Raw genomic sequence first — 135,437 nt, 5'->3', positions numbered from 1 at the left:
TCCAGTTATTTCCTCATTCTTTTACAGTTGTCTCACTCTTAGCTGATTCTATGCAATATTTTATGCAATTTAACTTTATTGCAACTTTCCAAAGAATTCAATATTGGTTTTCTAAGGACAGCTCTTTTTTTGTTTGTTTGTTTTGCACTTATGTTGGATCTGTTTATATATAGTTAGTCAAAAGTATTTAACAACTACAATTGTCATGAAGACATTTGGGAACCACCAGAAACTTTAATAAACATGCACTTCAACTGGTGAATGAAATAATTATTGCAAAGGCAGTGCCCCATCCCCTTTGTGGTTACCTTTTCCCTTAGGCATAAGTCAACGAGTTGTACAGCAGGAGTGGGGAGTGTTGATTGATATTAATTAATCTGGTTAAGAAAAGCAGTTGTAGGCTGAGTGCAGTGGCTCTCGCCTACAATCCTAGCGCTTTGGGAGGCAGAGGCAGGAGGATCGCTTGAGCTCAGGAGTTAGAGACCAGCCTGAGCGAGAGTGAGATCCCGTCTCTACTAAAAACAGAAAAATTTAGCTGGGCGTGCTGGCACATGCCTGTAGTTCCAGCTAATTGGGAAGCTGAGGCAAGAGGATCATTTGGGCCCAGGAGTTTGAGGTTGGTGTGAGCTAGGCTGACACCACGGCACTCCAGCCCAGGCGACAGAGTGAGACTCTGTCTAAAAATAAATAAAAATAATAGAGGAACTTATGGTGGAAGGAAAAGGCTTATGGGGACTCTTTGTGCTTTCTGTTCAATTTTCCTGTAAGCCTACCTAAGACTGCTGTAAAAAATAAGTTTATTAATTAAAAGAGGAAAAAGTATAGTATAATGCCATTGTTTAAAAAAGAAAAAAAAGAACTGTATTTCTGTGCATGTGAACACAGAAAAACATCCAAGAAGATCTATACCCAAATGTTTCCAGTGATAATTTTTGAGTTTTAGGATATGGATGATCTTTTACACTTCCTGATTTTTCTCTTTTTCTTTTTACAACATGCATGTATTGCTGGGAAAAAAAAGTCGTAGGAGACTATGAAACAATATTGTCAACAACAACAAAAACAACAACAAAAAAAGACAAAGAAGAAATCCCCAAATCTGTCTTTAACTGTGATTGCTCTTGGCTGGGGGGTGGGGGGAGTGCTAAAAAGCAACTGGAGACCATTATCCTAAGTGAAGTATCTGAAGAATGGAAAAACAAGCACCACGTGTACTCACTATTAAACTGGAACTAACTGATGAGCACACATGCGCAGAGAGGGAAGTCAAACTTAAGGAAATCAAGCGGTGGGGGGCAGTGGGAAGGAGTGGATGGGCAAAAACCTACCTAACGGGTACAATGAACACGATCTGGGCGACAGGCACACTTATAACCGTGCCTCAAGGCATCATAAAAGTGATCCACGTAACCAAAAAATGTTTGTACCCTCGTAATATTTTGTAATTTTAAAAAAAAAGCAACATTTTCAGGGTGGAGTCCAAAGAAAGGCAAGGCTGGCAGACTCGGTTCTCTACTGGGAGCAGGGGAGTGTTTGATTTCATAAAGGAAACTGCAAAGCCGGCTCCACCCTTTCCAAATAAACGAAACTGAAACCAGAAACCAATACGGCCCTGGCTCGGTCAGCAGGTCCAGGGAGACAGTTCTGTCCCCACTGGCTCTCCTGTCCCTGCCCGAGTATCACGATGGAGCTCAGACATACCCCAGCCAAGGATCTGGACAAGTTCATCAAAGAATATCTCCAACCGGACACCAGTTTCCGAGAGCAAGTCAAAAGGGCCATTCACATCATCTGCAGCTTCTTAAAGGAAAGGTGTTTCCGAGGTGGCAGCCACCCCGTGCGGGTGTCAAAGGTGGTGAAGGTGAGCCCGGACTGCTTGGCTGGGGGAGGGGTGGCTGGATGGGCGAGAGTTGGGGGTGGGGGGAAGAGAGAAAGAGAAAGTGCAAAAACATAGAACCCAAGGTGCAAACACGAGCTGGGGATTGGGGCTTGAGATCTTCCGGGCTGGTGTATCTGATTTAGCCATACAGCTTGTTAAAACAGATTCCGAGATCCTGCGGTGAGGTCCTACAAGTCCCCAGCCCCGGCCCCACACCGCCACAAAGTTTGTGAACCACCGTCCTAGGCCACAGCCATTTCAGAGATAGGGAAACTGAGGCCCAGTTCTGGTAAATGATTTGGTTATTAGTGGACTTCCCATTTCTGCAGTCTCATGAGTTGGTTAAGCACATACATTTTGAAAGCACATGGCACCTACTGGCTGCGAGACCCTGAGCAAGTCACTTAACTTCTCTGTGTCCCAATTTCCTCATCCATAATTCCTGATACTTCATAGGGTTGTGCAGATTAAGTAAAGTGATGTGTGAAAACTACCCAGCACAAGCCAGTCTGGGGTGTCTAATAATATAAAATAGTAGAGGACAAGGGGAAGAAAACACAGACCCTGGAATAAGGCACATCAGGAATAAGGTGCATCTCTGCCACCTGCTAGCTGGGTGATTGCGCTGACACGGAATCTCACTGAGCATCTGTTTTCCCATCTGTAAAATGGGAACTGTTATGGTCTGAGATTCGAGAAGTGACCACCTAAAGACCGAATTGAGCCAAATTAGGAGTCTGTATTAGCTGGCCAGCGTCTACTTCTGTGCTGCAGAGAGTACGGGCACAGAGAGCAGCCCTGAGGCTTTGAAGCAGGAAGCTTTTACCGTGGATGAAAAATCACTGGGGCAGAGCAAGCGTGATTACAGGGGCAAAAGGTAGCATTACGTCACTCTCATGCCCTGGGGCAGCAGGATCTGGGCAGTTTAGGGCTTGGTCTTGCGAAACATGGGTGTTGCATTCCCACACCTGGGGCACTGTCTTTAGCAAACAGTTTTACAGAAGCAAGATAGCAGGTTAATGATTTTTCCGCCATGAAACTCATACTGTGACGTTGTAGAAATAGCTTTGACAATGTTAAAATTTCAGCCTTTAACATTATATGGCCAAAAGTTATAACAGTCAGTAAGTCTTGAAGCTTTTGGCCCTTAACAGGAACTAGTAATACTAGTACCTAAATCATAGAGTCATTGTGAGCATTATAGGAGTTTAAGACATGTAATGCCCTCGGAACGGTGGCCAGTGCTCAATAATGTTAGTGATTGTTCTCATCATTTTATATAGGGAGGCTCATCTCACTACGTGTCAGTTATAATTGTTGTCATCTTTTTTAGGGTGGCTCCTCAGGCAAAGGCACCGCTCTCAGAGGCCGATCTGATGCTGACCTGGTTGTCTTCCTCAGTCCTCTTAGAAGTTTTCAGGACCAGTTAACTAACCGGGGAGAGTTCATTAAGGAAATTAGGAAGCAGCTGGAAGCCTGTCAAAGAGAGAAAACGTTTGATGTGCAGTTTGAGGTCCAGAATCCAAGATGGAGCAACCCCCGCGTGCTCAGCTTCGCGCTGTATTCACCGCAGCTCCAGGAGGGGGTGGAGTTTGACGTGCTGCCTGCCTTTGACGCCCTGGGTGAGCATTTTTAGCCACCAGGGTCTCAGCCTTTGGCCTATAACACGGCTTCTTTTTCTCCCTTTTCTTATTTCTGAGCAGAAATCTCCCACGGTCTGAGAGTTTTTCCCCAACAGGGCATCCTTCTAAAGCAGGGGTGGGGGAGATTGTAGACTCTTTCCTGGGGCAAGAATGAATAAAGTCATAATATGTCACAGGTGGGACATTAAACAGCAAATTGGCACAATCTAGGGACAAAGACATTTCTTATAGAACATTGTCAAGGCTTACTAGTTCTGTTGATGGCAAAGTGTGTGGATTTTATAGTTCTAAAGTCGGGCTGCGTAGATCTGGCTTAACATTAATAGTAACTTCATCTTTGTTCCAACACACGAGGAAACCTCGTCAAACTCATGCTGCAGGTTGGGAGATGCAGGTTGGGGGATAGATATGTATAATCTGAAGGAACGTTTGGACGGGAAGTGTAACCTCTGGGAGATGCAATTTCCACATCGGGAGAACTGGTAGAAACCACACTACCTATATCATACCATTAGTTTAAGTATTAAATGATCATCTGCTGTAACTGTCACCCGGTAGGTGTTCAAAAATATGAATTTCCCAACTGTACACGAAGGCATCTCAGAACACCATGGTGAACTCACAGCAGGGCACGGAATATTTTAGACTTTTAGTTTTTGAGGGAAATACAGTGACATCTGTCAGGCACCACTCCAATGGCTACTAGTATTTGGACTTAATTGGTAACTAGTAATTTATTGGTAATTAGTAGTACTTAATTAAGGGAACTGCCAGGGTTTTCTTTGTGCCTACAAAAGCCAGGAAAAAAAACACTGACACTCTGAAGACACCAGGATATGAGAAAGCTTGGGATGTTCTCATTTTTGCCATGTCCTGTGTTAGGGGCTGGGGGACAATGGTCACAAAATACAAGAGGGAGAGAGGGAAGGGGAGGAAGCATGCTCCAGGCAGACGGAACCGCGCAGGCCCAGGGGTTCTGGGGAAACTGCAAGAGCCCAGCGGGTGTGGAACGGAGAGCGCTGAGGTAACTCAGCAATGAGCCAGCCACGAGGGCTGATCCTGGGGCAGCCTGTAATCTTGGTGATTAATTTCCGAGCACAGTGGGCAGCAGAGGAAGGTTTCCCAGCAGAGTGACAAGATCTGATTTGTGTTTTAGAAGGAAGGCATTGGCTGTGGTGTGGGAAGTAGATCAGGAGAGAGGCAAGACTGGAGGAGGGAGACATCCAAACGACTGTAAGTACAGACTATCCATTGAGCACCGACTGTATGCCAGGCACTGTCCTATGGCTGTGATTAAGCCAGACAAGGAGTCTCCTGGAGCCTGACAATGAACTTGTAAACAAGATATATGGAATGATACTTGCTGTGTTGAAAAACTAAACAGGGTGATGCAATAGACAGATCGTATGGGGGTTGGAGAGCTTTGTTCAGCAGGGTGATGAGGGAGGGTCCCCTGAGGAGGTGACATCTGAGTTGACGTGAGGCCTGAGTGATAAGAAGGAGTATTCAGCTTTGGGAAGATCTGGGGGTTCTGGGAAAAGGGAACAGCAAGTGCAAAGGCCCTGAGGCAGGCATGAGCCTGGCACATTTTCAGAAGAGAGACAAGGTCAGTGTAGGAAGCGGGCAAAGGAAGCCGGGCAGGTAGTGAGGTGGGAGAGGTAGCAGGGGCAGATCACACCAGGCTTCACTGGCCACCAAGGGGACTTTAGATTTTTTTTATTCCAGATGTCGTGGGAAGCAAGAAGTGGCATGGCCAGACTTGTAAAGATCTCTCTAGGTGCTGGGCTGAGAACACGCTTTGGGGCAACCAGTGAGGAGGTGACTGCCGGAGTCCAGGCGAGGGATGACGGCAGCCTGGGTGGGCTGATGGCCGTGGAGAGGGAAGAAGGGAGCATTGGGAAGGGACCTCAGGCTTCCTGGCACTGGGTCTGCTGTCCTGTTCGCTGAACCCCATCGCTAGTGAGCTCGGCCCCTGGAGTGACTAAAGGAAACACAGAGAAGAGCCGACACCTTAAAGGTATGAATTTCTCCCTAACAGGCCAGTGGACCGAAGGCTCTAGACCTGACCCCGAAATCTACATCAAGCTCATCCAGGAGTGCACCGCCCCGCCGAGAGAGGGCGAGTTCTCCACCTGCTTCACAGAGCTGCAGCGGGACTTCCTGAGGCGCCGTCCAGCCAAGCTGAAGAGCCTCATCCGCCTAGTGAAGCACTGGTATCAAATGGTACGGCCCTCCCTCCAGGCCCGCGGCCCTGTCTGGACAGGGAGCAGGAGGAGGAGGGCGGAGCAGAGGGGGAAAGGAGTGAGGGAAAGCGGAGGAGTGGGGAGAAGAGGAGAGACAGAAAGACGAGGTGGAGAGCGGGGAGGAGGGGGAAAGAGTGGGAAGGGGGGCTGGCTCACACCTGTAATCCCAGCACTTTGGGAGGCCAAGGCAGGAGGATCACTTGAGGCCAGGAGATCAAGACCAGCCTGGGCAACACAGTCAGACCCCATCTCTGGAGAAAAAAAAGAAAATAGAAAAATTAGCCGGGCATGGTGGTGCACATAGAGGCCCAGCTACTCAGGAGACTGAGGCAGGAGGATCGCCTGAGCCCAGGAGTTCAAGGCTACAGTGAGCTATGATCATACCACTGCACTCCAGCCTGGGTGACACAGTGAGACCCTGTCCCTGTCCCCGCTCCCCCCCCCAAAAAAAAGGAGAGAAGGGAAGTATGTGAAGGAAGGGGCTTTTGTATTTTGTTCACTGCTGTATCCCCAGAACTTAGCATAGTACCTGGCACATAATAAATAGGTGCTCAACAAATAATGGTTGAATAAATAAATGAATGAATGCTATAACTACACACACACATGGAGTCAACCACACTCTTCAGAAGTTGGATAGGGCAAAACAAGGGCTTCAAGCAAATGTGTTCAAATACCCCTTCTTCCCACTTCCTGGCCGGCTGACCTTGTGCAAGCAACTTAACCTCTCTGTTTTCTGTTTTCTTGTTTGCAAAGCGTAACATGCCACAGCGAGAGTAACATGGTACCTGGCATATAGTTGGTCCTAATAAATGTGGCTTCTTTTAGCCACCACAAGAAAACACATAATAAAAGCTAACATGTATTGTGTGCTGTGCTTAGCTTAGCTAATCCATCTTTTGTGGATGTGATACGCTTTTCTGTTCACTTTTAAATGCCCTGTATCTTATTCAATCTTCACAATAACTCTGTGAGCTAGATAAGGGTAGGTCTAATTACTAAGCCCATTTTACAGAAAGAGAAACTAAGAGTCAGATGGCTCATTCTGCTAATAAGTAGCAGAACTAAAACTTGAATTTGCATCCACTGACTAAAAAGTTTGCCTGATCAAAATGAGCATTCAATATATATTTCTTGAATGAATGAACAAATGAAAATAATTAGGGATAACCTTCCTAATTTAAAAGTGACATCTCTAGGCAAAAAAGGACAATCATTTAGTTGCTAGACTTCTCAGTGGTTGCTGTTCCAGGAATTTTCATCGTGGAGCCTGAGCATTGCAGAACTTATAAATGTAGTTATTGGCAAAACCATCATGGCCCCCAGGGACATATTGAAAATTATTGAGGGCATTTTCTGGTAACCATGGTGATGAGGGGACAAGGGTGCTACTTATATTCGGCAAAAAGAAGGCAGGAACACTAGTTGTTTTACAGTGACGAAGATGTCCTGCATGGCCATGAATTGTCTTTTTCGTTCTTTCTTGATGCAATACAAGACCCTTACAATACTCTACTAACCACCGTCACAACTACCTCCCATGAATATGCTATTTTTGTTGCGTATTTCAAGTCTCTCTCTATTTTCAGGTGCCTCTTGTTTTACACAGCCAATGTTTATTTAATCTACCCACATATTTACCACTTTCTTCACTATTAATTCTTTCCTATACCTCTGACCTGCCATCTGGGGTCATTTTTCTAAAGTCCATTTTTGGGATTTCTTTTGGTGACTGTTGGTAGTAAAATCTCTCAGTTTTTGTTTGTTTGAGAATGTCTTGCTTTTTTTTACCTTTATTGTTGAAGGGTGCTTTTGCTGGGTTAGTGGTCATTTCAGTACATTGCATATATCATTCTACCATCTAGTGTCATTATTAAAAAGTCAGTTGTCAGTATAACAATGCCTCCTTTATAAGTAAACCATCTTATTCTTCTGGCTGCATTTAAGGTTTTTCTCTTTGATTTGTTTAGCTTTGATCTGAAATGTCTTAATGATAATTTCTTATTATTTGTCCTGCTTGGGATTCCTTTGGTGTTCCTGATCTATACATAGATATCATTCATCAAGTTTGGAACTTCTCAGCCATCCTTCTAAAATGTTTTCTCTACCTCTTTCTCTCTACACCTCCTGGAACTCCAGTTAAGTGTATGTTAGACCTTGTTACTCTGTCTCTCATATCTCTACACTGTCTTCTGTATTTTCCATCTCTTTGTCTGTCATTCCATATTTTACTCTGAATAGTTTCTTCTAATCTACCTTCCAATTAACTGATTTTCTCTTTAGCTATGTCTAGTTTGCTGTTGAGTTATTAATTACAGTTATTGTCATTTTAACCTAGGATTTCTCTTTCATTCTTTTTCATATCTGCCATGTTACTTTTTATGGTTTCTAATCCCCTGCTAACTATTAAAAGCTCTTATTTTATTTCTTTGAACATAATATTCTTAGTTATTTTAAAGTCTGTGTTCAATCCTTCAATATTTAAAGTTTTGTGGATTTATTACTATGTCTCCTTTTTCTGTTGGTCATTACTCTTGGTATCTTATTTCCTTATGTACTTTGTTATCTATGTGCTGGTCATTGTATGTGAAAAGTATTCATGAAATAGCCTGAGGCTCTGGATTATGTATGTTCCTCCAGTGGGAATTTTGTTTGCTTCTGTGTGGCTCTTAGGAATACTCCAAATCCTTCCTCTCACTTAGCTTTCATAATATCCCTATAAGGAAGGTGCTATTATCACCACTCATTTAGCAGATGAAAAAAAATGAGGCTCTAAGAGTCTAAGTCATCTACCCAGAATCAGAAAATGATTGAGTCAGTATTCAAACCCACATCAGTCAGAATCCAGAGTTGAAGCTCTTAACCAAGGGCCAGCAAACTTTTTCTGTAAAAGATGAGATAGTAAATATTTTAGACTTTGTGGGCCACATGGTCTCTATCACAACTACTCAACTCTTCCCTTATAGCATGAACGCAGCCGATACATACATTTTGGCTTTGTTCCAAGAAAATTTTATTTATAAAAACAGATGGCAGGCTGGATTTGGCCCATGAGAAATGCACTTTACCCAAAAGCTGGACAACCCTGTTCTTCTGATTGTTTTCCCTCTCGGCAGTGCAAGGAAAAGCTTGGGAAGCCCCTGCCACAGAAGTATGCCCTGGAGCTCCTGACAGTCTACGCTTGGGAGCAAGGGAGCAGAGAGCCAGGGTTCGTGACAGCCCAGGGCTTTCAGACCGTCTTGATATTAGTGATGAACTACCAGCAACTTTGCATCTACTGGACGTCATATTATGACTTTAAAACCCCTGAAATTGGAGAGTATCTGAAAAGGCAGCTTGAGAAACCCAGGTACTCTATCCCCATACAGCTTATCTCCTCTACATAAATGAACCCCTGGATACAGCTGCAGTGCCTCGGAAATGGAGGAGGTGGGAGGACTCCCCATTCAGTGAGAATCTCCTGTTGCCTGTCATTGTGCAGGGCCCCTTACATCTGACCTAAGCAACAACCTCCAACCCTGCGAGGCAGGCACGACGCTAATCATTTTAACAGGTGCATACACCGAGGTTCTGAGAGGTAAGGAGCTTGTCCAAACCTTAACAGAACATGAGTGAAATAGCTAGAATTTGAACTGAAATAACAATAGCAACAGCAATAATAATAATCATTGCTCCCAGGCATTATAAGCTTGCCGTAAGACTAACACATCCTAATATAACACCAAAAATTATTGTCAGGATAACTGACATGTATTGACCCCTCGTTATGTTCTGGTCACTGGCCTGAGCATTTCACATGCCTAGGCTTTCTCTATCCACACACCGCATCCTTTGAGACAGACATGTTGGTCTCTCCTCCTTTTACAGAAGAAGAAACTGAGGCTTAGAGAGGTCAAGTGATCTACCAAGGGTATATCACCAATAAAGGGCAGAGGTGGGATTTGAACTCGTATCTGTCAGGCCCAAGTGCAAGACTCCTTGTCCTCATGTTCACTGCCCCCTGGGGGGCCAGGCACTGAGGACACACCCCAGGGAGCGGCGCCCTGCTGGGCCACTCCTCATGCCCTGAGTCCCAGCCTGCCCCAGGCTGGCGTTGGCTCTACCAGGACCATCTGGGCTCCCTGGACAGAGCCTCGGCTCCTCACGGCTCCCTCTGTAAATGTTGCTCTGCAGGCCTGTGATTTTGGACCCGGCTGACCCTACAGGAAACGTGGGTGGCGGAGACCCAGAGGGTTGGCGACGGCTGGCACGAGAGGCTGAAACCTGGCTGAGTTTCCCGTGCTTTAAGAGTTGGGATGGGTCTTCAGTGGGGTCCTGGAGTGTGCCGGTGAGATCTTCCTCCCTGCCTTCCCCCCCTGCACCCTGCCACAGCCTGAGACATGTAGCTGGAGACCATTCTTCCCAAAGGACTTACCCCTTGCCAAAGGTCACTCAAAATTCCTCTAGTGACAGGCTGTGCTCCGTATTTTATAGTCATTTTGGCCCCATTTGGAAGGTTCCTGGAATTTTCACATCCCTTGTCCAAAGTTCATTCCACTAAGACTGATAACAAATAATAACAACCACCATTTCTTGAGTATCTGCTTTGGGCTCAGGTTCTGTCCTAAGCCCTTTAATATACATTATCTCATTAAATCCTCACGACAACCCTATGAGATACATCTTCCTTCATCCCCATCTTACAGGTGAGCAAAAGAGGCTCAGAGAGGTGAAGTCACTCACTTAAGGACACTCAGCTAAGGAGCGGTGGAGCTGGGATCCAAACTCAGTGGACCCCAAAGCTAGTGCTCAGGTCACTGTGCTAAACAGCCTGGCTTGTGTCATCCCCGCTTATCGTCTGACAGATGGGAGACTCAGAGCAGCTGAGTGACTTGGGCTGTCACACTTGGACGTTTCCACCCCCGGGCTAGGAGTCTTTCTGATGCCAGGGCACTGATGATGCCGTGGGCGGGTTCCCTAGGAAGCAGACTCAGAGGTGGAGTTTAATGTGCGGGATGTTTTAGGGGAGTCCATTGGCACCAACCCTCATGGAAAGGAGGGGGGGAGCAGGAGAAGGTGCAGGGAGAGATGAACAGGAATGCAGCGAATGCCAGCTTTGGAGCTGGAATGGCCTTTACAGCTGTCCTGCAGCAGCAGACAGAGGTGGCCAAGCCTTTAAACCCCCGTGTGGATCAGTCACTGAAGGTGGGCACCTTAGGAAGGGGTGTGGTTTTGAGCAAAAGGCTCTCTGCAGCTGGGGCAACCCCTAAATGGGCTGACAGCTGATGTCTGCCTACTGACCACCGTCCCCACGGCTGGGACGTGTAAGTCCTTCCTCAAAGGGCGGTCCAGGTGGCATGTCACAGTGTCCACCATAAGTGCTCACTGAGGTCTAGTTCCACAGCAGGAAGACCAGCTTCCTGATGCGATCATGTGTTTTACTCTTTCAGGTTTAAAAAGACAATGAGGACTCTGAGACCTATGCTCCGAGGTGTATCAAGAACATGCTTATGTCAGGACATATCATCACTCTTTTTTCTTGCAGAGCCTCATCACACACCCGGAATCCAGTCCACAGGAGGACGAGAACTGGACGTGCACCGTCTTCTAACCCCAGCACAATCCACGGGCAAGGGCTCTAGAGTCACCCAGATAAACCTTCTCATTTCCGGTTGAGACCCTTGATCCAGAGAAGGCAGGGGACTGCCCCAAGGTCCTCAGTGAGTCAGTGTATGATCTAGGACCAGAGCCTTTCTATGCCCTCTTCCATCATAGATAGCATCCCCACAGCCCCGCCTCTGTCCGCAAAGTCCCTGAGAGACTTAGACATGAGAGTGGAATTCCAGCCTCGACTTTCTTCCATGTATCTGGCGAGAGGGTTATGTACAATGTGTTACCTAGAACAATAAAAATAACAGCAAATACCATTTATTGGGTGTTTATTAACTTTGAGGCACAGAGCCAAGAAGTATGGATGCATATGTATATGAGTGTATGGATTTGTGTGTGTTCATTGATCCAACTAGTAATATTTACTGAGCATCTACTATGTGCCAAGCATAGTTCTGGGCACTGGAACACCACAATGGACAAGAGCAGATAGAAATCCCTGTCCGCGTGGAGTTGACATTTGTGCAAAACGTTTTAATTTTAGATGGTTTGGGATCCTTCTGATTGTCCTGTTACAAATAATCCTGCAATAAGCATCCTTGGTTCATCTTTCACCCACATCTCTAAAACAAATTCTACCACTTTCCTGTCTAACACAGTAGCCACTCGCCACGTGTGGCTACTGAGTGCTTGAAACATAGCTAGTCCAAATCTAGATGTTCTGTGAGTGTCAAATATACACTGGGTTTCAAAGACTTAGTAAAAAAAAAAAATGTCAAATTCTTGACAACTGATAATTTTTAAAATTGTGTATTGAAATGATAATTTTTTGCTACATGGAGTTAAAATGAACAGGTCGGTCTCTGGACGCGGGCCAGCCTGGGTCGCGGCGGCCCAGCAGCCGGGCTGTCCCTGAAGGGCTGTCAGCGGCAGGGAGGCTCAGTGGACAGCACCCCGGCGGCCGGGCCCGCAAGGCCTTCCCCGAAGCGGGACGGGGCGAAGCGTCCTCACGTCTGCTGCGGTGCAAACGCTCCCTGCGGGCCACTCAGTGGAGTTCTGAGCACTTTTTCACGGAAAACCTGCACGTTTCTGAACTGCTCGGAGGACCGCGCTCAGCGCGAACACCCAGAGCTGCGGGAAAGAAATGAAACCGAAAGCGGGGAAGGGGGGTGTGGTGGAAGGGAGGCCGGGTCAGCAGCGCCCGTCCCCTTCCCTAGGCCAGGGCGCAGCCCTCGCCCCCCCGGGGACCAGCGATCGGGGCGCGTCGCTGACAGCCCGGCAGGAAAACGAAACCCCGGGCGCGCGTCGGACAGAGCGAGCCCGGCCTCCTGTCGCGCCGCGCGGGCCGGGCATGGACGTGTACCGCACCCCCGCCGCCGCGCTGGACAGGCTGGTGGCCCGCAGCCTGCAGCTGCCCGGGGACTTCGTGGAGGCCGCGCGGCGCGCCCTGGGCACCCTGGGCACCGTCCTGCGGGAGCGCGGGGGCCGCCCGGGCGCCACCGCCCCGCCGCGGGTGCTGAAAACCGCCAAGGTGAGGCGCCCTGGGGAGGGACAGGGACGGGGGGTGGGGGGGGGGGAGCGACAATCCTCCCAGGGCGATGAGGGTGGCTTTGTCAGCTTGTGCCCTGCTCATTCATTTCTTTAACCAACGCTCCGTGCCAGCTGCCAGCGCTGCGCTAAGGCCCCTGGAAACACGCTGCTCACAGCAGTCCTGCCAGGTAGGTGCTCTTAACCCCCACTCGACATATGAGGAAACTGAGGCACGGAGAAGTAGAAGTAAGTGTCCGAGTCTGTAAGAGGCCCAGCCAGGATTCAAATCCAGGTAGGCTGATTCCTGCATCTGTGCTCTTAAAGGCCGCCTCTCAGTCATTCATTCACTCACTCATTCGTTCACCCATTCAGACAGACTGTGGGCCTCACAGTAGGCCAGACCCTAAGGATACAGAAATAATGCTACTCTGTGATAGCCAGAATAGCACAATATACTGAGAATTTACCAAGGAACAATGAACATTGGCTCATTAAATAAGTACGAGCTCATTTAATCCTCAGTGAGGTAGGGATTATTGTCCCTGTTTTGTAGATGGGGAAACTGAGGCCAGCATGGTTAAGCCACTGCACACCTAAGCACTGTGTCACACTGTCACTGTGACCTCAGGACGCTCACGGACTCAGGGAGGAGACAGGCGGGAGCTACCATACCCTCAGTGTAAACTCAGGGCTGCCAGGGTCATGGACAGAATCCGGGTGCGGTAGAGCAGATTTGGAAGGGGTGAAAACGCAGAGGGAGAGATGGCCTCAGAGAACCTAGTGGCCTCTAGTGGCTCTAGGGCTGAGTCTTACCCTGGGAGGTGGGGAAGAGGAGGAGAGACCTGTAGCCTAGGAGATATGATAGCCTGTCTCTGCCTCTGACATGGACAGGAGGGATTTCTGCGGAGCAAGAGTTTAAGGATCTCTAAAGCCCTGGCATCCTTCACTTCCCTAGAAAACTTGGAACACGCCTCGTGGTTGAATTTGGCTTATGGCCTCCTGATTGCTTGAGACGCTGACAGAGAAAGTGGCAAGTGGGGAGAACTGTGGGCTTTATTTCCTGAGCCCACGCTATAGTCTAGAGATGCCATTCCCCACTGAACAGGCTCCTCGGAGGAAGGGCAGGTTCCAGGGCTACAGTGGGATGTACGAGATGAGCCTGGGCCTTCTGGTCGGACAAACCAGAAAGCAAAGAAGGGGACCACAGACCTCTGGCACCTGTCACAATCCCCCCCCAGAGCCAATAAGGACTCCCCTTCCCCGTCATCACCACCAAAAATGTCCCCAGACATTGCCAAGTGTCCCATGGGGACACAGTTGCCTACAGTTGAGAATCTCTATTTTAGACATGCCCGTGGAAGTGTATGTGGGTGAAATGACACATTGACTGGGATTTCCTTTAAAAATCACACAAAAAAGAAAAAGGAGGTAGAACAGATGGACAAATGCGGCAAAAGGCTTCTTTAAAATCTTCTCTTCTTTTGCATAGGTTTGAAAACCTTTATAATATAGATAATTTGTAAGTAAATTAATGAATGGTTGGGAGGAAAAAAGGGTGTTTGGAGCCTGACTCTGGGGCTGAAGCCATGGCCCAGCCTCGCCTGGTGAGGGCGGGGCTCATGAGCGAGTGACAACCTCCCTGAGTTTTCGTTTCCTCTGCAAAGTGAGTGCAATAATAGTACCTTCCTTCCGGGGTGTTAGGAAGGTTAAATGAGATAGATGATTGTGCACAAACCATGTAGGAGAGGCCTAGTTTGTCATGTTCCTCTGCCCGTTCCTGCTTTGCTGGGGACTGGAAGTACAGGGACTGGCATAATCATTAGGATAATTAGGGGTCCCAGTTTCAGGCAAGACTTGCTCCCAGAAGGCTCGATCCTGGTTCTTGCGGTTTCCAGGCTGTGTAACTCACTTCACCGCTCTGAGCCCCACTCCCCCAGATCCGTAACCACCATATGTAACCACATCAGGGTGGTTGTGCGTTGGATGTGAGATCACAGATACCAAGCACAGAGCAGAGGCTCCAACGTTTGGGTGTTTCCTTCCCAAATCCTCAGGCTGGAAGCTTTGCAAAAAGAAACGCTGATGAGAAAGGTCTCAGAAATTCTGTGACTCTTACCAGCAGTTTTATGCTCATCCTGAGCAAAGATCACAAACGTGCGTTCTGCAAACCAGGATTCGTTTTTACCTTCAGTTTTGATTTTTTTTTTTTTAATGTTAGTTGCCAATATTTAAAAGTCATAGATTTACATGTTAAAATTGCTTCTCTTGAAAACTCTGATGTGGCTGCCCGGGGCCCACATTCCTGCCTGGCTTGAGCGCCTAGAGCTGTGTGACCACTGTCTGTCCCCAGCCCACCTGCCTCACTCGATTGCCTGCCAGCCCCTGTGGGCACTAAATCGGAGAGTATGGAATCTGAGTTTTTGGGGGTTTTTTTGTTTTTTTCTTCCTAGGGAGGCTCCTCTGGCCGGGGCACAGCTCTCAGGGGTGGCTGTGATTTTGAACTTGTCGTCTTCCTCGACTGCTTCAAGAGCTATGAGGACCTGGGGACCCACCGTGCAGAGATCCTCAAGGACATGCGGGTGCTGCTAGAATCCTGGTGGCGGGACCCAGTCCCCAGCCTGAGCCTTGAGTTTCCTGAGCAGGGCGTGTCCGGGGCCCTGCAGTTCCGACTGACATCTGCAGATCTGGAAAACTGGATGGATGTTAGCCTCGTGCCTGCTTTCGATGTCCTGGGTGAGCCGGTCCTATCCCATTCCAGGATTGTGGGCAGGGTCACTGGGAACAAGATGGGGCTTCCAGTTCTAGCGCTGCCACCAACTTGCTGTGTGACTTCTGTCCCTCTCTGGGCCTCAGTTTCTTGGCTAAACATTGGATTTGGCCCAGACAGAGACCAAGAAGGCCTAGTTCCTCCCGGATCTGTGATCCTGGTGTTGAAATACTTGGCCCTCACCCAAGCATCTCGGGGTTTCCTTCAGCCACTACCTAGAGTGGTACTTACTCAAATACCCCAAAGGCAAAAGCAAGTGGACACGTGGCCTGCAGCAGGGGTCTGGGGACTGACTAGAATGCTGCAAAATCTTGTATTTTATTTTGAAAACATTAATGTGATTTTTGCATTTTCCTTCCTAATTTACCTATGCTTCATTTAATGTAAAAAATATACCTCTGCGTGTTCATCTAGAAAACGGCAATAATAATAATATTGGGGATAATAGTAATCTATCTTCTAGCATTGTTGGAAGAATTAAATGTGTAATATGTAATTGAATTTAAATGAGTGCCTAGCACATGATAAGGATTGCATGAGTGTTTGCTATTAATATTTCTATTATTGTTTTTCTGTTATTATTATCATTATTTACCTTGATACTCTGGGGGATAGCTTTATCCTTTGGGCAAAGAGCCACGTTCCCCCATGCCTAGTATGCTCACTGGGTACACATTTATTAATCATAATAGTTACTACTTACTAAATGCTTAAATATTCCAAGAACTTGACATGTTTTATCTCATTGGTTCTTTATAACAAACCTATGAGGTCTGTACTGTTTGGTTTAAAATTGGTTTAGTTTTACCAGTGGGGAAACTGAGGCACAGAGACATACAGTAACTCACCCAAAGCCACACAGCAAGTAGGGGATGGAAACAACTTCTGGAATCATGGAGAGTGTTTGCTTTTCCCAAGCCATGCCCATGGGAGTGGTGGAGGAAAAGGCACACACTGTGAAGTCAGCAGGCTCTGAGTTCGAATCCTGACTGCCTCACTTGCCAGCTCTGTAACCTTGGGCAAAACGTGGAATTTCTCTGTGCCTCGGCTTCCTCAGCTGTAAAATGGGATGAAGAATTGTACCTGCCTTACAGGGTTTTTGTGGGGACACAATGAAGGGATTGTCCCAGTCCCCCAAATCACACGTTGCCAGTTGTCTTCCCTGCTCCAAATTCTTCCCACCCTCTCCCAGGGCCCCAAGCTAAGCTCGGCACCAGCACTGCCCTCCATCCTGTGTCCCCAGCATCCTTCCTAACTCACACTTCTTCACACCAACAGGGCAGCTCACCTCCAGCGTCAAACCCAAGCCCCAGGTCTACTCTACTCTCCTCAACAGCGGCTGCCAGGGGGGTGAGCATGCAGCCTGCTTTGCTGAGCTGCGGAGGAACTTCGTGAACACCCGCCCAGCCAAGCTGAAGAACCTGATCCTGCTCGTTAAGCACTGGTACCGCCAGGTGAAGCCTCTTGGGAGGGTCCTTACTCCAGGCAAGACATTGATTTGTGATTTTCATAATAATAATGAAAGCATTTTCTTATGTTTAGTGGCCATGCATGTTCTCTTTCTGGGTATTACCTGTTCATATCCTCAGTCCATTATTTTCTTTGAGGTTAGCTGTCTTCTTGTTGTTGATTTGTTGAAGTTCTTTATATATTGTGGATGCTAGTTCTTAATTAGTTAGTACAATGCAAATGTATTCTTCCACTTTGTGGCTTGTGCTTTTGCTTTCTTTAAAGGTCATTTGCCACTGAAAATATTTGAATTTTAATGTAATTATAGACATTAATCCTTTTTTGGATGATTTGTCCTTTGTGTGTCTTAAGAAGTCTTTCCCTATTTTTCTAAAACTATCCTCCCATATTTTTTCCCATCATATTGACTTTCATATTTGGGGCTTTGACCTATCTGAAATGTCTTACATATGGTGTGAGGTAATGTGCAGTTTGCATACCTCCTGCCCCAGCCTCAGGAATGCCCCCCTGCACTGTTCATGCTTGTTGACAGGCTCCTATACTGGGGGAGGTGTGTCCAGCCTGTGCCCAGAGATGATAAAACAGGCCTCCCCAAGATCTTGGGGCACATGGTTTGGTCCTTCTATTGGACCACTCACCATAAGCAGGTCTGGGTATGAGGAGGTTCTGGATTCCAATTCTGGTGCAGCCACCTTCTTGCTGTGTGACTCTGGGCAAGTTCCTAGCCTTCTCTGGGCCTTTGTTTCCTCCACTTGCCCATAAAGGAGTATGAGTCTGTAAGTCTTTCTCAGGTTCTTCCCACATAAACAGGATCTCCAGGGGCAGAAAATACTAATAGCCTGGTACTTATTAAAAGGGCAGACTATGGAGCTAGCCCGCCTGGGTGTCAGAAATATTCTATCTAGATCTGGGTGGGGAGGTGCACATGTGCAGTTTCAGAGGGAGTGTGGGGCTGCTGGGTGCCTTTGGCCAGGGGGTCACCTTCTGGAAATCTGAAACGTCCCCTCCTGAGTTGCCCAGGAGCCTGGGATTATTGCCGTGGCATGGAGTAAACCCTGCCTGGTGTGTGGAGACCTCAGGTATATGGTGCAGAGACAGAGACCACGTGTGTGGAGATAGGGGGACAGGAGGCGGGAGGGACAAAGCCCTGGTCTGCTGCCCCACCGCACTCCAGCGGTGGCAGGACGATGACCTGGTGCCTTCCCCTTGGGTACCAAACTACCCATCTTCTCCAATCAGCCACCCGGCTGGGACCCCAGATCTGCCCCAGCTTTTTCTGGGGGGATAGGTAGCGGTTGGGACTACCTGCCGGCTTCTCTCCGACTGCTCCCTGCTTCCCGGGCACTTGGAACTCTTCCCTCTCCCTCCCGCCACCATAGGAGCCAACCACTTTGCTGAGGTCACCAGCAGGGAGGGCAGATGGGCTTGGAACCCGGCGTCTTGTCCAGGCTCAGCCCGCAGGGTCCCCAGCCTGGTTCCGCAGGGAGCCAGCGCTCCTCCCTCCCCTTTGTCCTGAGCGCTCGGCCCGCCCTCTCGCAGGTGTGCCCAGCAGCGGGGAAGGAGACTCTGCCCCCCGCCTACGCCCTGGAGCTGCTGACCATCTTCGCCTGGGAGCAGGGCTGCGGGAGGGACGCCTTCAGCCTGGCCCGAGGCCTCCGGACTGTCCTGGGCCTGATCCAACAGTACCAGCACGTGTGTGTCTTCTGGACCACCCACTACGGCTTCGAGGACCCTGCTGTTGGGCGGTTCTTGCGGAGGCAGCTTGAGAGACCCAGGTACCTCCTAACACCCCACTACCGGCTCTCCTGCCCCAGCCATGGGGAGATAGTTAACACTGATAAAACAGGTCACATCTACCCAGGGCTTGGGTGTGGACCAAAGCAAAATGCCACAAGTGCGCTTTCCAGTCCGGTGGCTCCAGCCCCAGATACACATTAGAATCACCTGTGAGAGTTTTTAAGCGCGTACTGGTGCCAGGTGGGGCGCGGTGGCTCACGCCTGTAATCCTAGCACTCTGGGAGGCCAAGGTGGGAGGATCGATTGAAGTCAGGAGTTCGAGATGAGCCTGAGCAAGAGCGAGACTTCCCCCACCCCCACCCATCTCTATTAAAAAAAAAATAGAAAAATTAGCTGGGCATGGTGGTACGTGCTGTAGTCCCAGCTACTCTGGAGGCTGAGGCAGGAGGATCGCTTGAGCCCAGGAGTTTGAGGTTGCTGTGAGCTATGATGATGCCACTGCACTCTAGCTGGGGCAACAGAGTGAGACCCTATGTCACAAAAACAAAAACCAAAAAATATACTGGTGCCTGGCCCCATATATTTTGTGCACGAACATTTTACTGACGTATAACATGCACTTCTACAGTGCATATTTTGATAAGTGTCTACAAAGGGCACATACCTGTGAAACCACCACCCAGATCAAGATAGAATATTTCCAGCACCCAGTGGGCCCTTCCCAGTGACACCCCCCAAATAACCCCATGTTTACTTTTTATCATTACAGTTTTTCCTGTTCTTAAATCTTATTTAAGTGGAATTGGACAGCATATACTTCTGTGTCTAGCGTCACCTTCTCAACATTAAATCTTTCTGTTTCTTTGCTGTGTAGTATTCCATTGTGTAAATTTATCACAATATGTTTTCCATTCAACTGATGATGGACATTTGAGTTATTTTCAGTTTAGAGCTACTGCCAATCGGGCTGTTATAAACATTCTTGCTCATGTTTTCCAGTGCATTTGCATATCTGTTTGGTATATACCTAGGAGTGAAATTGCTAAGTCGCAGGGTATAGCTCAGAGTCCCCGGGGGTGGATCCTGGTATCTTGTGATTACAATGTGCAGACAGGGTTGAGGACCGTTGTGCCAAGTTAATCTCTGCAACAGCCCATCAAAGCAGGCATTCCTGTTATCCTCATTTTGCAAATGAGGAAACCGAGGCTCAGAGAAAGTAAAGCATCTGCCCAGGTCAGACAGCTGGAAAGTAGCAGAGTTGGGATTGGAGCTCTTGACTCCAAACCACCAGATCTTGACCTTCTTGCTAACCAGCAGCTTCTTGTCTCTCTGGAATTGCAGGCCTGTGATCCTGGACCCGTCTGACCCCACGTGGGACGTGGGCAATGGGGCAGCCTGGCATTGGGATAGGCTAGCCCGGGAGGCAGAGTCCTGCTACAACCAGCCGTGCTTTTTGCAGGCGTCTGGGGTCCCTGTGCAGCCCTGGGAAGGGCCGGTGAGTGAGGGGTTCCCCAGAACCCCTGGGTTTTGCACTTAATTTATGTGTTCAGTGTTTCCTGAGCATCTACTATGTGCCCAGGGCCATGCGGTATGGAGCAGAGTTGAAAAAGCGGGGACAGCCAGCATGGAGAACAGTCTAATGACCAGGCTGCCACTGCCTGGGTGAATGAGCACCTTTGTCTCTCTGCAGCTCTAGCCTGCTTGCCAAGCTTTCCCCCACTGCAAGGGGCCCCTTTCTGCAGTTTATCCCCCAGAAAGGTACCTTTTCGAATCTGCACAAAGATGTCATGAGGGCTAGCCACGGCCCTCCCATCCTCCTGTCTGCGCCTCAGTCGCTCTGTTTGTGCAAACGGCAGGGGGAGGTAGGGAGAGGAGGAGTTGGGAGGATGTAGAAACCTGTGCGCTGAGGTGAAGCAGCTCCTTCAATGACCTTCCAGGGCCTTCCACGTGCCGGGTGCTCAGGTTTGGGCCACCCCATCCAGCGAGGCCCTAACCAGGGGACCCCTGAAGACAGCGAGAGCCTCAATGCTATGCACCTAAGGGCAGGGAGCAAACCACCCTCATGCCCAGCTCCTGGCCCCTCGCAGACAGCCAGCATCACCCCGTCTATGTTGGGGACAACCTCAGATCTGTCTCAGATCCCCACCAAAGAGCTGGACCGCTTCATCCAGGACCACCTGAAGCCAAGCCCCCAGTTCCAGGAGCAGGTGAAAAGGGCCATCAATGTCATCTTGCGCTGCCTCCATGAGAACAGTGTCAGCAAGGTCTCAAGAGTCAGCAAGGTGAGTCGGGCCCGTGGAGACACGGATGGGACCCTGTAAGGGACCACAGTGGGGAGGGGGAAGGAGTCACAGCAACGTGGCTGAATCTGGGCAGGGGACCTGGACAGCCATGGAAAGGTGATTTGCCATCTTAAATAAAATATATTTAAGTGCCATTAAATTTTTTTAATGATGTGGTTTTTAAACCACTATTACAATAATCAGATCGCTTCCCTCCTCTGCTCAAAATCCTCCACGGTTTCACTGAGTGCAGAGGCCTCAGTACCTGTAGGATCCGAGCACCCTGGCCCCCCGCTGCTCTGAGCTCACCAGCCACGTGCACTGGCGAGCTCTTCCTGGACTGCTGTTCTCCATCCCCTCGGCTCTCTCTCTACCCTCCTTTGGGCCCTCAATCCAGTGTTCCCTTCCACTGGTGCCTGACCACACAGTTTAAAAAATGTGCGATCTCACACTCCCAGTCCCCTCCTGCTCTGTTGGCCTACACACAGCACTTAGTACTTTCTCCGGCGCTATCGTTTACCAACCGCCCTCCCTCCCCCTCCCCTAGCTAGAATGTGAGTTCCAGGGAAGCAGAAATCCTTTCTCCACTCACACATATTCTGGACATGTAAGCGCTCAATAAATATTTGTTGCAGGCCAGCAGGAAAGAAGGAAGGAAGGAAAGGAGGGAGGCAAGAAGGGGGTAGTGGGGAGAGGAATTGATTGAAATAGGCCTACAGAGCACATCTGCAGGCCCCATTTGGACCTGGGATCCCAATTTGCAACCGCTGGTCCAGATGTGCAGTCCGGCAGTGCTGCAGATGTTTGGCTAAAATGTCTGGTCACTGCCCCTGCTCCGCCTGACCCTGCTTACCTGTTGCTGCGTACTGGTCTGACCTTTGCTCAGGCTCCATGGGGCAGAAGGCAGGTGCAGGTGGACAGGGCTTGGCCCCTTGCCAGGCTTCTGAGATTCAGAGGTCACAGGGCTCATGCAGTCTGCCTCTTTTGTCCTGGTGCCCCAGATCCGGCATCAGCGAGAGAGCAGTTTCCAGGCTGCAGATGGGGTGCTGTTGATGAGACCATAGTCTGACTCCTGCGCTCCTACAGGGTCACTGTCTGAGCTGCTCTTCCCTCCACAGGGGGGCTCATTCGGCCGGGGCACGGACCTAAAGGGCAGCTGTGATGTCGAACTCATCATCTTCCTCACCTGCTTCACCGACTACAAGGGCCAGGGGACCCGCAGTGCAGAGATCCTTGGTGAGATTCGGGCACAGCTGGAATCCTGTTGGCAGCTCCAGGTCCCAGACCTGAGCCTGAGATTTCCTGAGCAGAGTGCACCTGAGGCCTTGCGGTTCCAGCTAGTGTCCACAGCCCTGGAAAGCCAGATGGAAGTTAGCTTGCTGCCCGCCTTTGATGCCGTGGGTAAGGGGTGCCCGGCCTGTGCCTTGGGGAGTGATAAAGACTCCAGGGGATCAGGAAGCATCTAGAGGGGTGGGAGGGCACCTTCCATCCTCTGCCATCCTCTTTGTGATCCTAAGTCCCTATTTGACCAAGCACTGAAAACTTTGAAATATCTAAAGCAATCATCACTATCAAATCTTATAACTATTTAGTACTTTTAACTTTACAAAGATTTTAATTATGAAATGTTTCAAACATACAGAAAACTACAGATGTTACACACCCATGTACCCTAATTAAGATTTAACAAATGTTAACAGTTTAACATATCTGCTTAGTTTGGGGTTTTGTTGTTTTTGTTCTTTTTTAGAAATTTCATGTTATAATTTTGTTCCTTATTTTAAGGAGTTTACTCTGCGATTCATTTTTTAATTTTTGGAGGTGATACTTAGCTTAGTAATTGCCAATTAGTAAATGCAATTAAGACTATAAATTTCCCTTTAACTACCACATCATATGTGGCAAATGTTTAGATATACATAATTTTTACTATCATTCAGGTCTAAATATTTTACACTTTTAACTATGACATTATAATTTGTTCTTTTATCCACGGATATTTGGAAGTGGGTTTCCAAATGAATGTTTTGAGGTTTTATTCACTTGTTTTCTTTCAGCATTTACTTTTTTTATTATTATTGTCAGAAAATATACTTTATGTGATATGAATTCTTTGGAATTTGTTGGCACTTCCTAGGTTGCCCATAGTTAAAAAGAACATATGCTTTCTGTTGTTGAATGCAGGCTTCTATATAGTTCCTTTAGATCTAGCTTCTGATTTTTGCTCAGATCTAAATTATTAATTTTTCATTTGGCCCAACAATTTTTGAATGGGATATCTTAAAATTTCCTGCTCTGAATGGAGATTTGTTCATTTCTCCTTGTTATTCTGGAAAGTTTTGCTGTTAATATTTTAAGGCTATATTATTGGGAACATATAAGTGCATAATTATTATATTTTATTGGATTGTTCCTTTTATCATTAAGTAGTAATCCTCATTATTTTTAAAAAATTCTATTTGTTTTACAGTCCTTTGTCTGATTTAATAAAGCTGTAATGGTCTTTTGTTAGTATTTTCCTGGTATACCTTTTCCATCCTCTATTTTCAAGGATAGGTTATTAAATGTAATTGTACATTTTATAAGTAGCATAAAGCTAAAAGACAAAAAGGAAACAAACAACAATATAATGATTTTCAAGGGTTTAATAATATATTGGACCCCAAATGCCAGACACTAATAATAGAGAAGATTATTTCTTTTGGTTTGGTTTTTTTTAGCCTATGCAAATTAAAATTATGACCATAGTTTATAATGTTTTTCACCAGTACTTCTTGATTTCCACTTTTTCCTTCTGGATTTATCTTCTTTCCTACAGAAATATATCTTTTAGCACTTTTTCAGAAAGGGTTTATGAATGATAAATTTTCTCAGACTTTGTCTAAAATCCTTTCTGTTTCACCTTCATGTTTGAATGAGTGTTTGACACTTGTTTTCCCTCTTCTGTCTTCTGGCCTCTGTTGTTGCTGAGGAGAAGTCTGCTCTCTGTTATTTTTTTGTACATGATCTGTTTTTTTTTTGTATATGTGGTTTTTTTGAATGTTCATTTGTTTTAATTTCCTTTTTGGTAGCTTTTAAGACTTCCTCTTGGTTCATAGTATTCTTCAGTTTCTCTTTGATATATTATCTGCGTATGGACTTCTTTTTCTTTATCCTATTTGGAATGTGTTGTGTTTCCTGAATCTGAGAACTCAATTCTTCCTTTAGTTTTGGGAAAATGTGTTCCAATATCTTTTTGAATATTGTCTCTCCCCTATTTTCTTTGTTCTCCATTTCTGGAACTCCTATTAGATGGCTTCTCACTCCATCCTCCATATTTTCCTCTCTTTCATTGTTCCCATCTCTTTATGTCTCAGGGCTTCCTGTTTCTCAGTTGCTCAGATCTATCTTCCAGTTTACTCTCTTCAAATGTATTTAATCTGCTGCCAATCCTTAATTTTTTTTTAATTTTGATGACTTTATTTTTTGCTTCTAGAAGTTGTATTTGGCTCTGTCTCAAATCAACCTGTTATTTGCTTATTGGCTTCAATTCTTTGTGGTCTCCATTTCTTTTATGTCTTTATTAATTTTAAACATGCTTATTTTAATCTCTCAGATTGCCCTATAATCTCAAATTCTTGAAATGTTAATTTTCCTATTTGTTGTGTCACCTGACTCTCCCTCATGGTGGATCATTTCCTCATGTGGTTTGTAATTTTTTTAGCATGAGCTCATCTTTGGGGTATATGGAGCTTTATTGTCTTTCCTTTTCCTGTAGAAGTTCCTTGTGCTCTGGGTTGGAGAAATATCCCTCAGGGGACCAAGCTTTCATTTTGCTTCTAGCTGAGCTCCAGGAGTTTCACTAATTCCCAGGCCAGCTTATACATTAATTTAACAGCCTGGGATTTCTTCACCCTGTAGATTCTGCAAGGTTGAGCTTCACACCCACTTCTAGCATAGGATTGGGGTCTCAGTTTCTCATGGGGGATATTCTTTTTTTCCCCACCCATACGTCTAGCAGCACGCTTCCTTGAAGCCTCTCTCTGCTGGTGACCGTTTTTAGCCACATTTCTAGGAGAAGGCATTTATTCCATAGGCCAGCTTTATGAAACTGGGGGGTGGGAATCAATTCCAGCTTTCTCTCTATGCCTTGGTTTTTTCTTCTGCGAGATGACAACATTAATAATAGCCATAGTTAATGCTTATTGACCACGTGATGTATTCACGTGCTGTGAATAAGCACTGTTCTAAGCACTTTACGTGTAGATTTCATTCAATTCTTACAATAGCCCTATCAGGGTGGGTGCTATTTATGATGCCCTTCTTTACAGATGAAGAAACTAGATCCCAAGAGGCAAAATCACACTACTGGCTATGAACCCACTTCTCTCTGTCTCCCAAATCTCATTCCCTTAACCACTGTGCTACGTAGCTTTTCTGCGATCAAGATTATCTGTCTTGCAAAGTTATTGGGTGGATCAACAAAAATGATTGAAAAGCACCCAGTACGTAATTGATGCTTAAAAATGATAGTTCTGATTGTTATTAAATGTCATAGTGTGTCACTGATTGCAATGATATGTGATTCACGTTAAAAGGCTGGTGAATGGATGGGTTGGTAAATGCTGCTGCCTTCAAGTAGAGTCACACACTCAAGAGTGTTTCAAACTTCCACAGGGCAGCTCAGCTCTGGCGCCAAACCTAACCCCCAGGTCTACTCGACCCTCCTCAACAGTGGCTGCCAGGAAGGTGAGTGTGCGGCCTGCTTCACGGAGTTGCGGAGGAACTTCGTGAACACCCGCCCAGTCAAGCTGAAGAACCTGATTCTGCTCGTGAAGCACTGGTACCACCAGGTGAGTACTCCATGGCTTCTCCCGGGAAGCAGGTGCTACCATGGCAACTGCCTCAGCCAATCAGCTTCTCCTCTACACCGACATCTCCCCTGTCTTGCTTCTTATTGGCTATCCAAAGCGGAAGTACCTCGTCCTCCATAATCCATTTCCTGTCCGCAGATCTGGAAGCCGATGGAAGACAGAATCTCTTCTCCACCAAGTCCAAAGTCCTCATTTCTTGTGGCTGGAGTTCACTGTCCCTCTCTAGCCTCACTGTTTCTCCTCTCTTTCCACACGGCTCTTGTGTTCTCTATTTTTTCCCACCTCCAAGCATTTGCTTATGCTGTTCCCACCACCACATCTTTGCAAGTCGTGCTAAACCCTGAGTGTCCTTCGGAGCTCCCTTACTAAGCACTTCTCTGAATGCCAACTTGCATCCATGCACTCACTTATTCAGCAAACATCTATTGAGCACCCACTGTTGCTAACTGTTGTGATGGGTGTTGGGATGCCAAGGTGGTTACATTCCAGCCCCCATTCCTGTGCATACACTCCTGGAGAGGAGACAGCAGGCAAAGGCCACATCTGAGCTCTCAGTCTCACTGTATGACCTTAAACAAGTCACTATCTTCCTCTAGACCTCCGTTTACTCACCTGTGTATAAAATAAGAAGCATGAGCTAGGCCGTCTCTAAGTTTCTGTTCCTTCTGTTTTATATATTTCCCTCCTTCCCCAAGCGCTCCGGGCCATGCCTTGTGCACAGCAGGTGCTCACATCTCCTGATCTTTTGTTCATCTTGGGTGACATAGGTTGCAGCTCAGAACAAAGGAGAAGGGCCAGCCCGTGCCTCTCTGCCCCCAGTCTACGCCCTGGAGCTCCTGACCATCTTTGCCTGGGAGCAGGGCTGTGGGAAGGACCGTTTCGACACGGCCGAAGGCCTCCGGACTGTCCTGGGGCTTGTCCAACAGTATCAGCAACTCTGTGTCTACTGGACAGTCAACTATAGCACTGAGGACCCAGCTCTGAGAACCCACCTTCTTGGCCAGCTTCGGAAACCCAGGTACAGACCCACTTCCCCTCACCAGTCCTCATTACCACCCCTCCCCATCCTGGAGTCAGTAACCCAGGAGGGATCCCAGGTGGGGTTTGGGTCAGCAACCCCGCCCTTCACTCTGCTTCCCCTGGACTCCTTGTTGAGGAAGTGTGAACACAAGGAGCCCCAAAGGAAACCAGGGCCGGTTTTATTAGCATGATAAAATGCTACTTCTCAACGTAAGAGCCACCCAATAGCTTTTTTACTGATGCAGCCAGTTAGGACCCTTTCTGTAGTTGGGCAAGACTGGGGCAATCCTGAGGTCCTGACACTCTTCCCAGCCCTCCCACCACCTGCTCCTTCACTGACCCCCACCTTCCCCACCTACGTGCCCACCTGCTCTGCCTCCAGGCCCCTGGTCCTAGACCCTGCCGACCCCACCTGGAATGTGGGCCAGGGGAGCTGGGAGCTGCTGGCCCAGGAAGCAGCAGCGCTGAGGACACAGGCCTGCTGTACGAGTAGAGATGGGACACCTGTGCAAGCCTGGGATGTGATGGTAAGAGGCAGAGCGCTGGGGTGGTGGGCACTACCAGTGCCCCCCTTCTAGGTCCCCTTAACCTGCCGATGCATGTACGCCCGGCTGCCAGGAGCCTTGGCTGCTGCTGGCTTACAGCTGTCCCCTTCGCTGGAGACCTGCCCTCCATGAGAGGCACAGATTACTCCATCCCAGCCAGTCTGAGTGACACAGGGATACCGGAGGCCCACCTTGTCTCAAGGCAGGACCAACTCTGTGGCGCAATTCATGCATCAGGGCTTTCTGTGGGATCAGGCAAAGGCTTGCCTCCAGCTGAGCCCCCAGCCTTGCTGAGCTCCTGCCCCACTGTCTCCTGCTGTCCTCGTTCCTCTCCTCCTGTGAGAGTGCCCCGATTAATCACGTGCACAAGAATCCCACCGCAGGCTCTGTTTCTAGGCAAACTGATCTAAGACACAAGCCACTTGCAGATCCTGAAGGGAAATGATTTTATCACATTTGCTATTTTGCAGCAGGGTCTCATAGCCAGTGCTTAACACTCAAGACAGTTTAGTGAGACATGGGCCTCATGATTGCACCTATTTAAAGATGGGGAAACTGAGGCTATGCGGGGGTTGGAACCAAAACTCGAACTCGGGTCCTTCTGATGCTACCTCAGGACTTGCCAACCAGCTGAGAAGGAAAAGGAAACATGGGAGATAGTGGGAGCCTTGTCCTCAGAGATATCGAGGGACAGGGCTTGGGTGTTCCTTGGGAGTCCTGTCTCAAGCTGGCCCCACCCTGGATTCTCTCTGCAGCCAGCACTCCTTTACCAAACCCCAGCCGGGGACCTTGACAAGTTCATCAGTGAATTTCTCCAGCCCAACCGCCAGTTCCTGGCGCAGGTGAACAAGGCCATCGATACCATCTGCTCATTCCTGAGGGAAAACTGCTTCCGGAATTCTCCCATCAAAGTGATTAAGGTGGTCAAGGTGAGTCCCTGGAGAGCTTTAGGCAAGCAGTGTCCTGCAGGCTGGTGATCTCTCCCAGGCCAGGGCCAGGCCTGACCCAATCCTTGTGGCCCTTGCAGCAACCAGCACAAAGCCAGGCACAGAGAAAAAGCCAGAAAGTGGTCCTGGGGGGATGGCAGAGGGAGGGCACAGGTATGTCCAACAAGTCTCTTTTGGTTGTTAGTGACACCCAACTCCAAAGAGGCAACAAAGGAATATATTAACTGCTGTAACTGGGAAGCCCTGGATTAGATCTGCTTTCAGGCATAGCCAGATCCAGGAGCCCATACAGTGACATCAAGACTCAACTTTTCTTTCCTTTCCTTGGCCCTGCTTTTTATGTCTTGGACAGTCCCTTACCATAAGGTGGTCCTTGGCAGCTCTAAGCTTCCAGAAAGGGGAATTTTCTTTTCTCAAAATTCAAATAAAAGTCTTAGAATTGAGTCTCATTGGCCTGGCTTGGGCAACATACCTCCCCGCAAACAAGTCACTGGGGCTAGGGAGACATGATGTTCTGAGTGGCCAAGCCTGGGTGACATAGCAAAGTGAGCCCCACCTAGACCTCACGGGTGGAGTGTGGGGGAGGGATGGTCCCTCCAAAGAAAAGCAGGATGCTGATCCCAGGTGGGAAGGATGCCGGGGGTATACAAGAAGTCACATCATCCACTGCACTAGGTACAGCCTCAGTCCACAGCTGGAGAGACACAGGTGACACCCCGGTCAGCTCCAGAAAGAGTGTTGGTATGGAGTCAGCAAGTGAACAGGCCCAGGGCTGCTGATTGCTGTGTGACCCCAGGGAAATACTTTCCCCTCTCTGATCCTCGCCTTCCTCATCCATAACACTTGTGGAGGGTGGCTTGGCTCATTGGTTCTCAAACCTACCTTCACATGCTTCACCCTGGAATCACAGAGGTCTTTAAAAGATATACTGATGCCCAAGCCCCATCCTAACCAAAATTAAATCACAGTCTCAGGGGACAGGAGCCAGCCATCAGTCATTTGTACAAACTCTCCAAATGAAGACAGGCTTGAGAGCCACAGGCCTCAAAACAAAACAAAACAGATAATCAAAACTCTTAAATCCACACCCCCCCCCGACCCAAAGCATGATGGAATGAAAACTTTTGCATTTGTTGAAGGGTTTAAATTTACCTCTTGCACATTTCTTTTTCTTACAACCATTCCATATTGAAGACGTAAGACAGAGAGGTTGGGTGACTTGCCCAAGGTCACACAGCATGTTTCCTAACCCAGAATCCAGAGTCCACAGGCAGGAAGATGCCAAGCCACACTTCAAAGGTCAAGCCACCTGCCGTGTCCTCCCCAGGGTGGCTCTTTAGCCAAAGGCACAGCTCTGCAAGGCCGCTCAGACGCTGACCTAGTGGTGTTCCTCAGCTGCTTCAGCCAGTTCACTGAGCAGGGGAACATGCGGGCCGAGATCATCTCAGAGATCCGAGCCCAGCTGGAGGCATGCCAGCGGGAGCAACCGTTTGAGGTCAAGTTCGAGGTCTCCAAATGGGAGAATCCCCGAGTGCTGAGCTTCTCACTGACATCCCAGACGATGCTGGACCAGAGTGTGGACTTCGACGTGCTGCCAGCCTTTGACGCCCTAGGTAAGAGCCCAGCCGTAGGCTTGAGAAGGGGGAGAGCAGAAGCAGGGTCACCACGGACAGTTGTAGAGGTTGTGCAGTGCACAAGCAGGCCACACGTGTGCATATCACAGGCATTGCAGATGTGTATGTTTATCACAGCTTTTCTGCAAAGTGCCTTTTTCTAATTCACACAAAGATGTTATATAGGCTAACAGTGAGGACTCCAAGCTGCGTCCTAGTCCCAGTAAAGCCACCAACATCTAGAGGGCCTTGAGCAAGGGTTTTCCCCACCCTGAGCCCCAATGCCTTTATCTGACAGTGAGGACATTGAAGTATCTCGGCACTTCCTCAGCTTTGAGTGCCTTTGTGCTACTCCTGCTACTCCTCCACCTGCCGCAGATCCATTCATTCAGTCCATTCAGTAAATGAGTCCACTCTGTGGACTCTGTGTCCAGTGCTCCTCCAGGCACTAAGGAGGAAGCCCGGAACAAAACAGACACAATTCTCTTCCTATTTCCTCAGTTCTGGGATTGGCTAGGAGAGTTCGCAGAGTGAGAAAATTCCCCGTGTCTGGTTGTGTTTGGTTCCTGAGTTTTGGAGGGCAAGTGGCAAGGGAGGGGTTCATGCGGGAATTTCTCTGAATCTATCCCGTCCCTCGGTTTGGGGAGCAGGCGTTTGGATATTAAGGAATGAAACCAGAACAGTGACATCGACTCCTTGCCACGCACGATTCTGTTACTGCCGGAGGCTTGACGACAGAGGCCTGCTCTGTCTCTGATAGGGAGAGAGCTGAGCAAGTATTGCAGCTTAAAGATGTGTTAGCTCCCAGCTGAGACTTCCTGCATGGTGGGTTGAAAGGGAGCCGAAAAGAGAATACGATTCTCACTGGGGATTTCATGTGGGTCATGCCACAACTGTGTTCCATCTAAAAACACCCTGTGGCCTCCCAGTTGGGTCCTAGACCACCCTTAGGGAAATGTCCAAGTAGGTGATCTCAGAAGTTCTTCCCAAGTGGGCCCACCAGGACTCTGTGGGACATGGAGTGACGGTAACCATCTCCCTGCTCCAGGTCAGCTGGTCTCCGGCTCTCAGCCCAGCCCTCAGGTCTACGTCAACCTCATCCACAGCTACAGCAACGCGGGCGAGTACTCCACCTGCTTCACCGAGCTGCAGCGGGACTTCATCATCTCTCGCCCCACCAAGCTGAAGAGTCTGATCCGGCTGGTGAAGCACTGGTACCAGCAGGTTCGGCACAGGGATGGCCACCTGCCCCCGCAGCAGCCGTGGGCTCTGCCTCTGGAGCACTTTCCTGGGAGGAGGCAGTGCCCAGCCCCAGCCAGGACCCTGGGTTGGTGGAGCAGAGGGAGAGTTATATCCTAGCTGCGGGACCTTATTTATCTTGTCTGTAAAATGGGGGTGATGTAACTATGTCCCAGGATTTGATGGGACAAATGCATGCATGGCAAGGCATCTGGCACATGCAGGTGCTCAATAGAAGTCTGGGGGTCAGTTTACCAACTCCAGAGGGGTTTCTCCTGCACCTCATCATGGCCGGTAGGGACCAACACATCTTCTTTCTCCTTGTTCCGCAGTGCAACAAGATGCCCAAGGGGAGAGGCTCCCTGCCCCCCCAGCATGGGCTGGAACTCCTGACAGTGTATGCCTGGGAGCAGGGTGGACGGGACTCCCAGTTCAACATGGCTGAGGGCTTCCGCACAGTCCTGGAGCTGATCACCCAGTACCGCCAGCTCTGTGTCTACTGGAGCATCAACTACAAGGCGCAGGATGAGATTGTCGGAGATTTCCTGAAACTGCAGCTTCAAAAACCCAGGTTCCGGTCCACCCCCAATGTCCCCAAGTCTCAGATCTGTGGTCACCCACTCCCTCCCCTCCTCCTACATCACAGAGCAGAGACAGGAAGACCCTCTTTCTAGGACTGAGTCCCTTTCTAGAAGTGATATTCTTTGCACCTGAGGGACAGGCAGTCAGTTTCCTGGTCACATGTGAATAGGGGTTGTCAGAAAAAAATGCAAGACTCCAAGTTAAATTTGAGTTGCTGATAAACAATAAATAACTTTTTAGTATAAGCATGCTTCATGCAACATTAAGGGCATAATTATGCTTAAAAAGTTATTCATTGTTTATCTGAAACTCAAATTTAACTGGGCATCCTGTATTTGACTTTGTTGATTCTGGCAATCCTACCTGTGAACCCATCAAGTGACATAAGTGTGTCTCCTTCTTTGAGATTTTGCCTACCTCTGAAATGGGTACAGAAGATGGCAGAGATGCTTTTGCAAACTCATGATGCATCTCCAGTCAGTGCGTGGTGGCTACTTAGAATGATGTGTTGAAAAGATTCTGAGGCTGTGATTTGGCTCAGCAGAAAAAAGTAGCCTAAGAAGTTAGTGGTGTGTACAGGTTGGGTGTCCCTAATCCGAAAGTCCAAAATTCAGAATGGTGCAAAATCCAAAATGTCTTGAGTTCTAACAAGGTGCTCAAAGGTCATGCTTAAAGGAAACGCTCATTGGGGCATTTCAGATTTCAGATTTTGGGATTAGGGATGCTCAACTGGTAAGTAATACAAACATGCCAAAATCCAAAAAAAATCTGTAATCTGAAACACTTCTGGTCCCAAGCATTCTGGATAAAAGATACTTGACCTGTACCATGGATGCAGGGAGAGTGGTGGAACCAGTGCTGTGATTGATTAACAATGCCTGCTTCATGTGCAGAAGGGGTAAGCGATAGCACTGAGATGGATTGGTAATGTCTGCCTGGGTGCATCATGGAGAAGTGGTCCACGTGTAGCTCATTTTCTATCCCTGCCCTAGAGTGTTCCTGGAGCTCTGAGGAGTCTCTGAGCCTTGTCCCTGGCCCCTGCATAGTGTAAGGTGTCAGAAGAGAATAGTCCAACCTACACCCACAAATGGACATCTAGATGTTGCCAGGAATAAGACTGACCCTGGGTGGGAATTGCAGGCCCATCATCCTGGATCCGGCTGACCCGACAGGCAACCTGGGCCACAATGCCCGCTGGGACCTGCTGGCCAAGGAAGCTGCAGCCTGCACATCTGCCCTGTGCTGCACAGGCAGGGATGGCACCCCCATCCAGCCATGGCCAGTGAAGGTGAGAGATCTGTGACTCGGAAGGGAGCGTCCTTTGCCGGGGGTAGTGTGGTCGGTGGGGGGTGGGGGTGTGGCATGGCTCCTCCTAAAGTCATAGCCCCAGGTGTGCCCCTGTGCCTGCATTTCCCATCAGGCCATGTGGTGTCAGCTTCTGCAGGAAGGATGGGGGTAACAACAGCTTCTGTAATACCCTCACCAGGCTGCTGTGTGAAGTCCAGGAAATCAGTGGTCATACTGGATGGACAGAAGATAGACACCAGCCCTCAGCATGAGGAGACTCAGGGTCCCCTGCCAGATGAGTGTGTGTGTGTGTGTCTCAGTGAATCCACTTTCCCTGCTCACACACTCTGCTGTCCCCTGTGGCCTGTGCACAGGGGTTAGACTCCATGGTTTGGGACCAGCCTGCATTTGCAGCTTCTCCATCACCCCATGACTCTGTCCTCATACCCACCAGGGCTGCATCCCACCCCTGCTGAGAAAGCCCCCCTCCTCCCTGACTTCCATCTGCCCATCCAAACAAGCTCACATTCTTCCTCCTGCTGCAACCCATCCCTACCTCCCAATGGCCTCACCTTCTTCCCAAACCCAAACGCCTTTTACAGGGATGACATGGAGTTTCCATCTCATTTATCAGCCATAATCATTTGGTGCTGGCTGCCTGGAGCCCTATGTTCTGAAGAATTTTAAAGAATAGACACTTAGCTAAGAAGAGTGGCTTAATCAATTAGTGATGTCTGCCATGGATGCAGTATAAGAACATGGTGGTACAAGTGCCATAATTGATTAGCAATGTCTGGCCTGGATGCCAAAAGGAGAAGGTGCTCACAGGCCTACAGTGTGTGTCTGGGCTATTCAGAAGCTCTCTGAGCTCAGTTGCTAGCAGGAGAGCATGCCCAGATCTGCTTGTTTTGTCTGCCACAGACACAGAGAGAGGGAGTGGGGGGAATGGATGCTATGGGGACCCTCTCAGGGGACACATAACTGGCTGCCTTTGCATCAGAGGCCTCCTTTTCTTTGCCTTGCCTGCTGCACTCCTTCCCCAGTTTACGCATCTGGATGCCACGGCTCAATTTGCCTTCCTGAATTTTTACTGGTTCCTGTTTTCTCTCCTAACCTGCTGGAATGCCACCAGTAGGATTCTACATTCCCAGAGCCTAAAGCTGAGCCAATGCCCAACAACAGTGCTCAGCCCGTTTCCCTCTGCCCTCCAGAGCAAATCCACCAGGCCCATGCAGGAGGCACTCTTGACCTCAAGTCCAATGACAGTGTCCACATCAGTCAAGGCTCAGCCCAGAAAACAGGAAGCACTCCAGAAATCTTAAGCACAGTGGGATCTCATCCAAATCACTGGACAGGGAGGACAAACAGAAGGCAGGGGCCACCACTGGACTACTGGTTTCAAGATTAGACCACGGTAGCCACATCAAGGTCATGGAGTTGCTACTGCTGCTGCTGCTGCTACCACCGTCCCTGCCCCACATGGACAAAGCTGGGGTCCAACAGGGCCATGGACTCCTGCAGCCACAAACATGTCAGGGCTTGTCAGCTGATGACAATGAGCCTTCCCTCGTTGTCATCACTCTTGGAGAGAGGAGAGTGCTGAAGACCAGCTCCTCTGCTCCACCTAGAGCCTACAGAGACAGAGTGGGTGAGGACTCAGAGGGCAAGACCTCCTACTACCTGTGCCACTTTGACAGCCTCCATCCCTGTCCCTGCTCTTGGTGCTGAACCAACGTTGAGAAAACTGAGGGTGTTAATAAAGTCTTCTTGGAACTGGACTCACCTTGCAGACTGGCTGGCAATCTGAGCCTAGAACTCTGAGGACCCAAAATTTCACCCCTTGAATTGGCCCTGGCTGCTGCCACACACATTTCCGAGAGCTCAGAGCAAACGCTTATGGGCAGCAGAGACCTGCCCTGCCAAGTCGTTCAGCAGCAGAGTGGCCCTGGCCTGGGCACCACAAGCCGTCCGTGCTCCTCCTGGGTGGACCAGGTGGTGGGTTCCAATTCAGCACCTCCCATCCCCACTGCACGGACTCTGGGTCTCCCCTTTGAAGTGGTTCCAAAATTAGGGTAATTGTGAGATGGTGGGAACCAGGTTGTCATTGGGACAGGGCAGAGAGGAGGTCTCACTGATCCCAGCGGGGGCATATTTCATTCTAGTCCCTCAGTCTTTGACGATGGCCACTTTGGCATTGGCATATTGGCCCCGCAGTAACTTTGGGGGACTTCCCAGTATAGCCACACCCTTGGACAGAAGGACTTGACCTCATAAAGATATCAGTCAGTTCTCCCTAAGTTGATTTGTAACTTAATGATCATCCTCAAAACACCCACATGCACTTTTCTGTAGAAATAGACAAGTTGATAGTAAAGTTCTTATGGAAAAATATACCCGTAAGAAAATTTTGGAAAACAGAGAAAAAGGAGAGTTCTGAGGAAGCACCAGCCCTAGCCGATACCAAAGCGTAATGTGAAGCCCCTGGTACTGAAACAGCAATAGACCAATGGAATTGGATGGCTCTTGCCAGGACTCTGGAAAAAAACAACAAAAAACTAAATGTGATCGATCAGCAGTTGAAAGCTGAGCGGGTGAGTCAGAGAGCCTCGTTAGCCCGTAAAAAGGCTCACATCTCCTGTGGCCTGAAGACCAAGTCCAGAATTGGATTGTAAGAAGTGCAGGATTCCAAAGAAAGTGTTGGGTTTTTTTTTTTTAATTTTTAATTTTAAAAATTTTTGTATTGAGCTATAATGCACATACCGTAAATCTCACCCTTTCAAAGTGTACAATTCAGTGGTGGGAGTATGTTCACAAGGTTTGTATTTGAAATATTCATAAGACTTATATTCAGTACATTCACAACATTCATCACCCTAATTCCAGAACATTCTCATCACCTCAAGAGTTAATCCGAAACCCATTAGTAGTCACTCCCCATTGCTCCAACCCATTGTTTCCCTAATCTCTGGGTACCACTCATCTGCTTTGTGTAGCATCTATAGCAAACATTTTGTATATTAATAAATGCCATCATACGATATGCGAACTTTTGTGTCTGGCTTCATTTACATAACATGTTTTCAAGGCTCTTTCGTGTTCTAGCTTGTATAGGTCCTTCATTCCTTTTTATTATGAAATAACGTGCCGTGGCATGGGTGGACCACATTCTGTTTATCCATCCAGGGGTGAGCTTGTGGCTTGTTTCCATTTTGTGGCTATTATGAATACTGCTGCTATGAGCATCCATGTAGGAGATTTTGTGTGGACATATATTTTCATTTATTTTAGGAATATCCAGACAATCCCCAACTTACAATGGCTTGACTTAAAATTTTTCAACTTTATGATGGGTTTACCCAGACATTACCCCATCATAAGTCGAGGCACATCTGGGTTTATGATGATTCGATTTATGATTTTTTAACCTTACGATGGGTTCATTGGGACATCGCCCCATTGTAAGTCAAGGAACATCTGTATGCTATAGTGGTGAGGGTTCTTCAGGGAAACGGAACTGTTAAAATAGAGATATAGGCTGGGCATGGTGGCTCACGCCTATAATCCTAGCACCCTGGGAGGCCAAGACGAGAGGATCACTTGAGCTCAGGAGTTTGAGACCAGCCCGAGCAAAAGCGAGACCCTGTCTCCACAAAAAATAGAAAAATTAGCCAAGCATGGTAGTGTGCACCTGTAGTCCCAGCTACTCAAGAGGCTGAGGCAGGAGGATTGCTTGAGCCCAGGAGTTTGAGGTTGCAGTGAGCTATGATGACACTAGTGCACTCTAGCCCAGGGGACAGAGTGAGACCCTGTCTTAAAAAAAAAATAGAGGCCTATAGAAAGAAATTGATTATGAGGGATTGGCTCACATGAGTATGGTCTGCCATCTGTCAGCTGGAGACCCAGGAGTGTCAGTGACGTGGTTTCTGTCCAAGCCAGAAGGCCTGGGAACCAGGGTGCCAGTGGTGTAAGTCCCAGTCTGAGTTCCAAGGCCCAAGAACAAAGAGATCGATGATGTACGTCCCAGTCCAAGTCTGAAGGCCCAAGAACCAGGAGGGCAGGAGAAAGACGGATGTCGCAGCTTGAGCTAAGAGGAAATTTGCTGTTCCTCCGCCTTTTTGTCCTATTCAAGCCTCAATGGATTGGACTTAGTGAGGGGGAGCTTCTTCATTCAGTCTCTGGATTCCAATGCTAGTCTCTTCCAGAAACATTCTCACACACACAGACACAGACACAGACACAGACACACACACACACACACACAAACAATGAACGAGGGTGCCGGTGTCTCCACATCCTTGCCGACACGCGTTATGGTCCATCCTTTTGGTCGTAGCCATGCCAATGGGCATAAAAGAAAGTGACAGACTTTCACAATAATCAGGTCTCCTGGGTGAGGTCAGGCCCCCCCAGGGGAGAATAGGACCCTGACACATAGAGTGGGGACATAAGGGAATTGGCTTATGTGATTGTGGAAGCTGGCAAGTCCAAAATCTGCCGGGTGGAAACCCAGGGAAGAGGCACCGCTACAGCTTGGGGCCGGAGACAGTTTGCAGACAGAATCCCCTCTTTTGGGACGAAGGTCAGTCTTTTTCCTATTAAAACCTTCAACTGATTAGATGAGGCCCACCCACATTATAGAAGGTAATTTGCTTTACTCAAAGTCTAGTCTGCTGATTTAAATGTTAATCTCTAAAAAACAAAAAAAAAATACCTTCACTAAAAGATCTAGAATAATGTTTGACCAAATATCTGAGTACCTTGGCTCAACCGAGTTGACACCTGAAATTAACTATCCCGGCAGGGAAGGACCCGATTCCCCCTCACGGCTTAGGGATTTTTATTGCTGGGCCACAGCAGCCGACTGGGAGCCCTCTGTGAGTCTCACGTTTGCAGCTCTGGGCCCAAGGGTAGCATGTCTATTCCTCTTCCAGCCTGTGCACTCTCATGAGGCCCTGCAGCTGTCCCCCTGTGTGTGTCGAGGAACCCCGCACACAGAGCTTCCTGCCCGCTGACCACTCCCGGGGCCTGTGTTTACCCAGAGGCAGAACCGAAACCTGAGTCCAGCTCAGTCCCTGCCTTGCCGAGTGTCTGTGGGCAAGTCAGTGCCCTCCCTGGGTCTCTTTCTCCTCTCTGCTGCTGTCCCTGAGTCTGAGCTCCCTTGCCACTGAGAACAGGGAGAAAGGGACAGGGCCTTAAACGATGACCCCTGCCCCTCTGCCTCTGTGTTTGTCACCCCGTGCTGAGCACTTTGCAGGTATTTTTGGATCCTCACGTGAACCCTGTGACAGAGCATTTTCCCCCCAGTCTACAGATGGGGAAATTGAGGCACAAAGAGGGCAGGTGATGTGCTCAAGGACAGAGGTCCGGCATAGGTGAAGCCCTCCCCGTGGGGCTGTAGATGCCGCGTTTAACCTCGAGCAGTCCTTGGAGCCGCTGAAAGGCTGGTGACCTCAGCCGCAGGGGCAGGCAGGGCAGAGGCTTCCCGGCTTGAGTTTTGGTTTCCCAGCTCTGCGAGCAGGACTTGGCAACCACACCTAGAGGGGCGAGGACAGAGACCTTCCGGCCTAAGTTTTGGTTTCCCAGCTCTGGGTGCGGGAATCGGCAACCACGCCGCGGGGCGGGGCAAAGGCCTCTCGATTTCAATTTCACTTTCCGGCTTGGGCTGCAGAGGGAGACCTCCCGTCGCCCGCTCTGCCATTAGCCGCTGTCCCGGCAGGAGGAGGCAGCCATGGGAAACCGGGAGTCCCAGCTATCTGCAGTGCCTGCTCAGAAGCTGGATAATTTTATCCAGGACTACGTGACGCCCGATGACGAGTGTCAGAGACGGATTGACGGGATCGTGGACTTCATCCGTGACACGCTGCAGAACGCGGAGCACTTCCCTGTGGTGCAGGGAGTAGCCACCGTGAGTCCGGGCCGGGTCGGGGTCCCAGAGCCAGGAGATGCCGCGGGGCTGAGCCCCTTTGATGCGCCAGGCCCGCACCTGGGCTGGGATACGTTGTCGGGGCCCAGGCTTCGGGGCAGTCTCTTCCCCTGACTGGCTGTGTGGCACTGGGCAGGCTGCTTAACCTCTCTGTGCCTCAGTCTCTGAATCTGGGGAGAGATGGAGCTCCCACTTCGAAGAATCGAAAGGCTTCAGCATCAAATGTTCTTAGCACAGGGCCTGACACATAGTTAGTGCTCAAGGCATGAGCTGCTATTACTCACTATTACTATTTCTATCTTCCCTATGGTACAGAGGAGTAAACTGAGGCTGAAGGACCTCGGTCAAACTATCCAACATTGTTCTGTGGTTTCTCAGCAGCGAGGAGGGGTGGCTCTCATCTGTTAGAAATGTTTGGTGCCACGGTCACAAATGCCAGAACTGAGGTTGAAGATTCTGGACCTTTGGGGAGGAAGGGGAGCTAGGAATGTGCCAGAACCCTAGGATGGGGGGGGCAGGGGGCAAGGGTCCTGATGTCCCAACACCACCTGTGTACCCTCCAGCTCTGCCGACAGCCCCTTCTCTGCAGTCGCAATGCTTTCTGGCCTCCGCCTTTACACACACACGCTCTAGCCCTGCAGTAAACAAGTCTAGACGCATGGCATCCCCTGCCCTGGCCCCGGTGAGGAAACTGAGGCAAGCTCAGTTATTTAACAGCTGGTGTCAGAGCTGGGATTTAAGCCTGGGTAACCTGCTTGAGGCATGCAGGTTTAACTACTAAGCCATCCTGCTTCTAAATATTGTTAACATGTTTTCCTCATTGAAGTAAAATATATACAAAGAAAAGTGCACACATCTAAGTGTGCAGTTTGACGCGCTGCCTGTGTACCCCGTACCCAGATAAAGAAACAAAACATTCCCAGTCCCCCAAGAGCCCCCTGTCTGGTAGGTCCCCAACCCCAGGGAGCCACTCTCCTGATTTCTGATCATAGAGATTAGTTTTGCTTGTTGTTTAACTCTATGTAAATGTAGGGTGAACAGTCAACCCAGTTTGCCCAGGATTGAGGTGTTTCCTGGGAGCAGGGGGACTCTCAGCGCTAAAACCGGGGACACAAAGCAGGATGTGTTGGTCACCCTGTGTAAATGGCGTCATTTGCTGCGTGTGCTTTCGTGTGTGCTTTCTTTGACCCATCAGGTTTATGAAATGAATGTTGTTGCATGCAGCTGTTTATCATTTTCATTGTTGCGTAGTATTCCGTTGTGTGACTATACCACATTTGTCCATTCCATTGTTTCTTTATTGATACCTAATAATTGCACATATTTATGAGGTACCTGTGATATTTTGAAACATGGATACAAAGTGTCATGATCAAATCAGTGCAATTAGGATATCCATCGCCTTGAACATTTCCGGTCTTCTCTTCTAGCTATTTTGAAATATGCGCTAAATTATCATTAACTATAGTCACCCTCTTGTGCCATCAAACACTAGAACTTACTCCTTCTGTCCAACTCTGTGTGTGTACCCATTAACCAACCTCCCTTCATCCCCCCCACTACCCTTCCCAGCCTCTGGTAACTACCATTCTGCTCTCCACCTCCATGAGATCAACTTTTTTAGTTCCCACGTATAAGTGAGAACATGTGATATTTGTCTTCCTGTGCCTGGCTAATTTCACTTAACATAATGACCTCTAGTTCCATCTACGCTGCTGCAGAGGACAGGATCTCATTCTTTTTACAGCTGAATAGTATTCCATCGTGTGTATATACCACACTCTCTTTACCCATTCATCTGTTGATGGGCACAGCTAACATCATACCAAATGGGGAAAAGCTTTAGCTTTTCCTCTAAGAACCAAAGCAAGACAAGCATGCCCACTTTTGACACTCATATTTGACCTAGCACTCAAAGTCCTAGGCAGAGCAATCAGGGAACAGAAAGAAATAATAGGCATCTACACCTTCGCCCATCTCTTCTCCTTCTGGAACTCCCAAAGTTCAAATATTTGGTCGTGTTATGATAACCCAAATGTCACACAGATTTCTTCTTTCTTTTTTCTTTTTTTCTTTCCTTTTTTTTTTTTTGGTCTGGCTGGGTTATTTCAAAAGATCTGTCATCAAGTTCAGAAATTCTTTCTTCTGCTTGATCTAGTCTATCGTTGAAGCTCTTGGTTGTGTTTTTTATTTTATTCATTGAATTCTTCTGTTCCAGGATTTCTGTTTGGTTGTGTCTGTTTGGTATCTATGTCTGTTGAATTTCTCATTCACATCATGGCTTGTTTTCCTGATTTCTTTGTATTGTTTATCTGTGTTCTCCTGTATCCCGCTAAGTTTATTTTGAACTTTTCAGGCATTTCGTAGATTTCCTTTTGGGGGAGATCTGTTACTGGAGAATTACTATGTTCCTTTGGCGGTTTCCTTGCTTTCTTGTGTTTCTTGTGTCCTTACATTGATATCTGCACATGTTGTGTAACAGTCAGTTCTTCCAATTTAGGGATTGGCTTTTGTAGGGGAAGACGTTTTCCTGTAGATACATCTGCAGTACTGGTTGAGTGGGGTGCTTTGGCTTTGATTCCAGGTGGGCACAGTAGTGTAATGTCTGTATGGTTTCCCAAGCTGTAATCAGCTTCCACGGTGTCTGTGAGTTCCTCAGTGGCTTGGGCTGCTGTTGTTAGTGGAGGTTGTGATGAGGCTTTGCTGGGGATGTAAACATGAAGTGGGCCAGTCCTCAGGCACCAGTGTTGGTAGCAGTAAGCCAGGCATGCCAGTCCTTAGGCCCCCAGGCAGCATACTTGGGCACTGGTGGTGTTGGGTCCATGTGGGCCAAGCCTAGGGCCTCAAGGTGGTGTGCTTGGGTGCCAGAAGTGGCAGCAGAGGGCTGGGCAGGCAGGCCCTTGGGCCTCTAGGTGGTATGCATGGCGTCAGTAGTGCCAGTAGCAGCAGCAGGCCACCTATTCAGCCCTCAAGGAGTGCAAGTGGGCATCAGCAGTGACAGGCTGGGCAGGCTGGTCCCCAGATACTCAAGAGGCACATGCAGGCACCAGTGGCAGGTGGGGTACACCTGTCCTGAGGCCCCTGGATGGCTCATGCATGCTCTGGTGGTGGCAGGCAGGGCAGATCAATCTCCAGGCCCCCGGACAACATGCATGGGTGCTGGCAGCAGGTGGAGTGAGCCCATCCTCAGGCCCCCTGATAGTACGGGCAGGTGCAGGCAGGTGGGGGCAGGCAGGGCAGCAGGCAGGGCAGGGCATTCCCCAGGGTCCCAGATGACATGCATAGGGCACCAACAGCAGTGGCAGGTGGCATGATCCTATCCTCAGGCCCCAGGATGGTGTGCTCAGCACCAGTGGTAGAGGATGGGGTGGGTCTGTCACAGTCTATTGTCGATGGCCATTTGAGTTGCCTTCAGTGTGGGGCCAGTACGAAAAGTGCCGCTGTGCACATGCCAATGAGGTCTTTGGGAGGACAAACGCATGCCTGCCACTCAACTTTTTAAGACCAGGGTGACATTTTTGGTTTTCCCTTGAGTTGAGAAATACGACTGCTGGAGTTCCCTGTGACCCCAGAGAGGCCAGAGCCTCACATCTGCTTCTCTCTTGTTGGCAGGGTGGACCCTACGGCCGGAAAACAGTCTTGAGAGGCAACTCTGATGGTACCCTCGTCCTCTTCCTCAGTCACTTCAAACAATTCCAGGACCAGAGGCAAAACCAACGAGAAATCCTCAAAAGAATCGGGGATCAACTGGAGCACCATGTACGCGAAAGGAGGCTAGAAGGCTCCGTCGAGATCCAACATGGCGGGCTCATAATCCAGGTGTTCACAGAAAAGCAGAGAATCTCCTTTCAGGTGCTGCCTGCCTTCAATGCTCTGGGTGAGTGCTCCTGGGTGTGTGGGGGTGGGGGTGGGGGGCGTCCTGGGGGAAGAAAAGCCAAAGAAGGGGGTACCAGACAGCCATGTAGGTCTTCTAGGCTGTGAGTGGTATAGATGCCACCAGTGCTTTCTGAAATGGAGACCACAGGCCCTCAGAAGACAAAAATCCCTCCTGCTCTGGGCTTGTACTCTTCTCTGGAACTTCTCCCCCCTCCTCCCAATTGACTTTGGAGAAAATGTTCTGGATTCGAGAATCTAAAGCAGAGCTTTTCAAACTGAATGAATGAATCACCTAAAACCCTGTTAAAACGCAGGTTCTGAATCAGGAGGTCTGGGTCGGGGCCTGGGATTCCACTTTCTAACCAGCTCCACGATGAGGATGCTGGTCCACAGACCACACTTGAGGCTTTAGACTAGAGCCAGTATTGCTTTCTAGAAGGAGGAGGAGGCAAACATCTAGGAAAACACCTTCTGGGGCAAGTGTTTGAAGTCTGCCTTCCTGCCAGCTCAACATCAAAGAAACAACCTTCCGTGGACAACTGTCTACCGGAGCTTGAGGGGTGCCTCAAACCCCACTGCTGTCTCCCCAAGACCTGCCCAGGAACTTCCTGTCTCAGCAAACGTTCCTGCAGAGCTTTGCCTGTCCCCTAAGCCAGGGTTCCATCTCTGCCTCCCCCATCTTCTCACCCACAGCCCATCACTAAATCCTGCCAGTTCTGCCCAATTTGCTCTTAAATCTTCATTTCTCTCCCTTCTACACTGCTGCTTCCCTCACCAAAGCCACCATCAGGGCTGGCCCAGATATGGCAATGGCCTCCTAATTTTCTCCCTGCCTTCGCTCTCCCTCCAACTGCATCTGGATGCTCTTTCCAAGTGTGATTGTGTCACACATTCTGTACTGGACCCTCTTAAGGTTTCTCCTACATGCTCTAATTTGTGTTCTCTGGATCATGAGAATTATTACTTATATGGAGGAAATTTGTTTAGTTTTATCCTCTCCTAGACTGTAAGCTCTGTGAAGACAGGTACCATGAGTGTCTTGTTCCTCACCGGTCTCTAGCACAATATTCACTACCAATAGTAGTTGTTGGATAGATGGATGGATGGATGGATCATGAGGGGAAAATGGATGAAAGGAAATTGCATGGACGGATGGATGTGGATGAATGGATGGGTAAATGGATGGTTCATTGGATGTATGGGTGGATGGATGGATGTGGATGAATGAATGGATAGATGGAATAGATGGATGGTTCATTGGGTGTATTTGTGGGTGGGTGGATGGATGGATGGATGGATAAGACTCAGCATAGTTTCAAGCACAGGTACACATATCATCACAAGCTTAAAGGATTCCAGAGACGAAATTCAACCCTTCATTAAATGAGTGGGGAAACAGAGAGAAAAGGATGTTCCCGGGGCCACACAGCCAATTACTCTCAAAACTAGAACAAAAGCCCAAGTCTTCTAAGTCCCAGCCCAGGGTGCCTCCCACCATATAGCTTTAAGGAGTGTCTGGGTTACAAGGGGCCTTGAAGAGCAATTAGCACGACCATCATCTGATAAGGTGGAGACAAATGCACTTCCTGATGACTCACTTGCACAGAAGGGTGTCCTGGTTCGGAGGAAAAGGCACCAGTGTGGGAGGCTGGCAACTCTGAGTTCTCATCCAGGTCCCACTGCACACGTGTGCCTGCCAACTGTGCAGTCAGACTAGAAACAGCCAGCTGTCAGGGCCACTGGGACGCTCAGGGTTGGGCCTCAAACAAGGATCGCAGTCAAGCTAAGGAGACACGCGTGGCTCAGAATTCTTACAGGAAATCCCGGGCACTCGGCTCTTGTTCACGGAGGCCAGCGCGCCCTCTGCTGGGTTCACCCGGCATGCAAGGATGGCGCGAGGAGGAGACCTGAGCTCTTCCTCACGTGCGGTACCCAGAAGCCGCCACTAGATGGTGGTAGCGCTGCACATGGCGCGCTGAGATCCCTTTTCTACAAGGAAAGGTAAGGGTTGCTTTCTGAGAAGAGCGACCTACAGGGCAATTTGCAAATTGCTTTTTTTTTAAAAATAAACATTAGCCTAATTAATCTGGCCTATTTTTTTTTACACCAGGTCCAGGCAGGCTCCCTTCAACCCTGCGTCTCTTTCCACTGCTGTGTGCCACCTGCTTGGACGCAAAGCAGGAAGGTACCTGTTTACGCCGCTTCCTGGTGTTTGTTTCCCCAGCTGTAAATGACAAGTGGCAGTTGCGCTCACCACATTACAGTTCTGTGAGGCTTGTATGTTTCACTGCACAGAAAAGGCTTCATTTAAGTGCTTATTGAGAGTAAGCACTCAACAAACGTTAGCTATGCTATTATCAATAGGTAGGAGGATGGAATGTTCTACCTCCCCTCGTGCCAAGCGCCTGAACCGTGCCTAGGGAGTCAATAAGGAACAAGCTGGACGCCTTCTCCTGGCTGTTTTTCAATATGTTTATAAACAGTGGAGTTCAGCTGGCAAGGATGGAGACCCATTGATTGAACTGGCCTTCATCTGCAGGCCTCCGGGGCCTGGCTGTCACCCTGACTGCCTCCTCAAAGTCCGGGTACCCTCACCCTCTAAGTAGAATATTCACTGGATAAACTCAATAGCAGAATATATTGCATGTGATACATAAACTTTGTTTTTTTTTCTGCCAGATGTTTGCCAATTTTGTGAACACCAACAATTTGTCAAACAACCCAGCCTTTCCCTACCGATTTGGAATATCCCCTTTCTTGGTTATAGTTGTGTTTCTCATCCCTTTATTTGGTTCTGCTGATCTTGTCTTGGGTCAACCGCATACGGTTTTCATGATAGTCATTTTAGGCTACATTTGATTTTCCAGTGGGCCGAGCCACCCTTCCCCACTTCCTTTCACATAAATACACCAAGTCCTCTTACAGATGAAGCCGCGGACGTGTGCTGTGAAATTACAAAGGTCCTTCATCGCTGAGCAACCCTGACTCTGACATGAGGTGATGTAAACACCAAAATTCTTGTTTTTCTCTCACATCAGGCTTCCTGGAGGATCCCAACCCCTGGATCTATCGAGATCTCAAAAGATCATTGGATAAGGCACAAGCCCGCCCCGGTGAGTTCGCAGTCTGCTTCACAGAACTCCAGGAGAAGTTTTTTAACAACCGTCCCAGAAAGCTGAAGAATTTGATCCTCTTGGTAAAGTACTGGCACCAACAGGTAATTTTCCAACTGTATATATATCGTTATCATTCACTTCCTTTTTATTGAGATAATTTACATCAGTAAAGCGCAGCAATCTTAGGTATACACTCAATGCATTTTTTTACATCCTTCTCAGCAACACCCAAGTGAAATAGGGACCATTTCCTGCACCCCAGAATGTGCCTCAAGCCCACTGTGCCCCAGTAATACCCCCAAACAAACCCCTATTGCAATACCTGCCACTACAAATTAGTTTTGCTTGTTTTTAAATGGTATAAATGGAACCATATTGCCCCTACTTTGTGTCTGCCTTTTTTTTGCTCAACATCATGTCTGAGAGATCCATTCATGCTGTTGCATGTAGTAGCTTTTCATTGTCTTGTAGTATTGCAGTGTATTAATACACCACACATTTATCCATTGTGCAGCTGATGGATGTTTGGGTCAATTCCACATTGGGGCTATTATGAATTAGATTACTAATTCATACACGTCCTTTTGTGAATTTAAGCACTCATTTCTCTTGGGTAAATACGCAGTAGTAGAATTGCTAGGTTATACAGTACATGTACATGAATGTTATGTGTGTAGGTATGCGTAAATATATAGACTATATACGTGGGTCATTTATTTGTTTGTTTAACTGTAGTAAATATTGCCAAATAGTTTTCAAAAATGGTTGTACCAAATTACACTCCCATCAGCAATGTATGAGTTCCAATTGCTTCACATCCTCGCCAAGACTTAGTATTGTCATTCCACTGAATTTTAGACCTTCTCGTGGGGGACAGTGACTTCTTAGAGATTTCTGGTTTCTTGATTTCAGACCCCTGACATGGGAGGTACTGCATCCCCAGATGAGCTGCTGCTCTTTCTTTCCCCACAGTGCCAGCAAAAAATGAAACATTCGCCCGTGCTGAGTCCATATGCCCTGGAGCTGCTTACGGTGTATGCCTGGGAACAGGGCTGTGGAAAAGAAAATTTTGATATAGCTGAAGGCATCAGAACTGTTCTGAAGCTGATCAAGTGCCAGGCGCAGCTGTGCATCTATTGGACGGTCAACTACAGCTTTGATGACGAGACCATCGGGAATGTCCTGCTGAACCAGCTCCGATCAGAGAGGTGCTCAGCTCCCTATACCTCTGCGTCTGCATGTGGGACTGTACCCCTTTAAAACGAGGTCTAAGCCCTGTCCTGTCCAGCCAGAGATGTGCCAAAAGAATGGCAGCTGCTGGCTGGGCGTGATGTCTCACGCTTATAATCCCAGCACTTTGGGAGGCCGAGGCAGGAGGATGACTTGAGGTCAGGAGTTTGAGACTACCCTGGGCAATATAGTGAGACCCCATCTCTACAAAAAAAAAAAATCTAAAAATTAGCTGGGTAGAGTGGCATGCACCTGTAGTCCCAGCTATTCGGAAGGCTGGGTTGAGAGGATCACCTGAGCCCAGGTGTTCGAGGCTGCAGTGAGCTATGATGGTGCCACTGCACTCCAGCCTGGGCGACAGAGTGAGGCCCTGTCTCTAAAAAAAATAAAATAAAAATAAAAACTGAATGGCAGCCACTGCCATGGGTGGGCAGGCAGAGGATTCTGTCCCGATCAGTGCTTTACATATTTCAAACCATGGTCACATTTTGTCCCAAAAACAAACACTGGAGGGGTGCTTCTCCTTCTAGGAGGAAGGAGCTCAGAGGGAAAAGGGAGTTGTCAGAAGAGGAGACCACTTTATTATTTTATTAATGGAATATCTGTAAAGTGGAAAACGCAGGGCCCGCGGGGCTAGATGTCGTAGACAAAGCCCCCTAGCACCTTGGAGGAACCCCAGGACTCAGAACTCAGGTGACCAGATTCCCCACTTGAGCCCTTTTTCCCCAAAACTGACTTCTCCCACAAGCAGCTCAACTGATTTTTTTTTTTTTTCATCTAATGGAACACACAGGCCAGTGATCGTGGATCCAACCGACCCAACCCACAACGTGAGTGACGGGAAGAGCTGCTGGGAGGTGCTGAAACGAGAAGCTCAGACCTGGCTCACGTCTCCCAGCCTGGACAGCCAGCTGCCTGCCCGTGACTGGGATGTCCTGGTGAGAGGGTTTTCTGCCACAGCTTGTTTCACGCCGCAAGGAGGGTCCTCCTGGCACCCAGACCGAGTCTTATCCCAGAGCACCACGTATTAGTGTCTTGTGACTGCTGCAACTAGGTACCACAGACCGGGTGGCTTTAAACAACAGAAATCTCTTGTCTCACCATTCTGGATGTTAGAAGTTCAAAATCAAGGTGTCGTCCGGGCCGTGCTCTCTCTCTCTGAAGGCTCTAGGGAAGAACGCTGCCATGCCTCTTCCAGCTTCTGTGGCTGCCGGCAGTCCTTGGCTTGTGGCCGCATCACTCCAATTTCTGCTTCCCTTGTCACACAGCCTCCTCCCTGCGTGTCTTCATGTCATCATCCCTCTGTGTGTGTGTGACTCAGTGTCTCTCTCCACTTCTTATAGGAACAACAGTCGTATTGGATGAAGGCTCACCCCATTTTAACCTGATTGTATCTGTAAAGACCCTATTTCCAAATACGGTCCCATTCACAGGTACTGAAGGCATCTTTTATGGGGGTCGCAATTGAACGCATAGCACATCGTTAGGGGCAATGACTGTGAAATTCAAAAGGGAACAAAGAGAGAGGGGAGACCCACAGATGAGAGATTTCAATGAATTTTGCAGAAGAGGAAGCCGGTGAGCAGGTGGTGAGAGATGCCATGGGGCGGAGCCGGAGGGAATTGGTGGCGGCCAGACCCAGGACGCTGGCACGGCCGAGCGCCCAGGAGGAGAGCGGGCAGAAACGGGAGGACCCATTAAAGGGCCAGCTGGGAGAGGGGTTCGGGGTTTCCCCCTCCCGTCCCCAAAAGGGGAAGTAAACCTGCCAACGCGGAGTTTCCGCACGCTCAGAGCGTTAGGGAAGGGTGACCCGAGAACCCCCCGGCCAGCTCCCCTGGGAACCCCAGTGGGCCCAGCTGTGTCATTTGAGGCCAGCTGGGCCAACCAACCTCCACATTTCACAGACAGGGGACTCATTTGTATCTTAATTATGGGAGGCAGGATCTACATTTTCCATTTGCGCAGAAATCTGAGCGCTGAGCAAAAATCTGGGATGTAAATGAATTTACCAAACTCTTGGGGCCCTGGAGGAGAAGGAGTCTGTGAATGGAGAAACTTCCTAATTGGGTCTAGAAGGATCGTGATGCTCTGGACAGCCACCCCCCGCCCCCGGGCCCCCGACCCCTACTTTCACTGGAGTCCTGCCCTTGCTCGCGCACCCTGGTTTTCCCGACTTTCTCAGACAGTTTTTTTCCAAAAAGTATTAATATTTCCCCCATTTGATTCTGAAAAACTTTCAAGCATATTTAAAAAGTTACAAAAATGATTCAATAAACTCCCGTGTGCCCTTCAGGCAGATGCACAAATATGTAACATTTTACCACCTTTGCAGTGAGTGTTACACACCGTGTGTGTGTGTGTGTGTGTGTGTGTGATGTTTACTGTCATCATTATTGCTGTCGCTGTAGCTGCTGTTTATACTGTCATTTGAGAGCAAGCTGCCACACACCCCTTTCCCCCTAAATGCTTTCATACGGATCTCTGAGAATAAGGACATTCTCCTCAACAACCACCATGCCATGGTCAAATTCAGGAGATTTAGGATTCGCATATTATTGATTTTGAACTTTTGGCCTCCAGAACGGTGAGAGGATGAATTTCTGGTGCGTTAAGCCCCGCAGGTGTGATAACTTGTCATGGCAGCGTTTGGAAAGTAACACACCTGGGCAGTGAGTTTAACAAAGGCTCATGCAACCTTTACAAAATGAGTGCATGCGATCATCAGAAACCTACCTCCTGAAAGGGGAAAATAAAGCAAAAAGGTGCCGGTCGTTAGTAGGTGATGCCACGGCTAGAAGTGGAAACCAGAGAGCAGCTTGGAGTTAGGAACATGACAGACCTGTCAGAAGGATCCAGATCTCTCCTGGGAAGATAGGAGGGACAACTAGGAGAGTTTTGTTTCTGGGGGATCTTGGGCACCACCCTAAACTCTCAGGTTTGTTCTTGGGAGGTGTCAGTCCGAGGAGCAAAGACGGGGAAGGTGCCCGAGGATTGCAGAGCAGGAGGGAGGGGCTGGCCAGGGGGCCCAGAGTGGGCAGGAAAGAGAGCCTCAAGGTCAGCTTGCAGGGGGCCGCTCACGCCTGGGGTCTTCTGCCTTTCCCCAGCCAGCACCGCTCTTCACGATCCCGGGCCATCTTCTAGATAACTTCATCAGGGACTTTCTCCAGCCTGACAAATGTTTCCTAGATCAGATCGAGAAAGCCGTTGACATCATCTGCACGTTCCTTACGGAACGTTGCTTTCGACAGTCACCTGGCAAGATCCAGATCGTCAAGGTGAGCACTGGCCCTTCTCTCACGGGAAGATCCGGAGGGGAGTGAAGTGGGCATCGTAGCTGTCCAGGGCCCGTCTACCGTCAGAAACTCCAGGAAGGGAAGCTGGGGAGGTCAGGGCACCGGGGCACTGGTTTTCGGTGGGCTCTGCCTGTGCCGTCAGCAACACACTTTGGTTCTGCGTTTGTTTCCTAGGGGGCTGCCGGCAACCCTTCGTGCTCTCGGGCTTGGCGACCTCTCGCTCCGATCTCTGCCTCTGTCTTCATGCCACCTTCTCCTCTGTGTGTCCTCTCCTCTCTCCTAAAGGCACTTGTCTTTGGATTCAGAGCCTCCCCTAATCCAGAATGATCTCATCTCCAGATCCTTAACTTATTTACATCTGCAAAGACCCTTTTTGCAAATAAAGTCACATCCACAAGATCCCAGAGGACATATCTTCTGGGAGGGGGGCGCCATTCAACCCACTGGATGGTAAGCTCGGTATACAGTAAACCAGAGAGGGATCTTCTCGTATTGATGACCAGGGACCCATTTGCCTCATCAGCTGAGCTAGAGATGCAGCGCATTGAGTTGTTCCTGCCCCAGACTCAGAGGCCATGTGCTCACACACTTCCCTCTGTTGGTCATATGACCAGATAAAAGTGTGCCCACGGTCACAAGAAGGGAGAGAGGAAAATGTTAATATATGTGCATAAACATCTGCAGTGACGCAAAAACACCTGCGTGCGTGCCTCGCTGAGGGTGTCTGGGAAACCACATCGATACCCGCCGAGCGATGAGAGAAATGTCTCACTGAGGTTCACCAGTGTGAAAACAAGACCAAGCTTGTGATCGGTGTCAGAACCGTTGAAGCGTACCTTTTCTCTTCTCCTCCCTGAGAGCCCATTAACGTGATAGTTAATAAAGAAGAAAAGGGCCGGGTGTGGTGGCTCACGCCTATAATCCCAGCACCTTGCAAGGCCCAGGCAGGAGGATCACTTAAGGCCAGGAGTTCAAGACCAGCCTGGGCAACATAGCAAGACCCTCGTCTCGACAAAAAAACTTTTTTAATTAGCTGGGTGTTGTGGTGCATGCCTGTAGTCCCAGCTGCTTGAGAGGCTGAGGCAGGAGGATCACTTGAGCCCAGGAGTTCAAGGATGCAGTGAGCTATGATCATGCCTGGGCAACGGAACGAGACCCTGTCTATAAGATTAATTAATAAAGAAGAAAAGGTATATGACACATCAAAGAAGAAAACAGGAAGAGAGCCATCAGCAGATAAGAAATTGCTTTCTATCTTCCTGGAGTTGGATGAAGGTTTCTCCACTAAGGTGGAGAGGGAGGTGCCACCTAGGGATTGTGGGGAAGGGGCCGCAGCTGGGGAGGGGCCATGAATGAAGTGGGCTGCAACAGGGTTGACTTGAGGATCTGCATACAGGGAATAGAGTACAGCCCTTCCTCACCTTCCAACCCCATGTGCCAGGCACTTACTAACCATGGATAAAATAAACATTTCCCTACAGACACTAAATGGAGGAGGAGGAAGAGGATAAGGAGGAGGGAGGAAGGGGAGAAGCCTACATAGCAGACATATAAGTAGCCTGCAAAGCCTAAAATAGTTACTGTTGGCCCTTTACAGAAAGTTTGCTGACCCCTGTACTTACAAATATTCGTCCAGTGGTCCCCAGACTGTAGATCACTGATCGATCAAGGAACAGACGAGAACTTTCACCATAATAATTGGATTCAGCTTGATTTCTTTCAGGTCACAGGAATCCAAATAAAACTAAATATTTCTATAGGAGAAATCTTTAGGAAATTGACCTGAGAAGCAGGTAACTTATAACTTATGGCCCATCGTTTTTTTTTATATGTGAAGGGCAGGAGAATAGTTGCCTTTGGAACCATAGTATCTATTAATTTGTAAAATGAAACACTCTGCCTTAGACTCAGCCCTTGCTGGACCCTAACACAGAACCTGGCCTTGGCGACCTCATTGATTAGCTTAACTGGTGCCAGTCCATGGGCGCAAGGACCTCTCGGTCTGGGAAATGCTACAGCTCAGCCTTCCTTTCTTCCCTAGGGAGGATCAACTGCCAAAGGCACAGCTCTGAGGACTGGCTCTGATGCCACACTCGTCGTGTTCCATGACTCGATTAAAAGTTATGCCTCCCAAAAACGCGAACGCAGCAAAATCATCAAGGAAATTCAGAAACAGCTGGAAGCCTGTGAGCAGGAGAAGGAGTTGGAAGTCACGTTTAGGATTTCAGTATGGAAGGCTCCCAGGGCACTGAGCTTCTCTCTAAGCTCCAAAGTACTCAACGAAAGCATCGACTTTGACGTGCTGCCTGCCTTTAATGCACTGGGTAAGACGCCCCAGCCCTTGGTTTCTACAGGAGGAAGATTCTGGATTCTGGAAGTGAGGGGGGTGTGGTGGAGAGAAAGCCATGTGACTTAGTAGCCGGGTGTGAAAACATATGCCACTCATGGGCCAGGACTCCCAGTAGGTGGCATTAATAATGGCAGTAAGACCTTACACCTGTATGTGATTTCATTCCTATTTCCCATTTGCATATCCCAGGGACTACCAGGAACCACATCTTATACTCTGGGGCATCATCCACATATCTGTCAAATAATGGGGTACACAGAAGTTCCATATACATTTGTAGATAAAATGCCTGAAATACAGTGAAGGAGATCAAAGAGCAAAATGTGGGAGGAATTCTAAGGCAAAAACACAGGAAATCTGGGTGTTTGGTTTCAATCTTAGGCAAAAATCTCCTTTAGAAATTCAGTTCATGGGTGACATAATGGGATATTAAAAGAAATCAAGGCTATTTCAGGCATTTCCCAAGTCAAAATCATGAATACTCTAGTACCTTCCCTCTGCATAGCACTTAGTGTCTCTCAAAAAGGGAACAACAGTATAGAATGGGGGGGGGGGGGTGGGCAAACTTTTTTTTGATGAAAAGAAAGATAGCAAAAATTTTCACCTTTGAGGACCATACAGTATCTGTTGCAACTACTCAGCCCTGCCGTGGTTGCATGAAAGCAGCCATACATGATGTATTAACAAATGGACATGGCTGTGTTCCAATAAAACTTTATTTACAAAATCAAGCAGTGGGCCAGATTCAGCCCAGGGGCCATAGTTTGTGAACTTCAGAGCACTGCTGTCCCAGAGGTCTTTCCGTGATAATGAAAGTGTTCTGTGTTCTCTATCTACTGAGAGCTTGCCATGTGGCCAGTGCAACTGAGGAACTAAATTTTTATTTTATTTCCTTTTAATTAACTTGAATGCAAATGGCCACATTGGCTGGTGGCTCCTATGTTGGGCAGTTCAGGTCTAGATAATACTTTAATAGCACTCCCTGTAGTCATGGAGATCATATAATTTTTTAAAAATCTCATTACTCTGGAGATGCCCCCTATACCTTAGTAATCAAAGATGTAAATACACTGATACTTTTCAAAATAATTTCCCAGAAGGAAATTATGTTTGTCAAAAGTGTTTTGAAATCTGTTACTTACTATACATGATAAGTCATAACGTCAATATCTCCCTCGTGCTAGGTCAGTCGAGTTCCGGCTCCCCACCCAGCCCCAACGTTTATGCTGAGCTCATTGATATGTATAAATCCCCAGACATCCCCGGGGGAGAGTTTTCTACTAGTTTCACGGTGCTACAGCAGAACTTCATTGGCTCCCAGCCCACCAAACTGAAGAATTTAATTCGCCTGGTGAAGCACTGGTACACGCAGGTACGACAGCCCTTGTTCTGACCCACTGGGTTACTATTTTTACCGGTAAGCTGTGACCATTTTGCCAGCCCTTAGCAAGTGTCCTGTTGCCCACACTCTCCCATGCTGAGGGCTGAGCCACTATTTTAGGGAATCTGCCCACTCCTTAAACCCTAGGTATCTTTGTGGGGTTCCCATCACTAACCCCATTAATTTGGGGTTAGAACACCCCCTACTATTAAAGCTGCTACCGTGGTTTATTTTGCCTTCATGCTGGCCAGAGAATTCTGCAGGAATCCAAGCTATCCTGCCTACAGAGGGTGGATGAAAGTTGGGACTTACACGCCTACAAGTGGCCAGTTGGGCTTATCTGCTGCTCGGTGCCTGTGCTGTCACTTGGAAGGCAGGTTGAAGCTACGAGCAGGACTGGGGTCACATTTTCTCATTGGGGAGCCTCCTTGCGTTGTGGTCAACTGCCTTGCACACAAGGTCATTTCTGATCATCTTCCTGGTGGCCAACATCAAACACAATGTCAGTTCTTCCTGAGGCATCCCCTTTCTCGGTCCAGCTCCCTGAAGCCTGAGACTGAGCTCCATGGTTTTCATCTGGAAAATCGGGGAGTTGGTGTGGTGTGTCTGCTCAGAGGGCTCAGGGCTATGGTGTGACCTTGAGCGAGTCACTTGACTTCCCCAAGCCTCCTGTCTTCGTCTAAAATGGAGATCATGACGCCTGCTCGGCAGGGCTGTTGGAAGGATTAGGAAGGATGCAGGGGAAATGTCCGGGCCCATAGTTGGCCTGCAGTGGGTTTCTGGGAAAGCATAGCTGTAGTATCGTCCTAGATGGAATGTATGGCCAAAGGCATGACAAAGCAACCTGTGCATGCTGCTCCCCAGCTGCCAGGTGAGCTCCTGTGAACCTACACCCTTTAGACCTGCAGAGCGCCAGCCCGCCAGCATGGCACGGTGACTCAGTTGTCCTGCTGTGGCCCCTGTGTGACTCTCCCCGAGCTCCTTGCACTCCTCTGCCTTCCTAGTGTCACCTCACATTCCCACTCTTCCCCCAGTGCAAAAGGAAACTGAAGCCTAAGGGGACTTTGCCCCCAAAGTATGCCCTGGAGCTACTCACCGTGCACGCCTGGGAGCGCGGGAGCAAGATGCTGGACTTTGACACCGCGGAAGGTTTCCGGACGGTCCTGGAGTTGGTCACACAGTATCAGCAGCTCTGCATCTTCTGGATCGTCAATTACAACTTTGAAAATGAGACAGTGAGGAAGTTCCTGCTGACCCAGATCCAGAAAACCAGGTGCCTGAACCCCAGCCCCGTCCTTGTCTTAACCTAATTCCCATCATCACCGTTTCAGTGCCCTGGGTTCTCCTCCCCTGGGGTGGTGATTTGTTTCCTCGCATGAAACGGGGAGAATACTGGTCGCCAGAGATAAAATCCTAGGGAAGAAGGAGAAAATATTGTCCAGAAGGAACAGGGGAGAAAGGACGGGGAGGCACCGGGTCCTGGGTGCCTTTCCTCTTTCTATGTTGGAAAGAAACACGTGAATTTGTTAGCGGGTCTGAGAGGTGATCACGTTGGACGCGTGTCCCTGAGAATTAGTGCTGTCATTCACGGGCCCATTTGTCCTGCAGGGATTGTATTAGATTAGGGTTTATCTACCCTTTCAGACCTTCAAGAATAGTAAAGAATCACTGTGCGCTCACTCAGGGCCACCAGCACAGGACAAAAGCCAGGGGATAGGAAAGAGAGAAAACAAAATAGCGCTGAGAAAGAATAGAGAAGACAGAACAAGACACCGTGGGTTGCCTAAGATGGGCTGTGGCCTGCTTGGCAACATTGTATCTGATTAAATTACACATCATGTTTCAGTTGACCTAGCACGGAGGAGATAGTTACATTATGCCTTCCGTGTGTATAGTAATTAACAGCTTTCGAAACATTTTTGACACATATAATTTAATTCTAGGAAAGTACATTGATCCGTATTGGTATATCTGAATTACCGTCATCGAAACTGTAAGAACGCATTGTTTTGTTGCTGAAAGTAAGATGGGCCCCAAATTCTGAAGTCACTGGTTTTGGAATCCTCTATTGCCTTCTAACCCCTCACTTAGGCCTGTGATCTTGGACCCAGCCGACCCCACCAGCGACGTGGGAGGAGGGGACCGTTGGTGTTGGCATCTTCTGGCAAAAGAAGCGAAGGAATGGTCGTCCTCTCTCTGCTTCAAGGATGGGACGGGAAACCCAGTCCAGCCATGGAAGGTGCCACTAAAGATCATCTAAAGGAGGTGTCATCTGGAAAGAGCCCCGAAACCGGCTGGAATAGAAGAACTTGTCCTGCTGTAGCAACCTGGAATTGATTCAATAGGAAACCCAGCTCGCAGGAGCTTAAACAATTGGTTCCTCCACCCCCTATTACAAGTAGCCCTGAGTCAGGACACCAGGACTCTGCATTGTAGGATGCTGGACAGCGGCCCCGGGCTACGCCCACTGCATGTCAGCACCGCCCCTGCCCCCGCCCCCCCACACACACACTGTAACGACCAAAAATGTCAGCCAAATGTTCCCGGGGGGGGGGGGGGGGTGTCACAGCTCTTTCTGGCTTTGGCTTTTGGCTCCACCCTCTTTAGTTGCTGATTTTAGCACTTCCCCCGACCCAGGTATAACTTCTTGCCAAATCAAAAGGCTTCTTCCTTGGGCTTTAGCTTCAATGATACTTGAAAGTGTAAGTGTTGTAACCTCATAAACCCCCACTGAAAGTTTTATTACTGCTGCAGACACTACTGTGATACACATAGCTGGCCATTGTGCCCAGTTCTTTGCACGGACTTTCAAAAATCTCAATAGGGGTGTATTTTGTATTCATAATAAGCTGCTTTCAACCTTCCCTGAGTTTATGCTAACAAGGTGACTTGGGGTGGGCCCTTAGATAGTTTCAAGGGAGGTGCTGGCCAAGCCACCAAGACCAAGCATGTGATTGGGGAATTTCATCCCCAACCCCCAACATCCAGGGAGGAGAGAGCTAGCAATTGAGTCCAAGCATGCGGCCAGTGATTTAATCAATCGTGCCAAAGTCGTGGAGCCCCAGTAAAAGCTCTGAACAATGAGGCCTGGGCGCCTCCTGGCTGGTGAACATTCGATGTCCCAGGAAGGTGGAGCATCCGATTCCACAGGCTCAGAGGCTCCTGAGCTCTGGACCCTTCCAGACCTGGCCGCCCTATATATCTTTTCATCTGGCTCTACATTTCTATCCTTTATAATAAAATGGTGATTGTAAGTATAGCACGTTCCTGAGTTCTGTGAGTCATTCTTGCAAATTGTTGAACCTAAAACGGGGTCATGGCAACCCTGAATTTGTAGCCAAGTGGGACAGAGGTGGGGAGTAGCCTGGGAACCCCACTTGAGGCTGGCGTCCGGAATAAGGGTGGATGTGTTGAGGACCTGGCTCTCTAATTGCCCATAAGCTTCACAGGGGCTTCCTGTGTAGCTGGAGGAACTAAAACACATCACCCTAAGTCCCTTAAAGAAAAATGAAGGGCAGTTTGCAACCACGTGCTTAGTGATACGTACTCGACAGGCAAGACCCGTGAGAATAAAGTGAGTAACTCAAAGCCACACAAAGGCAGGGAGGGACCATTTTGATCTTTCTGGCCAATATCTTCTCAGCATTCAGTAGACATTTAGATCCATTAAAAGCAAAGAGAAGAAAGAGTTCACAGCGATTAAGAAACATACAGTCGTGGGTCACCGCCAGAAATAATCAGGGAACCAACCCTGTCTCAGAAGATAGGCAATGAACAGGAGACAAGTAAACCAGCCTTTCTTGCACAAAATGCATTTCAGGATAAACAAACAGCCACAATGGAAGAGGGAAATTTATTCTTTTGACAGAAGAATTCTACTTCATAAATGTCAAAAAGACAACAAATTAGAAACATCACCATCTTGAAACCTCTGATGAAATAAATGGTTGGGGCAGATACTATCGCTGGGTGAAACCATTCGCTGACATGCCGATGGGGACACTATCATGGGGCGGGGGGCTGTCAATCACAGCATCAGGGGGAGGGAGACGGCCACGCCAGACTTGGCACCAAAATGTCAGCTACCAGAAACAAAAGGAATTGAGTTAGCAAATTCCAGAAAAAAATGTACAGGCCAGACAGAGTTCAAAGAAAGAGAACAATAAAATATGCAACAAGCGGGACAGAACTGTGGAAAGGTGTGTTTTCTCATAACCACCTACAGGAAGGAGGCCAAGAACATAGGAAGAATCCAGTGAAGTAGAGTCACGGTCAAGATCCAGGCCCTCTAGTCCACTCCTGGTTACCTTAGCAACCAGGTCCCCACTGACATCAAAGGAAGGAAGCAGTGATTAGAAGCAAGACCACCCATGGCGAGGGGCTGATGGCCCAGGGGGACTTGGGGAAGAGTTTGAGGACAGACCGTGAAGGAGGCCACCGATGGGGAGAGTTTGTGGATGAAAGAAAGGATTGTCTGGAGCCTGCGTGCCGGAGGCTTCAGCTGCTCTGAGTTGAGGCTTCTCCAGCTGAGTTTGGTCAGATGTGAGCAGGTCACAGGTGATCACTCATCAGTTCTATTCGCTGGCGTCGGTGTTGGGAATAAGCATCCGACAGGGAAAACGTGCAGGAGGAAGCTCTCTCTCCTGGCACTGCCGGTGTGGGGTGGGCTGGGTCCACCAGAGTGGGGCGTAGACCTGGAGCGAAGAATTCGGCATGGAGAGCAGGGTGTGAGGGTCCCAGCCACTCCACCCAACCGAGAGGGTTCCACCTGAGCCAAGGTAAGCAGCACGTGCACCTTGGATGGGCCATGGTCGCGGGCCAGGCTGGGAACTGCAGAGGGAATTTCCCACTCTTGAGGGAACCAGGACCTGGGGCTCCGGCCGGCGGGGCAGGGAGTTACCGCCAGGAGAAGAGGAAAGGCTCTTTAGTGGGGAATTTAGGGAAAAAGTTGCTTTGCCAAGGCTCGGCCAGGAGAAAAAGGCTCACAAAATCCAGACAGAGGGGGGTCCTCTACGGGACATGCCAGGAGCCCTGGCCAGGAGGTGGAAGGTCCCAAAGTTGAAAGAGCAGGAGAAAAAGGACTTTTGAAGGGTTTGGCCAGGACAATGGGCCAGAGACCTGGGAGAACGGCGTGGCCAGCAGGTGACCACCGTGAGCTCGTGGCCCAGTCCCTTGTGACAGTGGGAGAGAAAATGCCACTAAGCCCATGGGAAGCATGGACAAGCAAGAAGGGGTACGGCAAGCGGGATAATAGCCCCCCAGAGACGCGGTGGAGGCTGTGGATTTGTTACCTTACATGGCAAATGGGGGCTGTGCAGGTTAAGGTTATGGATCCTCAGATGGGGAGAAGCTCCTGGATTCCCAGGTGGGCCCAGTCCAATCACGTGAGTCCTTAAGCCCAGAGGGCCTCTCCAGCTGAAGGTGGCACGGGTCCCTGGAGAAGAGGCAGGAGAGAGGCCTGAGCCGCTGCTGCTGGCTTGAAGACGAAAGGAACCTGAGCCAGGGAATGTGGCCCCCTAGGAGCTGAGGACGACCCCCCCCCCCCGACGGCCAGCAAGGAGACGGGGACCTCAGTCCTCCACTCGCATGGAACAGAGTTCTGCCCGCGACAAGGAACCCGGAAGCAGAGTCTCCCCAGAGCCCCCAGCGAGGAACGCAGCCCGGCTGTCACCTACACTGTTGGACTCGAGGCAGAGAAACCCACATACCTTGGCTTGTGGCTGCGTCCTCGCATCACTGCAACCCCTTGAAGCCATCGTCACATCGCCCACTAGTGACACTGATCTCTCTGCCTCATATAAGGACCCTTGGGATTACATCGAACCCACCAGGATAATCCTTCTCCGTCTTATTATAAAAGCCTTAATTACTCACATCTACAAAGTCCCTTTTGCCAGGCAAGGTAGCATGTTCACAAGTCCTGGGGATTAGGAGGTGGCGATTTCAGGGCTACAGGGTAGTTAGTGTACCGCCGTGGGTATCTGCAGACAGTTGATGTTTAAACCACATGAGCAGGGAAGAGAGCGGGCCCAACTCCCCCCGCCCAATCTCTCCAGAGACCTCCAAGCTCCAGACCCCCTCCTGTGTCTCCTCTCTGCCCCGCCCCATCCACATGGGCTCTGTGTCCTGGAGACAGACAGGGGTGAAAGGGCAGCCCATTCCACAACCCGAGGCCTGAAGCCACAGCACACCTGATGCTCTGGGGACACAGATGCCACCCACACCCCCGGCCACCAACAAGAATAGTCATGCCCAGGTGCTGGGCTCGCAGCTTCCAGGTGAATTGGCAATGAGGACTCACCTTCAACTCTGCTTTGTCAAAATTCCTCCAGGACCCGAGTAAGAAAAAATTCTTTCTGTTCTCGTTCCTTCTGCTCCACCTTCCCCCACGGAGCAGTTTTTCTCCTGCCAACACAATACTCAGGTCAGAAAAAAGAGACAGAACTACATTATTCAACACCTCCTGACTAAATGCCAGCTTCTAAACACTGACATCTGATGCTCCCGACAGTCTCCTGGTGGACTGGCTTTTTGCAGGGGAGGAAAGGGAGCTGGCTGATCCAGGCTGCGGGGCTGGCGGGGGGCCTGGAATTCGATCCCGGCTGGAACTGGATTCGTTTCCTGTGGCTGCTGTGACAAATGACCACAAACTTAGTGGCTTCAAACAACAACAATGTGTTCTATCACAGTTCTAGAGGCCAGAAGTCTCAAATGGGTCTCCCTGGGCTACACCAGGGTGTCGACAGAGCTGGTTCCTTCTGGGGGCTGCAGGGGAGGATTCGCTCCTTGCTGCCTCCAGCTTCTAGATGCATCTGTCTTCCTTGGGCCCTGACTCTCGCTCCAGACTCTGCTTCCACCGTCTCATCACCCTCCTCTCCTCTCTGTGTTTCTGGCTCTGCCCCCCACCTGTCCCTTATAAGGACCCACTCCTCAGGTGTGTACCCAGTCAAAATATATACCCACAAAAAAAAAACCTTGCACTCACATATTCATAGAAACTCTATTCCTAATAGCCCCAAACTGGAAACAACCCAAATGTTTCCACGGCAGTGGATGAGAGAAACACATCGTGGTGTATACATGCAATGGATCAACACTCGGCCAAAGAGGAGGGACAAATTTTGATGACATACAACAGTACGAATGAGTTTTGTGGGTACAACGTTGAGCGAAAGAAGACAGACACAAAAGAGTGCATATGGCAGGATTCCATTTACATGAAGTTCAAGAACAAGCAAAACTAATTTCTGGTGCTAGAAATCAGATGGTGATGACTGGACAGTGGTTGCTGGGTGGTGGGGGAGTGGTCGACTAGGAGAGGGGACAGGGGAACTTTCTGGGGTGACTAGAGTGCTCTTTATCTTGGCCGGGGTGCTGGTCGCATGGACATATTTATCTAAACTCATCAAAATACATGTAAGATTTGAGTATCTTATTGTACATACATTGTACCTCAATAATGTTAGTTTTTTCTTAATGAAAAAAAATTCATGTGGAAGTAATACGTATCACCCATTGGAATAGGAAAAATTCAATTGAACAATAATACTCAGTGCTGGCAAAGTTGCTCGAAAGCAAACACTCACATGTTGGTGGTGAGAACATACATAGGTCCCGCCATTTTGGAAGGCAATTGGCCACACTTATCTACATTCTAAATGTGCCATTCCTTACCCTAGTATTTCCACTCCCAGGTATTTACTTTAGGAAAATACTTACAAGTGGACACAGGGATTCATGACCAAGAGACTTTGTCACAGGGAAACTTGGGGGCTGATGGAAGGGTTCTATATCTTGACTGGGGTGATGGTGACTCAGAAGCATGCATTTGCAAAACTCTTCAAACTATACATTTAAAGCGGGCACATGTTAAAGTGTATAAATTTGTTTTCGTTGCCTCCAATTCACCCTGTTGGTGATGGAGGGATTACTCAACAGTATTAAGTGTGAAATACCACATGCAAAAATTACAAACTGTATGATTCTGTTCATCTAAAGTTTGAGAGCACGTAAAGCCCCATCTGTTCTTTTAGAGATGCAAATGCGATGGTCAAATTATGTTTAAAAAACGACTCACATCTTCAGTATTCCTCCCCAGAGTTCATAACCCCAGTCTAACCATGAAGGAAAAAATGAGATGAACACCAATTGAGGGACATTCTACAAAATACCCACCAGTACTCCTCAAAACTGTCAAGGTCATCAAAAGCAACGAAAGTCACAGCCAAGGGGAGCCTAAGAGGACCTGGTAATTAAATGTAACACAATGTCCCAGATGGGATCCTGGGACAGAAAAAGGACATTGGAGAAAAGCTAATGAAGTCCAAACAAGCTGTGGAGTTTAGTCAACGGTAATGTGCCAATGTTGGTTTCTTAGTTGCAACTGTGCCGTAGTGACGTAAGATGTTAACAGTAGGGGAAACTGGGTAAGGAGTCCACGGGAATTCTTTGTACTACCTTTGTAACTTTTCTTTAAATCCAAAAACTATTCTAAAATTAAAAGTTTATCGTAGGCCCGGCACGGTGGCTCACACCTGTAATCCTAGCATTCTGGGAGGTCAAGGCAGGTGGAGACCAGCCTGAGCAAGAGTGAGACCCCGTCTCTACCAAAAATAGAAAAATTAGCCAGGTGTGGTGGTGCACACCTGCAGTCCCAGCTACTCGGGAGGCTGAGGCAGGAGGATGGCTTGAGCCCAGGAGTTGGAGGCTACCGTGAGCTATGATGACTCCACTGCACTCCAGCCTGAGGGACCCTGTCTCAAAAAAAAAAAAAAAAATTAAATTTTAAAAAGAAGAAGAAAAAAAGGAAGAAAGAGAAAAAGTTCTTTCCTGTCCCTAATTTCTCATTTCCTCCATCCCCACTGCAAAAGGAAATACTGATTTTCAGTTTCGTGTATTTTATTTCGACCACAGCAGCCCACGGGCACAGGGCGGGTTCACACCCACGGTCAGGCCCACCGGGTGTGCGAGTCAGGGGGCACCGTCCCCCGGTGGCGGTGGCGTCCCACCTGCTCACACCTCACCGTTCCCTCTGCAGATCCGCCGCGAATCTCCTCCTCCTCCTCTTTCTCTGGTCTTTCCTCCTCCTGCGCGCTCTGCTCGGCAGCGCCGCCGCTGCTGCCATCTCGTGGTATCAGCGAGAATTACATCAGCCTGAGCAGGAAGCAGGAAAGTCCTAGAAAACGGTTAAGTACAGTTAAAGTCACTGTAATGTGACTAGAGAAAGGAGCTCCATTTTGAGTCCTGATCCGTGTCCTAAGGCGTCTTTAAGGAATTTATTACTTCCACATACTGTGCATTTGCTACTCACTAGGAGCAGAGAAGGACAAGCTAACCGAGAGCTCAGAAATAACTTTTTTTGTTGTTTTAATTCAGCTTCTCACAAGCCCAGGGACACGGGACAGGCTCTACTGAACTAAGAACCCACTGTGCCGTTTCTCCGTGCTACATAGTCTAGAAACAGATCTTTCCTGGGCACTTCAAATTTGACCAGAGTGGATTCACGTCTTAGAGTTCTGAAAGCATTTGCATTTTTAAGAATTACCTTCTAAGACGTTAATATAGAAGGTTTTCACAAATCAGTGGAACTGTGTTGTTCATGGATTGGAAGACTTGATATTGCTGAGATGACAATACTAACCAAAGCAACCTACAGATTCAGTGCAACCCCTATCAAAATCCCAGTTGTATATTTTGCAGGAAAAACTCAGCCTAAAATTCATGTGGAATTTCAAGCAACCCAGAATTTCAAAACAATCTTTAAAAAAAAAAAAAAACAAACTTAGAGGGCTCACAGATGAATGAATAAACAAAATGTGGTATGTATACAATGGAATATAGCTCGTCCATAGAAAGAATGAAGTTCTGGTACACGCAACACACGGATGGGTCTTGAAAACCTTGTGCCAAGTGAAAGAAGCCAGACACAGAAAAACACTGTACGAGTTCAAGTTCAGAGACAAAAAGTCGATTAGTGGTTAGCAGAGAGGAGAGGAAGAAACAATGAGGAATTGCATAATGGGGACAGAGTTTATGTTTGGGATGATGAAACAGTTTTGGAGATAGGTAGAGGTGATGGTTACACAGCATCGTGAACGTAATTCATTCCACTGAATTATATGCTTAGAAATGGTTAACATGGCAAATCTTTTATATGCTCTACCACCATAAAAATTAAAAATAAATGGAACTGGGAAAGACCCACTTAACTGAATCCACAAGGATGAAAATATCATAATAGATGAAAGCAAGAGGACAGGCTTGATTGTGGAGCTATCTTGAAAAATAACAATGAAAATAAGCTTATCTTATATGACATTTAACATATTTTATATCATGTTCTAATGAACATATTTTACATTATGTTCCAATTAACTGCTAACTCTTAAAACAGAGACAAAATCAAGTCTTCATTTTTTTTCCCCGGTAAAATTGTATTCTTCCCTTGGAAACACTCAAGCTGACCACACGTGTACATCCATCAGGGTGAGTGGGGTGTTTGAGTACAGACTGATTTCATAATGGTTAGTTCATTGGTGAATGATTTTGTATCTTGAGGCCTTTTGCTTTCCTGAGATCATAAATATATTAAGTATATGGAAAGCTAAGGATCTGCTGGATTCGTAGGAGCAGTTGCCATAGCTCCGTGAGCAGTAGGCAGGGCCAACTTCAGGATTTGCAGAACCCAGTGCAAAATGAAAATGCAGGACCCCTTGTTCAAAAAGCCTTAAGAGTTTCAAGACTAGGCCAGGCGCGGTGGCTCACACCTGTAGTCCTAGCACTCTGGGAGGCCGAGGCAGGTGGATTGTTTGAGCTCAGGAGTTGGAGACCAGCCTGAGCAAGAGCGAGACCCCGTCTCTACTAAAAATAGAAAGAAATTATGTGGACAACTAAAAATATATATAGAAAAAATTAGCCGGGCATGGTGTCACGTGCCTGTAGTCTCAGCTACTTGGAAGGCTAAGGCAGGAGGATCACTTGAGCCTGGGAGTTTGAGATTGCAGTGAACTCTGATGACTCACTGCACTCTAGCCTGGGCAACAGAGTGAGACCCAGTCTCCAAAAAAAAAAAAAAAAAAAAAAACCCCAAAAAACAAAGTAGTGATGAGTAAAAGCAATCATTTTTGAGATAGCTCCAGTAAGTGAAATGTGACATGAAACTATGAAATTCATGCGAACTACACAGTTACAGGCCCTGCTAGAACCTCTGTGATCTGTTGCCTGCGTTCCCAGTGGAACTAGCTGCTGCCTTTCGGTTAATGGTTAGTGAGAACCAGGACGGCATTTTCCCATCCAAGTCTGTGGACCCCGGGTTGAGAACCACAGCTGAGAGGGTCTCCTGGGTTCGCCAAATCCCCAGTAAATCTCCCAGTTCTTCTCTGTCCTCCTTTCTCCAGACTAAATCCAGAATTAGTTTCCCAGCCTGAATGTTGAAACCTTTGTCTCCTACAGGGATTATCCCAGAGCCACACCCGGATGGTTACAGGCAAGTTCCCGTTCAAGTGTCAGGTGAGTCATCGTCTGCTCCCCGGAGCCTCCCCGACTCCAGGGCTGCGTCAGGTGCTTCCTCTGTCCCTCCGAGGCTGCAGCCTCCCCGCCCCGCTCTGGCCATCCCACCCCTGCCTCCACCGACCTAGGTCCAGCTCGTGGACTGGGGTGATGCCGCCATGTCACTTCGGAGTTGACGCAGTTGAGAGCTGGTATTGAGAGCCAGAGAGGGCAGCTCTGGCCCCGCCAGCCACAGAGAGCCTGGGGGCCTCACGCTGTCCACGCAGGCGTCTGCCCACCTCGCCAGCCCTCAGGGGGAGTGAGAGGAGAGCCTTGATTGTGTTTCGCTACTGCAAGCCCAGGGCTTGTCTGTGGTGGCAGCTGGCATTAAATACCCGGACACATTCAGACCCCAAAGCCCCAAGCCTAGAAGAGAGTGAAGCAACCAGGTAGGTGGTAAATGATGGAATATTCTGCTTTCAACAAGAAGTTTTTTAAAAAGCTAGCTAACATCAACTGAGGTTGTTAGGAATTGTTCTAAGAACTCAACATTCCCAAAGTCCTTTAATCCTCATACCCTGTACCTATGGGACTGGTCTCTATGATCATCATTCCCGTCATTCCCATTTTACAGATGAGAAAACAGAGGCACAGAGACGTGAAGTAACTTGTCCAAGGTCACATAGCCACGAAGGGCTGAAGCCAGGATGCTCACATGCTCATTTCTTTCCTAAAAATGGCAAGTGCAGGGCACGAGCAGGGTTGGTCAGTGCCTGTGGCCCTGGTGAAGCAGGTGAGGGGTTAGGAGCAAAGGGGCAATGAAGAGGCTCAGAAGGTTTCAGCCACTCCTCAGCCGGGTGACTGACAGGCTGGACAGTGGCCTCCAAAGATGTGCACGTCCTAATCCCTGCATCTACCAATACGGCAGGTAGTGACCAAGCTAAGGATGCTGAGATGGGGGGATTATCCCAGATCATCCGCTGGGCGCAGTGTGGTCACAGGGTCCTTACGGGAGCGGGGCAGGAGGTCAGAGTGAGGAAAGGGGATGTGACCGTAGAAGCAGAGAGAGGGGGTGGGAGATCCTCTGCTGATGGCTTTGGAGATGGTGGAAGGGGCCGTGTGTCAAGGCAGGGAGCGGCCACAGCCCGTCAGCACCTTGAGTGTAGCGCTGCTGACCTCCAGGACTGTAAGGCAATAAATCCGCGTCCTTTCAGCCACGAAGTTTGTAGTCATTCGTTAAGGCTGCAAGAAGAGACCAAGACGGCAACCTTGGGCTTGGCCTCTTAATTTCCCGGGCCTCCGTTGCCTGTCTATAAAATGGAGGAAGTGTTCTCTGCCTCCCTCGCCAGTGGGGAGACTCGAACAAGATGATAAATGCAAAAAGGCTTGGAAAATGTCCTACCAATAAGAATTGAACTTTTCAGTCCATTTCAGCGCATCCCTGGGGGTTAGCTTTTGGGACGAGAGCCGCTCCCCCTCGCTCTCTCCCTCCCCTCCTCCGTGCAGGGAAACCTCCCAGTACGTCCTGCCCGGTGTCCCCCTGCAGACTCAGCTTCTAGGTGGACGGCAGATGGCTGGCCAGGTGTCAGCGGCTTGGCCAGAGCCCAGGCTGGAGGCCGTGGGATAAGATCAGATTGTCACACCAGGGAGGACAGCGGCGGTGCTAGCCACTTCCTCCAGTGCAGCTGGGTCACCCCGTCTACTTAGCCAGGTGGAGCTCTCCAGTGTCAGGGGCAATGGCTGAGCCAACCGCGAAAGCTAGTCCTGCTACGGAGACCTAAGCCAGCCCCACACGCTTGCCTTCCTTATGGTCTCTCGTCTCTACCAAGGTTCCATCACCCATTTCGCCCACTCCTAGAATGTTTAACAGCATTAATGATGCACCAACACTGTTGGTTGCTACCCAGCACTCATTCCTCCCTTTTTCCTTTGCTCTCAAAATTCCACCCCAGGGGATGAGTCTCGATTGGTCTAAGCCCATCCTGGCAGCCTGTGCCTCCTTGCCAGTGAGTGGTTGGTGAGGATGCAGAGAAGTTAGAACCCTTGTGCACTGTTGGTAGGAATGGAAAATGATGCAACTGCTATGAGAAACAGTATGACAGTTCCTCAAAAAAATTAAAAATGGCATTACCATATTGTATTAGTCAGCTCAGGCTGCCATAACAAAATATTATAAACTGGGTGGCTTAAACAGTGAAAATCTATTTCTGACAGTTCTGGAGCCTGGAAGTTCAAGATCAGGGTGCCAACATGGGAGGGTTCTGGGGAGGGCTCTCTTCCTGGCTTGTAGACGGCCGTCTTCTTGATGTGTCCTCACATGGCTTTTCCGCATTGCCTGTGTGCAGAGAGAGAGAGAGAGAGAGAGAGAGAGAGAGAGAGAGAGAGAGAGAGAGAGAGAGAGAGCTCTGTCTCTTCTTATAAGGCCACCAATTCTATCATATTAGGACCCCATCTTTATGACCTCATTTAATCTTACCTCCTAAAAGCTCTGTTTCCAAATACAGTCACACTGGGGATTAAGGATTCAACATATGAATCGGAGGTGGGGTACATAATTCAGTCTATAGCTCATCTGATCCAGCAGCCTCACTTTTGGGTTAAACCCGAAAGAATTGAAAACAGAGTCTTGAAGAGATATTTCTACACCCCTGTTCATAACAGCACTATTCACAATGGCCAAAAGGTAGAAGCAACTCAAGTGTCCGTTGATGGATGAACACATAAACGAAATATGGTTTATACATACAGTGGAATGTGATTCAGCCTTAGGAAGGGAATTCTGACACCTGCTGCAACTTGGATGAACTTTGAGGACATTATGCTAAGTGAAATAAGCCAGTCACAAAAAGACAGATACTACATGATTCCACTTATATGAGGCACTACAGTAGTTAAATTCACAGAGACAGAAATCAGAACAGTGGGTGCCAGGGGCTGGGGGGAGGGGGAAATGGGGAATTATTGTTTAATATGGACAGTTTCAGTTTTGCAAAATGAAAAAGTTCTGGAGATCGGTTGTGCAATACTGTGAATACACTTAACACTTAGTAAACTTAAAAATGATTAAGATTGGCTGGGCGAGGTGGCTCACACCTGTAATCGTAGCACTCTGGGAGGCCAACATGGGAGGATCGTTTGAGGTCAGGAGTTCGAAACCAACCTGAGCAAGAGCGAAACCCCATCTCTACTAAAAATAAAAAAGTTAGCCGGGCGTCATGGCGCACCTGTAGTCCCAGCTACTGGGGAGGCTGAGGCAGGAGGATCGCTTGCGCCCAGGAGTTTGAAGTTGCAGTGAGCTATGATGACACCACTGCGCTCTACCCGAGGTGATAGAGCGAGACTATCTCAAGAAAAAATATTAAGATGGTAAGTTTTATGCTATGCATTTTTACCACAATAAAAACATTAAAAATAAATAAAAATAAATTACCTGGAAATCCCTCCAGCATTAGAACAATAAACCAATTGACCACCAGGGGGCGCTCTGCACCCACATTCCCGTTTCATTTCGCAGCTCCCAGCCCCCCCCCCCGCCCTCCCCCCCCCCCCAGCTGGCGACTTCTAGAAGGGAAAAAAGGACCCGGTGCTGGAGAAAAATGAGGGTTCCTCTCTCCTGTCTGTCCCCTCGCCCCTTCCCCAGACGGAAGCTTGCGCTGCGTAAGCAAGCCAGCACACACGCATAGACACCTCCCCCCACTCCCCCGCGTGACCCCAAACTGCACCAAACTTCTGCCACATCCCCAGGCCGCCCCCAGTTCTTTCTCTGGGTCCCTTCCCTCTGTTCTAGAGACACAGCTAGGATCGAGTGCCCCCGCCTTGCCTGGTTGCCTGCAGGCCTCCTAGATCCAGGGGCTGGGGAAGAAGGGAGAGGGGACAAGGACTCACCCACCCACGTCACCAAAGAGAAAAACCGAAGTCCACGAAGGCAAAGGGACACCGCAATGGAACCAGACCAGAGACTTCATATCCCAGGGCCAAAAACTTCCAGGTCAGCCAGACCTGGGGCTTTCAGGCTCAGCTGCTTACTGTGAACATCATAACCCCCCCCCGGGCCTCAGTTTCCCCATCTGTAACATCTCTAATAATGCCTGTCGGGGTTGTTGGGAGGATTGAAAGAGCTTGATAAAGTGCCTGATCCTAGAAAGTGCCCGGTGAATGGGCTAATTGCTATCCCACGCCCCTTATGGGATGCCGGCCAGAGTCCCCTCCTGTCCCCCAGCAGTTTTCTGCTATCAATACACGGGCATCCTCTGTCCAGTTGCACTTTCTCTTAGGAAACCTCTCCTGAAGCAACCTGCACCATGATCTTCCAGCCACAGGGTCAGTGATGTAACCAGGTAGGACTCACTGGGTGACAAGTAATAGAAACCTGATTAAGCCACCTCAAGGAAACTGGGGTGTTGCATGGAATCCAAGGAAAAGTTGAACAGCTAATTGCTGAGAAGAACAGATTCGGGATCTGGACCCCTCGGGGAACCCAGGAATATCCTCCGTGTCCTCCCCCCACCCCATGTCTCTCTCTCCCCCACCCTAAGCCTGCTTCACATGTGCCCACACCCACTTCCTCCAGCCCACTGACCTCCCTGCCACTCCTAGAGCATGCCAACCACCCTTCCACCTCAGGGCCTTTGCACGTGCTGTGCCTTCCGCCTGGCACACTTTCCCTCAGATCTCCTCCCTTCAAGTCTTGGCTCCGATGTCACCTCAGTGGCACCTTCCCTGCCCAGCTGATTAAAGTTGGAACTGCACCCCACCCCCAGCATAATATAGCCCCCCCTACTTTCTTGCTTTTTTTTCTGTAACCTTGGTTCCCCCCCCCAAAAAAACATAAGTTAATCATAATCCTTGGTGCATAACACTCTCATCAGCTTGTAATTAGTTAATTTTAAGAATGTAATAAACACCTGTGAAACCACCACCCAAAACCAAAGCTAGGATCTTGACAATGGCTTACATCTGGCCATGTGGTCCCCCAGGGCCCGGCATCACACTTTCCCACTGTGCTCCTCATCCTGAATCTCGTATTTATTCTTCCCTTGTTTCCTTTTCATACAGTTTATTATCACATATGTGTGTCTATAATTTTAGTTGCCTCTAACTTTATAAAAAAGGAATCATGTTTATGTATTGGGACGTTTGTCATTGGATATTCTATTTCAGATCCATCCATAATTGTGGTGTGTGGCTATAAAGTCCCTTCATTTTGAGTGCCGTGTAATATTTCATGGTGGAAATTAAACCATCGTTTATTCGTTTGCTCTCCCGCGGATGGGCGTTTGGGTGGTTTCCCAGTTTGGGCCACTGAGAACAGAGCTGCTATAAACATCCTTCTACGTGGCTCCTATTGCAGATGGGCAAGAATTTCTCTGGAGTGCATACCTCGGAGCAGAACTGATGGACCACGGGGTATGTACGTGCTTAACTGATAAAGCCAGACTGGTTTCCAACATGGTTGTACCAAGTCACAGCCCCACGAGTAATGTCTAAGAAGGCTTTATTTTTCTGCACAGCAGTTACATTTCGTGATGCACTATTTATTTGACTTATGTATTTGTTTACTATGTGTCTGCCCCCCTCTAGAATGTCAGCTCCAGGAGAGCAAGGATTTCTATGTCTTTTGTTTCCCATTGTATCCTCAGAGCCTAGAACAGTGTCTGGTACATAGTAGGTGCACAATAAACATTGTCTGATTGAATGAATAAGTGGATGGCTCTAAACGAGCCCTGAGAGCTCACAACATCACATATTACTAGCCCAACAACTTAGAGATGGGCTGACTCAACCCTCTCAGTTTCAATCCCTCAAATCCAGGAAAAGGACCATTGTCCAAAAACTACTGATATGTGGACCTCCCCACCCCAGGCCAACTACAATTTCTGAGGGTGGAGCTTGGACGTGGGCAATTTTTAAGCACTCCACGGATCCTCACGTGCATCCAGGGTGAGACCCAGCCTTCCCGGGTGGGCGATTCATCTCACCCAGAAATGCCCAGGCCCCACTCAACTCCTGCTGAATGTGAGTTTCAGGGCAATGCCCAGGAATCTGTGATCACCTGGCCCCATGCCCACACCTGTCCATTCTCAGCGGTCACCCCATCTCCTTTGTGTTGCTCTGACATGCCCAGCTTTCTCCCACCTCTGGGCCTCTGCACTTCCCCTGTTCCCTCTGCCTTAAACCTTCTTCCTTCTACCTGGCTTAGCCATATTAAGATCTACGGAACCTTCAGGGAATGGTTGAAACATCACCCTGACTCCTTAGACCAGATAGGACTCCTCAGCTGGCTTCCATCCATTAGTCACTCAATAAACACAGAGGCAGCATGGTGTTGTGGGAGGTACAATGGAATTTGGGACTCAAATCTCAGCTCTGCCACTTACTCCCTATGGGAACTTGAGCAAGCCACTCAACCTCTCTGAGCTTTAGGAGTTTTTTTCCCCCCCGCATGTGTAAAACGAGGACAATATTACCTACTTTGTGAGGCAATTGTGAAGAGTAGTATTATGTAAGTGCTTGGCACATAATAGACACTCAATAAATGACACCCTTATGTAATGAGCACCAGCCACACCACACCAAGGTAGACACAACACAGTCCCTGACCTCATGGATGTCTCACTCTAACAGGGACAGGTTTCACTTAAGAGGCTAATTGTGATACAAGGTGTCTTGTCAAAGTCTGGGCAAAGGAACATGGAGGAAGATGGGGTGAATTCTGGAGAGGCTTCCTGGAGGAGGTGATATTTACTCTGACCTTAAATAGCATTAGACAGAAAGTCCAGAGACTTAGGTTCTTCCTTCCAATTTGCTGCTAAATCCTCAAGTGACCACGAGCCAATCTCTTCCCTACTCTGAGGTCCCCAGATCCATTTCTATAACAAAGTGGTTGAGAATCAGCTCTGAATCTTTTTGGTCAAGGCCAAAAAGAGAAGAATCTGCTAGAAGCTAGAGCCCTTCTTCCCAGAAAAATGGAAGCATGCAAGTTTGCCTGTACTGGGGGAGGGGGCCCTTCATCAGCCATCGGTGAACCCTCAGCTGAAGTCCCAGAGCTCCGTGATGCTGTTGGAGTGTTGTCACGCAAACCTGGCCCTGCCCTCGCACGGCCCCGCTCGCTAGTCTGCCGCAGGTGAAAGCAAACACAATCACCGACCCAGTCTGGAAAAGTCCAGCCAGCTCCGGGCTGCAGGACAGAGCAGGGGGGGCCTGGGGAGGGGAGGTCACTCCAGCCGGCCCAGGAGCCGGAGTTCGGTTCTGGGAAAGCGCCCCGAGCAGCCTGTCCTGACCGCATCTAGCTTATGACCATCTGCCCTCCGCAGAGGAGCGCGGGCCACACAACAGGCGCCGACCCCGTCTGCCTCCCGGGCTGGAGTTCCCGGACGCGCCCTCCGTCTTCCCTAATCTAAACACCAGCGAGCCCTGTGTGGTCCAGCCCTCTCCCAGCTGATGTGTGTCCTCAGCTGCGCCCAGCTAGTCAGAGGGAGGGACTGACCATCTCATTAACACTTAAACTGCTGCCGCCACCAGCCAATGCTCACCCCACATTTATTGAGCACCTATTGTTTGCAGGTGGCTGTGAACGAGAGGGCAGAGGGCCTGCCCTTCCCTTCCAGCAAGATCTCTGCCACTTGGCCCAGGGCCCCTCTCCCGGCCAGGAGGCGGGATGCTGTGCCCATCCCTGTCATCTGGAACAGGTGGGTACTTTGGGGGAAGCAGGCTCCGGCCGGCTAACTCGGTACTTTCAGGAGAATCAGATCTGGATTGGTGTCTGGCCTGCCCTGAGCTTCGTGCTCCTGGGCCTGTTTCTTACTCCCTCTGGGCCTCAGTCTTCTCATCTGTGCATTGGGTCCCGTGGTTCTGTCTGACCCTGAGTCCCGACTTGTAGCCCCTTCCCACCCGCACAAGTAGCGAGAGGACACCAGGAGGCTCACCCAGAACGCTTTAAGATCTTTCTCTAGACAGTCTCCGGGTCTTAGTCACTCAAGCATTTATTGAGCACCAATTGTGTGCCAGGCCCTGGACTGGGCGACTGGTACGCAGAGATGACATAGACGCAAGCAGGTGACCCCTAAACACCCCGCTCTCTGCCTCCCAGCCTGCTCGGGCTGGGGAGGCCTCCTGGGGTCCCAGGCGGGCCTAGCAGAGGGTTGGAGGCGCCGGGGACTCGCGTGTCAGCGCCCGGCGCTCCGGGCCGCGATCTGTCTCCTCCCCTTCCTCCTCCCCCGCCCCCTCCCCTCCCCTCCCTCCCTCCGCGGGCGCCGCCGCGGCCGCCTCCCACCCGCGGGATCCCGGCGTCGCCCGCCGCCTCCTGCGTCGCCCGTCGGCGGGGTGGTGTGTCCGCGCGCGGAAAGCCCGGCGTGGCGGCCGCGGGGCCGGCAGGGAAAGGGCGCGGAGGCGGGACCGCGGCCCCCTCCCACTCCGGGGGAGCCCGGGAGGCGGCGGGGCCGGGGCGCGAGCCGGAGACGGAGCCAGCGCGGAGGGCAGGCGGTGAGCGCGCGGGGTGCCGAGGGACCCCACCCCCGGCTCCCGCGGGGGGCCCGGGCCCCGGGAGGGCCGGGCCGGGGAAGGGGGCTGTTACCCGAGGGCGGGAGGCGGTGACGATCGAGCTCCTGGCTCCGTCCCCTCGGTGACGCGACCCCCCGGGGGCCCTGGGCCGCGCCCGCAGCGCCCGCATCCCCGCATCCCCCCGCACCCCGCATCCCCGGGGCAGGGCGCGGGCCCGGGGGAGGGGAACGCTGGGGAGCTGAGCAGGGAGCCCCTGCGGAGCCTCGAAAACCGCGCCCCCGGCCCCAGCCCTCCCTTCGGGCCTGCCCCTGGGGAACGCGGGCGGGGCGACCCCCGACGCCCCCTTGCTGCCCCCATCGGGTCCCCATTGTTCTCAGCGACGCTCTCCCGGGAAGGGGGGAGGGGGTGCGGCGCTCTCCTCTTAAAGGGCCCTCTCCCCCTCTTGTTTCCCGGCAGGTCGCGAGCACGAGTGGGGTGGGGCGTGCCCACGGGCCCCCGCCCCCCTCGTCCCCCTCGTCCGCCCGCCCAGCTCCGGAGCCGCAGCCCAGGCGCGCCCGCCGGGGGTCCGCGCCGCACCCCTCCCCCGTGCGTTCTGCGGCCACCCGGGGCCTTCCAGGACACGGTGGAGAGGGAGCCAGGGGGACAAGGACGCCCCCTGCAGCAGGAGCTGCGGGGGGGTTGGGGGCGCCTGGACCCGAGGCCAGACGAGCAGCCCCACTGAAGCCAGCGCGGGGTCTGGGACGCCACTGGGAGCGCAGAGGGCTGGCCGAGCGCTGCAGGAGCGGCAGGCTGGGCCCGGGCCTCCCGGGTGACAGGCTCTGCGTGGCCAGGAAGAAGGACCGGAGACCGGCAGGGAGGAGGCTGGACCTAGAGCAGGGGCAGCGGCCTCACTCCCTTACCTGAGCCCGCTGGGGGGCCAAGGAATTTAGAGCCGCTTCCTCCATCCTAAGAAAGACGCTTGCTTTCCAGGGCAGCACCCTTGTCATCTGCGACAGCCGTCTGGGGAAGGGGTCCCTGGAGCTTGGGTCCCCAACCCACATTCCTTTCGCTGAGGCCTCTAGGCCCCAGAGAGGCCCCGAAGTTAGAAAGGAGGCCAGGCAGGCCTTGCGCCCTCCTGGGGAGAGAGGAAGTTGCTGCCTGCCCTGGCCCAGGAGGAGCTGGGCCCTCAACAGCGAGGACCTGGCCCCCGAGGCAACGGCGGCCATGTCACGGCCAGGCCAGGGTGGGATGGTGCCCGTGAATGGCCTGGGCTTCCCGCCGCAGAACGTGGCCCGAGTGGTGGTGTGGGAGTGGCTGAACGAGCACAGCCGCTGGCGGCCCTACACGGCCACCGTGTGCCACCACATTGAGAACGTGCTCAAGGAGGACGCCCGAGGCTCCGTGGTCCTGGGGCAGGTGGACGCGCAGCTGGTGCCCTACATCATCGACCTACAGTCCATGCACCAGTTTCGCCAGGACACAGGTGAGTGGACTCCTACCCACCCCATCCTACCTGCCAGGCCAGGCTGCAGCCGCCCTGCCGCCACCACCTTTCAGGGCAGGATGCTGAACTCCCAGCATCCCTGACCAGGGGGTCTGGGACTGCAGGAAGGCCACATCTGCCGGTGCAGCCTCCCTTCCGCACCGCCACACCCCCCAGAAAAAAAGGACAGTCCTGCCTAGTCCAGTTTAAGACCTGGATTCCAGTGTAGCCTCTTATATTAATTGTAGGACCTTGAGCAAGTTGAATCATCTCTCTGAGCCTCAGTTTCCTGATCTGCAAAATGGATAGATCAATCTCTCTTACTGCTGTTTGAGGATTAAATAAAATTGTGCTCACTGAGCACAGAACCTGGAAGAGTATTAGCACTCAGTTATTGCAGGATAAGGGTTTTACATGCACTTCCTCGCTTGATTTTTTTCCACCAATCACAGGCAGTAAGTCTTATGTTATTATTAGTAGTTCCATTTTACAGATAAAGAAACTGAGTCTCATGGGAGCTGAATGATTTAAACTCAGAGCTGGGACTTGAATTGAGGCAGCTGAATTCCAGAGCCAAAGCTCTTAACCGGTGTCTGATACTGGCTCTAAGTGGTGGTGGTCATTGCGGGGTGGAGGGTGTTGGTGTATTGATGGTGGGGGAGGAGTAACGGAGGAAATAAGGTTGGTGGTTGTGCTGTCAGTGGTAGTCCTGATGGTGGCAGGGTCATGGTGACAACAGAGATGATGATGGTGGTGTGCCAGTGTTAGCATGGTGTTGGTGGTAGCATTGATTGTGAAATTCATTCATGGTGGTGATGTTGATGGTTGTATCAGTGGTGATACTGGGAGTCGTGTGATGGGGTGGTGATGATGGAAAGAGTGATGTTGGTGGCAGTCTTGGTGGCCATATGGTGTGGGTGGTGTTGCTCGGCGGTGTTGGTGATTGTATCGGTACAGTGATGGTGCTGTCGGTGCTTGTGTTGGTGGAGATGTGACAGGTGATAATGGTGATAAAATGGTGAGGTCCCACTCCCAGGCCCACTCTCTTGTGTGCTGGAGATCTGCCGGTATTGTGGAGCCATCTCCCTGAGTCACTGTCCGGGGGTCTCAGTGACAAGCTTGGTGGGCGTTGGGGAGTGATAAGGTCCTGCCCCATGGATGCTGCCAAAGAATTCAGGCCAAGTTTGACCCCCACGGAGCAGCTGGTGGAGTTTGGGGAAGTTCCTTTGACTCTCTGGGTGACAAAACTGCACGTAACACCCCTGGGGACAATAGGATGCTTTTCTTCTCTCTCGAGCTGTGTTGTCCAGTAGCGTAGCCACTAACTGCATGTGACTATTTAAATTTACATCAATTAAAATTAAGTAAAATTTAAAATCTAATTCTTCAGTCGCACTAGCCACACTTCAAGTGCTCAGGAGCCACACGTGTCTCGTGGCTACCTTGCAGGACAGTGTAGATCCAATTGTATCATCGAAGGAAGTTCTAGAGACTGTGCCGTTCTAGAACATTGCTTGGTACCTACACAGCGCTCACCAAGTCTTGAAACACAGGCGAATTCATAACAAATGGCTTATTGATGTTACATTTTAGTACATCTGTGTTTCCGTGACTCTAGGCATTGTCCACAGTCACCAGCAGTGCCAGTCATTCATGCGTTCCGTCGTATGCTTGCTCGATCCGTTGTGTGTCAGATTCTGCGCTAAGCACTAGAGTACAGCAAGGAGAGAGTAGGGTCCTTGGTACAGGTCTGCATTGAAGGTCCTGGTGTGTCAGGGAGCAAGAAAACAGAGTCACACGGAGCAACATTGCAGGTCTGAGAGGCTGGAACTCAGGGGACGCTGGCCTGAGGAAATGATGTTTGACCAGAGCTGAAGGAGTGAGGGGGCCAGTGTCCCAGGCAGAGGGAGCAGCCAGTGCAAAGGTCCTGGGGTGGGAAGGAGCAGAGTGCATTCAAGTCCATCCCATTTATAGTGAACTCTAAAGATGGTGCAAGATAAGACTGAGCAAGGACCAGACATTCAGGCCTGGACAGCCGTGAGAAGGACCTTGAGTTTGATCCTGAGAGCAGGGGAAGTCATCAGCTATTCCTTGTGCCTGTTCTCCCAGAGGGGCCCTGAGGCCTGGATGGAAAGTGCCAAGTGTTGGGTGTCGCCTGCCCCATTCTCTCTGTTTCAACCTGGAGGTGGAGGGCAGGGGTCTGAGAGCGGAAAGCGCGGGCTTTCTCCTTGCTGTGGGGTCAGAGCTAATGCTCGGTGTGGAAATTTTCCAGGACCCTTGCTGGGGGGCTGGGGTGGTCCTTAGGAGCAGGGACAGACCCTCCCTAGGCCACCAAGTTGGCAACTTTCCCTTTGCTTCTCCTCCCCTTTGGGGGCCCCTTCTCTATTCCCAGCACCCCTACTTGGGTTTCTGAGTCCCCAGACCCCAAACTCCCTCCATCCCTCTTTCAGCAGACCCCTTACTCTCAATAGCACCGCTTTTCTGTTTCAGCCTCACTGGGTCCCCCAGAAGTTCAGCTCCAGTCACTCCTGCACACCCCTCCCCTGAGCTGTTCACGCCACACCTGCCCCCTGTTTGCCGGAAAAGGGAAAAAAACACTCATTCCTCAACAGGCTCCTGGGAGCCTGCCAAGACCCCCACCAGGCCAATGAGGGAGGAAGGCCTAGACACCCCTTCTGGGCTGGCAGGGGCCTTAGGATGCCCAGAAACCCACTGGAGGGAGGGGCAAGATGCCTCCCCGCCAGACATGTTATAGTTTACACCCCGACCTTACCCAGGAGTAAAACAATGTCGAGAAAGTACATCTTGTCCTCATTGTTAATGGTCTGGGGAAAAGCCAGGACCAGCAAGGAGCAGACCGGAGTGCCAGGCAGGTGAGGTGTCCTCACCACTCCAGGTCTCAGTTTTCACGTCTATGAAATGGGTGAGAGCATCGCATCTCTAGCAGGATTGTTGGATTAATAAAGAGAATTGAGCCAATTTTACCCTACAAACGTCAACTAATCACCCACTCTGCACATAGCATGTGCTCGCTGTTGTGGATGTGAGAGAGACAGGTATGAGATCCTAAATCTTGTAAAGATTATGTTATACATGTATGCACACAAACCAACATAAAACTGTAAAACCCAAAACTTGTGTGTATGTGCTGAAATGAACACAGTCCTCCCCCTAGATTTTCTCATTGTAAACTTCTTACTATTTTCATTGAGGCCACACTTTAATTTGGGGGGAAAGTTGCTCTGGCTTTGCTAGTACCCCAGCACAGGAGCTGGGAGGCTTTTTCTGACAGGGTCAGATAATAACTATTTTAAGCTTTGTGGGACCTACAGTCCCTGTTGTAACAACTCAACTCTGTCATCGTTGTGTGAGAGCAGCTATAGACAATATGTAAATGAATCAGTGTGGTGTGTTCTAATCAAACTATTAATAGTTCAATTTCTGGACACAGACATTTGAATTTCATATCATTTGCAGTTCCCTGTCCCCTGCCCTCCCATGTTCTTAACCTGCCGTGGGGTAAGACGGTGCCGGTGCCACGGAACGCCCCGCGTGGTTTGTATACACCTCATGGTGTGTGGCCAGAGCAGTTACGTGTGCCTACACACCCAACACGCGCAGCGCCAGCCCGCTTGGACACCACTGACCCCCAGGAACCCTGTCCACGGTGGCAGAAAGCCCAGGTGTCAGGCTGAGCCCGGGAGGAGAGTCCAGGCCCCACGGGGGAGGCTGCTGTTTGTTCAGCCGCTGCTCTCTCACCTCTCCCCTGCTGGGCTGTTTTCTCTGCTCGCCATGGGGGGTGAGGCTCCCTTTGAAGCCCTCTGGGTCCGAAGCCCACAGTCCGGGCTGGAAACTAGAGCCCCCCACGTGGAGGCTGAATGCAGTGACCCCGGGCCAGATGATGTCCGCTAGATCATGAGATCGCTAAGGTGGTGTCCCGGGCAGAGGGCTGCAGGGCAGAGCCAGAGGTAGGCCAGGGACGGTGGCTCGCTCGCTTGGCAGGGTGTTCTTCCTGTGGGGCCATGTGCTCAGTTTCCCCCAGAGCTTCCTTCGTCTTCCTCTGTCTCCAGCTGTCCCTTCCACAGACAAAACAAGAGGGGAAAACCTGGGCTGAGAGTTCTGCCCAGATGGGCCCAGGAGCCAGCAGGGTCTTGGGGTGAGGGGGTTGGCTGTGACCAGCAGTGGGGCAGAGGTTTGGGAACGGCTTTCTGCCCCTGGTGGGGGGCACACAACTTCCCCGGGGGTCACTGGCATCCCCTGCCATGGGGCAGTGGCCTCCGAGGGCCACAGCCAGACCCTGGATTTTCTACCTGGTCCCCACAGCTGGACACAGGTGTGACTAACGCACTTCCCTGGCAATTCCCAGATTGCTCGCTGGCCCCATGTGGCCGGGAGCAGGCAAGGGGCCCCTGTCTGACTGGTGTCTCCCATGTTATTCTCCATCTGCCACCAGAGGGACTTTTGGTGGCCTTCTGCCCATTCTGTAGATGGGACAGCTGAGGCCGAGAGAGGCCAGACTGGGGACCATCCACAAATGCTGTGCCCAAGGCTCCAGGCACGGCTGTGTCTGGCACTCTCGAGCTGTCAGGCTGGAGTGACAGGTGGCAGCTGGTTTCAGTATTTCCCAGGCCTACATCCTTCCCTGCAGAGCTGTGGCTTCACTCAGTCCTGGTCCCTTCCCTTAGGGGAAGGCCCTATCCAAGGACGCTGGGCTGTTGGAGACTGACTAGGGCCACCCAGAGGGGAGGAGCAGTCCCCAGAATTTAGGGAAAGCACCTCTAGAAGTTAGACTCCGGATGGGGACACTGAAGCCCAGGGAGGGTGAGTGACTTGCCCAAGGTCACACTGCCCATCACTCCCAAGCTAGAACCTAGGCCTCCCACGCAGGCCTCAAGGATAGAGAGCAAGGTGACATTGGTTGCCAGGGCTGAAAGCATCTCCTCCCCCTTCTCTCTCTGTTGGGGCTTGCTGCCAGGGTCTGAACCAAGAAAGGGACAGCTTGTGCTACCCTGGAGGCCTAGGGGGCCCGTCTCCCTGGTTGCAGGACCCCTTGGGACCCTCTCCCAGCCAGTCTGGGAGGCCCCGGGGGCTGGGCCTGATGCCAGGGACAAGAAGGACTGTGGGGGGGAAGGGGTCCGTCTCGTGGTGGCAGCAGGTCCAGCCAATCCATCCGTGTCTCCCGCGACCACCACTGCACGCCTGCCTGTGGCCTCTGGCTGCTTGTCTGGCTCCAGGAGCCTCAGTTTATACCTTAACTGCATCATCGTTTTTATTGGGTGGTCACTGGTGCCTGCTCAGGATCAGACCCTGGGCTGGATCGTGGGGACTGGGTGAGAAAGACAGAATTAATCTGGAGTCTGATCCATCAATTTCAAATCAATTTCAGAGTCTAGTGGAGATAAAGGCAAACGGATATCACGGGAATAGCATGTGAACCCTCTGACTCAGGCGGCCAACAGATACGGAGCTGAATTCCAGCTTGGCCCTGGCTGGCTGTGTGTCTGTGGGCGAGCCCCTTAACCTCTCTGAGCTTGTTTCCCCGTCTGTCAAATGGGGGTGAGAGGACTGTCGTGAGGATGAAATGAGATAACGCGGGTAAAGCACGGAGAATGCTACTTAGTACTCACGCTCAAGTAGGAAAAGGATTTCGGCGCCCCACTGGAGGGGTGCAGGGTGCTTTTGGCCACGTGATGTGGGTGGTGTGTGCCTGGGGCCTCTGAGAGGAGGACTTCTTGGAGGAGGAGTCGTGCGAGAGTGTATGGCTTGGGTAAACAGAACGGCCTGGAGGGACACTTGCAGCAAGGCCCTGCCGGAGAGCTCAGGCTGGCACAGAAGGGGGAGGGGCTAAAGGAGGCCTCTTGGGGCCCCCAGGGCCCGGCAGGCTGGGCTGCCAGCTGCTGCCTTGAGCGGCCAGGCCCTGGGGGACTGAGAGCCACAGTGCAGGACCAGCCTCATTCATCACAGGCCTCAGAGGGCAGAGCCGGAGCAGGTGGGGCAGGGACTGACCTGGGCACTTCCTACTCTCTCTGGGCTCCCTTCCCCCAGCCGGCGGGCATCACCCCATTTTACACGCAGTAAAGCTGAGGCTGGGAGGGTGGCAGCCACCTGCCCCAGCTAGGAAGAGCTGGTCTGAGATCAAGCCTGCAGCCAGGTGGGCAGTGCCCCTCCCAGGCTCTCCCTGTGCCCCAGCACGGCTGCCCCAGGACCTTGGACAGTGCCGCGGTGCCCTGCCCGCCCCTCAGGGGTGGGGTGGGGATTCCAGGGATGCAGCCTCATCCGGGCCCTTTCCCTCTCCTCCTGACACCCTCCCACCCCCTCCCTGTCTTCTCCTTCTCCTGCTTTCTCCCATCCCCCAGTGTCACCTTCCCAAGCGCAGCACCCAGCACCGTGGAGTCTGGAGACAGCGAGGCTGCAGGGCCAGGAGGGGTGTGGAGGGGTGATAAGGAGTGATGGGGATGAGGGTCCCACTGGGGACATGATAGAGGACATGATGAGAGGGGGAGGGAGAGACCAGGATTGGGGGGTGCCGGCAGGTTGGGGGTGGGCGGGACTGGCCACAGGGTCTCCAGGTGCCATTCAGGCGGTGACCATGGGGTCCCTAACTCCCTCCCCAGAGTGGCATTCTTGGGTACATGCGGAGTGTCCCAAGCCTCCCCCTCCACCTCTGTGTCTCCCTGGGCCTCCCTCCTCTGCCCAGCTCCTGTGTCACACCCAGTGCTCAGGGCAGACTCTAGGCCCCCAGACAGTCACCCCCATGAGCCCACCCAGCCTCCCGACTGACACAGACACTTCTGGCACAGGGGGCCAGGCACGGAGGAAGTCCCAGGATGTGGGACTGTTCTTGACCTTGGGGCCCCAGGAGCTGCCAGGCTGGGGACTGGGTTTCCCCCGGTCCTGCATATTGTGTCCTTGCTCTGCCACCCTGGCCAAGCACCTCTCCCTCTCTGGGCACCCCCCATCGTCCCTCTGGAGCTACTCCAGGCTGCTACCTCTACCTGCCCAGACAGCAGTGGCAGCCGGTGACGGGGTGCAGGAGAGAGTCTGGCACCGGGCCCTGGAGCCCAACACCCTGAGATGCAGAACAAAGGACGAGGCAATCAAAGGAGGTGGCCAGGACAGTCCTGGCAGCAGCCGCAGCAAAGCCGCCTCTTGTGCTGATGACAGGCTGGGCCTTTGTCCCTTCTCCCTCCAACTGCAGGCAAAGCGTGTCAGGGGAAGCACAGGGTTTACCTGAAATGTCCCCGTCTTGGAGCCCTCCCCCAGCTGGGGTGAGCGTCCCAGCTTCCTCCGCTCTAGGAATGAAGGTTCATTGATGCCAAGGTGTTAGTCACCTGGAGCCGGGGAAATGGCAGTCAGGGGGCCTGGGTTCGAGATCCGTCTCTAATTTGCTAGCTGATCTTGCCCACGTTCCTTTCTCTGTGGTCAGTTTCCCCATCTACGTAGACACTGCAAGTTCAGACGCTTTCGGGGCCTGGGCAACTAACAGAAGCGTGTGCAGCATCTGGGAACGCAGAGATTTTGTTCTCCAGTGCCTAGTATGCAGTAGGTGCTCAATAAATACCCAAAGGCACAAATGGGGCAAGCATAACTCAGCTCCTGCTAACTGCTGCCAAGGAGGCCAATCCCTGTGGTCGCATCCCCGGATATTTTGGGGGTTCTGAAATCCAGACGTGTGTGGGTCTACCCTCATTTTTAAACATTGGTCACTTTTTAAAGATGTAAATAGCACGTGAGCCAGAACAAAACCACATCCGCCCCAGCTTGCGAGCTCCAGCCCAGTCATGTGGCGCACTCGGTTAGGTTCACTCGTGTGTATCTGGTTATTCATTCATTCATTTCTTCATCTAGCATTTTCCACGTGCCCAGCCCCCGGCTCCCGGCCACAGAGGGGTGCTAAGGTGGCTAAAAAGCAGCCCAGCCTTGGAGGGCTGCCAGGCTGGAGGGAAGACGGATGCCTCAGCACCCAGGGGGCTGCGTGCTTTAATGGGGGTACTGCAGGCGCGAGGTGTTCTGGGGGCCCCAAGGAGGAAGTGGTTATCCCTCAGCATGGCCCAGAAGATTCCAGCAAGGCTGAGTGCTTGCTCGGGGCCAGGAAGATCGAGAAGGAACTCAGCAGGAAGGGCAGCGGGGTTGAGTGGCTGGAAGGATATTCTAGACAGGAGGAACAGCATGTGCAAATACACAGAGGCACAGCCACAGAGGGCGTGTTCAGAGAACGGCTGGAACTTTGGTGTGGTTGCGTATGAGGCTGTGCAGACAGCTTGTGATGGGCTTCGAAGGCTGAGCTAAGGAGCTTAGGCTGATTCCTAAGGGCACTGGGGAGCTATGGATGGGTGTTGAGCAGAGGAGTGACACAGTCACACTTGAGTTTGTGAAAGGTCCCTCTGGCTGCCATGTGAGAATACACTGGGGAGTGGAAGCCGGGACACAGGATGGAGGCAGCTCCTGCGGTAGTCCAGACAAGCAGTGACAGTGGCTCGGGCAGAGTGGTGGCAGTGGGAGTGGGGAGTGGTTCCAATCCTGGCTGGGTTCAATCCTGGCTTAGTAGCTTAGTAGCTGTGTGACTTCGGGCAAGTCACTTCACCTCTCTGTGCCTCACTCAGCATTTGTACAAGGCAATGCTAATAATGGCTATCATCATTATTATATTATTAATATCACTATCATCATAAAAACCTACCCCATAGAGTTGTTTTATGGATTAAGAGTTGACTCATATGAAGCCCTTAGAACAGTGCCGGCCCTCTGTGAGTGTCACTATTTTTATTACGATTATGCCCATTTCACAGACAAGGAGCAGCTCGGAGGGCTCTTGGGGTGGGGGGACCCTTCTGTTCTGTCCCCTCTATTTCCTGCTCTCCGTGGCTGCTGCCACTGTGCCCGGATCTGAATCTGAGTGTGTGGGAATCGGGTGACCAGGAAGCCGCCACACGGCCACGGGCTATGCACAGCCCGCCACCCGCTGCCAGCAGCCTCCCAGGCGGTGGCCCGAGTGAGTGCCACGCGGCCCCTCAGCCTTCCCCCCGCAAGGCCGGGGACCCCATCTCCGCTCATCCTCTCTCCACCACCCCGGCTGGAAACCCCGGCCAGCTCCAAACGTGCGGAAACCACTAATGGGCCGCAGCTTAGCTTGACGAGCCCCAGAGGAGAGTGTGGAGGGAACAGAACACCGCAGGGTTATTGATCACACGCAGGGCGGGAGCCAGCCGGCGGCTCATCCTCAGGCTGCAGTTCGAATCGGCCGGCGCCCGTAGCGGGACTTCCACGTCTTCTCAAGGGGCCTCAGTCTCCCCATCTGCCAAATGGGGCTAATAACAGCGCACACGCCTAGGGCTGCTGCGGGGCCGGGGAGGTGAGGCGTGAGCCCTCAGCACGGCCGCTGGCACGGGGAGCCTCGGCAAAGCAGACCGCTCTGCGTGTTGCTGCTGCGGTTAGAGGGAGCTGACCAGTTAGGCGGTCAGCAAGGGCGTTAAAGGAGAAGCAGCTATTCCAGGAGGTCCTGTAGCAGTCTGGGTTGGAAGCTCAGCTATGTCACTTACTCCTGGTGTAACTTCTTGTGCCTCAGTTTCCTCCTCCAGCACATGGGCTCATGGGACTAGATCGGAACAGTCAAGGGAACAGCGAGCAAAGCCAGGTGGCCTGGGCCCGGGTTCTGGCTGGACCACTTCCTTGCAGGTCACCCTGGGCACGTCCCTAACCGCCCTGTGCCTGTTTCCTCACCTCTAAAATGGGGTAATGATGTCCCTGCCTCGAGGGAAGCTGTGAGGACTCAGTGAGTTCATAGGAACGACTTATTGTCAGCGCTTCTGGCTTGGTGGCGGATTCAGTAGAGGCTGTCACTGGGGCCGGATCCAGTGGGCGCTCGATCGTGCTGCACTCACCACCCAGCCCCCGTCACAGGCCCCAGCCCCGCACCTGACAGGATGTCCCATGACCGCCTCCCACGGGCCCCCGTTCCCGGCAGGGTCTGGGTGCCCCCACATGAGATCACTTCCCCCTAGGAAGCCACCCCCTAAGGGAGGGGTTCCCTGTGGGGCCTGTTGAGGCTGGCCCAGCTCAGGGAGGAACTGTTTGGAGGCCGAGGGGCAGGCAGGAGGGCTCGGAGCCTTCCCCCCTCCGTGGAGTCAGCTACTTCTTAAGGCCAAGGGTAGGGGGTGCTGAGACACCCACACGGCCCACCTCTAGGTGGGGAGATGGGGGTTCAGATCAGGATCACACTCTCAGGGCAGAAACCACACGTGGCTAAACAACTGAGGGCAAAGCTGAGGTAGTGAGCTCCCCGTCGCTGGGAGTATGCCAGGCTGGACCACCACTTGGCTAAGTTGAACCCTTTAGAACCAGTCCAACCTGGGTCTTCCTTGTCTCCATGAGTGGAGCATCATTCCCAGCCCTCTGCTCACCCTCCTAAGAGTTCACCTCTCTGGGCCTCAGTTTCCTCATCTGCAAACTAGAAATCATCCTGGTCCCTCCCTGGAAGACATGGCGTGCGGATAAAATGAGCGAGTGGCGAGGCGAGTGCTGGATCAGAGTTAGTTAACACTTCTAACACTCTGCTGTTTTCTACCCCATCTCCCCGCCCTCTCTCCCCGGCCCTGGGCCTCCGGTTCCCCCTGCGGGATGGTCTCGGCCTCCAGGTTTCTTTCTGTCTCTCAAACTTGTTCCGTCTCCTCATCCACAGCTGTCCTTGCACCCACTTCACTGCGGCCCACTTTGCTCTTGGCCTGTCTCTGACAGTCTCTTTGTGCATGTGTCTCTCTGTGTCTCTCCGTCCCTCTCTCTCCCCCTGTCTCTGCCCCAGCCACGAAGCGGTCCCTGGCTGCTGTGGCCGTGGCCGCCCCCACGCTCGGTCTCAGGGGCCACCTCCTGCAGCCGTCCAGCTGACGGTCACCCAATCCCCTTTCCTGTCGGTGCAGCTGGAGGAAGGTTTGGAGTTTTCCAGCCAAACGTTGTTAAGAGACTTGGGGATGAGAGGGAAGGGGGAGGCAGACAGGACACAGGCCCAGCAGGGGCACTCGTCCCTACTGCCACGGGGATGCGGACCCTGCAGCCAGCACAGCCGGGTGCCCTGCAGGCCGGAGAGAGCCGAGGTCTCCTGTCGCCCCCAGGCCACCAGCCAGAGGCCCTGCCGGTCTCCCAGGCTGAAGAACCTCCAGGCCCATCTTAGACCCATTGTTCTGGCCGAAAATCTAGGCCAAGGCCACTGCGGAGGAGAAGGAGCGTTGCCAAGGCCGCTGCCTTGGAAATCTCAAGATCGACGTCCCGGCAGGTCGTCAGGGCACCAGCTGCCACTGCCGCCCGCCGGCCTGGTCCGTGGCCAGCCTGGGCCCGAGAGGTGGGCGGATGGGCAGGCGGGCAGCGGCCGCGCTGCGGGGTGCAGGGCCCAGCGGGGAGGACAGCAGCTGCCCTAATTACTCCAGCTCTCCGGGTTCCAATCTCGTTTCAAAAGGACTCCAGGGACACAGCCTTTAATAACTACCAGTAAACAGGCAGGAAAATCGATACCTGGTGAATAGAGCCCTGGAGAGACCGGGGCCTGGGCTGGCTGGCCCTGACGAGCTCCCAGACTCCTCTGTGCAGAGCTGGCCAACACTGACTTTGGAGACCCTCTGCCCCGCCTGAGAGTCCTCCCCTGGGACCCCAGAAGCTTTGCCACCCACCTCCGGGGCTGCTCCTGCTCCAGCCTCCATGCCCCCTCCATGAAGCCCAACCCCTCCCCTTTCCCACCGTCCCCGAGCCCTCACATGTGCCAAGTAGGTTGCCCGGTTCAGTTGCAGATGCCTCTTGTGCACCAGGCTTTGTGCCTAGTGCCCTCGAAACAGAGTCACAGATCTGACCCTGTCCCTGTCCTCCCAAAAGTCATCAACCAATGAGAGTGGTTAAGAACAAAAACAGTGCTCGCTTCGGCAGCACGTATACTAAAATTGGAACGACACAGAGAAGATTAGCGTGGCCCCTGCGCAAGGATGACACGCAAATTCGTGAAGAGTTCCATATTTAAATAAAGAACAAAAACAAATAATTTAATGACAGTACAAGGATAGACATGCAATAAAAAGCTGTGTAGGCCAACTATAGCAACAGAACAGAGAAGTCCTTGCTGGAAGAGGTGGGCATGTGAAGGGCTTTGTTGGATGAATAGGAGTTCACCAAGTGAACAAGGGCTGGGAGAAGGTGAATCTGGGTAATGTATGTAATAATAGCCATGGTAGCTAACATTCATCGAGCACTTACTGTGTGCCAACGGCTCTACTAAGCGCCTTTGCCATGTATCATGTCATTTTGTCCCCCAAATTCTTTGAGGTAGGTATTAATACTTCCATTTCACAGATAAGAGCACAGGCTATGTATGGAGCTAGGATTTGCACAAGGCCTGCAAAACTTCTGAGTTGTTTCAATCTCTTCACTCTGCACCACCCACCCGACCATCCCCTGGCTAGCTCCCGTCTGTGCCCTTCCCATCCAAGGGGTTACACTTCCCAGGTGACACAAGGAGGCTCATGGTGATACTTCAGGCACATCAGACTTGAAGATAATCCACCACAGCCCCTTATCTTGCATGGGGGGAAACTGAGGCCCTGGGAGGGGAAGACCAGCACACAGGAACAAGTGGAAAGAGGATCCAGAGTTTTCTCTTAACTAATCCCCTCTCAGGGCTGCCCTGGAGGAAGCACCATGGCCAGGGAAGAAATCAATATGCACACACTCAATTAAAATGATAAATCAGGCATCAGAAGGAGGCTGAGCCCGAGGCCCAGGGGAAGTTTTCAGATGATTGGCTGGAACATCATAGGAGCCCTGGGACCTTACTTCCTGGGGCCGGGCTGCCAGTGCAGCCTCCCCACCCCCTCCACCCTGTCTGTCTCATATCAACAGCTCTGTGCCTCAATTTCCCCAGCTCTCAGCATCTGTTCAGTTGGCAGGGGACAGGGTGGTCTGTAGTCCTTGGGATTCTAACAGAGGAGAGGGCAGAGGACAAGGTCGATCAGCCCTGAGTAGGGACACAAGTGAGGGACAGACACAGGAAACTCCAGAGACTCTCTCATGGCAGGAGAGAAAGGCAGCCTGAGCAAGAGAGATGGGGGATCCTCGGGGAGGACCATGGTGGGTCCCCCCATCAGCCTGCAGATCCCTGGGCCAGGCACCCTGGGGAGAGGCCAATTAACAATGGAAGCACACTGCATGTAGTGAGTGCCTACTGTGTGCAGGCCCTGTGCCAGGCACTGGGAACACACGGTGAGCAAGGCAGACAAGATCCCTGACCTCGTGGCTGACAGCCTAGTGGGAAGTGACAGAGCGTGAAGAAAGCATGGCGATTAAGACATCATGTGAGGGGGTGCTAAGCACGGGGAAGAAAAACGAAGCAAGCTCAGAGGGTAGCAATAGGAGGGCGGCCGTTTTAGAAGGGTGGTGTGGGAAGGTCTTTCCAAAGAGGTGACGTTTGAACACACACTTGTAAGAAAGAAGGGAGGAAACTATGAGAACATCTGGGTGTGGTGAGGTCATGTGCCAGGCAGAGGGAACAGCAAGTGCAAAGGCCCTGGGGCCAGACAGTGCAGCAGCAAGTAGACCAAGGGGGCTGGTGTGGAGTGAGTGAGGGCAGAGGTGTTGTCAGAGAGGAAGACGGGGCCCCACAATGTGGGCTTTTCTAGGTCACAGTCAGGACTTTGGCTTTTACACCAAGTAGGTGGGAGCCAGGAGGATTTTGAGCAGAGGAAGGATGTGATCTGACTTGTGTTGAACGGGATCCCTCTGGCTGCTGCGTGGGAAACGGATTGGGGGGGAGGAATGGGTCATGGATTAACACCAACCCATTTTCAACATGGGGCCACTGCGGCCTGGGGAGGCATAAGGGACTTGCTCGCAGTCAAGGAGCAGTCGACTGTGCAGCCTTTCTGCAGGTGTGCCGAGTGAACCCAAGGCATAGAGCAGGCTAAAGGCTCTGAGAAGTCCTGCAGTCTGGATCGTGGGTTATCTCTGGTGAACCCAGAGTTTCCCATGGAGCCTTGATCTCAGGGAGCACCTAGATCTTTGGCAAGCATGGAGCAGATGTTGGGAGTAAATCCTCAGTGCCCTCGTTCATGAAAGGGGTGCATTACTACCCACCTGGCTGGGTTGTCATGGAGTTATCACGTGGATTTTGCACAAACACTAAGCATGCTGCCCTCCAAAGAGCGGACAGGCGGCAAACATTTGTCGAAGGAAGGAACAAATGGACAAACAGATGAATGAAAAAAACAAATAAGTGGACAAAGGAATAGCCAATGCAGGGGTGAGCACAGGGAATGAAGGACTAAAAGAATAACTGAACCCCAAATGGATCAATGTGTGAGCTAATGAATTTATTCATTCATTCATTCATTCAGTAAATATCTCTCGAGCGCCTACTGCGCGCAAGTGCTGGAGATATAGCAGTAAATAAAACAAAACCCCCGCCTTTGCGGCTGTTACGTTGTAGCAGGGGGAGACAGAAACCAAGAGAAACGGGTAAAACATAAATTATGTCTGATGGAGAGCATGGAGCATGCAGCGGGGAAGGAGAGGGGGAAGCGTGTGGGGTGTGGACGGTGGTAGATGAAGGAATGACTGAACGCGTGAGTGAAGGAGTGAGCCCAGGGTCCAGAATCCCCGCGGGTTTGAATGAAAAGCGCGAGGGATGACCGCGGACGGGAACGAATGAAGTAAGGAGAGAAGTATTGGATAAGCGAATGGGACGGATAGGTGGATGTGTGAACTAAGGCGTGAATAAGTGAATGAACTAATGAAAGAATTATTGAGTGAGGCAACGAACTAGTGCTTGAGCTAATAAACCAATGAATGAACAGATGGATGAATGAGTGGTTGAATGAATGAGTGAGCTATGAGTGAGCTAATGAAGGAGAGCAGCGCTGCGCCCCCCGCCCCCCACCCCTCTGCACGGCCTCGGTGTCTCCACCCCCCCCCGTCTGACAGTCCCCGCGCCCCCGCGCCGCCCGCCAGCGCCTGTCCTGACACCCCCTTCTCTGCCTGTCCCCCCTTTCCGAGCGCAGGCACCATGCGGCCCGTGCGGCGCAACTTCTACGACCCGTCGTCGGCGCCGGGCAAGGGCATCGTGTGGGAGTGGGAGAACGACGGCGGCGCGTGGACGGCCTACGACATGGACATCTGCATCACCATCCAGAACGCCTACGAGAAGCAGCACCCGTGGCTCGACCTCTCGTCGCTCGGCTTCTGCTACCTCATCTACTTCAACAGCATGTCGCAGATGAACCGCCAGACGCGCCGGCGCCGCCGCCTGCGCCGCCGCCTGGACCTGGCCTACCCGCTCACGGTCGGCTCCATCCCCAAGTCGCAGTCGTGGCCCGTGGGCGCCAGCTCGGGCCAGCCCTGCTCGTGCCAGCAGTGCGTGCTGGTCAACAGCACGCGCGCCGCCTCCAACGCCATCCTGGCCTCGCAGCGCCGCAAGGCGCCCCCCGCGCCCCCGCAGCCGCCGCCACCGCCACCCGGAGGGCCGCCGGGCGCCCTCGCCGTGCGCCCCAGCGCCACCTTCGCGGGCGCCGCGCTCTGGGCCGCACCTGCCGCCGGCCCTGCGGAACCCGCCCCGCCCCCGCGGAGCCCGAGCGCCCCGGGCGGCGCGCCCACCCCGGGACAGAACAACCTCAACCGGCCCGGGCCCCAGCGCGCCACCAGCGTGAGCGCGCACGCCTCCATCCCGCCCGGGTAAGACGGGGCCCTGGGGGAGGGGTCCCCTGTGTCGCCGCAGGCAAGGACCAAGCCCAGGGGTGGCTGTCCACTAGCGCCAGGAGCAAAGCATTTCCCCTACTGGCCACGCCTGAAATAATCACCGTGCCTTTGGGTTACTACTACTGTTCTCAAACTAGGCCCCAGGGACTCCTGGGGTGACCTGGAATAGGGAGGGCTGGAGGGACTGGAAGTCAGGCCAGTCTCTCTGCTCTTGTTTTTACCAGAGCAGCCCTTTTTGGAAACACTTCTGTGAATCGGCTTGCCCAGCAGGGATTCGTTGAGGAAGGGAACCCAGGTCATACCAAGTTTGGAAATTCCTGGTTAAAGTGTCCTAGGCCCGAAGATAGGGACCCAGTGAGTGGCTGTCACCCACCCACCCTGGAGCCCAGACTCTGTCAGTCTGAGCAGAGGACCAGGCCCTGACAGCGTGGCCATGAGAGGGAAGAGCAAAGACCTGGAACTTGATAGATCAAAGAGAAATGGCCAGGAGGGTGTGGGATGTCCCCAAGAAGAGGAGGAGAAGGACAGTGGCACCAAAAGCTAACTCTGTTTGTATCACCATGGCATGGCCCAGGGGATTGACAGTGATGGGCTGGGGTCACCAAAGGTCAGATATGGATGTGACCTTTGGGGTCACCACATCCAGGCCACCCCTTTGATTAAGGGGCAGCCAAAGCCTGGGAAAAGGAAGGATCGGGACCCTGAGCTAGACCTGTTCACCTTTCGTTCCTTTGAGAGCCTGACACCTCTGAGTTGCAAGGTCTGGGGCGAGTGCCCTCCCTTCATCGAACCTCAGTTTCATCATCTGCCAAATGGGAGCAGAACTCCCCACGGTGTGGAAACACACGCAGTGTCTACACCGTGCAATGGTGCCGTCCAGGCTGTCAGGACGACTTTTGTTATCCAGGAGAGAGCTGGCGTGGGGGCCGGGGGAGCTGGAATTTTCCAGGGAAGGACTGCAGCCGCCACCCCCTGCCTGCCTCACCCCTCCCTTCCCCTGCCCTCCAGGTCATTCCTCTGGAGGAGACGGGCAGGGGGACAAACGGAGGTGGCCCCCGTGTGAACCCAGCCCAGGGCGGGCCCAGTGCCCACAGAGAGGAGACCTGAGGGGGTCAGGAAGCCTCTGGGGGGAGCACTGCCCAAAACTGCAGGAGGGACTCACCCAAGTACCAGTGATGGCTACTTGTGGATGGCACCCGGCTCTGGCTGCCTTGTGCACAGAAGGGGCTCGAGGCCCTAGAATGACAAGAAGGGTGGGACAACAAGCCTGAGCGGGCGAGGGAGGGGTCAAAACCAGGAAAGTTCCAGGGGCCTCTGCAGCATGAACTTGAGAGCCTTCTCTTTGGGGTAGTGCTGTTGTAACCCACAAGGGGATTAGGAGGTCAGAACGTCGTAACCAGGATTTTCTTTGAATAGAACAGTGACCTCTGGAGCGAGAGGGAGAGCTGGGAGGCAGCGGGACAGGGTGGGCCCGGTGCTCAGGGAAGACCCCCGGGAGGAGGTAGGCAGTATGGACAAAGGTGTTCCAGGCAGAGCGAACAGCACGTGCAACTTCAAGGGAAGTGTGAGGAGGGCTGGCACGTGAGGTCTGGTGAGAGGAGGAAGGGCATCCCAGGCAGGGCAGTGCAAGTGCAAAGAAGTGGAGGTAGGAATGAATCTGGAAGGTTCTGGCAACCACAAACTGATAGAGGCTCCTTTGTGGAACAGCGGGGGCTGAGATTTTCCTTCCAAATGGGGGTACAGAGCTAGATTGTGTGACTTCAGGGAAGCCTGGGCTTGGTGCTGCCAGCAATGGGGAGCTATAGAGTGTGCTTGACCTCAGGAGGGCTGTAGGGAGAAGAAAGATTTCTCCTCGGGGGTGCAGATCCAATCATTAAACATGTCCCTCTCTGACCTAAGAGGGTGTTGTCCCCAGCCACGTGTCTCTCCCTCACAGTCTACATCACTTCTCCTGCCCCTCCCTTGGGGATGGTTTCTGACCCTCCCTGAGCCCAGACATCGGCCTGGAAAGCGGGAGATAGCGGGGTGGGGAACTAGCAAGGGGTCCCTCGCCCTCCAGACACAGGCAGACTCTGCCAGTGTCCCCCTGGCCCCTTTGGCAGACCCCCCCCCAGCCAGACAAGCCTGTGTCAAGGCCCCCACCCCTCCATCTCCAAGGCAGCCCCGCTGAAGTCCCCTCTCTCAGCATGGGGGTGCTGGGGAAGGGAAGGGAGGAGGGAGGAGGGCGTGGCAGACCCTGGCTCCTCCAGGCTGAAGCTTCTTGTTGCCAAGGCAACCGAGGCTCCGTGCGGCCTAGGAGGGGACAGGCACGGGGGCGCCAGGCAGCCAGGCCTCCCCACCCTGCCCCGGCCCTTCCCCCATCCTCTGTCTGGGTTTTTATGTCTGTGTCAGTTTGCTGGGGCTGCCGTGACAAAGTGCCAGACTGGGTGGCTTGAACCACAGAAACATATTCTCTCGTGGCTCTGGGGGCTGGAAGTCCAAGGTCAGGGTGTCGGCAGCGCTGGTCCCTTCTGAGGCCTCTGTCCTCGGCTTGTCGATGGAGTCTTCTCCCTGTGTCTTCACGTCGTCCCTCGTCCCTCGGCACCTGTCTGTGTCCTAATCTCTTCTCATGGGGACACCAGGCCTGCTGGATTAGGACCCACCCTAATGGCCTCATTTTAACTTAATTAGCACGTCAAAGGCCTTATCTCCAAACAGTCACCTTCTGAGGTCCCAGGGTCTGGAGCCTGAGCACGTGAACTCTGGGGGGGCTCCGTTCAGCCCATAACAGTGTCTCTGCGTGTCTCTCCCTGCGTATCTCTCTGTGTCTCCCTGTCTCTGTCTCCTGCTCCCTCTCTCCTGTCCTCCCAGCCTCTCCCTCTCTCTCCCTGCTTCCTTCTGTCCTCCCCTCCTCTCTCCCCTGCTGGACTCAAACAGACACAGGGTCCTTTCCAGGTTGGGCACACTTGAGGCTTCACTTCTCCAGCCTCAGTTTCCCCATCTGCCAAAAAGAGCCAAACCCACCACCTCTCGCACGTGTGGATTCAACAGGGCCGATGGGCCTGCGGACACACTCAGAATTGTCACGTAGCATCGGCATGCCGGGGAGGAGTGGACTCTTCAGAGGGCCCTGACATCATTCTTCTCACCTCCGTCCTCACCTCAGCCTGGGATGGGGGACCAGGAAGGAGGCCCAGAGAGGGGGATTGACTTGCCCGGGGTCACACAGCCAGTGGGCGGCAGAGCATCCACCTGGCCAGGGGTTTTTCCACTTGCCCCTGTGGCGGGGCGGGGAGCCAGCTGGCAGCCTGGGCTGGGGGGCCGGCGGGGGTGGGGAAGATCCGCCCTGTCTTCCGAGGGGTCAGCGTCCAGCGCAGAGGAACCACACTCAGAGTTTCCAGCCCACGTGTTGGGTGGGCCTGTTTCCATTTACTGAGCGCTCACTATGTCTCGGGCTCCATTTCACGGCTTTGACGGGCATCGTCTCTCGCATTTCTCACAGAAACCCAAGGTGGCAGGTCCTGGCATCCCCCTGAGGACAGTGAGGCCCCAAAAAGCTTAGACACTTGCTCAAGGTCACGAAATTAGGACTCTGATTCCAAAACCCGAGTTGGCCAGGCTGGGCTGCCCGGGCTGTTTCAGATCATGATTCCTGTGTGACCCCAGCTGAGCCCGTCTCCCTCTCTGGTCTTCAGTTTTTGCACTTGTGAAATGGGATTGGCAACACAGGCCACTGTCCAGCACGAGGCCAGCTGTCAAAGCACCTACATTTTCAAGCCTGCACCCCCTGAAATCCACCCTCGTCCCCTCCCGTCCCTATCAGACTCACGGCATTGCCAACCTGCTTGTTACTAAGGAGATGTCATTTAAGTTTTCATACCTTTGGTGCTTTAGTTGAGCCTGAGAACCATTTCCTGTTTACTGACCACGAGTGGTTTCTTCTTTTGCCAATTCCCTGTTTATTTCTGCGGCTTGTCCTTCTCTCGGGCTGTTCATTACTCTCCCTGCATTAAGGGTGCTCACTCTCTGACTATCCTCTTTTCCCTAGTTTGATGTTTCTTTTTACTTTATGGCATATGTTCATCTGCTTTTGAATTAATTAATCCCTATTTATTGAGGAAGTGCTGTGTGCCAGGCACTGTTTGTTGTTTAGACACCACAGTGAACTAAACAGACAGTCCCTGCTCTCTTGGCGTTCACATTCTAGTGGGAGAAAAACAATAAGCAAAATAAGGAAAGTCTAGAATATGGTAGAAAGCAGTAACTGCTACAGAGGAAAAATAAAGAAGGGAGACTGTAGGAAGTGATAGGAGGGATGTGATTTTAAATACAAAGGTCTGGAAAGTTCTCACTGGGAAAGTGACATTTGAGCAGAGATAAAGGGAGGTTAGTTAAGCAAACCATGCAGATAGCAGGGACAGCTTGTGCAAAGGCCCTGGGGCAGGAGCAGGCCTGGTGTGTCCGGAGAGGCCGTGTGGGTGAGTGGTGGGAGAGAAAGTCAGAGGGGAAAGGGGGTCTGTCGCACGGGGCCTGGCAGACTGCGGTGAGGACCTTGGCTTTGACTCTGTGTGAGATGCCAGCCAGCGGGGCTGCGAGCTGGAGCCAGACTGGTGTGACTTTGTGTTAAGGAGCTCCCTCTGAATGCTGAGAACAGACCGCAGTTGGGGCTGAAGCGGGAGGCAGAGGGGAGACGGACTTTGTTGTGGTGGGTGTGCTTTGGTGTTTTCCTTCCTTTTTCTTTTTTTTTAATTTCTTGCAGTGATTTTATGTTTTTATTTAAAAGAACCCGCACTTGGTAGCTATTACATTCAAATGGTTTGAACGTGTTAAAGAACTGAACTGAAAGGCACCCTCTGAAAAGTGGAGGGCCCCCCCAGGCCTCTGGCCTGCCACCCTCCCCCCTTTTCCTGCCTTGCTGGTGTGCGGTGGCAGCTGAAACTCTGCCTGCCACAAGGTCAAACCAAACACTCCCCCCACCCCAGCCCCCACCTGAAGCACTTCCTGCCCTGCTCCCTGGGAGGCCAAACCACGCTCTCCCGTGTGCACGGGGCCGCCCCGGGCCGTGGGAACGGCCAGCCCTGCCCTGCCCTCCCGTACCTGGGCCCCCAACAGACAGAGCGACAGGCAGGCTGGGAACCAGGAGGGTGGATGACAGTGACCCAGAGCCCCCCACCCCACCCCCCGCCAGCCTCTGGATAAATCCGAGCCCCAAAGGCCAACCACACCTCGAATGTCTCTCTAGGGGACGTTTGCACTGTTTAGTCCCTAGAAGGTGGCTGGGGACTGGGCAGAGGATCTCATTTCACAGAGGGGAAACTGAGGCCCGTAGAAGCCCTGAGGCTTGTCCAGGCAGACAGAGGCGTTGGAGTGAGGAATAGGGGACATGAGCAAGGCCCCCAGACAGCGAGCATGGACGGGCCCAGGGCCACCCAGTCTTCCCAGGCTTTCAGGAGGTGGGGGAGGGACTTGGCCCCAGGCTGGGTTCCTCAGGACTGGGAGGGACAGGGATTCGGCTACAAAGTGGAGGGAAGGCCCAGGCCCTGACAAGAATCTCTGGAAAGGAGCAAAGGGGAACGCGAGGGTCCCCGTGCGTTGTTTAACTTCCTTCTCCCATGACGTGACAGTTTCCCTTCTGCCCCTTCCTCACCCACTTGGACCCAAATGACTTGGTCATGAGCCTCCCAGGGCTCCCCGGGGGACTGCGGGATAAGTGCCAGGTATCCTGGGGGGTCTAAACCCATCATCAGAGGATGTGACAAGTCTGGGGCCTGCTGGGGGCTGGAGGGTAGGGACAGGAGGCCAGACTTAGGTGGAGAGATGGAAACCCAGCGCCCTAATGGGAGTGTCAGGGTGGCCTCCTGCTTTCCTGGGGTCCTGGACCCCTCTCTGTACTGGACAGAGATGGCCGTGGAGCAGGCAAACGGACCCCCTTGTACAGCCCCTGATCCAGCCTGCCCGGGGCTGAGCCAGCTCCAAGGTCTAGTTCAAAGGCTTCAGCCCACCTCTAGAGCACAGAGGGCTCTGAAGCCTGGCTCAGCTCCAGATGGCCCCACAGACCAACCCGGTGGGGTCAGCTCTGGCCTCTGACTCGGAAATTCCAGGCCCCAGTGCCAGCTGTGCCACTAACCAGCTGGGTGACCTTAGTGAAGTCATTTCCCCTCTATGGGCTAGAGTCCCGTCATCTGCAGAGTAAATGACAAATAGATTTCATCTCATAAATAGATGCCATCTCTGCTCCAATGGTTGTGACTTCCTGGAGCACTGCATTGAGGAGGATTCTGAAGTTACATCTTGGCTTAGTGGTAAGGAGTGCTGTGATCGATTGGTGATGCCTGCCATGGGTACGAGATCAGCAGTAGTGGCATGCATGCCATGTGTTTGACATCCTGCTCTAACCTTGCCTGGGTGAGGGGGAGGTTGATATTTGGAATTAGAACCACTGATTCTAAGGACACTAGGCCCCCCTCTGAAGAGACCACAGAGCTAGTAAACCAGTTTCTTATTTGGTTCAACCCCTCCGTTTAGTACTTACTGAGAACCCATTTTGTACCAAGTGTTATCCTCAATCCTGGGGTCACAGGGCTGGGTCAGACACATTTCCAGAAGCTCATACTCTGATAGAAGACATAAGCATGGAACTACACAACTAGAAAGCAACACAGAAAATGCCCGTGTCCACATAAACAGACAAACACAGTCCCTTGAGGATTAAAAGAAGGACCGGATGTGAATTCACTTGAGGTAGATCAGAAAAGTTCTCATGGAGACGGTGATCTTTGAGCCTCCCTTCAAAGAGCAGATGTGCATTGGGGACAGACAGTGTGGGCAGGCAGGGGAAGGTAGCCATACGGAAAAGGGCAGGGAACAGTGTGAGGAACAGCAAGTAGGAAAATCTCCCTGTATCATTTCATCCTGCCTGTGGACATGACCTTCCAGCCAGTGTAGGTACGAAACGTGTCTTTGCTCTTCCTTGGCAGAAAGCAGAGCCAAACCACCCCATCACTATTTCCCAGGCTAATCCTGGGGAGATTTTTTTCCTTAGTTGGGGCTTCCTGCCTCAGTCTCTAAGCCATGACGAGAGAGCTTGGTTTCGTGTAGCGTTGCTAAGAGCACAGACCCTGGAGCCGGGTATCCTGGGCTCAAATACTGGCTCTAACACTTACTGGCAAGTCACTTCCCCTCTGTGCCTCAGTTTCCCTGTCTGTAGAATGGGATGTCATGGAGTTTTGGGGACAATTAGATGAGACAGTGAAGCCTTTGCTCTTGCTGTCCTGCTGTAGCATCTGAGCACCAAGAACGCCCCGTGGCCTATGTCCATGTGGCACATTCACGGAGACAGTTTGTAGGGAAATGTCTTGGTTCCTTGAAACCTCGCCTTGGCACTTCTGCCTCAAGTTGAATGGGGAGCATTTCTGGAAAATTTCTTAGAGAAAGTTTGCTTGGGCTGTTCCAACAGGATGCCCCCTTAGCGTGCTCACCTTAGAATAAATGTTGGCAAAGAACATCCAGGGACGAGGAGCTGCAGAGGAAGTTTCTCTAGGACACCTGCTTCGAGGCTCACTTCAAATGCCTGCAGAGAACGCATGGGTAGAATGTGCCCCCAGCATGTGCCCCTGAGTCAGCTGCTCTGAACATCCCCACAAAATGCATTTCCTCCTTCTTTCATGCAACAAGTGTTTATTGAACATCTACTATGTGCTGTGGACTGGGGTGAGTCAGGTGGTCCGGGAAGGTCTCTCTGATGAGGTGGCATTTCAGAGACCCCCGGGATCTGGGGGTAGAGCCTTCTAGGTGGGGGGCACACCAAGCGCATCGGCCTGGAAAGGGACCGTGCTCGCGTGTGACAGGAACAGCTGATGTGTCTGCCGTGGAGAGATGGAGGGTGGGAGATGAGGTCGCAGAGGCAGGGACGGGCCAGATCACGCAGGGCCTGGTCATGCTTCAAGACTTTCTAACACCAAGTCATGATTAGTGCTATGAAAAAAAATTAAGGTAAGGACAATGACAGGAGCATCTTTAAAGTAAAGTGGTCAGGAAGTCTCTTGGTTACGGTGACATTTGAGCAGAGACCTGCGCTAGGTGAGGGAGGGAGCCGTGAGGATATCTGGGGAAGAGGATCCAGGGTCAGGGGTCAGCATGTGCAAAAGCCCTGGGGTGGGAATGTTCCAGAGGGGCAGTGGGAAGACCGGGCTGGCTGGACTGGGGTGGGCAAGGGACGAGTACCCAGGAAGTGAGGCTGGAGGGTCAGCAGGGCCAGATCACGAGGTCAGATGGCCCTGAGCAAGGGGTGAGCCACTGGGGCATTGGGAGCAGAGGACAGACAGGATTGGTACAGGCCTGGGAAGGGCGGCCGAGACAGCGTGGCATCAGGGCCCAGGCCTGCCTGCTGGTCAGAACAGATTTCGGGGGGCCTAAGGGATTCCCCAGGCTCTGCCAGGCTGGGCCCCAAGAAGGCAGAGCAAGGGGTGAAGGCCGGGCCCCGCTTCCGGGAGGCCCCGGGCAGCAGTCGCCTGTCCAGGCAGAAGGATGTTCTCACTGACTCGGAGGAAACAGCATGTCCCACATCAAAAGGGGGCCGGGCGGCTCCCACGCTCGGGTGTCGTGGGAACTCCGCTACCCAGGGTTCTCGCAGGAGGCCCGCGACTGAGAGAGGCTGGGGGCCACCACCGGGTAAATTGTTTGTTAAAAGCCTCACCGTGATACCTCACTCATAACCCTCTTGCCAGGAGCAAGACTGACTTTTGCAACCCAGGGCTCTGTGGTTTTTAAGGGGTTCTAGACATTTTAGGGCCGCTGAGATCTAAATCAGTTAGGTATCCCCGGCCTTACTCCCAGGCCACAGGCTGAGCAAGACCAGGATCATCAGCTGGACCAGACCTTGGGCGTTGTATAGACCTGGGGTAGCAAACTGGCTTTACTGATTGATAGATACTGCCTGGAGAGCTGCTTGGCTTGAGAGAGTGCTGGGGTGGATTAGTGATGTCTGCCACAGGTAGGCAACAAGACAGTGGTGGTGTGAATGCTAAATATTTTTCTTTCCACCCATTTTACAGGTAGCCCTGGAGACAAGGAGGGATGTTTTCTTCTCAAGAGACAGAAAGGCAGGAAGAAGGGTGGGGGAGACCTTAGACTTAACTAGCGTGTCTGCAGTAGAGGTATTTGAAGGACCAGGCAGGGAAAAGAAGCAGCTTGAGGGGGAAAAATGCCTTTGTGCTTTCTGATGAAAGTATGGGGAGGGACAAAGTTAGGGTGGTGATACCCACTCTCCTCCAGGAAGGTCTTGGAGGATGGTGACAGGCCCTGAGAAGGGTCAGAACGTCCTCTTGCATTCCCATGTGTGATGAGTCAGTGTGTGCGAGTGATGTGGCTTAGCGTGCCCGTGTGTCCCTGCATGCAGCGTGAGCAGTGTGTCCTGTGTTCCCGTGTGCGATGTGAGTCCGTGTGTGTGAGCAGTTCCCCACGTGCCACGTGGATCAGTATGTCCGTGCGTTCCCGTGTGCGGATGGCAGGGCCTTGTGCACGCTGCGGGGCGCCAGGCACGAGTGAGGGCTGAGTGCACACTCCGCCAGCTTGCTGTCTGCCTCCCCGGCGCTGCGTGGCTGGGGAGGGGGCGGCTGCGGCGGGGGTGGACCACTCTGCATGCGCACGCTTCTCTTGTCCAGCTGAGTGTCCTCGCGGTGTGTGTATCTGTGTGTGTTCCCCACGCGTGTGTGGCTCTCTGTGTATGTAGGTGTGGGGAGGTGTTCCCTGGAGCATGTGTGTATGTGTTCATGCTGTGTTTTCCAGGCAAGCATGTGTGTGTGTGTGTGTGTGTGTGTGTGTGTGTGTCTATGTCTATGTCTGTATGTTCATGGAGGGTGCGTTCCCTAAAGTGTGTCTGTGTGTGTCTATGTGTGTGTGTGCAGGATATGCATCCCCTGGTGTGTGTGGTGTGTTCCCCAAGTACATGTGTGTCTGTGTATGTGTGAGGAGGGGTTCCCTGGTCTGTGTGTGCCTGTGTGTGCATGCATCTGTGGTGTCTTCCCTGGGGCGTGTGTGTTTGTGTGTCTCTGCATGTGTACACGTGTGTAGTGTGTTCCAGGGGGTGTATATGTTTGAATGGTCCTCTCCATGGACGCGTGTGTATCTCTATCCGTATTTGCGTATGTGGCTCGTTCCCCGGGTGTGTGGGTCTGTGTTTTTGGACCCACTGCGGCAGTGCCCCTGCCGGCCCAGGGGACCAGGTGCTTGAAGATGCTCCCCAGCCGGCTCCCCTGTGCCGACGGTGCCTGCAGGGGACAGGTGACCAGACCGCACTGGATAGGCTAAGACATGAGCAGGCCAACGGGGCTGCAGCTCCTTCTCCCACTGTCCCTGCCCCCACCCCTTCCTGCATCCGCTCCTGGCGCATCCCCCAAGCCCTTCTGGCTCCCCCTGGATTTCAGAACACTCCTTCTCTTCCACGAAACTTATCCAGGCGGGGTTCCACGCCCATCAGCAGCAAGACACCAGCTGCCCTGCATAAATGAGTGCTCCAGCAATGAGGACTCAGGCAGGCACACTACACATCACAGCACGCCGTCTCATTCAGTCCTCCCTACACCCTTGTGAGGTGTTATTACCCCCACTTTTCAGATAAGAAAACTGAGGATCAAGAGGTTAAGTGCCTGGCTCAAGGTTGTCACTGCAACACTGTCATGGTTTCCTCTCTAACGTGGAGAGAAGTTACACCAGGACTCGGGCTAAGTTGCAGAGAGGTGAAATCACTCAGCCAGGATTACACGGCTAATGGTGGGCATGGTGACAGCTAATGCTTTTAGCATCTTTATCAGGTACCAGGACTTGTGCTTGGCCCTTGACATGTAGAAGTTTATGGAATCCTCACAGCAAACAAAAGGAAGGTGCCATATTATCCCCATTGTACAGACAGCCTCGTATGGGAGGTGAGATGACATGCTACATGTCACCCAGCTGATTAGCGGTTGAACTGAGACAGTGAAAGCCCTGGCTGACTCTAAAAGCCAGAGCTCTTTGAGGGGCTGGAGGAAGAGGGGAAGCAGGATACCTTTTGCCAGAGGCTCTTCATTTGAAGAGGGGACAATGCCTTAATCACAGGAACTGACATCAGTAAATATTCCAGAAGGAAAAAAAATCTTCATCATCAAATGTCTTTGGAAAACCTGTAGTTATTATTGATTGATTAACTACACGTCTTCATGCAGGACTTATCAGAGCCTTTAATATGCTCAGCTATGTTATGAATCTCTGCAAGGGAGACAGTGAAGTGTTTCCTAACTTATTTGTTCCCTGAATCCTTTTTTCCTAGAACGTTTTACAGGGATTAGTGTTTCATATAACAAACTTTGAGAGATGTAGAATAGCTAAATCACTAATAATTGAGTTTCAGGCACAGCAGCCAATGAAAGGGAGCTGTTAGAGCCAAAGTGCTCTCACTAGGGAGGAGGCGGCTGTGGGGTGAGGAAGAGTCAGCACTCACTCTAGGGTGCACCCCACTAGAACCCAGGCAGAGGTCCTGGCTACACCCCATAATAGGATGTCAGAGTAGGAAGGGAATTCCCTGGTTATCATCTTAGATGACAGAGGCAGGCACAAAGAGGTCAGCGTGTGCCCAGGAGCCAGAGACAGAAGGCAAACCAGGGTCCCCTGCTGTGGTGTCAAGGGCTGGAGTCCAGCTGCGACCTATTCTCTTCTCCCCGCAGGGTCCCCGCGCTCCCGGTGAAGAACTTGAACGGTACTGGGCCCGTCCACCCGGCCCTGGCAGGTGCGGTCCAGCCCGGGATGGGAAAGGAGGGCGGGGCCTGCAGGGAGGTAGCCCCGCCCCGTGACTCCGCCCCTTGGATGGGGCTGGTGGGCGGGGCCCGGAGGGAACGCCCCCTACCATTGGGCCCAGGACACGGGGTGGGCGGGGCCCGCAGAAGGCACCCCACTGGCTTCAACCCCGGGTGGGCACCCACCTGAGTGTGCCAGGATTCCCGAGGTGACCAGGTGGCTGGGTTTGGGGAAGGCACCCTGCCCCTACTTCCCCTTTCACAGACTGCGGGGTGCGGCTGGGGGGTCAGGGGGCGGGCCGAGAGCATGTGGGGCGGGGCCTGGTGGCGCCCCGCCCCCTAGCAGCCTCCACTCCGCCAGGCATGACCGGGATCCTGCTCTGCGCGGCCGGGCTGCCCGTGTGCCTGACGCGGGCCCCCAAGCCCATCCTGCACCCGCCGCCCGTGAGCAAGAGCGACGTCAAGCCCGTGCCCGGCGTGCCCGGGGTGTGCCGCAAGACCAAGAAGAAGCACCTCAAGAAAAGTACGCCTCCCCACCCTGACCCCTGACCTGACACCCCTGAGCCTTGACGACATTCCTCTGACCTCTGGACTCCACTTTGCTCTTACGACTTGCGACCTCACCGCCATCTCCCTTCCCCAACCCCATCCTTCTCTGAACGGTTACATCCAGCAACCCTACAGCACTGCCCCAGCCCTCCGGCCCCTGACCCCGTCCTAAGCCAAGCCCTCAGGGGTAGACCCTGGGTGCACTCACACCCACCCCCCATGTCCCTGCAGGTAAGAACCCCGAGGATGTGGTTCGAAGGTACATGCAGAAGGTGAAAAACCCACCTGACGAGGTGAGCCGAGGGGAGGTGCAGGCCCCGGGCGGAGCAGGGGTCTCTGTCCCGGGATGGAGCCCTCAGCTGTCCCCCTGGGTTCTGCGCCTCGCAGATCCCTCCTTCCCGGTGCCTTTTCACTTCTTTACGAGGACTTTGATGAACAGAAACGCTTAAGTTTAATAGAACTGCATTTATCAATCTTTTGATGATTGGGTTTTTGTGTCATATTGTCACCCATCTGTTCCACGCAGTGTTTTTAAGTTTTGCTTTTGATGGTTAAACCTTTAATCCACCTGGAGAGGGGTGTGGAGCGAGGGAGCCATCTCCTCCTCTGTGATATATCGGAATCCAATGTGCGGGAGGGCGTGTCCTCCCTCCCTTTGTCGAACGGGTGCCAGAGAGGGGGGTGGTCTGCAGCCCTCGGGGCCTGTGGGCCTGGCGCCCACCGATAGGCAGGGCTGACCCAGGAGGTGCCCTGCCCTCCCCAGTCCTCAGTCTCCCCCCCGTACCCTCCCCGCCAGGACTGCACCATCTGCATGGAGCGGCTGGTCACGGCATCCGGCTACGAGGGTGTGCTTCGGCACAAAGGTGTGCGGCCGGAGCTCGTGGGCCGCCTGGGCCGCTGCGGCCACATGTACCACCTGCTATGCCTCGTGGCCATGTACTCCAATGGCAACAAGGTGGGCTGGCCGGGGCAGTGGGTGGGGAGTGGGCAGGGGGCCGGGTGGGGTCAGGATGCCTGGGGACTCACTGCCAGCCCCCCTCACCCCAGGATGGCAGCCTGCAGTGCCCCACCTGCAAGGCCATCTACGGGGAGAAGACGGGTACGCAGCCACCAGGGAAGATGGAGTTCCACCTCATCCCCCACTCGCTGCCCGGCTTCGCCGACACCCAGACCATCCGCATTGTCTATGATATCCCCACAGGCATCCAGGTGAGCCCCCTGCCGCCCCTCTGACCCCCGACTTTCACTCCTCTCTGACTCCCCCAGAACCCGCACCGCCACCTGTTCGTGGCTTAACCCCCCACTGTCCCCCGTGAACAGGGCCCTGAGCACCCCAACCCGGGGAAGAAGTTCACCGCAAGAGGCTTCCCGCGCCACTGCTATCTGCCCAACAACGAGAAGGGCCGGAAGGTGGGTGCCCAGCCGTGACAGTGCGAGGGATGGGCCCAGCCAGGGGCCCCAGCCTGGGCCTGCGGTCCCGTTCTCCCCAGTCCCTGCTGTGTTCCTCCCCACACCGGCAGCCAGACAGCCGTGACCGTAACCACCTGCTTCACACACCTCACCTCATCCCCCAACCCGCTGAGGTCAAGGTCCCAACCCCATTTTACAGATAAAGAAACGAAGCTTCAGAGAAGGCAAGTCACTTGCCCATGGTCACAGAGGGACTAAGTACAGGTTGTCTGATTTGACTTTTTGCTTTTCAAAAGAAGCCAGAAGTTCAGATTTTCATGTGAAATCTTCAGGCTTTTGAATCTTGGCCACTACTTTGCAAGTGGCTGTTTAATACAGTGTGGGGTCCAAACCTAATGCAGCGAGGCCGCCAGCCCGAGTCGCTTCCTTCACCCGGGAAAGACAGGCATAGACAACATGGAGAGAACTTTTACTGAAGGAGCGTGGGGGAGTCAGTCCAGGAAATACAGCTGGGAAGGAGGTGGCCAAGCAGAGCGCGGCAGGTGCTAAACCGAGTCCTAGTGTGGCCGCAGCGTGGCAGCGGAGGGTGGAGGCTGTGGCTGGCAGGCTCCAGGCACGAGGGTGGCGTTCGGGCAGGGGCTGGGGGCGGCCTGTCACCTCCGCCCTGTCGGACCTGTCGCCCCCGTCCAGGTGCTGCGGTTGCTCATAACGGCCTGGGAGAGAAGGCTGATCTTCACCATCGGCACGTCCAACACCACGGGCGAGTCGGACACCGTGGTTTGGAACGAAATCCACCACAAGACCGAGTTTGGGTCCAACCTCACGGGCCACGGCTACCCAGACGCCGGCTACCTGGACAACGTGCTGGCGGAGCTCACGGCCCAGGGCGTATCTGAGGCCACCGCCAAGGCCTGAGGCCCGGGGCTGCCCACCCTCCCTCCTGCTTTGCCCTGGTCCGGCGCACACCGCCTTCCGCCAGGCGTGTCCTGGTGGCCCAGGTTCAGGGCTGGGAAGGAGCCTGAGGAAGGAGCCGGAGAAGTTCAGGGGATTTGGCCGGTGGCAGTTGGGATGATGGGAGATGTCACGTCAGGCCAGCCGGCTCGGACCCGTAACTCCCTGAGAGGGCCACAGAGAGAGGACCGGAAACCACAGGGACCTCCCTACCAAAATGACAGAGACCCACCCCCGCACACACAAACACACGTGTCCTGTTGAACACATGCACGCACACCCACGTGCCTCTACTTGTCCCCAAGCTGGGGGAGAAGAGACAGAAGGCCCCGTGATACCCCGTGTGGACCCCAGCTGTGTGTCTCACATCTGTACAGGCTTGTTTGCGAACAGGACTCAGGTCTATGGCCCTTGGGGGCTGCCAGGGCTCCTGGGGCAAAGAGAGACTCGGGAAGTTCAGCCCACCCCACGCCTCGCCCACCCCACGCCATCACCCATCTCTGCCACCCACCTATTGGGCAGCTGTGGGCCCATGGGGTAGAAGCCCCCAGATTACTGAGCGGTTACAAAAGGATGGCCAGGGCACGCGGGGACTAGAGGGGTCTTATTCCGTGCTGTGTCTCTTCATCCTGCTGGGACCCTGAGCCCCTTGTCCTCCCACCCCCAGGCCTATGTCTGTCCCCAGATAAAGGCCCTGCTCCCTTCCCCCCTCCCTGCCCCGTCCTCTCCGCCAAATCGCTCCCGACTTTGCGCTCCAAAGGCTGGAGCTGCCGGCTTCAGGAGCGAGAGGAGGCGGCCCCGTTCTAGGCCGGTGTGTTCACAAGGCAGGGCGGACAGCAAAGAGTGAATTTCCCTGTCCTCGGGCGCGGGCAGGGGGTGGCTGACAGTCTCCGGCCAACCAGGGGCCTGTTGCCCAGGCAACTCACCAGCTCCGCCTCTGTTGATTGGCTGCCACGGTGGAAGTCAGCCAAGGTTTAAAGGGATGCCAGCGATTGCTCTTTTGAAAACCTACCAGTCCCACTGTGGGTGGAGAAATAAATGGTCTTTCTCCTCCTCGCCCGGTCTTTCCTTGCCAAGGGCGGGGTGGGGGGGCTCTGTTCCTGGGGGCCTTCAGTCTGCCCCCTTGGGGAGTGATGCTCGCAAGAGACCGGCAGCCTCAGGGACATTTCCTCGGGCAGCCGAGGGAGGAGGGCGGGTCCTCATAGTTCTCTCGTGCCGGGGCAGGAAGCGGGCTGCGGCTGGGGCAGAGGCAGACCCTCCTTGTCCTAGTCTTCAAGAATGCAGGAGCGAAAGTGCCCCCCTCTTTCACAAGAGCGCAAGGCAATGCACACATTTGCTCTCCCGCACGATTGCAAGAAACAAGGAACTTGGGTGGAGAGCCCGGAGCCTCCGGGCAAACGTGGAGGGGCTGGGAGACCCTGCGATCACTCGTCGGGACCTCAGAGTTCCAGCCCCTGCCCTCAGGGAGGAGGAGCAGGTTCTGTCTAGGGAAAGGCGGGGACAGACCCCAGGATGCGACCGCACATCTCACGTCTGAGCCTCTGCAACGTGCCAGGATGTCCCTGCGGCGGTGGCGGATGCTGCGGCTCCAGGCGGCCCCTGCTGGCCACCCCCGGGATCGCGCCGCGTCTTCCCGGGGCCACCGGACCCCCTGCCAGGTAGGCTTGTTTTCGCCCCACGCTCTAGTCACCCAAAACCGGAAACGAGTCCAGTTCCGCCAGCTGAGTGTTCCCAAACGTTTAATAATATTTTTGTCATTCTCAGACAAAAATCTCACCCTGAACCCTAATATATAAAATTGCCTATTTCCCAGGCCCGTGGTCCTCAAACCTTATGTTCACCCACATCAGCTTTAGAACCCGTTCAAAACCCTGATTCCTGCCCCCACATACCTTCAGATTCTGAGTCAGTAGCTGGGTGGGGCCCAGGAATCTGCATTTCTAGCAGACACCCCAGTGGGTGGGCTGTGGACCAGATAGTCTGAGAAACCCTCCCTGGCTCCTGAATGGCCTCAGTGGAATCCAATTTAAAAACCACACATCAGACTCACTCCCACCTCATTTCATACAGGGTAAACTGAGGCTCGAAGAAGGGCAAGGTCTCCCAGGTTCGAAGGATCTGAGCCTAGCACACGGGTCTCCTAGCCTCAGTTCTTCCTGAGGAGGCCTGTGGTTGGGGCTCCTGGCCAAGGGCAGGGTACAGAAGGATCAGTGAGGTTACAGGGACTAACAGACATCAAAACAGGAAAGGCTGAGCCCATTTTGTGCCTGTCTGGGGCAACGAGGCCACATGGGCCTTAGGAGTTCAGGTATAGCTGTATCCAGCAGCTCAGGGCCAAGCTGGCCTCATTGGTGTAAGGAGAGGCTAGTCTGGGGAGGCAGGGACCCCCAAGCTCAGCAAATAAGTCAGGTTCCTTATCCTATCCACTTCAGTCTGACTCAACCCAGAGCATGAGAGTCACTCAAGGCAAGGCTGGCCCCTGCCAAAGGGAATTCCATGCCCTGAGTTCCGGACTCGGGGCACACATGCCCTGGAGCCTTCAAGCCACAGCATCAAAGAGGTACCAGACGGCCATGAGGAGACTACAGGGCCAGGGCACGAGGAGGAGGGCCCCGTGGCTCCTTGCTCCTCCTTCCAGGTGGCTCCGTCATTTCCTCAGGGCCTAAGGTGGCCTGGGGCCGCCCTCCCTTGCTCCTGCAGCTGGAACTCTTCATGGGCCTGATCCAGGTCTGAGAGCACCTCCAGCAGGCGGGCAGCCGCTGCTCTCTGCCGGGCCAGGACATCAGGACAGGCTCCTGGGAGGGACACAACGGGGCCGCAGGGGCTGAACCAGTGCAGGGCAGGCTGCCCTAACCTGGACTCAGGTTAGGCTGCAGATTCCCCTTGTGCCCTGAGAATCCTAAAATCCCCCGGAGCCCCCACACACAGCCCCGCAGCCCGGTGGCAGACCGGAAACAGGAGGGCGGGTGGGAGGACGCAGGGGTGTGCCTGGCAAGCTGTGGGAAGTGTCTGCAAAGGAAAAGAAAAGGGGCTTCCTTAACTTCTTACCTTCTGTGGCTCTGGAGCCCTTCCCTGTGTCCGCCTCCAGAGTCGTGTTCATGCTGGAATCCTCCAGGAATTGCATCCTGGAAGTTAAGAGGGAGAAAGACAAGGCTGGTTCCTGATTCCCGGTCCTGCTCCCTACCCCAGAGATTTTCTGCTGGTTGCAGGAGAAATTGCAGATTCCTATGAATCATCATCATCATCATCATCATCACAGCAAACATTTCTAGAGTGTCAGACACTATTCTAAGCCCTTTATGTGTTTTCACTCATTTAACTATCATGACAAATTTATGTGAGGTAGGTGTTACTATTAGCTCCATTATACAGATGGTCACTGAGACACAGAGAGGTAAAGTAACTTGCCTAAGATCACACAGCGTAATAATAATCATTACCGTTTATTGATTACAAAGTGGTCTACCTGTATGTACTCGCTTGATCCTCAGGACGACCCCATGAGGTAGGGAGTATGATTAGCCTCATTTTCCAGATGAGGAAACTGAGGTACAGAGAAGTTAAGCAACTTGCTCAAGATCACACAGCCAGTAAGTGGCCATTTCAGGATTGGAACCCAGGCAGGTCAGCTTCAGAACCCATTCTATAATGAGTTGGGACAAATCTCTGTCATTGAGGCCAGGAGGGGGAAGGGACATATCCAAGGTCATATAGCAAGTTCAAGAGGCCAGGACTTTATGAGAATTGTGTCTCTGGAGCCCCAGGTATTAAAAGATCCTAAGATCGGGTTCTACATTAGGGCCCACCGAGGATGTGTCCCAAGCCCTGACTTTGTAGACACCCAGTCCTCACCCTGGGCCTGGCTGGCCCAGCGGGTCATTGGGTGAAGTGGGGTGGCTGAGGGCACCTACCTGAGCTGGTCCCTCCCCAGAAGCAGCTGCCGATACACCATCTGGGCCTCAGCATCCGGATCTAGCGGGTCACTCCAGTCCCCCAGGGTGACAGCTGAGTGTGTACGGCTGCAACCGGCAGCTGAAGGCACACCGCATCATCAGCAACCCCTCCCCTGCCTCCAGAAGCCCCCATGGCCTGGCAGTCCCCAAGTCCGACCCCTTCTACCTCTGAAATCTCTCCTCAAACCCACTACTTCCTTCCAGTCCCACTTCCTCCATGCTCATCCAGCCCCGTGGCTGCTCCCCAGACTCCAGCACTAGCCTCACCTCTCCCCACCCTCCTTCCACACTCTAGGCTCCAGCCACACAGACCTGTCACCCATCAGCCCACTCGGACTCACCTGCAGGCCGTTTGCTCTGCCTGCCACACTCTTGCTCACCCATCTCTGTCTCCAACTTCCCTGCTTAGCTCCTACTCTACCCAGGTTGCATTTAAGCAGCACCACCTCCAGGAAGCCCTCCTTGATCCCCCATCCTGAGGCTGGCTGGGTCAGAGGCTTTCTCTGGAATCTCAAATGCCTCATCTTGGCCCTTACAACATTGTATTATAATTGTCTGGTTATGCACTCGTCTTCCTTGACGGTAAGCACACGATGTCTGTGCACCGCACGACGCTGGCACAGAGTGGGTACTTAAAAACAGGATCTCACATTTAATGAGCACTATGTGCCAAGCGGTGTTCTAAGTGCTTTGTGCGCACCGACTCATATAATCCTGACAACTGCATTTCATAGCTGAGACTGAGGCATAGACAGGTTACCTAACTTGCCCGGGGTTGCACAGCCAGCCCAGGCAGAGGTGGGACGCCGCTGATTGACAGGTGCGGAGGGCGGAGCCTGCCGTCCACCTGCCCGCTCACCTGAGCGCTCGGCCTGGAGACAGCAGGTCCAGCGGGCGCTGCGGAAGGCACCGGGGTGGCAGGAGGCCAGTTTGTCCGGGTTGGGGGCGCTGGCCTTGCGCAGGGCTGATAGCCATTGGCTGAGCTCGTTCACATTCTGCAAGCGGGTGGGAGGCGATCAGGGGGCGGGGTGGGAACCAAGGGGCGCCGCCCTGCGCCCCGCATCCCTGCGCCTCACCTTGCACTGGAGGTAGGTGGTGTGCGGCGGCCCCGCGCCGTCCTGCGTCACCACCTGCATCACGTGGGGCAGCTGGAAGGCGCCCTCGTCCACACGCTCCACAGCGCGGATGTGCGACACCGGGATGGAGGTGCGCATCTGGGGAAAGCGATTGTCGCTGCAGCGCGTGCTGGGGCCCAGGGACAGCTTCCCTCTGGATGTGCGCGTCAGGTGGAGCCCCAGGGGCGGGGACATTCCATGCTACATCTGTGCTCTGTGTGCCTGTCCATTCGGCTGTTCCCCCAGTCCTGCGGTCCCACCCTGTCACTCTTTGAGTGACTTCTCTGGGCATCAGTTTCCTTCCTAATAATAATAATAATAATAGCTACCACTTATGGTGCGGGGGATGTGGTTCTAAGCACATTTGTCAACTTATTTAACAATAGAATCTCTGAGCAAACACACCCGATTTTACGTGAGTCTATATAGCATGTGGCCTAGGTCTGGGAACATTGGACGGTCCTTAAGCATTGTCCCTGCCCTGTGTGTGTTACATCGGGGACGTGTGTCCAGGCTGCTACCTGTGCACATTCTGAAGGATGTGTGTTGGCGAGTGTGGGTAGGTGTATGCCTGTCCCTGTCCCCTGCCGCATTGGCCCGAAGCTGTGAGCAAAGCCTGTCCTGAGAGTTTGCAGTTGTGAACTTGCTACAGCAGCACCTTGCAGCCTCGCCCACTCTGGGCCTCAGTTTCCCCCCTAGTTACAAAGAGGGAGCCCTACGAGGTAGGCCACCACTGCAAACCCCTCCAGCTTGGGCTGGAGCCCCACCTGCCACTCGGGACCCTTGGAGTAGGAGAGGGTCTCCCCGCTGAGCCAGAAGTAGCGCTTCTTGAAGGCGAAGCGTGTGGCCAGGCTGGCAGGCTCCTCCTTGCGCTTCAGCAGGTAGCCTTCTCGAACAGTCACCGAGGGCGGGACCAGGGCCCTGGCTGGGGCACTAGCCTCTGGGAAACGGGAGAAGAGAGGTGGGGGACAGTGAGCCCTTCCTATCTTGGCTCAACCTGTCCTGCCAGCGAGCCCAGGGCCTCGGCAGATGCTCCCCTAGAGGCAGGGGAAGGACACGGTGACTTCAGATCCCCTCCCTCAATAGGGAATGGTGCCACTGGGGCAGGGGGGAGCAGAGCTGCACCACCGCCTGCAGTTTCTCGGGTTGGAGAGGGATGTTCGACATTCTCACAGGTTGCTCCTCTGTCACTTGGACCTGACTATGTCATGCCCTGGGCCCCACACTGTGATATGGACTTGACCCCAACTCCTCTGCTTAAAACCGTCCCGTGGCTCCGTTTCCCTCCAAGTTGAAGCCAAAATCCTCCCTACGGCCTATGAAGTCCCCACAATCCGGCCCCCCACTCCTTTGCCCCCCATTCACTCTTCTTCACTGGCCTCCTCGCTGTTGCTTTCTCTGCTCCTACCTCAGGGCCTTTGCACGTGCTCTTCCCTGCCTGGAACTCTTCCCAGCATCCACCTGGCTCGCTCTCTGTCCCCCTCCAGGTCTTTATTCTAATGTCACCAAAGTGAGGCCATTCCTGGCCACCTATTGAAAAGTTCAATCTGTCACTCCCACCTCAACATTCCCTACCCTCCTTTCTTTGTTGCCCTTGGCACTTAGACTCCCTAACACATCGCATCATTTGCTTACTCATCTTGCTAACAGCCTGTGGACCACACTAGATAAAACCTCTACAAGAGCAGATTTTCTTGTCTCGTTCACTGCCGTGTCCCCAGCACCTATTATAGACACTTGTCCGTTGCATGCACAGTGTGCCATGATCCCACCCACGTCCCCACATGGGCTGGGATGCCTGGAGGACTGGGCCTGAGCTCTGTTCATCTCTGGGGCCTAGCACAGTAGGTGTCAGGAAATGTTAGTTGACTGACTAGATGACCCACAGGTCCACATTCTCAGTGCTGAGAAGCCGGTGGGGTAGGGGGGAGGCCCTGAGTGCCCCAGTGGGGTGACAAGCCAGGTGTGGCAGGGCCACAGGAGCTCACCCTCATCTCCATCCACGTCCACCAGCCGGTCCAGGAAGTCCCGCACACGCGAGATGCTCTGCAGCAGGAAGGGGTGCAGGGGGGCCATCCACAGCTCCTTGCCCTGGCCCAGCTGCTGGCCCAGGTTCCCGATGCTCTGTACGGCCTGGAGCAAAGAGCAAGGGATGCCAAGGCCAAGGTCACTGCGGAGGGGAGGGCCTTCTATGGACTCAGAACACAACCCCAGGGTCCTGGCTCCTAAATCAGTGCTCAATGAAAGGAGAAGACTCATACCAGCACCGGCCTTGGGCACTATCTGTTCCTCCCTCCGCCTTTTGGAATCTGCACCCCAAGTGCCCTTATTCTGTTCCCTCCCAAGCCCAGACTCTCCCCCATCCAGGACCGCCCGATCCTATCATGCATACTCAGAGCCCAGCAGAACCTCAAGTTGTCGCTGCTTTGCAAAGGATGATCTAATTCATGCTAAGGTGTCAATGACTGCCAGCCTGCTTTCCACTTTCTCCTGGAAGGGTTAGGTTTTCGTTTCAAAGAGGAAATTGGAGAGCATAGCGAATGCCTTCGCACTCAGAATGGAATGCGAATGGTGGTGTTTCAGACATGGGTTTCTCTGGGTGCCCTTTGGATCTGCTGCGGGTCTGGCCTCCCAGCTCTGTTCCTAACACAGTTGTTTCTCCTGGCTAAGATCACCCAGGATGAGGGGCCCCACTGCTGGCGGCACCTTGGCAAGCAGCAGCAGTGAGCGGCTGGTCTGAGGGTCCGCGTGATGGTCCCGGAGGTCAAACAGCTTCGGGGTGAGGATGGCAGGTGCGAAGAATCGCAAGAAGAGAAAGCCGCTTATCGCCAGGTACTTCACGTCCTGCCGGGAGGGGCGGCAGGTAAGAGGGGCCCGCGAAACTCACTTCCCAGCTGGGGAAACTGAGGCAGGAAGGACTAGAAATTGGTGGTGCGAGGAGAAGTGGGATGGGTGATGGGTCAAGAGGCCATACTAGCCTGCCAAGGAGGTTCCTCCTCTCTGGGCCTCAGTTTTCCCGCCTGGAAAATGGAGTAACAATCCAATCCTGCAAAATCAGACCTAGCCAAATGTCCTCAGAGTCCGCTTTGTGCCAAGCGCTGTGCTAAGGGCACAGCCCTGTGACGGAGGTACCAGCGTCACTCCCGCTTTACAGAGGAGGAAGCAGAAGCTCAGAGACATCAACTGACTTGTCCAAAGTCACACAGCTGGCGAATAGAGGAGACCCAGATCTGTGATTTACCATCGTAACAGCAACAGGCCAGATACCTCTCCATCCATTCATTTATTTAACACTCACCCTAGGAGGGATCACATATCCATTTTACAGAGGAGATAACTGAGGCCCAGAGAGGGAAGGTCACTTGCCCATGGCCACACAGCTATAAGGGGCAGAGCCGGGATTTGAACTCTGTTCCTCACCATTCTCTCCTGCCATTCAACCAGCTACCAGGGTGCATTCCCTGGGTGCCAGGAACTAAGCCTGAACTGTCACTTTTAATCACAACCCTGTGGGGTGGGAACAATTATTCCCATTTTCCAGATGAGGAAACCGAGGCACAGTAGTGAACCCACTTCGACAGGCTCCAGAGTCCGTGCTGTGTGTGACCCCCTCCCCCAGCCTGTGCTCTCCACAAACTGTCGAGTGCGGTGCCCCAGTGTGAGTGCGCGGCTGGCCCGCCTACAGGTGAGGCTGGTTGTCCCAGCTGCCGCAGGTGACTCAGGGAGGGGGTGCACCTCCATCCTGGGCGCGTCTTGCTCTCCCCAAACCAAGTCCCCACCCACCTCTCACACTTGCCTGGCTATAGTTAGCCCGAATGTGCTCCCGTGTTTATTTAGAGGTTGTATTCACACGTGGAACAATACCCTCCCCTGGGTGTGTGCCGACTTCCTGGGGCATCTCAGCCTTGACAGTGAGCCCTGCAGGACCTGGGTACCTGGCGCTGCCCAGAGGGAGGGTCTCCAAACTACCCCTAAGGCCACCACCCCCCCCCAGCTGTGGTCCAGGGTAATTTTAGTCTTCACCGCAGCTCATTAACTTCCTCCTTTCTCGAGTGGGAGGAACAGGTGTCAGAGCAGCAGAGAAAGGGGCTTCCCTAGGTGCCCCTGGCCCCACCCACCCGTGTGGGGCTGAGAAAGTCCCTGCTTCCTGCCCACCTTGGGGGCTGAGAGCTGGGGGACAGTTGGGTGTCACCAGCACTGGCTCCCCCTACAAGGACTGGGCTGTCTGGGGAGCCAGCCTCCCCCTTTTCTTCCCGCCTGCCTGCCCCAGCTGTGTCCCACTTAGCACCTCTGCCGGCAGCCCAGGTGCGAGCCCAGCCAACGTGGGTGTAAACCGAGTCACATCCCAATTTGGAGTCCCAGAGCTCACTCCGCAGCCAGTGGCAGGGGGTAGGGGGGAGAGAGACCCCAGCTGGGAGTCTGGAGGCCTAGGTTTGAGTCCACACCCTTGGCCAAGGTGTTTTACCTCTCCAGGCCTCAGTTTCCCCATCTGTAAACAGGAAGTGGAGAGAGAGATGGCATAAATCAAAAGCTCTTCACCCAGGCTTGAGGAATTGGGCCGTTATGTCTCCGACATTGAGCAAGGCTTAGATCTTTCTGCAAAGTGAACCCCGAGTGTGCATTTCTGTGACATCAGCACTGCGTATGTCTGCAGTTAGTCTCACCCAATGTCATTTGTCAGTGGGGACGATGACAGCCACCTCAGCAGATGTGCTGAGCACTAAACCAGAGAGTCTCAAGCTGGTGGCCCGCAGGCCAGTCCAAGCCCAAAGCTGTAATGATTGGCCCAAACGGTTTCTGTTTGTATTTTAGGCAAATTTTATTTTATTTTATTTTTTTAGAGACAGGCTCTTGCTCTGTCACCCAGGCTGGAGTACAATGGCACGATCACAGCTGACCGCAGCCTCCAACTCCTGGGCTCAAGTGATCCTCCAGCTTCAGCCTCCCAAGTAGCTGGGACTACAGGCATGCACCACTGCGCCCAGCTAATTTTTAAATTTCTTTGGAGAGATGGGATCTCACAATGTTGCCCAGACTGGTCTCAAATTCCTGGCCTCAAGCAATCCTCCTGCCTTGGTCTCCCAAAGCACTGGGATTATAGGCATGAGCCACCGCACCCAGCCAGTGTCAACATTTTAAAAGTGAGAGACCTCACATAAAATCCAGAATGTTGGCTTAAAAAAAAAAAAAACCAAAAACTCTGAGGACCTGGCAATACCAGGCCCCCATTCCTGGATGGCAACCATCCCCTGGAGCGGCCCCTTTAGACAGGATGTGGGAGCTCCAATTTGCCACAGTCGCCACTGTTCCCCACGCCTTGCCTACTTTGCTCATGGGCCGCACCTACCTCAAACCCCCAGCACCTGAGTTTGCAACTTTCGTATCAATGTTGGTAAAAGCAATAGCATGAGCCAGGATTTATTTTTAGACTTCATTTTAGGTGTTTCCTACTGAGTCCCTACTGTGTACCAGATCTGTGTTCCTCTCGCTCCCTCTCTCTTGTAGCTGGAATTTAGGAAGTGCTTACTTTGTGCCAGACTCCATAGTTTGGTTGTTATGAGCACAGACTCAGGAGCCAGCCCTCCTCGGTGAGTGCCAATCCCAACATGACCCCTTTTTGGCTGTGAGACTTAACCTCTCTGGGCCTCAGTTTCCTCCTCTGTAAAATGGGAATGATACTGTATCCACCTCACAGGAGGGATGTGGAGCTCAGATAAGGTAACAAACAGGTAAATCACTTAAAACAAGGTCTAGCCCATGGTCAGACAACATATAGTGATAGCTGCTATTATTATTATCATTATTATTATTATTATTTTTATTATTATCATCATCACCACCCCTGGGTCCCACACCCTGGCAGGAACGCTGTCCCCACTTCTGCCAGGACACAGAGTGCTTTGATAGGGGCAGGCTGGGTTCTGGGCCCGCCTCTTTCCTGAGTCTCCAGGTGACCCAGGACAAGCTACTGCCTCCCCCGCCTGGCCGCCCCCCGTGGGGCCCCGGCCCACCTGGCGCTCCGCCTGGGGGAAGCGCTCCTCCGCGCGCCGGCGCAGCTGCTTGAAGGCGAGGCGCATGGCCGGCGGGCAGCGCCCCGCGGAGCCCACGATGGCGTCCACGATGGCCCCCAGGTAGCCCGTCAGCAGCCCCAGGCTGGTCTCCCGCATCTGCTCCTCTGAGGGCGCACCCTTGAAGGAGATCCTCCTGCAGGGCCCGGCAGAGCAGCTCAGGTGCCCCCCAAGACCCTCCACGGACGCCCCCGCTGAGCTCGGAGGGGACCCGCCTTCCCCCACCGCCGCAGCCTGGCTCCCGCCACCCCCGCCGGGCCTCTTGCTGCCCCCGAAACACCCTGAGCTCGTCCCGTCTCACGGCCTTGGCACTTGCTGGGCCCTTTGCCTGGGACACTTTTGCCCCCACATTCAGGTTAAATGTCACCTGCGCAAAGTGACCGTCATCCACATCACTCATATCACAGGCCCTGGTCAGTGCCAGACACACGCTCCCACCTCGGGGCCTTTGCACTGTCCTGCCCAGGTTCCCGATGCTCCGTCCCCGGGGGGACCCGCTGAGTCTCCCCTGCCTTGTCAAGTGTGCCAGGAAAAGCCCTTGGCTTGGAGTTTCCCAGACGGACTCTGCCCGGGATCAAATCCCTGCTTTGCAACTTCCCAGCTGCGTGACCTTAGGCCGTGGCCCCCCTCTCTGAGGCTCATTTTCATCCTCTGTAAAAGGGGGTCCTGATGCCTGCCTCTGGGGTGGGCGGAAGGTGTGGGCAGCACAAGGAAAGACCCTCTCCTGTCCCCACCATGGTCCCCAGTGGACTGCCCAGCAACCAGCTCCAGTGGCCCCGTGGGAACAAGCCTGCCCTGGCTGGAGGGGAGAAGGTTCTGGAAACAAAGTAGGAGGAGCCCATAAAGGCATAGCATGACTTCTTCCCGATCTCACCCAGCTGTCATTTGGCTTTGCATGTGTAACTCGGGTGTCATGAGCCCGAGTTTCAGATAACATAACTGAGCCACAGATGTTAAGGCAACCTGTCCGCCAGGAGCAGTGGTAGAGCTGGGATTCGAACCCAGGGAGCTCAGTTTCAGAGTCCTGCCTGGAGCGGCTATTCTACACAGCTGGAGGAGCTAGGGGCTCACGTGTGAGGCTTTGAGCTTAATCACGGTGCTCCTGCGCAGCCGCGTCTGCAGGCTGGGGGTGGGGGGCGGTCGGCACAGGCCCAGCCCGACAAGGATCCCAGCGTTGAGTGAGGCTGTTGAGGGGTCGGCGCCCACCCCTGGGCTTCGCTCACCTGGTGCGGCCCAGGTCCATCTTGCACGGGTCCAGCTCTATGTACTTCTTCTCCTCGAAGACGCGGCTAACCACCGGCTTCAGGACCTCGTGCAGGTAGGGCATGCCCACGAGCTGGGGGCAGGGGGCACCACAGGAGGCAGGGCTGAGGGCGAGGCCGGGGCATGCCCGTGAGCTGGGCGCAGCGGGGACCATGCAGGCAGAGGTTCAGAGAGAGGCCAGGGCCGGGTGCGGGACGCTACCCCGGTGCAATTCAGGGCAAGGCCAGGCACCAGCCACCAGCCCTGCAGCTCAGCCCCTCAGTGCCACCTGAAGCCAGCCAAGCACGGGGGGCCAGGGAAGCGCTGGGAAGGAAGCGGCGCCCGGCCCCCCCAGGCCTTCCCCAACTCACCTTCATAAACTGCTCCATCGACTTGGAAGCCAGGGAGTTAGACCGGAAGAGGGTGTTGTGGTCAGCTGGGAGGACAGAGGGAAGTGTGTGCTGGGATTTGGGGGTGCTAGGCCCAGCTCACTCCACTCACTTAAGGTGGGGGTCATGATTTTTCCAGCCTCAAGAATCAGGGAGACCCAAAATATCAACTCTGTTCACAGTACAAAGGCCCAGAGTGGTTAAGTGAACTGCCTGGGGTCACACAGCTCACAATTAGCAAAACCAGAGCCTGAACCTGGGACTGTGTTCCCAGCTGCCTGGGGGTGCACAGCACAGGGACCCATATAGAAAGGAGCCCCTGCCCCTGCCTGAGACCTCCCATTCCTCTCCCAGGGACCCTCCTGCAGTCCCACACTTGGGGAGTGATGTCAGGGGGTCATGTGCACGACTCACTGGTCCGAGCCACCTCACGCCGCGTGAGATAGTCCAGGAAGGGCCCGGTCAGGCCCCGGCCAAGGAAGAGTTTCACCAGCTTGGTGGCAAGGTCCTGGCGGCAGTCCCCCGAGGTCAGCTCCTCCAGCACAGCCAGGGGGCTGGCAGTGTCCTCCTGGGCAGGGACAGGAGGCTGGAGAGGTGACCTGGGACCCTGGCAGGCCAAAGCACAAGAGCCCAGAAGGGGTTCCCTGAGGCAGGGGAGCTCAGGACCCAGCCCCCCGGCACCCCATAGTAGAATCACCTGCCTGGTGCACCCACCTCTGCCGGCCCCAGCACAGAATCCATGAGCAGCTCCAGGAGGGGCTGGTAGTACCGGGAGGGCAGGACACGGTCTTCGGTCAGACGCACCTTCAGCCACAGGGCACCCAGGTTCCCTCTGCCCGGGATGGGACCACAGGCAAAGGAACATAAATAAGTACTTATGGGCAGGCGTGGATATCCAAGAGAGGCAGGTGGGAACACAGGTAAAGAGCATGGATGTTTGCAAAGGAAGACAGATGTGGACAGGTGTGAACAGGTGCAAATGGGTATGGACAGGTGTGAACAGCTGTGAACAGATCTGGACAGGTATGAATAGGAATGTACAAGCACAGACAGTGAAAACAGATGTGGCCAGAGCGGAACAGTGTGGCCACTGTGTACAGGACTAGTAGACAAGTGTGGGTAGCGTGAACAGGTGTGAACAGGCGTGGCCAGTATAAACAGGTGTGAATCTATATTGACAGGTATAAACAGGGAAGGACAGTGGGGATGGTGTAAACAAGAGTGTACAAGAATGGACAGTGTGGGCCGGGCGCAGTGGCTCACACCTGTAATCCTAGCACTCTGGGAGGCCGAAGCAGAAGGATCATTTGATTTCAGGGGTTTGAGACCAGCCTGAGCAAGAGCGAGACCCTGTCTTTACTAAAAATAGAAAAATTAACCCGGCGTTGTGGCGTGAGCCTGTAGTCCCAGCTACTCGGGAGGCTGAGGCAGGAGGATTGCTTGAGCCCAGGCATTTGAGGTTGCTGTGAGCTATGATGATGCCACTATATTCTACCCAGGATGGCAGAGCAAGACTCTCAAAAAAAATAAATAGATAAAAGGAATGGACGGTGTGGATAGGTGTGGAAGGACCCAAATTGCTGAACACACGTCAGCAAGTGTGAACTGACATGTTTGCATGTGAACAGGGGGATGGGCATAAGGCGAACTCATTTGGACGTAGGTGAACACACCCTGAGAGACACTACACGCTGATTGAATGGACGGAGGAATGCACGAATGAATGAAGTGGCAGAGTGGGAGTGTGCGGCTGGCATGGGCACCCCCGAGGACCCACCCGCAAGCTGAGGATGGTACCCGACAGGGCTCCAGCCTGGCCCCTCCCTCTGCACCCACATTTACCCAGAATCCTCCTCGGCTCTGGGAAAGGGCAGGAGGCGGAACCAGCCATTGGGCGGCTTGTGCTGCAGGGTCTTCGGGGAGAACTCCACCTGCAGGTGGGACACACAGACCCTCAGCTGGGCCCTGTCCCGCCAGGCTCAGCCCCACCCAGCCCTGGAAGAAGAGCTCAGACCGCCCATCATGGAGGGGCACTGTGGCCTGTTGGGGGCCACCTCATCCTCCCCTACCCTGTCCCAAATTATCAGCTGCTGCCAGGGCACTGAGGGCCTCCAGGGAGCACTTAATTTACAGTTGAGGAAACTGAGGCTCAGAGAGGTGGAATGACTTGCCCAAGGTCACACAGCTGCTGGAGACAGTATGCCTGGACTGAGTGTACTTTCAGCTCTGTTAGGGAACATAAATTCCATCTATCAAAAGGCTTAAGGACAGTCCAGAGGGCCCCTGCACCCCACCCTCTCTTTTTAAATAACTCTGTAGAGATATAATTTACATCCCATGCAATTCACCTGTTGAAAGCATACAACTCAGTGGTTTTTAGTCTATCCACTAATTTCAGAGCATTGTCTATCTGTCCCCTAAAAAGACCTGTACTTAACAGTCACTCCCTGTTCTCCACCCCCCCCCACCAGCCAATCACTAATCTACTTTCCGTGTCTATGGATTTCCCTATTCTAGATGCTTCGTATAAATGGAATCATATAATATGAGTTGGGCGGGGGGACTGGCTTCTTTCACTTACCATAACGTTTTCATGATTCACCCACATTGTAGCATGTGTCGGTACAGTACGTCTTCACCAAATGACACACAAGGAAACCAATTTACCGTAGGCTAATTGATAGGAACAAGAGTGAAGTCCCTGCGGCATACGGTCTCAGTGCATCATTTTGCTTAAAGTCACGGTTTCCAAGAACCTACCGACGACATTAAGTGAGGACTTACTGAACTGCATTCCTATTTATGGCTGAATAATATTCCATTGTATTGGTGGATCACAGTCTGTTTATCTGCTATAGACACTGGGTTGTTTCCACTTTGGGCTGTCATGACTAATGCTGCTATGAATGCTAACATCAAAGATTCGGTGTGGACATAGGTTTTTGTCTCTCTCGGGTACATACCTAGGAGTAGAATTGCTAGGTCACGTGGTAACTCTGTTTAACCATTTGAGGAATGATCAGACTGTTTGCAAAGCGGCTGCATATTTTATATCACCACCTGCAGCACATAACCAAGCCTCCCTCTTATTTACTCCTATCCTGCCTCTTTTGAAAAACTCTCAGCCACTTTCAGCTACCACCGAGAGGCAGGAACAATCACACCCATTTGACAGTTGGGGAAACCAAGAGAAAGACCCTGAGCCCAGAGCTTCCAGGATTAGGAGTTAAAGGTTTAGGTTCTGGAGTCAGAGAGATCTGAACGCAAATCCTGGCTCTGCTATTTCTTAGTCATCTGACCTGAGAAAGCCACTTAACCTCTCTGAGTGTCAGTTTTCCCATCTGTAAAACGGGGATGACAACAGTCCCAGCCTCACAGCGTGGCCACGAGGGCTAAGTAAATGAGGCTCTGCTGGAGGGACACTTAGCAAGGGCTGGCACACAGTCAGTCATCTGGCATGCTCTCACCCCAGAGTGAAAATCTGGGTCCATCTTGTGATCCAGGGTAGGTTCCCATACCTCTGAGAGCCTCAGTTTCCTCCCCTGCACAATGGGGCAATGGTCTCCCACCACCCAGGCCTGGCCAGAGGACCTGATGCAGCCTGCACGTCTGCCCTTCTGAGCCCCGCGAGGCTCAGCCCATCTCGTCTTCCTTCTCCTTAGGAGGCACTGGGGAGCCACGGATGGCGTTGCAGAGAGTGAGGCTCACCATGCCCAGGAAGTCGTTCTTGCCCACCATGTCCCAGTCCCAGAGCTCCACCCGCAGTGGGGACGGGGCGCCGGGCACCTCCCGCAGCTCCAGCACCTCATCCCAGTGTGGGAAGCGCGTCTTCTTCATGGTCTGAGGGCGAGGTGAGTGGTCTGTGAGCGAGAGAGCCGCTGCCGGAGGCCCCTCTCCCAGCCCCTTGCCCACTGCTCACCGAGGTCTCCAAGCTCTGGCTGCCCCAAAACACACGTGCAAACGGGTCGGACGTGCCGGAGATGTCTCGGGGGGCCAGGTCCCTGGGGAGATGAGGAAAGGAGTGAGGAAACAAAAGGGGATTCAGGGTAGATCATTCATATGCTGCTGGTTTCCAAGACAACAAAATGTTCCACTATAGGGGCCCAGCAAGGGGCACCTCTCACCACACCTGCCCTATGATGAGGCACTCATATGCTCCCATTTTCCAGATGAGGAAACTGAGGCACAGAAAGATCAAATCCTGCATCCAAAAGCCCCAAAAGTGAAGGTGCAGTGGGGAGGGGGGAAGGGAGCCTCAGTTTCCCTGGAGGTCCTAAATTGGAGACTAGATGCAAAGGTTCAAAGCCCAGCTCTGCACTTATTGGCTGGGTGACACTAGGAAAAGTCACTTCATCTCTCTGAGCCTTAGTTTCCTCATCGGGAAAATGGGAGTAATAACAGACCGACCTCACTAGGCCAAGGGTTAAATGTGTGTAAGGCGCCTAGCACAGCACCTGGCAGGTGATGGTGCTCAGTTCGTGTATTCATTCAACAAACACTCATGCCCACACTCTGTCTAGGATCCAAGAGAAGGCATGAGGCAGGGCCCCCCTGCCTCTGGTTGCCATGACAACCCCAAAGCCTTACCCCAGTCAGCTTCCCCATCCCTCCTTCTTGAGGTCCCCAAATCTAGGAATGCACCCCCACCCCACCCCCACTGGGGGCTGCCTGCTTCCTCCTCCTGCTCCCTTCCCATCCCTGCTCATCCCTGCCTTCTTTGGTTTCCTAGGAGCCAGCCCAGTTGCTAAGCGACAGCAATCGGTCCCTCTCATCCCTGGAAGAATCCTGCACAGCCTTGTGGCTGGGGAGGGGGCCATGGGCACAAAGAAGACAGGGAGCCCCTGTCCTACGCTGTCCCCTGTCCTTCAGCCTGTCCCCTGCCTCCTTGGTCCTCCCTCATCCAGACTCTGGGGAGCCCCCGCTGGCGCCAAGGCTGGGGACAAAAACCTGGAGGTGGTGGGAGAGGCCCAGAGAGGGCAAGGAAGGGCTTTGTGATCACACAGCAAGCTAGAAATAGGAGATCCTCCCCAATCTGGGTGAGGATTGGCCTAAAAGTAAGGGTTGGGGGAGTGAGGTGTGAAAAAAGGCAGAAAGACAGGATGGGGGAGAGAGGGGGAGAGGGCGGAGGTATTTACAGGAGCAAAATGATGGTGAGCTGAGGAAGGGAGAAGGGGATGACAGTGACAAGTAGCTAAGAGGGCAGATGGGTGTCCCATGAGCCGGTGGCCCCAGAGGGCCACCGGTGGGTTTTTCTGGTCTTGCATCCATCTTCCTTCTGATTTTGTTTGGGACAGGACCCACCCCTCCCTCACTCCCAGCCCACATGACTTGGGGGGAGCCAATCCCTCCCTCCACTCCAGGAAGGGGCTGTGACTCAGTGCTAGCCAATCAGTCAGTGTCATTGGTTCAGAGACAAGCATGTCCCCCAGACTGAGCCAATAAGAATTAATCCTGGACATTGGTCAGAAATGGTGGGAAACAGCAGCTGGAGTGGCTTCGTTGATGGGATGCCAGCCTGGGCTGCTAGGGCCATCTTTGCCCCCACCTGGGGAGAGGCTGCCTAAGAATGAAGCTAACACAGAGGGCATCAGAGCCAAAAGATAGAGACAGATTCCTGATGTCACCAGCTGAGCACCTGGATCCAGCCATGGCTGAAGCTACATGCCAGTCATACGAGCCAGTAAACTAGCTCTTCTGCTTAAGCCAGGAGGAATCGTGTATCTGTCAGTTACAATTTGATCACTACACCTCCACACTCGTCTGTGTGGCCAGCCTGAGTGTTGGGCTGTCGTCGCTGGTCACAAGAAACCTAACAAGGACTTTGCACCCAGGAACTTGCAACCAAGTGAGCTTGGACTGTTTGTCCACACCGGGAACCTGGCTGCCATCCCAGAAGTGCCCCAGGAGTGAGGAGATCCCAAAGGCCAAGCAGCAGGAGGGACACCCAGGGGATCCCTGCTCACTCTCAGACCACCCTCCACACCACCTCCGCCTTGCCCATACCTAGCCTGGAGCACGTGGCAGCGAAGGCAGCGGCCCCGTCCGTCCTCCAGCATCTGCACCGACAGGCAGACCTCGCCCTGCACCTCCGCGTCCGGGTCCACGCGGCTCAGATTGATCCAGCTGTCGATCCCTGGAGGGCACAGGCGCTAACACTTACGAAGCATCTACTGGTCATTGTGTTAACTTAAAAACTCAATTGACATTAAACATGTGTCAAGGCACCGACTTCTGATGCCGGTGCTGTAATTATCCCCATTTTCAGATGAGAAAAATGAGGCCCAGGGAAAAAGAGATTTGCCCACGATGCCAACATACTCATCATTAATCTCAACATACTCCTCCCTCAAAAAGCTGGGTTGGTCTCTCTCTCTCTCTCTCTCCCTCTCTCTCTCTCCCTCTCTCTCTCTCCCTCTCTCTCTCTCCCTCTCTCTCTCCCTCTCTCCCTCTCTCCCTCTCTCTCTCTCTCTTTCTCTCTCTCTCTCTCTCCCTCCTTCAACATTTGAAGACACTGCTTCCCTTGTAGCTCTTGGGAAATCAGCTTTCAGCCTAATAATTACTCTTTTGTAAGTGGTCTATCTTTTCTCTCTAATTTTGAGGACTGTGTCTTTGAAGTTCTGTAGTTTCACCACAATGTCCCTAGATAACGAATTTTTAAATCCTGCTTAGTGAAGATTGTGATGATTCTTCTATTTATAGGATCCTGTCCTTCCTTCAGTTCTCGAAAATTCTAGGCCATGAATATTTTTTATTGTTTTCTCTCTCCAAGGTTTTATTATTATTATTTCCCCTCCCCAGTTTTTCCATTCTTCTGGGACTCCAGTTTAATGGATGTTAGACGTTCATGGTTATTTTCCATGTCTCTGAACTTCTTTTTTATATTTTCTTTCTCCTTTTTTGTCTGAGATGAATTCTGCATAATTTCTCTAGATCGCTCTTCCAGTTCACTAAGTATCACTTCAGCTATGAATGAGCCGATGTTTAACTCAGCCACTTAGTGTTTAAATTCAACAATTGTACTTATCTCTAAAAGTTTTATTTGGTTCTTTTAAAAACCTGCCTATTTATTTTTTAATATATTGCTCTAATTTATTGCTGTCATTGCTGGCCTTTCTTGTGACTCCATTTTTTATTTCTTTAAATATTGGATCCTGGCCGGGCGCAGTGGCTCACACCTGTAATCCTAGCACTCTGGGAGGCTGAGGCGGGTGGATCGCTCGAGGTCAGGAGTTTGAGACCAGCCTGAGCAAGAGCGAGACCCCGTCTCTACTGAAAATAGAAAGAAATTATCTAGCCAACTAAAAATATATATAGAAAAAATTAGCCGGGCATGGTGGCGCATGCCTGTAGTCCCAGCTACTCGGGAGGCTGAGGCAGGAGGATCGCTTAAGCCCAGGAGTTTGAGGTTGCTGTGAGCTAGGCTGATGCCATGGCACTCACTCTAGCCCGGGCAACAGAGCGAGACTCCTAATATGTAAAGAGCTCCTACAAATCAGTAAGAAAAGGCAAACAACTCAGTGGAGGAAAATGCATGTATAATATGAATGGACAATAAACAGAAGAGGAAATAAAGTGATTCTTAAATACTATGTATAAAAACGTTTTCAATGTCCTTCATAGAGAAATTTATCTGACTGATGGATACAACTTGCACATGTGTGAAGTCATGCTGGTAGAAGGCTATTCACTGCAGCATTGTTTGAACTAGGCAAAAACTGTGCATAACCCAGATGCCATCAAGAGGGGACCAGCCAAATAAACAACCGTACATCCACACCGTGGTGCAGCGCGAAGTCACACAAAGAGCAAAGAATGCAGAAACTCTTGGAGCACTGTCACAGAAAGATTTCGAAGATGCATGATGAATGGAAAGGCAAGATACTGAACAGTGAATATCATAGATAATATTTGTGTAAGCAGAGAAAAAAAACAGTACAGTATGAAGAACACAAACTCGGGAACTAGCAACCTTGATCCAAATTCTGGCCATTGTGCTTAATAACTTTGAGATCTTGGGCAAGTCATTTAACCCTCTGTGTCCCCATTTATTCACCTATAAATCAGGTACAATAAGAAGACCGACCTCACGGGGTTATGATAACTGCATTGATGCGTGCAAAGCACTGAGCATGTGTTCAGTATACAGTAAGCACTATCTAAGTGCTGCTATTACTATTGTTACTTGCTTGCATATGTTTAAAATATCTCTAAAAGGACATGCAAGAAAGGAGCAGAGCAGTTGGCTGAGAGAGAGTTTCACTGCTTATTGTAAAATCTGAATATTGAATTAGGCAAATGAATTAACTGCTCAAAAATTAAAGACAAAAACAACAGCAGAAGTAACGTTCCACTGAGGGCTCAGCGCTTCCCTGTGCCGCTTGCTATATGCCACAGTGAATGCTCACTCTGGGCACAGCGCCCTCCCCCCTCTGCCCGGCTGTGGCCGGTGCCCCCGGCCCACCTCGGGGGTCGGCTGCAATCGCCTCCCTGCTCAGCGAGATCTTGCCGATGATGTCGTCGTGCCTGCGGAAAGGCAGCCGGGGAGGGTCCGAGTCAGGGACCCCCACCCCGCCCATAGAGAAGTGGGGGCAAGTGGCAAGGGCTGGGTGGGTGGGCACTTTTTGCCGTGGGGTGTGACCCCATGTCCCACCTCCCCTCAGGCGCCCAGGCTCAGGTCCCCAACACACACACCCCACCTGCCCCAGCCACACACCCGACGGTGTCCTCGTCCAGTACGTAGAAGGCCAGGTGGTGGAAATCCAGAGGCAGGTGCACAGTGTACTCCTCCCCCCAGAAGGGGCTCAGGCTGCGCCAGACGGTCGCTGTCCTGCAAAAGCGGGTGCAGGGGGCTGGGGGCCCTCGGGCCGCACAGGTGGCAGACATCTGGGGACCCAGACACACACACACACGCAGGGATCCCGACACTCATACTCAGAGACCAGCACATAAACACAGCGGGGGCCTGGACAGGCACTCCACCCGCACACGCACCTAGAACCTAGGTACATACCCACCAGAAACACAGGCACACGGAAACACGAGACCCTCGTTGGGACTGGGAGATAGAGATGAGGGAGTCAGGGAAGGCTTCCTCTGGTCAAAACACACACGTGGCAAAGAGGAGAGAGACAGTGAGGACAAGCCTTGCAGAAGGCTGGAACAGCATGTGCAAAGGCCCTGTGGCAGGGATGTGTTCGGCGAGTTCAAGGAACAGGAAGGTGCCTGGTGGGAAAGTGGGGAGGGCAGGGGCCAGAGCACGCCGGGCTTCGCAGCACACAGTAAGCCAGGGGAGGGGAGCACAGGAAGGGGGGGACCAAGGCAAGACCAGAACAGACACGCAGACGTAGCACCCCTGCCCCAACACCCCTGCAGATGCACTTCCTTTACCCAACAGGGAACAAAGAATCTACTTAGCCCAGTGAAGACACGCCCCAATGTGTGGCTGCTAAATTGGGTTCTTGCTCCCTTCCTCATTCCTTTCGCCACACTCTCCCCCGGCAGAGCGGACACACGCACGCGTGCGCACACCGCGCGCCCTTCCCCCCGCCCAGGGGCACCGCCATCAGGTGGACCCTCAGAGCTTCCTCCCAAACACCCTCTCGCCCCCACCCCGGGCTTTTCCCAGCTAGAGCGGCCCCCGGCTCCCCAGCCCCTGAGCTGGAAGGCTCCTCGCCGCCCCGAGAGGGAGAGACAGCGCCCGGGTTCCCACGGAACATCAGTCTGTGGGTTTGGGGTGGTGTCACAGAATGTGGCAAGGGGACAGCCAGAGCACAGGGAGAGCAACGGAGGGGGTCAGGGTGCTGCAGCTGGCCCCTCCCCCATACACGCTCCCCGCCCCCGGCTCCCGGTCCATCTGGACCAGAACCGGTGCCGGCAGCATCCTGAATCCCACCGTCTCCGTAGGAACCAGGGCCTCAGCCACCTGCCCACCCACCCCCTCAGACCTGCGGGGGCTGAGAGCTGTCCCTTGGCCTGCGGGGGTGACAGCCAAGCACAGCACGATCCAAACCTCCCCTCCAGGATTCACTCACAGCTCACATGTGTGCTCAAACAGGCCGGCGCTGGTGCTCACATGTGTGGACGGGACAGCCATGTGCACACGCACACGCCACACTGGTACACACGCATGACATGCACAGGTGGTCACAGGTGCTCACACTAGCCCTGCAGCACGCACACACACCCCCACACTCACAAGCAGGCCCAGCTGGGCGGGCACACGCACCCAGTGCCCGCGGCACCCGGCGCCCCGGAACCAGCCGGTCCAGCCAAGCGTGAGTTGCCCGCGCCCAGGGAGGCACAGGCTGGCAGCACTGAGTCAGCCCCAGGGAGCCGCAGGGACATCGTCGGGTCCAGGGGGGAGGGCGCATCCGTTGTCCCCCGTGGGGTAAGCATGACCTCCCTGCCCCCTCAGTGTGAATTCTTGTTCCTGGACTGCCCGGGTCTAGAGAGAGCCCCTCCCCTTCTCCCCGGCCCCAGGCCTGGTGTCGCCACTGCTCACCTGGCCACCACCTCATCGTCCACCTTCACTAGGCAATAGGGGTCGCTGCTCCCAGACCTGCGGAAGGAGGAGGGTCGGGGAGGAACTGGCTTGAGAGGGCAGCCATGGGGGCGGGGGTCCGACCCACCTTTATCATACAGATGGGGAAACTGGGGCCCAGAGAGGGAAGGGGGCTTGCCCAAGGTCACACAGCAAGTCCAGCTAAGAGGCAGCACTTCAGGGGGCCAGCGGGCGTCGTCACGGCTGCCCAGGCGCCCACCCAAGGCATGCCTGACCCACCACCTGTGTGCAGTCCTGGCACCCACGGCAATGGGGCAGGGAGGCGTGAGGCCGGGCCCGGAAAGCCCAAAGCTGTGGTCGAGAGCGTGTGCTGGGGCGTCTTCAACACCTGCTTCACCTCCCCCTGGGTGTGCACCCTGGACAAGTCCCCTCCCCTCTCTGGACCTCGGTTTCCCTGCTCTATAAATTGGCCACAGTATTAACACACACCTCCTGGGGTTGGAGCCTCCAGCTCTCCCCCAAGCCACCCTCTGGGGTAAGCCCTGCCCCCCAACTGCATTTCAGTGGCGGTTTCCCTGGGGAGGGGACTCCCCATTCCTCAGCAGACTCTTCCCTGCAGGAACAGACCAGGGGACCCAGATCTCAAAAATGAGCCAAGAAAAGATGTTCTGCACCCCCTCGAGTAGCCATGAGCCATTGGCCAACCAAAGCCAGCTCCATCCCCCCTTCATAATAACAGTTGCCAGTACACCCCAAGCAGTCTAGCAGGGCCCCTCGGTTGCTCCCCACCCCATCGCACAGGCCTCCTTTGTCTTTCCTCAAGCTCTTGCCAGCCCCAGGGCCTTTGCACGTGCTGTTCCTGCTGCCTAAGACACTCTGTCCCTGATCCTGTCATGGGTGGCTTCTTCCTGTCATTCAAATCTCAGTCCAAAAGTCATCTCCTCAAAGACGCCGCTCCTGAGTACCACTGTCCTGTCTGAAATAACCCTCCAACCCCTCTGAGCACCTAAAATCACCTTGCTCCCCAATTTCTTGATGTGTTCATTGTCTCCCCACCTTCCTGCAACTTCCGAACTGTGAGCTCCTTAGGGGAGAGTGTGTGTCCTCCTCCTTCCTCCAGGCCCCCCACCTGGCACACAGGTGGCCCCCGGAGATGTTTCTGAATGAGCAGGTTTGTGGGGTATCTTCTCTGAGGCCGGGAGGGGTGGTGGCATAGGGGGCTCACAGACTCTTAACCAGTGCCCCCCACCCCCGTCTAAATGGCCCTCTCCCTCGACACCCCAGCTGCCACTCTATCTCTGCCACCTGCTCTCTGTTCGCTTTGTCACAGATCCACAAACGCCTCAGGGATTCCAGGGAAGAGGGATGGTGGCACTAAGAGTCAGCTCCAACCTGAGCCTTGTCTGGCTGGATGAGCCCTCCCTCGTGCCTCAGTTTCCCTCTCTGGACTCTTCCCCATAGCCCCGTCTGGCTGGTTCTCAGATGCCTCGATTTCCCTATCTGGTTTCTATCCCTGAGCACTTTAGACCAAGAGACAGCCTGTGTTCCCCTCTGGGCTCTGCCTGTGAACCCACATCTGTGTAGTGCCCCAGGCCTCAGTTTCCCCTTCTGGCTCCGTCCCAAACCCACTGGACTGGGCAACCCCAGGAGCCTCAGTGTCCCTCTCTGGACCCCATCCCCGGACACCTGAGGCTGGATAATGCCCTGTGTGTGTCGCAATTTCTCCCTCTGTGCTCTCTACCCCTGAGCTTCCTTTAGGAAGGCCCCCATTCCTCAGTTTCCCCAACTGCAGAGGTGGGGTCAGGTTGGCTGGGATCCCACTAGCAAAGGGCTGGGAGACACGCCCCCTCCTGTCACCCGGCCTGACCCCCGGCCCCCCCGTGGGAGCCGAGCTCAGCACTAGTCAGCGCCAGGGCTCTGACGCACGAGGCCTTATCAGGCTCCTATCAGGTAGGGGCAATGGTGGCGGGAGGGGGTGGCCGCTTCCAGACCCTTGATCTCTCTAGACTCTTGGCCTCTCCCACGGCCCCTGCCTCAGCTCGAGCCTGGGAAAGCAGCCCCCCCAGCCATCGCCTGCCCAGTCTGGTTTGTGCGCGGAAGCAGTCAGGGTTCAAATCGTACCTGTGTGACCTCAGGCAAGTCACTTTGCCTCTCTGGTCCTCAGTTTTCTCATTTGTAAAGTGAAGATGCCAATAGGACCATACAAAGAGTTAAGCACAGGAGCTGGTCCATACCAAGCCCTCAATGACTGACAGCTGCTATTATTAATAATAGTGATGACTCTAAATTTTCTGCGGAGGCCTCGTCCCGGACCCCTCTCAAACCTGGCAGTGGTTTGGGCAGTGTCTGAGCCTTTCCCTTAGGAGAGGGGAGCGAGAACACCCCCCACCTGGGAGCCCTCGTAGGCATGGAGATCCCGGCATGCTCTGAGAAGAACCTCTTTGAAGAATGGTACCAACAGCTGGGGAAACTGAGGCAGGGTGGCTGGATCCCCAGCGGGGGCTTACTGACTCCTCCCCACCCTTGCTCTGGGGCGTGGCCCACCTCATAGCTCACCCTGGCCCAGGAACTGGGGACAGGTGGGTAGGAACAAGGTATGACTCAACTCCCTTCTCCGGAGAAGCAGGAGCCTGTGAGCCAGTGTCCAGGCCCAGGGTGACACCCGCCACCCCTTCTGACCCCTCATCCAGAACTGGTGGAGGGGCCAGAGCTCAGTGAGGTGGGAACCAGTTTCTGGAAAGGGCCCCTTCAGCCATCCAGCTGCCAGGCCCCCACCCCGCCTGCGCTTCCCCGACAGCTGCAGAATCTCTAATTCTCGGGGGCTCAGGGGACATCTCAGGAAGAAGGTGGCAGGGGCCTTGTCACTGTATTTGCACAGCAAGCTCTCTGCTTTTATTCCACGAGCGTGTTTATTTGGGGTAGCTGATGAGGATTGGGGGGGCGGCTAAAACTGCCCTAACCAGCTCCCCTCTTGACGCAGCTGCAGTGTTGGGAAGGGGCGTCATGGAACCAAGGGCAGGATTGTCCTCGCGGGGCGCTCACAGCTTGCGGAGCTGGCACGTGGCTAAGCCCCAGCCTGGACACAGGTGGAGGCTCCACGTCCACGTTCCTGCTCCCGGGGGCCACAGTGCAAATCCTAACAGGTCCTCCACCCTCACAGCTGGATGTGTGACCCCCGGGATCCAGGCCGAGACGCCCGTCCAGAGCTCCATTGCCCACAGGGGAAACCAAGGCCTGGAGAGAACCAGGTTCAAGGTCACACGGCAAACGTCCTCCCAAGGATCCCACACCTGTCTCAGGTACTGACACCCTCAGAGTCCCTTCTGGGCACCAGGCCAAGCAGGAGGGGGACACCCCCCCATTCTGCTGATTCAGCAATTGCTGACTCAGCCCAGGGAGAAGCGTAGCCGGGGGCTGGTCGTGAGGGGAGCCCAAGGGTCCCCCCGTCCCACCACACCTGGCTGGGGAGGGGCGGGGGCTGCAGGGGGCAGCTGGCTCTTCACGCAGCTCAGCAGCCAGGGAAGGCCCACACTGGGCTGGGAGCTGCAAGACTGGGGAGCTCAGGGATCTGGGTGAAAAGGACCCCAGAGGGCCACCTGGTGACACTCTGCAAACCTAAACACCAGATGCACGCAGAATGTTGGGGCCCCTCTGGATCCCGGGCTCTCTGGGGCTTCTCCCCGGGGTTCCCTTCCTAGGGCCCCACCCAGGCCCGTAGAAGCCTCCCCTCCAACACGCGCCCGGATTAAGGAAGAGTCCCCCAAACCCCTCCCCAGCTCTGACCCTCCAATCCCCTCTTCAGCCCCGGAGGACCCCCCTTAGTACACCCGGGGAACGAAGACGCCCCCCTGCCAGGGGCGGGGCGGGGCATCTGCTAGGGGTGGGCGCCCCCTCCCACCAGGACGGCAATGGGCATGGGGACCTCTGGCCCCGTGAAAGGGGACCCGCCCCAATGCCGGTCTTAGGCAAGACCTCCCGCCCTCCTGCGACCCCACTGGCGCGCGGGATGGGCGACTCCAGCCCGTCCCCGTGCCCGGCGCGCCCCCCGACCCCCGAGGCGCCCCGGGAGCACTCACACGTCCTTGGCGGGCAGCGCCCGGCCCTCCACCACGCGGACATGCAGGGAGCTGCTCTTGGCCATGGCGCCCAGCCCCAAACTTTCCGGGTAGAAGGGCGCCCAGGTTCCGAGGCTGGACCGGGGGTGGGGTGGCGTCTACATGTCACCAGCTTCGAGCCCGGCGCCCTTCCCTGGGGTCTTGGCGCGTAGCCGGGCGCGAGGTTTCCGGAGGCAGAGAAGGACCAGGTGCGGAGGAGGGGCGCCCGCCGGGCTCTGCAGGTAGGAGCGGGGGGCACGGCGGCTCCTGCCTCGGCGTCCGGGATCCCGGCGGGCGGGGGGCGGCCCAGGGCCCTCCCCCAACCCCGCCTCCCGCGGGGTCCCCCGGCCGCCCCCGGGCTCCCTCGCGCCCTCTGCCGGCACCCCGGTCTTGCGTGGCGGAGCGCGCGGGCCGTGCGGACCCGGCTGCGCCCAGGCTGGAAGCGCCAGGTGGCGAGGGGCCACGGCCGTGACGGGCGAGGCCGCTGGCTTCCGGGGCGTTGGCACCGGGCGCTAAAGCCGGTCAGTCCCCGCGTGTCCCCCATGCAACACATTCACACCTCTCGTGCCCCTCCCCTGCCTACCATGTAGGCACCGCCTCCCCCGCGCGGTGCGACCTCCGGGCCTGTCTGGGAGCAGTATCCGTGGTGGGCGGCTGCGTCGCTAGAGGGAGAGTCGCGCGCTCCCTGGGGGGCCGTTCGGAAGCAAGGGAGGGGCCTCGAACATCCCTTTCCATCTCCTGCGAGTTTCCACCGAAACCCAGACTGTGCCAACGAACGGCTGCTCTAACGTCACGGGCGGGCACTGCGGGGGAGGACGCCGCCGCCGGAGGGGGAGGGGAAGGCTTGCCGAGAACAACCACTACAGCGATGACAAAAAGTCATCTTCGGTTGTCGGAACACTTGCGGCGTGCCAGGCACTGTTCTCAGCGCTTTGTGAGGATTAGCTCACTTCTGTCCTCACAATAGCTGTGCACTAGGCATTCAGAGTTACCCCCATTTTACAGATGAAGAAACTGAGGTTCAGAGGGGTTCAATGACTTGGCGGAGGTCTCACAGTTACGTAAGTGATTTGCCTTTCTGAGTTTTAATCCTGACTCTGCCATTTGATACCTGTGTGGACCCGGGCAAGTCACTTAACCTCTCTGTGCCTTGGCTTTCTCGCCTGTCAGTGGGATGACATGGCATTTCACTCAGAGGAGTTTTGAAAGAATTAAATGAGATAATGAGGGTAAAGTTCTCAGAACAGTGACGGGCACCTGGTGAACTTTCAGAAAGTGTTTGATATTATGATTGTTGTCCTTCAAGGTGTGGCTCAAATGTCACCTCTCCTGGGAAGCCTTCCAGTATGCCCTTCCACCCCACGCAGAGATTTGCTTTTCTTTTTCTCTGCACCTGCAGGTTCACGTTTGTATATTTTTTAAGTTTTAAATGAGATGATGTGACAGGAAGGGCCTGTCGCAGAGCAGATGTTTACACACACTGATTTCTCCCTGTGAGTTTGTTGTGTACCTGCTTAAAAGCTCTTGGAAGAGCTGGCTCCAGGCCTGCCCCACTCTGGCCAGCTCAGGCCTGGGCGCCAATGGGAACTGGTGCAGAATGGGTGCGGGAGCAGACGCCCAGACCGGCGGGACTGGGAGCGCCCTGCCCAGCCCCGGGAGCAGCCCAGCGTTCTGCTTCCCAATCTCTCTCCTCCACTCCCCACCCAGCACCCCAGCCAGGCTGGGGATGGATTCAGAGCCCTGGAATTCTCTCCTTAGCTGGTGGCTGCCTGGTGAGTCCCCTGATCCCCCCAGGGACTGGGCCTCTGTTAACCCCATCTGAGAAATGGGTCTAGCAGAACAGGCCCCAAGTCTT

At 52.8% G+C, this 135,437-nt stretch overlaps 5 protein-coding genes and 1 non-coding gene across 7 annotated transcripts; 5 read left to right on the top strand and 1 right to left on the bottom strand.

Annotated features, from left to right (window-relative positions):
- Nucleotides 1–1,579: 1,579 nt before the first annotated feature.
- Nucleotides 1,580–11,671, top strand: OAS1 (2'-5'-oligoadenylate synthetase 1). 2 transcript variants are annotated; one of them, XR_006730718.1, is made up of 6 exons: nt 1,580–1,861; nt 3,213–3,501; nt 5,561–5,745; nt 8,882–9,114; nt 9,247–9,342; nt 9,939–10,026. XR_006730718.1 is itself a non-coding variant. In XM_045534785.1 (6 exons), the coding sequence occupies exons 1-6, from the start codon at nt 1,685–1,687 to the stop codon at nt 11,353–11,355; spliced, it is 1,104 nt and encodes a 367-aa protein (XP_045390741.1). In that variant the 5' UTR covers nt 1,584–1,684; the 3' UTR covers nt 11,356–11,671. The 2 variants fall into 2 exon arrangements, 1 of the variants encoding a protein (XP_045390741.1); XM_045534785.1 differs by lacking the exon at nt 9,247–9,342 and adding an exon at nt 11,290–11,671 and having other exon boundaries at nt 1,584–1,861; nt 9,939–10,092.
- An 827-nt stretch (nt 11,672–12,498) lies between these two features.
- Nucleotides 12,499–36,266, top strand: OAS3 (2'-5'-oligoadenylate synthetase 3). The gene is made up of 17 exons (XM_045534720.1): nt 12,499–12,885; nt 13,990–14,055; nt 15,335–15,617; nt 16,930–17,105; nt 18,661–18,896; nt 20,200–20,353; nt 20,796–21,140; nt 22,259–22,541; nt 25,797–25,972; nt 26,761–27,011; nt 27,396–27,540; nt 28,314–28,487; nt 29,833–30,118; nt 31,167–31,342; nt 31,690–31,928; nt 33,080–33,227; nt 33,426–36,266. Exons 1-17 carry the CDS (start codon nt 12,499–12,501, stop codon nt 33,435–33,437), a joined length of 3,537 nt encoding a protein of 1,178 aa, XP_045390676.1. The 3' UTR covers nt 33,438–36,266.
- Nucleotides 36,267–38,886: 2,620 nt separating this feature from the next.
- Nucleotides 38,887–57,654, top strand: OAS2 (2'-5'-oligoadenylate synthetase 2). Its single transcript, XM_045534784.1, has 10 exons — nt 38,887–39,131; nt 42,762–43,026; nt 46,064–46,242; nt 47,114–47,349; nt 48,165–48,309; nt 50,476–50,646; nt 52,706–52,988; nt 54,199–54,386; nt 55,430–55,668; nt 56,487–57,654. The coding sequence occupies exons 1-10, from the start codon at nt 38,955–38,957 to the stop codon at nt 56,653–56,655; spliced, it is 2,052 nt and encodes a 683-aa protein (XP_045390740.1). The 5' UTR covers nt 38,887–38,954; the 3' UTR covers nt 56,656–57,654.
- A 17,337-nt stretch (nt 57,655–74,991) lies between these two features.
- On the top strand, nt 74,992–107,273 carry DTX1 (deltex E3 ubiquitin ligase 1). Its single transcript, XM_045534783.1, has 9 exons — nt 74,992–75,843; nt 90,870–91,539; nt 103,242–103,303; nt 103,672–103,833; nt 104,091–104,152; nt 104,656–104,814; nt 104,907–105,068; nt 105,180–105,269; nt 105,960–107,273. The coding sequence occupies exons 1-9, from the start codon at nt 75,585–75,587 to the stop codon at nt 106,182–106,184; spliced, it is 1,851 nt and encodes a 616-aa protein (XP_045390739.1). The 5' UTR covers nt 74,992–75,584; the 3' UTR covers nt 106,185–107,273.
- LOC123626308 lies at nt 87,735–87,841 on the top strand. The gene has a single exon (XR_006730796.1). It is a non-coding gene; the product is annotated as a U6 spliceosomal RNA (small nuclear RNA).
- Nucleotides 107,274–107,944: 671 nt separating the features above from the next.
- On the bottom strand, nt 107,945–133,659 carry RASAL1 (RAS protein activator like 1). Its single transcript, XM_045534781.1, has 21 exons — nt 133,565–133,659; nt 129,489–129,545; nt 127,701–127,814; nt 127,449–127,510; nt 124,991–125,120; nt 122,907–122,988; nt 122,696–122,827; nt 120,830–120,918; nt 119,702–119,819; nt 119,402–119,555; nt 118,970–119,034; nt 118,580–118,692; nt 117,300–117,492; nt 113,995–114,132; nt 113,277–113,421; nt 112,056–112,228; nt 111,250–111,387; nt 111,033–111,168; nt 110,132–110,252; nt 109,269–109,345; nt 107,945–109,015 (listed from the first exon to the last, which is right to left on the bottom strand). Exons 1-21 carry the CDS (start codon nt 133,627–133,629, stop codon nt 108,876–108,878), a joined length of 2,442 nt encoding a protein of 813 aa, XP_045390737.1. The 5' UTR covers nt 133,630–133,659; the 3' UTR covers nt 107,945–108,875.
- Between the last annotated feature and the right edge of the window lie 1,778 nt (nt 133,660–135,437).

The sequence above is a fragment of the Lemur catta genome, chromosome 21, assembly GCF_020740605.2.
Source record: "Lemur catta isolate mLemCat1 chromosome 21, mLemCat1.pri, whole genome shotgun sequence".
Lineage (NCBI taxonomy): Eukaryota > Metazoa > Chordata > Mammalia > Primates > Lemuridae > Lemur > Lemur catta.
Note: the sequence above shows the minus strand (reverse complement) of the source record. Positions and strands in the feature narration are given on the sequence as shown.

What these genes read in the sequence shown, in the direction of transcription:
- OAS1 (XM_045534785.1), top strand. Translation starts at nt 1,685, where the DNA reads ATGGAGCTCAGACATACCCCAGCCAAGGATCTGGACAAGTTCATCAAA. An exon ending in GGGTGTCAAAGGTGGTGAAG is followed by an intron (nt 1,862 to 3,212) that starts GTGAGCCCGGAC and finishes CATCTTTTTTAG; the next exon opens with GGTGGCTCCTCAGGCAAAGG. An exon ending in GCCTGCCTTTGACGCCCTGG is followed by an intron (nt 3,502 to 5,560) that starts GTGAGCATTTTT and finishes TCTCCCTAACAG; the next exon opens with GCCAGTGGACCGAAGGCTCT.
- OAS3 (XM_045534720.1), top strand. Translation starts at nt 12,499, where the DNA reads ATGAAACCGAAAGCGGGGAAGGGGGGTGTGGTGGAAGGGAGGCCGGGT. An exon ending in TGAAGCACTGGTACCACCAG is followed by an intron (nt 25,973 to 26,760) that starts GTGAGTACTCCA and finishes TGGGTGACATAG; the next exon opens with GTTGCAGCTCAGAACAAAGG. An exon ending in AAGTGATTAAGGTGGTCAAG is followed by an intron (nt 28,488 to 29,832) that starts GTGAGTCCCTGG and finishes TGTCCTCCCCAG; the next exon opens with GGTGGCTCTTTAGCCAAAGG.
- OAS2 (XM_045534784.1), top strand. Translation starts at nt 38,955, where the DNA reads ATGGGAAACCGGGAGTCCCAGCTATCTGCAGTGCCTGCTCAGAAGCTG. An exon ending in TGGTGCAGGGAGTAGCCACC is followed by an intron (nt 39,132 to 42,761) that starts GTGAGTCCGGGC and finishes TCTTGTTGGCAG; the next exon opens with GGTGGACCCTACGGCCGGAA. An exon ending in ACCCAGATCCAGAAAACCAG is followed by an intron (nt 55,669 to 56,486) that starts GTGCCTGAACCC and finishes CCCCTCACTTAG; the next exon opens with GCCTGTGATCTTGGACCCAG.
- DTX1 (XM_045534783.1), top strand. Translation starts at nt 75,585, where the DNA reads ATGTCACGGCCAGGCCAGGGTGGGATGGTGCCCGTGAATGGCCTGGGC. An exon ending in CCAGTTTCGCCAGGACACAG is followed by an intron (nt 75,844 to 90,869) that starts GTGAGTGGACTC and finishes TTCCGAGCGCAG; the next exon opens with GCACCATGCGGCCCGTGCGG. An exon ending in ATATCCCCACAGGCATCCAG is followed by an intron (nt 105,069 to 105,179) that starts GTGAGCCCCCTG and finishes CCCCGTGAACAG; the next exon opens with GGCCCTGAGCACCCCAACCC.
- RASAL1 (XM_045534781.1), bottom strand. Translation starts at nt 133,629, where the DNA reads ATGGCCAAGAGCAGCTCCCTGCATGTCCGCGTGGTGGAGGGCCGGGCG. An exon ending in CCACCTACCTCCAGTGCAAG is followed by an intron (nt 111,169 to 111,249) that starts GTGAGGCGCAGG and finishes ACCCGCTTGCAG; the next exon opens with AATGTGAACGAGCTCAGCCA. An exon ending in GGGCTCCAGAGCCACAGAAG is followed by an intron (nt 109,016 to 109,268) that starts GTAAGAAGTTAA and finishes TGTCCCTCCCAG; the next exon opens with GAGCCTGTCCTGATGTCCTG.